Below are 144,179 nucleotides of genomic sequence, written 5' to 3'. Positions count from 1 at the left end.
TAAGTATATATTTTTTAAAATTCTGAATTTTATTCCTTGCAGACTGACTTCTTTCTGCCTCATTCTAATTTTTCTTAAGGATCTGTAGATAAATGACATGCTAAGGCAGAAAGATGTTCAGCATCCGCATCATCATTTGGGTCAGGACTCTGGGTTATAAGTTGTACAAATCTATGCAAACTGGGTCACATAATGGAAAAGCACAGGTCCAGGCTTGTCCTCAGGCAAGACTGAATCCACATATTCAAACAATGCCAGCAGGAGTTCTCTCTCCATCTCTGGGCTCTCCTTTCCTCTGTGTTGGCTCCATTCTTGACTGAAATCTTTTTTTGTAGGTGGCAAAGAGACCGGAAACTATAGGCCTGAAAAGTCTTACCAATCTGAAAATTCAAGAGTGGGGGTTGGGTATAGCTCAGTGGTAGAGCACATGCTTGGCATGCATGAAGTCCTGGGTTCAATCCCCAGTACCTTCACTTAAAATAATAAATAAATAAAAATTCAAGAGGGAAAAGAGAGCTGTCCTTTCCCAATAGTTCCTGCTAAAGAAAGTCCCAGGGTTGCCTCTCATTGGCCCAGCTTGGGTCACATGCCCATCCCTGAACCCATCACTGGGATTCTAATTGTCTAAGGTCAGCCTCGGAGCAAGGGAAATGAGATCAGCTCTACTTGTACCACAGAGAATATAAGCAGAGAAGGAGTGGGAGGCCAGGCCAGGTTCCCAAAAGAAAATCAGGTGCTATTAAAAAGGGTAAACGGATGCTGGGAAGATTAGACTGGCAGATGTCATCATCGCCATCTGTCTAGAAGAAGGTTGAGTAGGGACATTGGATGAGCTGTCAGAAAGAAAGTGATTGAGCCTTTCGCCACTACTGATGCTACGCATGGGCTTAATGGTAACAGATGAGATCCAGCGCCAGTGAGCAGCTGCAGAAAAGGAGCCAGCAGCGTTGAGAGTGGAAGCCAAGCAGCAATCCATCTTACAGCCTAAGAGCTCCCCCAAGTCTGTTTTACTACATGAAATGCCCAGACTGACTCAGGCACTTCTCAAGTTGCAAAACTTGCTCTCCGTGCTCAGCAGATATATTTGAAACTATTTTATGACCAACAGTTAAACAGGAGGAAATTAAGGGAGAAAAATCAAGGATACAGCTTCCTGTATAAAACTCAGCCATACAATTAACAGAGTCCACTTTAATCACACGTCAGTTAGGCCTCGGTGGTTTGATAGTTACTCACTGGCAGAAATCAGCCAATCCTGATAGGCAAAGAGAGTTGATGCCAATTCAACTGAAAGGCCCTAAACATAGGGCCCCTATCATTAATTAATCAAGTAATCACTCTATTTGTGGTACCTAGTAATTAGATTTTTTAGTGTTTCTCCCTCTTTAGCTCCAGCTCTTTATCGCACCAACATTCCTTTATCCAGACGTTCCAGTGGAAGATGAGCTGTGTCTTTAATAACAATAAAAATGCTTATATTTGTAGATCACTCTGTACTTAATAAAACGGCTCACTAGAGTCTTCCAGCAGCCTTTGCAGATAAGCAGGACAAATATTATTATTCTCCCAAGTAACTGCCGGAGTGTCTGGCTAGGGCGCAGACTTGAAAAATACCAACAGAACCCGATTCTCTTGCAGGCGGAGTAAAGCATCTCCTCGTTCTCTCGGTGGGGCTTTAGGAGGCTTAGTTCTAGGGTAAAGCACAGAACAGAATCACCCTTAGTACCCAGGCTACAAATTAGCCCTACAAACTGCACGGGCATTAAATTTACCTCGGCTTAAATGGTACAATAATTCTATAGAGAGAGAAGAGAAGCAATCAGGTAGAAAACATGAATAGAGACATTTCACAAGATAATAAAAAAAAAAGTACCTTAATGATCCTCCCACCTGTGGTTAAGAATTCTTCATATCCTCCTTGAAGTGCATTATCCCATTAGTCCTCAGTTTCTGTTGACCAAAAGGACTAGTATCCGTGTGACTTTGAGAAATCTTACAAGAAAGAAGAGTAAGGTCCTACATTGCTGAGGCCTCTCACATCTTTCAAGTGAATCTCAGGGCTGATAATACAGTAAATGTATTCAGGAAGTGGTTCTTTGTTTTAATTTAAAAAAAAATTAGCTCCCCGAATCAATGTTGGTTAGCTTCTTGCGTGACTCTGAGACCCATTCTTGGAACTACTATCCCTAAAAATGATAACGATAAAAAGGCAGCTGAATTCACTCTGTAAATCATTCATGTGTCCATTCATTCAGTCTACAGGCTTTCAAGGACATGAGGACAAGTTCTACAGTGGTACAGAAGATGTAAAGATGAAAAGTTACAGTCCCTGAACTCAGTGGCTAGACATCAAGCCAACCATTACAGCAGCAACAGTAGCAACAAATAATACCAAATGTTTCTGAGCATTTACCATAGTCAGGCACTGTGCCAAGTGCCTTCCTTGTATTATTTCTTTTAATCTTTCTCACAGTCACTGAGGGGGATATAATTATTAATGCCATTTTACAGATGAGTAACTGAGGCTCCAAGTGGTTAAGTGGCTTATCCAAGCTCCCATGGCCAGTCAGAGGTGGAGCTGAGGACTGAGCTCTGGCAGTCTGACCCCACAACACTTACTCTTAGCTCTGTAACTAGTCACAGCATGGATAAAGTTTAGTCGTAGCACAAGGAAATAAGCAGTAATATATCCATGAAGAAGTTAGGATGGTGTCACAGGAAAGAGAGAATATGAGCTGAGACTTAATGGATTTGTAGCATTTTTCCAGGCTGAATAGCTTGCAAAGAGCATTTCAAGCAGAAGGAACAGCACGGCCCAAGCACAAAGGCAGAAAAAGAAACCTGGTACATTTTGTGATGTACAACTGGATTTGAGTGGCTTGGGCATTGAGCGAAGGTTGTGGAGGGCTGGGAGGCAAGGCCAGTGAGGAAGGCAGGATCTGAATACCATGTCTTAATTACATAAGGTATCTATGTAATTGCCTTCATTTATTAGACAAATGTGTCTTGCAATTTTGTCTGGCAATTCATAGCTCTCACTCCCTGATTAACATCAGAGTGAACTTGATCTTAGTTTGCCGAGGTCTAGTCTGCTTGGTGAACAGACTAATTTTACTGCTACTGTTTAATGTCAAAGGTCTCTTCACATAAAGACTTTAATATCATATTTGTTTTGGTCTTGCTTTCAATCCTAAGGGAGATTTTTAATTACAAATTATCTATGGAATCTACCCTAATCAGTTCAGAGTCACAAAGTTGAATTCATCAAGTTGTATCCTTACTCCACACAATCACAAATGTATATACATATAATTGATTTTAAAAGAGTAGAAGAAAATAAGCCAATATTTTGAGTTGCCTCTAAATACTGGAAATTTTTCTCTTGTTTCTAAATTTCCCATAATGAGTATGTATCACTTTTAGGAGTACAGAAAGAAATTTTTCTAAAGTGAAGACTGGATATTTTAAACATCACTGTTCAAAAGTCAAATTTTCCCAAAGGACTAATAATGAAAACAATACTCTTCTTCACTCTCACCCTCACGCTTATACTCAACTAAAGTCAACCCACTAAGTTTAACTTGTTTATTCTGTAGTTACATAGAAATACCATAGTTCATCTCTGGTTCTACAGTATACAGGAGTTTATGAACTATGTCTGAATTTGTCCATTTTAGACATTCAACTTGCTGCTACAAGATTTAGCTCACTTATATCACGTCCCACCTGTCTTGCCCAACTTCCCAATATAATTATAACACATACTTAATTTCTCTATTTGGTTACCTTTAAAATTTTAGGTAATAAACATACACCATTATTTCTTATTCCACCAAATATAGTTTGTCTCTTAGCAGCCCCGTGGGCACAATGAGAACGTGGGTGCTCCTAGCCTTGTCTTTAGCTCTGTTATCTCCTTATTTGGCATTCCAGCCTTAGAGCATTCCAGGTGATAACATTTTCATTTGGTTCTGTAATTATAATTAAATCTTCCATGCTTTCTCTATCAGTTCATTTTAAAATCTGAAAACTAATAACAGCATTTACTTTATTGTAACTGTGAGAGCATACGCTTGGAGGAGTCAAGTGGTATTCTATAAGTATAATTTCTTTCTTACACATGTTTTTGTTTCTTTTGATTCTAACACTACTTTTAAACTTTCCATTACATCAGGTATTCTACAAAGTCTCCTTTTTTTCCCCAGGAGACCTCCCTCTGTCCTCCTGCTTCAACCTGGGTTGTGTGTTCTGCAGGTGCAATGGACGGTGTGGGTGATTCCCCAGATCCATTCCATCCCAGACCTAAATACTGAGAAGCGACTCACATTCTCTGTGAGGATGTTCCCAGACACCTCCTCTAAAATTCCATCACCTACAGCACTTCCTACCCCCTCCTCTGCTTTATTTATCACACTAGCACACATCATCTTACAGCATAGCTGCTCAGCATCTCTTTACCTGGAGGTAAGCTCCAAGAGGTCTGGCAGTTTTATCTGTTATTTTCTGCTTTATCCCCAGTGCTGAAAACAGTGTCTGGCACACAGTAGGCACTGAATGAAAGAGTCAAAACAACTCCACTTCCTTTGCTAGAGACTATGCCAGAGGTGGGCATCCCCAATAGACCAGTTTGAGCCAAGGAGATGTGAGGAGATACTTAATGGGAAAGAAAAGCCAGTCTTTCTCCTGCTGGATATAAACACTGACGCAATTGCTCAGTTTGCTTTCTGGCAGCCAGGGGTGACCAGGAGGAAAAGCAACTTTAGGAAGAAGCTAATACCAGGGATGACAAGGTAAAAAGATGGTAAAAGCCTGGATCTTTGTTGATCTTTGAACAACTAAATCAATCTGGGAGACCTCCCTGTCGTGTTTTTGTTAAAGCTAATTTGAGCTGGATTCTCTATTATTTGCAGTCAAAGAATCTCACCAGTTACCCTAGTTCTGCTGAATACCTGCCAACTTAGGAACTCTCTTCACTGCCTTTCTGAACCTGAGTCACACTTTCATGTACTCCATGTCTTCCTCTTCGGTTTACTTACTGGTTTTATTGGGACACATACTCAATAACTTTCTGAGAAGTCACTTTTCTTCCAAGCCCTTGAATGTCTTAAAATATTTTTCTTTCTCTTTTATGCTTCATTGATGAGTTGGGTAAGCATGGGATTTGAGGTTGAAAATCTTAATATCTCTGAATTTTGGAAATATTGCTCAAGTTGCCTTTTACCATCCACTGCTGTTGATGGGACATTTGGGTGATCTGGCTTTATTTTGGGAAATGAAATTGCCACACATAGCAAGTAAAAATATAGTATCTCTGACTTAAATTTGCATTTCAGATAAACAAGGAAGTTTTGGGAACATACTTATTCTAAAAATTATTTATTGTTTAGTTGAACTTCAAATTTAATTAAATATCCTGTATTTTATATGTTAACCCTATTGGAACACTTTGAGGATATTCTTTTTATCCTTATTGTTCTGAAATTTCACAGTATTTCTAGTTGTGAATCTTTTTAAGAAATTTATTGTATGAGCCTTAATTGAGCCCCAAGAAAGAAGGCTACGGTTTTTATTGACATGTTTAAATGATGAGTCACCATTGCTTCCCACGCCCTGGCCCTCTGTCAGCTTGGGTTTGAGGAACTAGAGCAAGGGGGAAAAAATGTAAAAAGTTTCATCAATCTTAGAGTTTGAAAACCTTTAGAGAGAGTAATTATCAGAGCAAAGGCACAGGATGGCTATATTCTGCTTCCCATAGGGCCTGATTGTCTAGTCGAATTATCTGGTTTCAAATCTTGCCACCCAGCTGGCATTTCGTACAAAGTTATCAGTGAACAGTCTTAGAAAAGGACCAAGAGTTCAAGCTGAAGAGCCTTCCTTTATAAGACTGAATATTCTGGACACATCCCAAATTTACCATGTAACTGCTCCTCTGTGAGCATAGCGTAGAGATACACTGTCTTCAGAGGAGATGATTTGCTTATGAGATACATGCTTCCTGTGGCTGTATCTGAGTGAACTAGTCAGAAAGTAAGTGAAGAGGCAGAGAGATAAGAAGTAATCACTTCGGAAAGTAGCGGTAAAATCAGGTAAGTTAAAAACAGGTCAAAGAAATTAGGAGAACTGAAGGGTTGAGAGAAGAGATTTTTTTAAAATGAGTCAGTGAACTGGACACAACCTTAGAAATTATCTAGGCCAGCCCCTCCTTTTACTAGTGACAATATCCAGGCTCAGAGGGTGGAAGAGACTTGCCCAAAGTCACGGAACCAGACTACACCAGTTCCCCTGATTCCCAGCCCAGTGTTTACTCCACTCCATTGCTGCTATGGTTTGGGATCTATTGCACAACAGCCCTATTTAATCATCTTGACAGCCTCTGAGAACGATAGTTTCTCTGCAATGTTCTGACTCAGCTCAAGGTAGCAGCTTCACCAAATGCCCCATTAAAATGCAGCCAACTCCAGGATGAGGTTGCAAGGGGGCTTGGAAAAGGTTCCTCTGATCAAAAATATTGCTGCACCCACTTTCCAATGTGCCTGAAATTAAACCTTGAAAATGTCTGTTGTAATTCAAAGGACTACCTTTATTTAACATTTTGCCTGGGTCTTTGTAGATGCTCCTTAACAAAGAAGGTCTTAATGGTATGGGATACTGGACAAATAGGTTGTGATTGGACCGAAGCAGGATGACTAGACAATGGTCTGAAATGTATGAGGACCCACCAGGTACAAATAGCAGCAGGTGCCTGCTTTGCCATCATCACTTCACATCAGAACAAAGCAACAGATTGCTCTGTGCTCTGATCATTTTCCTGTCATCAGATCATTTTCGGTGTCTGGTGTCACAGTAAGATATTTGAGTAGAACTTGTTTCCTTGATTACTTGAATAATTCACATTTTGTATCTGAATATGGGATGTTTCCAGCAGAACAAACTTCCTTTAAATGGCAAGTTTGATTTCAGCATCGAGACTTGGTACGCCTGGACTCAAACTTTAAAATATATTTCCCACACATGAAGGTCATTTGCCTTCTTTTCACGGCCAAAAGTTAAGGAAGGTGAAGATTGAAAGATAGCCATTGGTTTTTGTTAATAAAAAGGTCTTTTAACCAGAGCAGGTGTAATAGAGTGCAAGAGGCCAAGGATAGATTGCCATGCTTTGTTAAGAAGCGAATGCAGGTGAAAAGGTGAGGAAAATTAATGTAGACAACATTTTAAGAAGCTTGACTATGACCAAAAAGAAAAAATCTTTTATTGCAATGTTTGGTTGAGTATTGATTGGTTGGTTGGTTTTAAAGGTGGGAGACACGAGGATTTCCATTACCTTGGGGGGATGAGTCATGTCCCCAGCTTCTCCATCTGCACATTGCAAAAATGCTAATACCACTGTAAACAAAGAGTCTGTCCAAGGTCGTCCAGCTAGTTAACCAAAGCATTAGAATTAAAATCCGGGTCCTCCAGCAGCTTGTTGTCTTGGGCACATGAGGTCTCTCCATTTTACAATTATCTTTGGTTTTCTGTAGATCCCAGGAAGATCCAGGTAGTCATTTGAAAAGAGCTGCACGGTTCTCTTAGACACAACAGGGATATAGACAAAGAAATTGAGGCTCAAAGAGATTAAGTAACTTGCCAAGATCACACCAGCAAAAACCAAATCAAAGGACTGGTGTCCTTAACAACGAGATTATTCTTTCTTTCACAGGAATGCAGAGTAACACTGATTTAACACCACAAATTAGTAATATTCTTAAATGTCACAACTCATTTTCTCTAGGCACAGTCATATTTTTGTCCTATTTTATCTCATTTTACCTTCAGGTCAATACTGTGAGATAACTAAGGCAGAGAACACCACCTCTATTTGAGAATGAGGACATTGAAGCACGTTCTCTCTCCCTCTCTCTGTCTCTCTCTCTCTCTCACACACACACACACACATACGCACACACACAAATCCCATTAGGAAGGAAAACAACAAAGCCTGGGTAGCTCAGTGGCCAAATTTGCTGCAGAGCTTCCAGAACCCTTAAGGGAGGAGATTCAGCCCTCTGCTGCTTTTAGCCAGCAGCACCTGGTGTTCAGGGTAAAGAAAATAACCCTATTCCATCAAAATGCCAGGACATAGGCCCTGAAGCTGCTTTATCAGAGGGCCAGGTGAGAGGATGCATAAGGAATAATCAAGGAAACTATTTTCCAAGTGGAACAAACTCTTAAAGTAATAACTGTAGCAGGTCTTGACCCCTACTAGACTTCCTTCCTCTTCCAAGTGACCTACAATGAGTCTTCTGGCAGCACAGGGCTCTGCGGTGAGATGGTAGTTTGCACTCTAAGAGTAAAAGAGTAAACACAAGTTGGTCCCCCATGCTCTTGATACACAAACCATCTTAAAAGACAGTATCCATCCGTTATAAAAAGGAATCACTAATTTGAAGAAGAATGGTCAGCCCAGGTATGATTTGTTGATAATTTAGGGGCAGGGGCTATGTCTCATTTATCTTTGCATTCCCAGCACCCAGCATAATGTCTGGCACAGAGTCAGTGCCAATAAATCTTGTGTAATGATTAGTGAACCTTAGCCAGGATATACCGTTGGCCATGTCTGTCACTATGTTCCAATTCTTGAAAGCCAATGATCATGTTTATGATTGTGTTTATAAAATCTCCTTAGTTGAACAGAGGGAACATTGAAATGACATCAAACAGCTCTAGCCTGAATTTTCCAGGGAATTGGCTCAACTTTTAACTTACACGACTTGTAGCATTCTGATTTAATAGAAGGAATTTCATTATTAGGGGTAAGTGTCTAGATCAACTTGTAAAATTATTTTATCTGAATTTAGAGGAATAATGGCATTCAATAGTATTATAGAACTATATTCCCATTGTAACTGTATTTACTTGGCAACGTTTAATTTGAAGTTCCAATCTAAGATGACAGAAAGAGACCTTCTCCGGCTGGAGTCCCACCTTCAGGTTTGGGGATTTCTTCTTAACTCCATTTCTACTCTGCCTTACCTTCCATTACCTGTATCCACCTACCCACCCAAACAAAACCTGCTTCTCCTCTTGTTTTCTGAATCTCAGTGAATGGCATTACCCTCTACCCATTGATTCAAGTCTGACACTTTGGGATCATCCTCCCTCACTCTCATAACACACATGCACATCCACACACCTATGTCTAATAGGCTATCAGGTACCAATGATTCTACTTCAGCCATTGCTTTAGTTCAGGACATATCTTTCCAGACTATGCAAATTTTTCTGGTTTCTAGAGTGGCAAGTCTTCTTGCCATTTCCATGCATATAAAAGTTACCTGAATTCAGAAGTTAGCAAGTGTGGGACAAAGTTGAGGTCACAGGTGAAACTCTAGAAGTGGATAAGCTCTCCAAAAAAGGGCACAATCATTCTTCAGGACCTTGGAGAGAACCAGCAAAGGACGCCAATATGTAGAACTAGGTAAGTTCTTTCAACATTAGGATGGTAAACAACGCAAATGCTGGAAAGAAGTCAGGCTAAACATTGCAGCCACAGGCTGTCTTTCTGATCCTTGGACACTTCAAGTCCGTTCCTGTGACTGGCATTTGCACCAGATGTTTCCCTTGACTGCAACCCTCTGCCTCCGTATCTTTGCATTGCTTTCAGATTTTCACCATTCAGGTCTCAACACAAGTGACTCTGCAGTAAAAGCTGTCCTCAGTCACTCTTATCCCATTTTACTTTCTTCATAACAATCATAACTATTTGAAACTATGTTATTTATTCATACATTTACATGACTGTTGTCTCCCTGGCCTTCATAGAGGTAAGCTGCATGGGAGAATAGACAGACCATGTCTATGTGATTAACTGCCATATCTTTAGTGTTTAAAGCATATCTGACACCTAGAAGGCACTCTATAAATATTTGACAAGTGAGCAAATGAAATAAGACAAGCAATGAGAGCAGGCAATTAGATTTGAAGTTTGGGAGACTAGTGAGGACCTTAAACTGAACAGTTGGTGCTAATACCAGGTACTTATTATTGGCTTTGGAGAAATAGGATTCAAGATGTTGTATAGATTTGTGTTAGTGTGGCCCATGTAGGATAAGGTGTCTAACATGCTCATTGGGTGGCATGCCAAAAGTACAATTTAATTAATAGAATAATTAATATATTTTGAACTAATAAAGGCAAGATAGTCCCTTACTTGGGTCTCTGTAAAAGTGATGACTATTTCCCCATTCATTTCTTCTAGAAAGGGATTCTGATTTTTTCAATGACATTAAATGGAAACTGACCAGGAAAATCATTGGGTGGGTTGTTTGACCACTCCAGGAGTCAGTGAATAAGAACTACTGCCCCTGAGCCCTCACTTCCAGAATTCTTAGGAAATGAGAGAGTCCTGTGGCTGGGAGGCTTGGATCTTGCTATTTGTCTCTGCCAATGGAGAAGGCACACACCAGGGTGCTGAAGCAAACTATATGCCCAAGATTTGAACATGGTAAACATATTTCATTTGGCCAACACAGAGGTTTAAATGTTTTTAATTAATCAGCAACATTTTAAAAATCAGGAGATTTCATATAAAATAAAGATTTCCAACCTCTCTTTAAAATACAGACATTCTAGAAATGTTGGCCCTTGAATTCCCACATTACAAAAATCACCTGACATGGAGTCAGCAGCTGCTCCCTTTAAATGGGAATTTTTGTCTCAGTGCTGCCACTGCCCCCAGCACTCTGCTGGTGTCACACCAAACCTGCTTCATGTATTTACCTTAACTGCACGACCCTGGAAGGCATTTGAGTTTGAGGTCCCCCACTATGATACTTAAGGATCAGATGGTTCTAAGAACTGGGGACATGGCAATAATTAAGAAGATAAACTATCTATAATAAGGAATCACAGTGTCCATTTTCCAAAAAAAAAAAAGCAATAAACCTGAGACACATTGCTGTGGGTGTGAAATTTGTACGTATCATAAAGACATTTATGAGGACATTGACACTATTTCACACAGTGTCCCCTTAAAGGAGGATCGAAGGAACTTGTGTGTATGTGTGTGTGCATACACATGCATACAGACACGGGCATAGTAGATACTCAATAAATGTTTATTAAATAAATTAGTGAGAGGCTCAAGAGCATTCATCAAAATCTTAAACAATAAAAAATAATACGAATTTCTTCTGTACCCCTTACAGCTTCTGAAGTCACTGAACTCACATCTCTTCTTTTCTCTTATTTTCCCCCAGTTTTAGCCCAAGACTGAAAATCAAGATACAATTAAAACCCATTAATTAACTGTACGTAAAACTGATTAATCAAGCATCAGTTAGTCTGTCTGCGTTAGTTTGATGTGGTCTGATAGTGCGTTCGTTACTTTAGCGAAGCCAGGACTTCTTGGTTTAGGTTTTGGCCCCAGCTCTGCCACTCACTGGCTATGGTTCTTTGAACAAGTCACTGGCCCTGGCCAAAGTTTGATCATCCATAAAATTATATGAGCTCCAGGCTTCTCTCTGCTTTATGGTCTCTATTTCTGTGAAAAATAAACACACGAGAAGTAAGAGCTGGAAACTCGGAGCCAGCAGAGTCTAGCAAGGAAAGACCAACAAGAGATATTGTTCCCCAATAATTAAGGTAAGGAAGTCTCCAGATGCCTGGGAAGCAATCCATGGAGGGGCAAGTGTGGGACATGAACTTGTTAGCAGAATGTTGAGTAAAACTCTGGGAGGAAAAGAAAGTAATGGAGAGGGAGTCCAATTGGAGACAGAGAATTCTAAAGAAGAAATGGAAAAAGTGCTGCTAATTAGGTCATTTAGAAACTGAATGTAATTCTTGCTGAAGCAATAAGAAAACAGCCAGGGGAGACATGATCGTAACAAGAATATATGCTAATAGACAAAAACAGGATCCCCTGAGTAACCTGGGACAATAAGCCCCATGCAAGCTAACAGACGTCAGGTGGAAAACAGCATCTGAATTTCAACGTAGATTTTTTAAACATACAGAGGAAGTATGTAGTAAGTGCTCAGAAAATACCTGTTGAATTAAATTCTATTATTAAAAGCTCTGGAGTGGTTCACTATTTAAAAACGTTAACACGAAAAAAATTTAAAATGTGAAAAATCTCAGAGTGATTATTCCTTTTTACAAAAGGATTCCCTGTAGGTATATGCTAAACAGGAATCTTTCACTTTTAAAACAAAAATTAAAATAATTCCATTTACAAAAATTTTTCATTAACAAACATATAAATGAGGTCGAGTTCAGAAACAATGCTTTATTTAGTTTTGCACCCACTTCACCTAACACACTATCAGCCACAGATGGATAGTTAAATAACTTTCAGTGAAGGCATACTGTGCTTTGGTTATCTGCTGTCCTATAACAAATCATCCCAATTAAATGACTTAAAGTGACAATGACTTTATTTTTCACAGTTCCAAACGTTGACTAGGCTCAGTGGGAAGTTCTTCTGGTGGTTTCACTTGGGTCCTCTGGTGCACTTGCAATCAGATGGCAGCTTGGCATGGGTTTATCTAGAGGCTCAACTGGGATGCTGGGATGACGTGAGCTCTCTCCCTCTCTATATGGTCTCAAAAGTCTCTCCCTCTCTATGTAGACTCTATGTGTGGTCTTTGCAGCAGGGCAGCCAGACTTCTTACACATTAGTGGCTCAGAGGCCCCCAAATTACAAAATCAGAAACTGCTAGGGCTTCTTATGACTTTGGCTCAGAGCTGGCACAGTTTCCCTTCTGCCATTGCCCATTGGTTAAAGCAGGTCACGGCCAGCCCAGATTCAATGAATGAGAGAACTACAGAAGGACATGAACAGGAGGTATGGTTCACTGGTGCATTTTTTGTAGACTAGCCACCACAGTTTGCCCTCACTTTGGGCCCCTGCCTTCCAAAGAGGTAGGAAACAGGCTTAGAGTTATGCAGCTACAAACATGGGCCGTTCTTGTGACAAAAGAAGAAAGCATGACTCAGAGCCAGAGCCCAGAGGATGAAACCAAGAGCCGAAGAGAACCATTCCTAAAAAGCTAACCTGTGCCTTAATCAAGGAATATCCTTTGCTTCGAGTCAGAGAAATTGGGCTGTGTGCCACATTGGATTTCAGAATTGCTATAAATCAGCTTCTGCTCATGTCTCCCTATTTCACTTTTTTGAACAGGGGAGTCCATTGATGTTTTTTGTTTCTTTCACTATCATATGTTTGAGGGGTGGGGTGGAGAAGATAGATAACTTGTTCTTCTTCACTAGTTCCTGCACCCAAGAAGGTGCATATAAGTGGCTTCCCTCAAAGAGTCCCATACACACCAGTACCTGACTTAGTGGACAATATCCTGGACATTAAACTGATGCCATATTGAGATGATATTTGCAGGAGTGAGTGTATTTTTCTTTTTTTTTAATTGAACTATAGTTGATTTATGACATTGTGTTAGTTTCAGGTGTACAGCACAGTGACTCAGTTACACACATATATATACTATTTTTTAGATTCTTTTCCATTATAGGTCATTATAATATATTGAATATAGTTCTCGGTGCTATATAGTAAATCCTTGTTGTATACCTATTTTATATATTGTGGTATATATCTGTTAATCCCACACTCCTAATTTATTACTTTCCCCCACCTTTTCCACTTTGGTAACCATAAGTTTGTTTTCTACATCTGTGAGTCTTTTGCTATTTTGTAAATAAGTTCATTTGTATCATTTTTCTTAGATTCCACATATAAGTGATACCATATAATATCTGTCTTTCTCTGTCTGACTTACTTCACCTAGTATGATAATCTCTAGGCCCATCCATGTTGCTGCAAATGGAAATATTTCATTCTTTTTTATGGCTGAGTAGTATTCCATTATACCACATCTTCTTTATTCATTCATCTGTTTATGGACATTTAGGTTACTTTCATGTCTTGGCTATTGTAAACAGTGTTGCTATGAACATTGAGGTGCAAGTATCTTTTCAAATTAAAGCTTTTGTCTTTTCCAGATATATGCCCAGGAGTAGGATTGCTGGATCATATGGTAAGTCTATTTTTAGTTTTTTAAGGAACTTCCATACTGTTTTCCATAGTGGCTGCACCAAATTACATTCCTACCAACAGTGTAGGAGAGTTCCCTTTTCTCCACACCACCTCCACCATTTATTATTTATAGACTTTTTGATGATGTCCATTCTGAGCGTTGTGAGGTGATACCTCACTGTAGTTTTGATTTGTATTTCTCTAATAATTAGAGATGTTGAGCATCTTTTCCTGTGCCTACTGACCATCTGTATGTCTTCTTTGGAGATAGGCTTTCTGCCCATTTTACAGCTGGGTTGTTTGTTTTCTTGTTATTGAGTTGTATGCGCTGTTTGTATATTTTGGAAATTAAGCCCTTGTCAGTTGCATCATTTGCAAATATTTTCTCCCGGTCCATAGATTGTATTATGACCACATTTGAGTGGTGTTTGAATGGCTGGATATGAAAATCTAGAGCCAAAGTTCAGTCTGTAGTATTTTTCTATAGCAGCCCAAGCTGACTAAGACATTTATCCTTTAAGTAGATGCTATATTCTACATGGAAGTGAACTTGGTGAATGCCCAATGAGCTCATAATGGTTTTGAACAGTTCAAGCTCCCTTTGGGAGCAGCTTGTGTCTCCAGCACCTGTGGTACTAGATATTCTTGCAGTTAAGCTGTAAAGTAGAAATAAACGACACTTGTGAAGATGGTGAGGCAGAACTTGGGTTACTTCAGCTCTGTCATCTTATGTGACCACTTGTAGTTTTTGTGTTTAAATGTTTAAAACAGTGAAACAGAGTGACTAGAATGAACATTTGAAATATGCTCAAGTGAGTCTGAAATCCGAATGCGTCTCTAATGTACTCTTAAAACCAAAGTGTGCCATGGGGCCCTTGTGTGTTAGTGGCCAATTCTAGCTACATAATATCATTAATGCTCAACAGTAATGCAGTAATTGTTTAGCTCTTAGATAACAATTTTTCTTTTAGGAAGGAGTATTTTGTTTATTATTTGCTCACATAAGGCAATAAATAGAAACAAACCAACTTTCAGTTAGTTTTATAATTTAAAGGAATTTCTCTGCAGAAAATGCGCCTATTCATTACCTACACCCAGGGGTAGACCATTCCCACTGCACCGCTCTTGGTGTGCCAGAGGGGGCCTGATTCTGAAAAACAACAGCATAGTGATGTGGCACTAAACAACCTTAGTTCCCAGTGTGAATGGCCACAGACCAGAATGAAAAGACACAGACTGGAGTGAGGCTACTTCTGCATAGATTGCACAACCCACACGGGACTATCTGGCTAACAGAGAAGTCAAAGAACTTCCCCAGTTACCTAGTTAATGAATTGCTGCATGGGAGAGACTTCCACATCTCACCAATATCTGTCTTCTCTATTTCCTAGACACACTGCTGGATCATGTTCCCAGTCCCCCAGCATCTAGGTAGGATCATGTGACTAGTTCTAGCCAATAGAATGAGGAGGCAAGTGATTTATGGCATTTCCAGCCCTGGCCCTTAAAACAGGTCTCACCAGATTCTCCACGTTCTTTCTCTTTCCTTGTCTCTTGCTGGATGCAGAGGATCCACTAGAGGACTCAGAAGACACACTAGATGGAAGGATCCTGGGTCCCCGTTTCTCTACATAGATACATGAATGTGATCAAGCACAAACTAGCCAGCTGGAGGACCAGATACCATGTAGAGCAGACACAAGCCAGTCCCCAGCCAGCTATGCAGATTATCCCAGATGTATGGGACACTAAGTATATAAATATATAGATGGGTTGTGACATGGGAGAGAAATACACCTTTATGTTGTGAAGCCACTGAGATTTTGATGTTATTACAGCTGTTACTACACAGTGACACAGTGCCATGATTTGAATCAAGGTCAGTTTGACTCCAAACTCTGTGTTCTCAAAGTGCACAAAGCACGACTGGTAATAGATCCCACCTCCTAGCCCAGATCACCCAAATTACACCTGGCTAGGTGAAAAACTGTCCCTAAAATCCCAACATATGTGATCTCATCAGTGGTACTGACTCTAGAAGAACCCTTAGGAAAATATCTGTGTCAGTTAACTTTTGCTATATAACAAAACACTTCAAAACCAACTGGCTTACAACAACAACAAAACATAAGAGAAAAACATTGTTTTAGCTCAGTTTTGAGAATCTGAAGTTTGGGCCTCCTGCAGCTAAGTAGTTCTTCCAGCCTGGAGCCAGACTCCGCTCATATCAGCTAGGCACTCATACATCTGTGATCAGCTGTGGAGTTGGCTGGCAGCTGGCTGGTCTATGATGGCTCAGCTGGGATAGCTCATCTCTGCTCCATGTGGTATCTCTTCCTTCAGGAGGCTACCTTGAACTTCATCATTTGGTGGCAGCAGCAGATGTTGCAAGAGCAGCAAGAGGACCAGCCCCAATGTATAAGCTCTCTTTGGTTAAATCAAGACACACAACTATGCCAGAAGTCAGTGTCAGAGGGCATTATCAAATGCCTGGATACCAGAAGTGGGAACAAATTCGGTCATTACTACAATCAATTTACCCCAATACCCAAGGATCACTATGGGGAGACCAGATCACAAAACAGGTGTGTACCAGACTTTAAAGTTCCCCAAATTATTTTGTCCAGCCTCTGACCTCCAAACTTCCAGCAATCCAATGATAAGACAACCCATGGGACAATAGCATCGGTCGGCTTTTTTTTGAAGTTTATCGGAAACCACGCTTGGGAGGAAATGACCGATTTCATCGTTCCTGTGGCTGGTTTGGCAGAACCCTCGAGGCAGAAAGCCTTCTCCATCTGACAGAAGGATGGCTCCGCTGGGTGTGAGAAATTTTCTTCCTGCAAGAAGTGAGTCATGATAAGAATAGAGTGCCAGACCTCCTTCGTACTCCTCAGTGTGGCAAGGAGAAGGTGACCAAATCCCTGGAGAGTACAATCCTATTCCTAGGAGGGAAGGCATAAAAGGCTGTCCGGAAGAAGGAAACTGCTGTTGGAGCTGCCGCCCAGTCTCCTCTCTCCTAAACTTCCCCTTCTGCCTTGATTTCTACGTTCGTGATCTCTTGGTGTTCCCAGTCCCCCAGCATCTAGGTAGCATCATGTGACTAGTTCTAGCCAATAGAATGAGGAGGCAAGTGGATTGGTGTTGTTTCTATAAAAATGCCTTTCACTTGGCAACATCTTAGCCAAAAAAAAAAGCGAAATATCTACCAAGAAAAAATACAACGTGTCTGTCATTTCAGTAACTTAAGGCCAGGGCAATAAGAGTTGTTATGGATTAAACTGTGTTCCCTCAAAATTCATATGTTCCAAGTTCTAACCCCTAGTATCTCAGAATGTGACCTCATTTGGAAATAGGGTCATGGCAGATGTAATTAGTTAAGACGTGGTCATATGGACATGTATACAGAGAAAACACAGTATGATGATAAGGACAGAGATGGAGGTGATGCAGCAGAAGCCAAGGAACACCAAAGATGCCAGCAAACTACCAGAAGCTGGGAGAGAGGCATGGAACAGCCTTCGGAAGGAAAGAACCCCACCAACACCTTGATCGTGGACTTCTAACCTCCATAACTATGAGACAATAAGTTTCTGTTGTTTAAGCCACTCAGTGTGTGGTGCTTAGTTATGGTAGCCTTACCAAACTAATACATGAGTGAACAACCACTCAGGTCATGGGCTATTTCAAACTCATTTTCTTTTTTAATCCTTTTCCCAAGATTGCTGGCCCCAGTTCTAGGTGAGAACACTGAGGCTGAACCAGCATAGCCAAAAGTCAGACTCAAACCCAGGTATCCTGACCCTGTCTATGTGTTTTCCTTCATACACTGTTGCTGTGTAAGGGTTGCTGACAAAGGCTGAAGGCAAGGCAAAGGTTGGAGGAGCAGTTCTGAAGGTAGCTGCCCTCCTGTTGTGCAATAGATTGGTTACTGAAAGAATTAATTCTTAATTGATTCCTCATAAACTCAATGATATTTTAAGTGCCCCCTAGCAGTTTCCTAATTTAAAGGAACCCTGTGGGAGACCCTCATGTATAGCACAGAATCTCTTTGGATTCTGAATGATCACCCACTTCCCTCTAAATTCATTTGCTTTGCAACTGTGATTTGCTTTCGTATGAGAGATTTTCGTGGAAGCAGGCCTGCCTTCAATTCTGTCCCTCTGCCTTGGCTGGCAGGGGCTCAGTAAACGCTAGCTGCTCCCATTGTGGTTAATGATGGCAATGAAGGACGCCCACCAGCAGCACTGCCTTTTAAATACACGTGGTGTCTGAAATGATTTCCTCCCATTTCAAGCCACTTTGAGCATTCTCAACTTAAAATCATTGGTTGGGTAGAAAAAGGGCAAAACATCATTTTGTCAAATGCCAACAGTTAGCTATTAATTACTCCCTAACTATTAGTGAGCTTTGAGTTAATTACTATTCCAACTACCTAGGTGTTTGTAAATTAGCAGGTGCTTCATTTTCTTTTCTGGGTCTGCCTTTAGCTGCCTGTGCAGGAAGATTCCCCTTGGGGGATGCATATGGTTCATTGGAGAGGGGACAGCTGTAGCCAGAGTGCCTAGAATGTTACTACTTTAATAACAGCCTCTATTTAGCAATGCAGGTTGCCAATGTTTTAGACTAGTTTCAAGATTCGTTCCTGCAATTGCTTTTATTATTAATTAATTGGCTAATTTCATAAGCACCATCTGAGTATCTACTAAGTACCAGGCCCTGTCCATGACCCTGAAGATGCAGAGATGAAGAGGACTCTGCCCCTACTCTTCGCCTCCTCACCGTCTAGTCGGAAGATGCACGTAGGAGTCAATAAACACAATAATGTGATAAGTGCTATATTAGAAGGATGGAAAAAGCCTGGGAGCACAGGAAAAATAAGTGCTACACTTTGATGGAAATGGCAGAAACCATTTCTCAGAGTTGGTGGCATTCTCACTAAATCCTGAAGAATGCGTAGGAGTATGCCAAATGCATAATGTGACAAAGGACATTTCAAGAAAAGAGATCAGTGCACATTGAGATGCAGCTAGGAGAACCTGGTGCTTGGAGACTGGTGGGTGGCTAGACACGGGAGGTGATGAGGGCACGGCAGGAAGTGAATTTAACATGGTTTTCTTGAGGAAGATCACAAGGGACCTTGGACATTAGTCCACAAGAAGGGAGCCTCTGAAGGGTTTTATCTCGGAAGAATTAAATTTGGTGGCTTGGAAGATGGCCTGAAATGTGAAGAAGCTGGAGATGGGGAGCTGAACTGGGAGACAAACAAAATAGTTGAAGGTCTAAGCTAATAAAGGAGCAGTGGAGATGGAGAGATGGGTGATAATTTAAGCAACAATAACAGGGTCAAATTCCGAAAGTTTGTCACTTGGAGGTGAGAGAGAGGAAGAGTATGGGATGACTGCCCATCTTAGGCTTGTGCATCCGGTGTGCTAACCAAAAATGGGGGGTGCAAGCAGAAGAGTATTTAGAGTGCAAAAATTGCAAGGATGTTTTCAGAAATGAGAAGTGTGCTCACTCCTTCAAGGGTAGTTTGGGACCCACTCGCTCATTCTGATCCAGCAGCTCTTGGGAAGCTGTACCTTGAGTCACAAAACAGACAAACGAGTTCTCTTCGAGTTTACATAAACAGGAAGCGCTGGCCTTTACCAAATAGCAATGGAGAGTTTTTTTCAGTCAGGTTCTCAGATACACATAACAGTGAGGTGGGAAGCCCCATAAAAAGAACGGCAGGACCCCTAAGCAGGGCCACTCCTCTCTTGCCAGCACCATCCGGTTCCCTGGCCCAGAGGCTCTATCTCACTTTTTGCCTCTGAAACAGCTTACTTACACCTAAAATTCTATTGGTTCCCTGAGCTCACTTCTGATTGGTTATTTCCCTCACTCCTGATTGGTCCATTTCTACAAAGCTTGTTCCTAATTGGTAAACTTTTATTATACCTCATTTGCATATGATGTTGCAAAGTGTAAACTGGCAGCCCAAAAGCCCGTGTAAACCTACAGACAGGTCCAAAACTTGGAGTGTTAACTCTTCTGGGCCAGCTGGTGTAACAAACCTGAGTTCTCCAACTGTCTGAGTGCTGCTTGGTCTCTTACCCGGGTCAAGGTTGCTGTCACAACTGAGCTGTAACACTGAGCTGTAACACATTTTTTCACAATAACAGAACCCCCTCCAACCACTTTAAGTAGAAAGTTAATGTATTAAATGATACTGGGTAGCTCAGAAAACCTCCAGGAGGGCCAGAAAGCCAACCTTGGAGGTAATGTGACCAGAGACAATATTTGGACCACACTGTGGATGGCTCCTGAGCAGACCCCACTGAGGGGTGGGACACTACACACAGTTCACACCCCTGACCTTGGGCCCTGGAAGCCTAAAACTCAGCCTCTGCTGGTCCCAATAGCCAAGTCCCCATAGTCTTCCTCATCAGAAAATGAGTTACAGCCCCTGCCTCCTCTAATCTTTTTTAATCAGAAGTTCCCAACAGCATATCTGATTGCTAAAACTTGGATCTGTGAATATACATACCCCAGCTGCAGGAAAGGCTGGGAAAGTTAGTTCCCGGCTTTCCCTCAGGGGAGGGGAGACTTGTAATGTGGAAAATTCCCCAAACATAAGAAGGCTTTCAGAATATGTGATTAGAAAACAGACCAACATTATCTTCAGATGGCTACTATTTAAGGAAGAAGCTAAAATTAAGGGTTCTCTTCCTCCTGGCTTTTGTGAATCACTGCTTTTGTAGCTATTACAACTTTTTGCTTTGTACTATAGTTCTATGCCCCAGACTGGAAAACTCCCTATGTCATTTTCAGTTTCGTGTGCCACACACTCAGGAAGAGCTCAATAAATGCATCCATCTCCAAGCCCATGACGACTATAAAACTCTCTCTGCTGCTTCATTCAGTGAGCATTTCCTGTGTGACTACTGTGTATCCTGACCTATATTAGGCATTACAGCTGATTCAGCAGACATATGCATACAGCCTACAGTCACAGGGTCTTCTAAGCAAAGTGTACTGAGATGGTGCCTGGCATTTATCATCCCTACGATAATCTATCATCATTATAGGAGCCATCACAATTTTCCTTGAGGAAGAGGCTTTCATGATCATTCAAGGAGGCGAGAGCTTCCCTTGACAGGACCACCAGGCTGCACCTCCTCAGTATTGGCTTCCAAAGACTCTGCCTCAATTAAAAGAAACCAGAAGGGAAGTGATACTGAGTCCCAAGAAGATATAAGGAAAAGATCGTCTAGGCCATTTAGCCAGACTCTTTAAAATGAGGTTTCTTGGCCTGCGAGAATGGCTTCACCTACAGATAACTCTATTCCCATCTGTCTGCTTCCAGAGGGCAGTCATCAGGGATGCCCAACCATCCAGGCCACCAGTTTCCCCTGCAGCACAGGGAGCTGCCCAACTCTTATTCCTTATCCCCAGGAGACCTGTTCCACCCAAGAGACCTGAGTTACTCTAAGAAATGAAGGTCATTCATTATAACTCTGCTGCTACAGAGTTAATCTTGATCCCAGTGAGTGGAAGTGAGACACTGGGAAGATGGCTTCACTTCTCAGTCCTGAGTTTCAGGGTTGAGTTGTTAGGAGGCCCTGTGAGGCTCAGGCCTGTTTCTTTGGAAACACAGGCAGAAATAGTCTTCAAGGAAGCCAGGAAAATCCACAGTGACCAGGGACCCAGGTCCAACCCTGCCTGATGACTTCATCAACTTCCAGCAGGTTGTGGCAAGTGGGTTTCCTAGAACCAAGGGTAAAACCAATGCCCAGCACCCAGTGATGATGAGGGCTTCTGTGTCCTGCTCTAGTAGAGCTTTCGGGAGGGTCTAGTGTGAATTTCTGACCTGAGGCAGGGTGGAACTGATTATACAGATTTTAGTTTTGCTCCCTACCATACTCTTGGTTTCCATGCTCTAGATTTTCATGATGATGGCATTATTCTTTTGGATCTAAATCTTCTTAAAAAGTCAAATCTTTAAGCAATCTCATCTTAAGCTATTTTATGTCTATTTCTACTTCCAACCAACATGGAGTAAAAATGACTAAAGTTACCCTCCCTCCTTAAACAACTAAAAAAACAAAGTACATGGAGTAACAGGCTTTAGACGTTGGAAAACAGGCAATAAAAGACAGTCCCCTGAGAGAGAAGAAACAAAGAAGGGGAGCCTTATGGTTGTCCCAGATTGATACCTGGAAAGACTTTCCTGGACAAAGAACAGAGAGAGGAGTCTTAGGCAAATGGGTCTCCCTGAGTTGAGGAGATAGAGTTGGGAGTTTGGGAAGCCCAAGGCAGCTAGAGTTCACAGAGCAAAGCATCAGGAAAGACAAACGCACACAGAGAGCACTCTAGATCTCTGCAGAGGGTTTCCCTTGATTCTTTGGCTCCATACCGATTAGTATTTATGCACGAGGAAACTAGCAGAAGTAGGAGAAAGACACATTAGAAAAGAGCAGAAGAAACGACTTCCAAAGCTCATGCAGGGCTGGGAATACTTTGTGTTCCCCCAAATTACAGTAGCAAAACCTATAACATATCGGGGTGTCAGGAGAAGTATGCAAAAGAATATTGTCAAATTATCTCAACCTAAAAGATTGCTTTATTCCACTTAACAAAATTTAAAAGCAAGCCTCAAAAGGATCAAACTGCTTGATCCTTGACTACATCCTGAACAAAGCACAGAAGCATTTAAAGAAGTACAAAAAAGTTCAGCACCCAAAAGCATAAAATGTAAAATGCTTAGCATCCAGAGGTAAATTATCAGCCATACAAACAAACACGAAAATATTATCCATGTGGATAAAAATCAGTAGAACCAATCAATAGAAACAGACCCAGAAATTATCCAGATGAAAGAATTATTAAAGAAAGACATTAAAACAACTATTACATTCCACAGAAAGATAGTGGAAATCATGATCATGATAAGGAGAGACAAGAAAGGTATTTTTTAAAGATCCAAAGTTAATTTTTATAAATGAAAAAAAATCTAAGATGAAAAAATACAATCATAATAAGTGTAGGTTAGATGCTGTAGAAGAAGAGTTTAATTAATAGAAATAGGAGTAACCATAGAAACATTCAAAATGAAATATAGGGAGAGAATGTTTTTAAAAATAAACAACATATAAATGAGCTGTAGAAGAACTTCAAGTAGTCCCACGTATGTGTAATTGGTGGCCATAAATGAGGGAAAAAGGAATATGCAGGAAAAATTATTTGAAGAAATAATGAAGATTTTTTCCCCCAAATTTGTTGAAAACTATAGATACAGACCCAAGAATTTCAAAAGAAATATTACAAAACGTCTACCAACACATCATAATCAGATTGCTTAAAACCCATGATAAAGCAAAAATCTTAAAAACAGTGAGATTAAAAAAAAAAAAAAAGATACATCACATGTAGAGGAACAAAGGTAAGAATGACAGGAGATCTCACTTGGGGAATAATGTAAGTCAGAAGAAAATGGAGCAACATCTTTAAAATGCTGAAAGAAAAAGCCATCAATCTAGAACTCCCTAAGTATTTATACATTAAATGACACACATATAAATAAACCATGGGTCAAAGAAGAAATCACAAGGGACAATATAAATTATTTTGAACTGAAATAAGATGAAAACCCAACGTGTCAAGTTTATAAAATGCAATGAACACAATGCTCAAGAGAAATTTATAGCATTAAACACCCACTGGAAAATAAGAAAGGTCTCAAATCAGTAACCTAAGATGCAACCTTAAGAAACTAGAAAAAAAGTAAATTAAATCTAGTGTGAAAAGAAGAAAGCTAATCATGATAGTCTATATCAGTAAAATAAAAAAGAGAGTAGCAATAGAGAAAATCAGTGAAAACAAAGCTTGTTCTTTGAGAAAGAATATCAGTAAAATTTATAAACTTCTACACAGATTGATCATGAACAAAAGAGGAAAGAAGACACAAATAGCAAATATCAGAATGAGAGAGTGTGTATCACAACAGATCCTACAGAGTTAAAAGGATAACAAAGGAATATTATGAGCAACTTTATGCCAACAAATTTAGCAACTGATATGAAATTATACAAATTTCCTTTAAAAGCCATAATCTACCAAAGCCCTCTCAAAAAAGAAATAGATAGCTTGAATAGTCTTAAATCTGTTAAAGAAGTTGCTTTTGTAACTAAAAATCTCCCTATGAGGAAAACTCCAGGCCCAGATGACTTCATTGGCAAATTCTACCAAACATTTAAGGGAGAACAAATACCAATTCTACACAAACTCTTCTTTAAAAATTGAAGAAAAGTAGGAAAAATATGAATGTGTTTGTTACCTCCCATGGCAAAGGGAACGTTGTAGTTGTGATTAAGGATCTTAAGATGGAGAGGTGACCCTTCATTATACTGGTGGGCCCAATGTAGTCACCAGAGTCCCTATAAGTGAAATCAGAGGCAGGAGAGTTAGAATGAGAGAGAGATTAGAAGATACGACACTTCTGGCTTTGAAGATGGAAGAAGGGGCTGTGAGCCAAGGAATGCAGGCAGCATCCAGGAGCCAGAAAAGGCAAGAAAATGGATTCTCCCCTAGAGCCTCCAGAAGGAACTCAGTCCTGCCAACACCTTGATTTTTAGTCCAGTAAGATTCACTTTGAATTTTCACCTCCAGAACTGTATGATAATAAATTTGTATTGTCTTAAGCCACTAAATCTGTTTTAATTTGTTCAGCAGCAATAGAAAATGAACACTACAAAGAGGGAACACATCCAACTTATTCTATGAAGCCTGCATTATCTGGATACCAAAACCAGACAATGACATTACAACTAAGAAAACCACAAAATATAAACACTAAATAATACCCAATTTTAGCAAACCCAAGCTAACAACATATAAAGAAGATAATTCATCATGATCAAATGGGGTTTAACCCAAGAAAGCTATTATGATTTAACACTCTATTGCTTTTCCAACCTGTTCCAAATTCCTTTAATAGACCTGGCCCCCAGCAGCCCATCCTATTTTGTTTTCCATCTTTCCCTATTCCACCCCTAACTCAGGATTTATCTGAGCATCAGACTTCTTTCTGTTTCCTAAATATATAAAGTAACTCCATATGGTCATGCCTTTGCTCAAGCTATCCCCCTGCAAACACTGTCCTCACTTGTCCTCTCAATGGGGAACCCTTATTCCTCCTTCACATGCTAGAACAGATACCTTCTTGTGTTCTAAGAAAGCTTCCCCTTCTGCCTCAGGCTCCTCCTCCTCATCTCTCCTCTCTCTCCCACAGAATGCTATTAAGACTTCTATCATAGGACTTCTTCTATTATAATTACTATGTTCTTCCTAGACTGTGGGTTCCATCTGGACAAGAATGGTGTCCAATTCATCTTTGGATGGATCCTCAGTGGCTAGCTAGTACAGTGCCTGGCATGTGGGAGACCCTTCATACAGCATTGATCCTTAAACACCTTAGTAGAGAATAGTTGACACTTGAGATACAGTCTAGTGTTCTAGGGGACAGAGAGAACTAATCCAAAAGGAAGAAAGGATCCTTAGAGGGGTTTGGAAGTGTTCCAAAACACGTCATCTTCTCCACTCGAAATTACATCATCTGACTTACATGTGTTCAGAGCCCCACCATGTCAAAGTATTTACATGTATAATATTCTATTTGAGGGCAATGAGGAAGATTTGATTAATCCTATTTTTCCAGTGAAAAAGCTGAAGCTCAGGAAGGATAAATTATTCACCTAAGATTATGGTATGAGCTACTGGAAAAACATAAGATGTACTCCCGTTCTGGCTGACAGTTCCCTACTCTGCTCCTTTGAGCATATGCCACCATTGTCCACCCCTGCCTGAAGGAAGTAAAATTATCAGAGTCTTTGAGCTATTCCGAGATGCCTGCCCTCTGGATGACTTCTACCACAGGTAAAGAAATGCTGAAAGTCTCCCAGCCCTGTAGCATGCCCCTCTGCTCTCTAGACATTTTAGGCATTGATTTCACCTCCAACAAAACACTCAGTTCCCTTTGCTTCTGTTCCCGAAACACTATTAAAAACGGAAAGAGAATGTTTGAGTTGAAATTTAATAGGTACATCTAGACAAGCCAAATAGCCCAGTGAGCCTTCCCCGTTTTACATCTTAGAAGTCATCTGTTCTCCCAGACACAGCCTGCCAGCTCCATGATGATGGTGTCCTCCACCTTGGGAGCACTGGGGGTCACTGCCCCAGTCTGACATGTCTGGAGTGACCCCTTTATTTTTGTCTGACATAGATCGTATCACACTAATGTTCCCAGTCTGTATTTTTGAGTTTTGTCATTTCTGTTTATATATCTTCTGCTTTACACATTCTGCTCGATTGTCTCCACATCCCCCTGAAACGGGTATAGAAGGTGAAATCTCTTTGGCTTTTGCCTCTGTTCCTTACCTTGAGAGTTTCCTTTAGATTGCCTCTTTTTAGGCCCCATTACTCTCTGTCATCTGGAAAAGGAGCTGAATTCCCGCCCACTGATCATTCATTTTTTCCCCCATTTGTTTAATGTCATATTTTAATTCCTTCCTCGTTTAGGAAGGAATTGCTCTTCATACCTTTGCCACATTTCTCAGCTTTGCATTTGCTCTAGTTATTACCACAGACAGCAGGCTTAGAAAGACACCATCCCTGCGGAGTGGCCTCTGGTCTCTGACAATCAAGAAGAACAAACAATAACCTTTGTGTAACGCCTTCCAGCATGAAAATTAAGTCATAAAGTCTAAGCACACAAGCAGAGAGGGCGTTAAGCCCCCCTACAACAGTAATAGTGAGAATAGTACCTCACAAGGTGATCAACTTTCACATACCTGCACTAGCCAACTGATGGCCCTCCTCAGCCCTCAACAACCACGTAAGGTAAACAGGGCAGGGCCGTTTCCAGCAGTAATAAAAAGGATTACTTATTCCAATGGTATGTGCTCGCAAAGATTTCTGCCCCTGTGTTTTGTTTGCTTTTGCCATTTTGCACGTGACCTGGTACACTCAGGTCTTCCTTCTCCTTGAGAAAGCAGCATTGGATTGGCTCAAATGCTTGCCTATGCCCTCAGAAAAGTCATTCACTTTTCCAAGGTTTCTGTCAATTCCAGGAGGTGTACATCTTCATAGCCTCCTCTGACTCTGACTTCATGTCACTTTCCAGCTCTGGTCTCATTCTAACTTACATGGTTATTTGCCTTTTAACACCCAGACATAGAACTCAGTCCTATTCTTTATTTTATACACAAACACAATGTCTTTGTAAATAAGGAAAACTGTATTAAAGGTTTGGGGACAAAGAGGAATGGGTTTTTTACATGCAAAAATAGCACAAATCTTCTAAAACTGGACATTAGATCTCCTTCCACTAATGTGTAGGTCTCCCTACCTATTTGGGTGGGCCACCCGCTCTCTCTCCTCCTTCCATCTTCCCTTTGCACCACTCTCTTCCCATCAGCCAAATTTGTATTTATTTCTATGGGAGAACCAACTAACATCTTTTTACTAGGTCTCAAGTTCCTGTTGTCAAAGTCTCATCTTTTGCCCCAAGCAGTATAATAACGTGTTTCCCAAAACAAAACCAGGAGGAAATCTGGAGATAGCCATGAAGATCATCCTTTTGAATTACAGATACAAACAAGGAAACTGAGGCTCAAAGGTTTTATGTGACTGCCTGAGACTAGCAAGATGATACCACTTTCAATCCTCTGTCAACAAAGAGACACAAAGCCTGAGACATTCCAATAAAGCTCCCAGTGCCAGGCTGTGGGCGTATTTTAAGATACAATCAATTGTGCTTCAAACATTTTGGGGAAAGGCATGGCCTTCTCCACCCAGCTCTGTGGGGTGTTTGTGAAATGGAATTGTGATGTGTGACCTGCTTGATACTTGCCTCATGTTGGTATAGGATTGTGGGTGTTGTCTCCGATTGCCTCAGGAAGTGTAAACACTAATGCTATTTTGTTTCCACTGTGTGCCATACTTACTGAGCAATACAGATAAAATTAGTTTCTGTTCCAGTAAACACAGTACCCAATTTAGAGAGGCTCTCTGTTTTTCTTTTTCCCTTTTGCATTGTTTTCTTCCTTCATTGCTCTTTCCCTTTATTATAATGTGATTTGGTCTTGCTTTCCATTCATCAATCAATAGTTTCCAGCGGTAATAAAAATACTTACTCCAAATGGTAAATGCTCACCAAGAGTTTTACCCTCGTGTTGTATTTATTTAGCCTGGACTGAGGCCCAGGTTGAATTTTCTGAGTAAACACAGCATGCATTAGAGCTCCCTTATGCAATCAGTCCCTGGGGATACACATACCAGCTTCTCACCATCTCCTGTTGTATTTCAGACACGTGTCCTCAACGTAGTCTGGATGGTGGGGCAGTCCAGGAGGGTTGCGACCTGACACTAAGGTGGAGATCCCAAAGCAGGTGCTGAGAGAAATGTGTCTAGTCCCACAGGGACAGCACGGTGTCAGGAAGGCCTGGCCTCAACACCAGAGTCCCTAATGGATCGAGAGATGTGTCCAGCAGAGGGGCCAAGTGGGGCAGATCCAGGAGCAGCGAGAAGGCAGGCAGCAGGAGGGAAGTCTGTGAGCAAGGATCAGGGTTCGACCACCAGGGTGGAGTTCAGGGACATCCTTCCCACCCAGGGGGCAAGGGAGTGTCCAGGGTGAAATAGGACAACACCTCCAGGAGGACAGGGATACTGGGCAAGTTACCAAGATGAAGCCCCCACTTCATTCAACAAATATTTCGTAAACAACCACTCTCAAGGCTGGGGAAACAGCAATGACAAAATTAAACCATAGTTCCTACCCTCATGGCGCTTATACTCTAACGAGGAGAGCAGATCATGATTAAATAATCACAGGCATGATGAATTCCTTGTATGATAAGTGCTGTGAGGATAGGGTACAGGCAGCTTTATGGGTGCACAACGGTGAGCCCTCACTGGGTCTGGAAGGTCAAAAGCACTGCTGAGGAACTGGCATTTAGGTTGAGCCCTGAAAGGAGTTGGCTTCGAGAAAGACATCTGTCAGAGTAAAAAGACCTCAAAGAAGAGGGACATTGCAGGTGCTGAGCAGTCTTGCATTCAGTAAATATTTATTAAGACCCACAGTATTCTGGGTACTGTGCTGAGCATCTGAGATACAACAGTGAACAAAAAGGCAAAGACTTCTACCCTCATGGAGCTTACATGTTGGCGGGATGTGAAAGTGAAAAACGCAAGGGGTGAAAACTGGGCAACGTGAGTCCCCTCCAAGTGGCTAAATGTGAGTGCGAGAGCTAGGAGAGGAGGCTGCAGGGCAGGAGGGGCCAGGTTGTCATGTCTTTTTCATTACCTGGGGGAGCATGAGCTCACAGGGAGCCCAGTCTCCTGGATTCTGTAAAGGCAAAGGCAGCATCTTACTCATCTTTATAAGTCCAGCACCTAATACAATGCCTGACAGACAGCAGCTGCTCAGCACATGAACGAATGAATGAATGAATGGTTTTAGACCGGCCACTGAACAGTGAGAAGTGTGTTTGAGAAAGAATCCTCAGAGTAACGCAGAAGACAGGATTGAGACGAGACCAGTGAGAAGCAAGTGCAATTGTCTAGATCCGTCGTTATACAGGTTTGCCTGTTAGTTTAGGGATTATGTAGATCAGCACCACAGCACTGATAGGGGAATTAATAAAACACACATAAAAGTTGGAATTTTATTATTTTCTTCCTCTGCTCCGGTGGAGATTGCTCTGGAGGCCAGCGCTCCGGATCATGAGCCCTGAATGGCAGTAGAGGCAAAGGAGATGGAGAGGGGTGTGCTGGAGGGTAGTGGGGGCTCTGACTCCCCCACAGCACAAGAGCTGGACAGTAGCCAGCCCTGATGAGAAGGAGTGCACGTGGATAGACCACGGCACTGAACTGCTGCTCCAGCATCGAGCGGCACAGACCTAATCTAAACTCTGCTATCTGACCCACGTGGAGGAATCACAGTCGAACACACCTCATCCAAGATTAGTTGGGGTTTGGCAGGACAACCCAAGGGTGAGGTGAGAAGGGAGAAGAAGGAAAGGTGTCTAGAAGAAATGCAGTTTTGAGGCCAAAGCAAATCCAGAGAAGGCAATTGCCCTCTGCTGAGGGTGTTTACCAGCCTGGGTCTACCTGTGAGTGGAAATCCCACCTGGGGCCTCAAGCTGTGCCACCGTTTACAGTTTATCCCCTCCCGTCATGAAATCAAAACAGAAAACGGAGGCACAGTAGCCAGGATGCCCATCCACCCTGAGATTCATCCACTCTGGAAAGTCCTAAAGGCAGAAATGGTGTTTCCTCCATCTGCCCGAGACTCACACTGCCCATCACCCACCCTGGTGATGGTGCTCAGTATCATTTATTGAGCACCCACCATATGCCAGGCATTGACCCAGAGAATTTACATTTAGTTAACACTCACAGCAGCGCTGTGAAGGAGACATGGTTCTCATGCTGCAGACAAGGAAAATGAGGGTTAGGGACATTGGCATTGTACTGATGAGACTTGTCAAAACTGAGATTAGAACCCACATATGTCTGATTTCCAACTCTGTACTCGCCTCTGTCTCATGTAGACACAGGGAGCCATGGGCTCTGATCCCAGCCTCCCTTTTTGACCTCACCAGTCCCCATGCCTACCCTCCCTGGTGCTGTGCTCAGCCACACTAAATTTCCTGCTGCTCGCTCTCCATCATGCTTCTCAACTTGAATGCCAGTGCTGCCAGTCCACAGGCCGCATTTTGAATAACAAGGACCTGGAAGCCACTCCTGATGCAGAATCTCATTTCTGCCCCCTCTCAGACCTACTGAATCAGAATCTTTAACAAGATTCCCAGGGGATTAATATGCGCATTATAATCTGAAAAGCACTGGTCTCAACCTGAAATACTTTCACCTTTATCCACACCAGACCACACTTTACTCAACATTATTTGAGCATTTACTACATGCCAGGACACTGAGGACACAAAGGCAAATTAAATATAAGGCACAAACTCAAGATGAGGATGATAATATGTTCATCAGAAAGACATGTAAGTAAACAATATTTTTAAAAGTGTGAGTGCTACGAACAAAGCAAGAACAGGATGCAGTATCTTACATGCTTCACTGTCTCTAAGCACCATCATGATACCAGATACCAAGAAAAGGCTCCGTGATGTTTCTGGAAGACAGGAAAAGAGGGATGGTAAGAGATAGAAAGGGGAGGAAGGAGAAATGAAAGAAAGAAGGAGTTGCACTAAAGTGTAATTTCTAAAATGATAACTCAAACAAGATACACCCACCAGCGACTTCCCTACAGTGTATCTTCACTTGGATGCTCAGATTTCCTGGAACCAAGATCACTGTAGCCCCCAACCCATCAAACTCTTCTTTTCCCATGTGACTCTTCACTTGGACAATAATGTTATCATTTGTTAAGCAATTAGCCTAGGAATCTGGATTTATCCTTGACTCTTCCTTCTCCTTTGATCTTTCTATAAAGCTGTTAAAAAGTTCTGCTACTCTATTCATTCATGTACTAATAACTCAGTGACCACTGTATATTCTGAGCAGGAGTTCAGCGGTTGAAAAGATCATTTCTAGCTGAAGTGCTCGCAGAAGTTCTTGTGAGTGTCAAGGGGTCGTGATGTGTGGTCAGACAGAGATCTGAATCTTGGCCCAACCACTTGCTAGTTGTGACTTTGGGGCAGTCCCCTAGTCTCTTTGCACCGCCATCGGTAAAAGAGGATAACGATGTTACCTCACAGATTTAGGCAGGAGTCAATGAGACAAATATCACTGCTATTATTAATCACTGTCATGGAGCAGGATAGGATATGAACATGCAAGTCTAAACAAAGACAGAGAAGAAGAAAGGAGGGCTGCTGAGGCAATGGTGAGTCACCTGCTTGGTACGTTGGAAGTAGAAGGAAAAGAAGGCTTGAAAAGCCACTAGGTGTTCCATCCCGGAGCACTTTAACACCAAGTCAAGAGACATGCAGTAAATTTGATAGTAACGAAAAACACTAAAAGTTTCTACAATAGGGGGAATCATGATTAAAATCTGCTCTGCCTTAAGAGGGAGGAGAGCGGCAAAAGTGGAGAGAGAAGGACCTTCAGCTGGAAATGGGGTGGTCAGGAGGAGACACTGGCTTGCAGGAAGAGAGGTGTCAACTCATTGAGATGGAGAAGCTGGCGGTATGTCCACATGGAAGCATCTAGTAGACAGATGGAGGCGCTGGCCTTGAGTTCAGGAAATGTTTACGCTGGAGGGACAAACTTGGAAGTCATCGTGGAAAATAACAGTGAAAACCAACAGCATGGGTAAATACTCTGAGGGAGTTCAGGCAGGGGAAGAAGGACCCTTAGGAAATACTACCCAGGGGGGAGGGGAAGAGCAAAAAGGAGTCAGAAGCCAAGAGGAGAACTGGGATTTGCAGAATCATGGAATTAAAAGAAGAGCATCAAGCCCTGCAGAGAAGGATCGAGAGAAGGACTCTGTGGCAGAGACAGGCATGAGTCACCTTCAACAGGATAGCTCACAAACTAGGGTAGCCTCTGCAGTCTGATGTAACAGGAGGCCGGTCAGAAAAGCTTGATAAATATTGGCGACTTGAAGCAGCTGCCACATCTTGGGCTGAGCGCATTCAGCCAAGCAGCCTGAGTCCATTGCCAGGGTCCTCTTCATGTAAAGCTTCTCAGCCTAGCTTGGAAGTGAAATTGGTCACCCTGACTTGAAGAGGTGATAGGAGGAGTTCACCCCCCTCCAAAAAAAATAGCTTTTTTCTTTTTTAAAATTTTATTTATTTATTATTGTATTATTTAATTATTTGGGGGAGTAAGGTAATTAAGTTTATTTATTTTTAAAGGAGGTACTGGGGGTTGAACCTAGGACCTCATGCATGCTAAGGATGCACTCCACCACCTGAGCTCCCCCCTGTTCTCTTGGACCTTGAGGATTCATTTAACTTCTCGCCTGTCTTCAGACCATCTAAGTGAGAAAGACATTCTCTCCATTTTAAGCAGCTCCAGAGGTAATTCCTCCACAACTTTTGGTAGCCTGTTCTACAGTTTCTGAAAATCTTTGCCAAGGTCAACTAGAAAATAGGCCTTTGTGACCCAGAGTTTCCAACAAGCTCACTTGACAAATTGAGTAATGAGTCAACTGATAGGAAAAAATAAAGTCAGAGCTCGCCCTGCTTCTGGAAAGACGGAGTGGAGCGTGGGGTCATCGGAGGCTGAGGGAGTGGATTGTAAAGTGGGTTCAGAGGCCAGCGTCCTGGAGAGTGCGGTCCTGGGCTCTAACTCGGGGAACTGAGGGGCTCTGTCATGCACAAGAACATCAGAAGCTTGAAGAACAAAGGAGTAGTTGTGCTGTGCCGAGAATAAACTTGAATGAAGTTATTCACAAGGAATGATTGTCACCGAGGGCTTGTCACTGAAGTTTTTCCATTTCTTGGTGCCTAGGACTGATAACCCTTGAGATGGTGTATAGTTCTCAAAGATAAAGGGCATTGCTTTTACATCAAGGACGGACACTGAGGGGAAAGACAGTGGAAGGACGAAGAGGTACGATGCAGAAAGAAGTAGGATAAAATTATATGTTGGTCATAGGTAAGGAGACAGTGCTCACAGTTAAGCTATGGAGTTGAGTTATAGGAAACAAAAAATAAATTTAGTCCTTTAAACATTTATGGAGCAGGTGCCAGGCACTAGGCTGGGCAACAGGGCATGATGACACATCTCCTTGAGGGGTGTACGGTATTGAGGGAGACAAGTGTGAGCAAACAACTGTGAAACAGCCAGAAAGGTGCTAACAGAGGCAGGTACGTGATGCTAAGAGAGGCAGGGGAGACTTCCTATGCCAAGAGAGAAAGAGACACTTAGAGCTGCACAGATACATTATTGTACTCTGAGAACTTTCCATTTGAGCTACTTGCAGTGGCCCACTGGCATTTGCAGGTAGAATACTCATGGATGAAAACTGTCACCATTGAGTGATCTGAAAGCTCCCTGTCGTGAGGTAATTTGCTGAGACGCAAGTGTGAATGGTCAGCTAGGAGGCCAGAGTGTACCTGTCAGCCACTTACTAGTGAGTGGACCACACCTAACACCTGGCATTTGTGTCCCAGCACAGCTTAGCCTTTCTCTTCTCATTGACATCTATATAGTGATTCTCACACTGTGATTAACTCTTTTTCTTTGCAGAGTCAGAGAAATATGGAGTTAATAAGGTACAGATGTAATGAATTAAAGAGTTTATTTTAATGGCAAAATTTATTTAAGTAGCTTTAGAAATTACCTTGGTCCCATGTTTATAGAACCATTAAGAGTTGGGGAAAAAATCCCTTACATTTTTCAGTTACACTTTACTGCTCTTTATAGTGGAAATTATATGTCATGGTGACATTCATGATTCTGGAGACTCATGAAGGTCAGAGATGAACCCTTTGAGAATGTCAAGGGTCCAAGTCTGTGAATAATGAGTTATATTTTATTGGCACTCCACTGGATATAACATGGTCTCACTTTAAGTTTGAAAAATAAGATATATTCTCTTTTGTATGATTTTCCCCATAATTTAGCCTACTATTTGCCCTTCCTTGTTTATGAAGGCTTAGCATGTATTACCAGGAAATAAAGGATGAAATTTATCCACAAAATTGCAGCCCAGCAAGGAACTCAAATCAACAGATTACTAAATTCCTCCAATTGAATGCTTTTTTCTTGGTCTATTTCCTGGAACCTAAAATCTGCTGAAACTCAAATTCTGGCCCCTTCCCCAAAATATACTCCAAGTACCTCAAACTTAACATGACAACACACATCCTCAATCTGCTTCTGCTTCTGTCTCCTTGTTTTGGCTAGTAGGATCACATGTATTTAACTGCTGAAGCTGGAAAACTCAGAGTTGGCTAGACTCTTCCCCAACAGCTAATCAGTTACCAAGTAAATCAATTTTACATCCTGAATGACTCTCAAATGCAGTCAGGCCTCTCCAGTCCCATGGCACTGCCCTAGCTCAGGGCCAAATCATCTGTCATCACAATGTCCTGACACACAGTGCCTCTAACCTATCCTTCCTCCATCCTCCAAATTGATAGAGAGTAATTTTTCTCAAAATTCAAATCTTGCATTCATTAGTTTCCACTGAAGATCAAAACATGGTCCCATCAATAACTGGTTCCTGGTCAGTGATACTGATGTTCATGGTCTACACAGAACATTTTGAGAGTTGCACTGACTGTGAGCTGTTTATCTCCCTAAACACGCTGTGTTCTTTCATACCTCTATGCATTTTGCATTTGCCCAGCTCTCATCCTACACCACCCTTTCACTCTTCTCTATCAGATCTTCCGGATCCAACTCAAATGCCACTACTTCAAGAGAGCCTCGTGTAAATCTCTCATGGTCCTGAATATACACTATGAAAGCATGATTCACAGTTTACAGCAACAACCTGTTAACAAGATTATCTTCTCCAGTGATCCAGGAGCTCTTGTCTTTGAATCCCAGTACTTAGCACAATGCTTGGCTTCTGCCAGGCAGTCAGTGTTTGCTGAGTGAAACGACCAGTGATTGAGATCTGGGGCTACGTGGTAAAGTGAGAGAAGCATGTTAGCAAAGGGCAAAAACTGCTTTTTTGTTGTTGTTCTTAACTCTAAAGTGAATTGAGGTGCCAGGAAAGTTAAAATAACTTTATGAAGAGTGCTTTTAGATCTCAACTGACTTTTAAATTACTCATCACATCTGTCCTAGCTAAAGACTAACTCTAGCCAGCCTCCTGGGCAGCCTGTTAGTCAGAATGTTTCACACTTAAACGCCGGATCCAGCAAATGCTCGACGATCATGGAAGAAATACTTAAAGAGAAAATATTGGCTTTGGAAATATACATGTAAAAAAAAATGTCCAGTAAGCGCATTTGCTATTTTTTTTTTCTGCTTGGCATATGAGACCACAATATCAGACACAGGGCATTATAATGTACACAGCGTCCAGGATCTGCGGTGGCAGTTTCCACAGGACAGTAACATTCACTCATTCATTCATTCACAGACGACTGTTGTGCAGCTACTACGTGCCAGTCCTCAGGCAGTGCTCTGGAGAAGCAAAGAAACGAATAGGTCCCTGAGATTCTGGGCTTTCTGTAGGATAGATGGATTACTACTAATGGGTATCCTGGACTTGTATCATTAAGCAGTTACGATTTAAATCCAGCCTGGTTCCCAAAATGTTGTCAAGTCCCCCCCCCCCTATTTAGCAGGTTACAGGTTACCTTGGGTAACCTCAAGAAGGCTGCTAAGTATTCTAAACCAGCTAGACAGTCGTGCAAGGCACAACCTGTCTCGGGATGCAGCTACGCTAAAAATGCGGTGTTTAGGGTAAATCCACTACTGCTCTAATTCCCCAGTGTGTAGGGGTTTGTTGAAAGAGTGTTTTTTAAGAAGGAAAAGATTTGGATGAAGGCAGGAAATGAGTAAAAGCTGAGCTCGTGCTTCAATCGAAACTCTCGGCGTTTTGGTAATGGTGTTAGGGCACGGAAGGATCCTCGGGTACCCTCCCAACCAACAGCGGTTGAAGAAAAGCTTCCAGACCAAACCCAGCCAAGGAAAGACGTAAATCCACTGCGTTTAGCACCGTACTAGAGCCCAGACTTCAGCCTTCTTCAAGGTAAAATACTGGGGGAGCTCAAGCCGAACTCTAACGTAACAAAACTACATTATAAATAACGGGCTGCTCCCCTAACCCTTAGGCTGCCCCGAACATTCACTCGCAGGTTCCCACCCAGCCTCTGGACAGCGCCACGCCCTTCCCCGCCCCACCACGCAACCCAGGCCGGATCCCCACAGCCCCCACGCCCACCGCCGGGGCGCCACCCACCGCACCCCGCCCCGCCCCGGGCCCCACGTGTCGGGCCCCACCCCGGCGCTGGCGGCCCTTTAAACACCCCCCCTTACACAGTGCCCCCCCCCCCACCCGGACGGCAGCCGAAGAGGGACAAACCTCATGGCGTACAGCCAGTTTCCTCCGCGGATCTCGTCCCCGGCGGCCCAGCCCATGGGACCGTCCACCCCGGGCCACAGCCCCCTGGCGCCCCCCAGCCCCTCGCGGCCGGACAGAGGATTGTCGGCGCTGCCCAGCTGCTGGGCGGGGCCGGCGGGAGTGCGAGTCTCCGCTGCTGCTGCCGCCGCCGCCGCCGCCGCCGCTGCCTCCGCCTGCCGTTCGGGCCGCCCGCTCGCCCGCCGCTGGGTGCGCTGCACGCGGGGGGCAGCCGCGGTGCAGAGGTTCATGCAGCGGCGGCGGCGACGGCGGCGGCGGCGGCGGCTGCTGCTGCTGCAGCCGCGGAGGCAGACAGACCGGGCGCTGCCGCCGCCGCCGCCCTCCCCCGGCTCCATGCCGCCGCCGCTACCGCCTCCTCCTCTCCGGCTAGGGGCGGGGGGCTCCGGCCCGGGGTGGGCACCACTCCTCGCAGAACAGCTCCCCTCCCTGCCCTCCGCGCGGGCCCTGGAGCCGGCGGGGGCGCCCGCCGCCTCTTAGGAGCGCACGCTCCGCGCGCCCTGCCGGAGAGAGGGGGCGGGCGTGGGCGGGGGCAGGCGGGCGTCGGGGCAGCCGGGACCCCGCACGGCTGCGAGAGGTGGGGGCTGCCTCGGAGGATGCCCGGCGGCGGCTCCCCGCTCCTAGGCGCGGGCTGAGCTGGACCCGGAGCGGGCGGCGCATCGCCATGCCGGTGTGACGGGCGCCCCCGGCTGCCCCACGCCGCGCCGCGCCGGCGCCGGGCGACAGGATGGGCTGTATCCAAAGCATTACCTGCAAGGCGCGGATCCGGCGCGAGAACATCGTGGTGTACGATGTGTGCGCCACCATCGACCAGTGCCCCACGCGCATCGAGGAGACCTCACCCATCGTCCTGCGCTACAAGACCCCCTACTTCAAAGCTTCGGCCCGTGTGGTCATGCCCCCCATCCCCCGCCACGAGACCTGGGTGGTGGGCTGGATCCAGGCATGCAACCAGATGGAGTTCTTCAACACCTACAGCGACCTGGGCATGTAAGCGACCGACCGCGCGGAGCCGGAACGGGGTCCCTGGCCCTCGTCTCTTCTCACCCCGACCCTCCTCTCCAGCTCCTTCTTAATGCTCTCCCCATCCTCTTTCGAAACCTTCCTCCCGCCTCCTCTCCCACCTCCCTCCTCCCTACGCTTTTGTTTCAGTGACAGGGCGGGTGTGTGTAGGGAGGCTCCTCGCGAAGGCATTTTCTCGTGGTTTGCCTCTGACTTCCCGTGAACGCGAGAACGGTACCGGGCGGGAAGAACCCGATAAGGAGAGTCCGAGAGACGGAGGTGAGGGTGGCTGGCGAGTGCCCTGGGAGTTTCGGGGACGCCGCCTGTGCTTTGTGGGGCTTCCTAGGAAGAGTTTGGGGAGACCTGTAGAAGGAGTGGAGTGGAGTGCCGGGGGCGCATGGGCTGTGCCGCGCGTCCTTTGGAGAAACCCGAGCGGGCTTGGAGGAGAAGGTCCCGGGCGTCCGAGCTGGACTTCGTGGTTCTGCTCTTTTCCCCTCGACTGTTGAGTTCCAGCCCTTGACCCCCGGGCCAGGAAGCCTGGAGGCGTTTGTATCCGGAACCGCAAATCCGGCAGAGCCGCCTCTCTGGCTCGGCGCCCTCTGGATGAGTTCTGGGGTGGAGGGAGCGGGAAGGCACCGGTCGCGTCCCGGCTAAGCAGGGCTGATGGCCTTGTGCGAGCAGCCTCTGGCTGGCGCGCTGCGATGTGTTTCTTTTGCTCAAGGAAAAGTGTGGGTCTCTTGTCGGTCCAGGGTCTTTACTTACTCCAAAACTTCACTAATTGCGGCGCTGGAAGGGATTCCCCAGCGCCCACCGCCGAATCCTGCCGGCGAGCTGGGAGCTCTCCAACTTCTTTCAGCAGCGCCGCTCCGTGCGCGCCGGGCTCGGCGGCTGCGCTGGAGACATGGGATCGCAGCGACTCCTCGCCGCCAGGGGCCGACAGCCTGCCCAGCAACCGCAGGCTGCTGACAGTCGCATCCAAGACTTTTTATTTACTAAATTTTCATAACTTCCTGCCAGCCTCCTTTCCGAAGTGGACTCTGAGCAGTTAACAACAATGGCTAAAAAGGTTTGGGGCATGTATTGCTACCTGCTGTTACAATGTAGGTCTAGAGCACCCTAATTAGCTCACAGCCTATAGGGAAACCCTTTTCTGGAAAGTCGGCCTCATTGCATTAATTAATGTACAACTCTAGAGTTCCCAAGGTTCATCCATTGAATACGGGTATAGGGTGGGGGAGTTTCCATTTTAAAAGGTCAAACTATCTTTTTAACAGCAGTCTGCAGGCTTTTCACTGCACTCTGAGAGCATCTAAGTTAACGCTAGTCAGAGGTGCTAAAAGGAATTTTGACAGGTCGCTTTTTTCCCCCCACTCCCACCCCCACCCCGCAGAGTTGGAACTTTTCTTTTTAAGCATAAAAGATCAATGCTGGAGAAAGCGCCTCCCTGGAGAAGATGTGTGACAGACCAGTTTCCTCTGTGCTTCTGCACAGAGAGTGCACTTGTCTTTCTGGAAGGCAGCTGGATGTGAGAAATGGGGGACATATTATTTGGGGGTGAATCATGCCATTTAAACACAGACACACCCTCAAAAGAATGATTATATATCTGAATACGTGTCTCTTAAAGATTTTTTTTTAAAGAAACCTATTTCCAGTCAAGTCAGAGAAAGCCCTAGACAGAGCAAGGGTGCCCTCCCCTTTGTCCTCCTGGCCTGGCCCTAATGGCAGTGTGCAACTTTGCTGGGGGGCAGTAATTGCGGCCTGGAGCTCCTCTGGAGGAGGCTGGGAGGGACTGAGCTGAAACAGCCTCGCTTTGCCCAAGACTGCCCAGCCAGGACTCTCTGTTGCCTCACATCTCCTGTAAACTAGTAATTCAAAAGCAAATAAATCTTCCATTCCATAAAAGAAAATATATCCTACCTCAGGAGACGCTGAGGAGAGGTATACACAGACATGGTAGTTGAACTTCCTGGACTCTGTGAGAGGATGTGTCAGCATGGGAACCAGCTTTCGTGGGCATGGGTCAGTGCCTACCCTGAGGGACGCATGCTCCCTGGCCCTTCCTTGCTGAATTCTTGCCTTTGAGATTTGGAAACAAAGGTTTGCCTTTAAACTGCCACTTGCAGTATTTTGAGATTCTTGGTTTTCGTGTTGATACTGGGGAGCAAAAATAGTCCCCAAGAATCCATGAAGCATATTGTTATAGATCTATGTCCAGAGTCTACCTGTCTCTTCATGGCTGCAATGATTGCTATGTGTTTAAGGCCACTTTGGAGCCCAGAGTTGATTTAACCAAGTTCCACAAAACGTTTCTGCCCTGAAAACTTTGCCAATGTAAACTTTTTAATGGAAACTCATATTGCATGAAAGTCACAGCAGTCTATTAGTTATTATGTCCACTTTAGCCAGTACCTTGAGTGGAAAAAACACTGCAGGCTGAATTTTCACCCCGGTGCAGTGCTCTTGTTACATGAAGCATGATATAATGAGAGGGTGGAGGTTAGAAAGCTGCCTTTTCAACATTTAAGAGAGACTGTGCCAGAGGAAATACGCAACGTAAAATAGCAAGGAATCTCTATCTATAGGTTTAAAAGAAAACATGAGCTTTTGTGGTTTCAGTTCTCAACATTTCTGAGAAAGAGTAGGCTTCTAAAGGAGCGTATGAAATAGTTGATGATCAGGACAGCCAGAGCTTAATTTGAACTTGAACTCACATGACTTGGAACTTGCTCCAGTGATTCTATAGGAAGCAGGCTCTGATTGCTTGTGGTAACATTTCTTTCTCATTTGGCCCTGGTGAACACTGCTCATGCAGTCCCTCTCAGACTGCTGCAAGGCTTCATCCTTCAGGGAGGATGGAGGATTTTCTCAATCAACCCATCAATAAACAAATATTTATCAAGTGCCTCCAATATAACCAGCAGCAGCAAAGAAAACAAAGGAATAAGCATGCAACTTCACTTCTTTTCAATATAAGAGGTAGGGGCACGTGCAGAAAAAGCCAGTGCTCCCAAGCAATGCAGCAGTGCCAGAGAGAGAGGGGCAGGGGCCCAAGTAAGGTTTTCTAGATGTGTAAGGACTCAAGCTGGATGCGAGGGACGGATAAGATTCAGCCAGGCAAGGAAGTGGGGCTAGCGCTAGAGGGGAAAAGCAGCAAATGTATGGAGTGGGAAAATATAAGATGTTTTAAGGGGGCATCTGTAGGTGGTAGAACGTTTAAGGAGAACAGTGGGAGATGAGGTCTGAAAGGGTCTGTTGGGGAAAGCCTAGGACAATATGATCTGGAAAAGAGAAGGCTAAGGTGGGGTTTTTGTAACCAGACATTTTAAGGAGGCTCTGTATACCTTCTCCATACCTCTTGGGCATACAGGAACTTTGCAGTAGAGGCATAAGACCGTTATGATGGAACAGTCTTGAATGCTGGAGTCCAGTACCCAAGATTTCCTGAGTGAGGTTGGAACAAAGAACGGGGTTCATGTGCCAAGGTCAAAGGTGAAACTGAGGTCAAGGGGGAGATCCAGCAATGGCTAAAGGCCCTTCCCACTCCCTTTGAACCTAGTGTGTTGTCTCCCAGAGCTGTCAGGGGACTCTCTGATCAGCTCAGGGTTGATGGTCTAGAATTTGGAAAACCTAGGCCTGGATGAAATCTGAGGAGATCAGAGCTCACACCTCTCCTTCAGGAGACAGCTCCTGACTGTCTCTACTCCTCCTTCAGAGCCAATGTTGTTCAGGATTGGACTATACCCTCCCACCTCTGTTGTCTGTTCGGTTCAATCCAAGCTGGTTTCTATCCATTCCATACTTCTCCTTGCTCCATTCATCTGTGGTTTCCATGTTGCCAGATCCAATAGCTACTTTTGAGACACACTCACCTTTTCAGCAGTATGCCACATAGTTGACAAGCTTTCTGGGTTTTGAATCACTTCCATCCTTTAGCCTTCATGCTATTTTCCTGGCTGTTTCTATATCTGGTTTCAAAATACGGTTCATCGAGACATTTCTCATTCTATACTGGCTGGATGGTAGTTTCCTCCATCCCAATGGCAGCAGCTGGTCTCTGTGATATGGAGTCACCTGCAGTATCGGTGTGTGTGTCTTCGCATGGTTTCCACTTGCTGTCTTGAAAGACATCTTGAGCTTGATGTATCCAAACCTGAACTCTTTGATCTCTGCTATTGCTCCCACCCAAAAGCTGCCCCTCCGCCATCTTCCCCATCTCAGTAAATAAAATACCTCCACTTCCTGGGTTGCGTCAGCTGAAAATCTTCATGTCACTCTAGATACTTCCCCACACATCCAGTCCACCATCAAACCCTCCTGATCCCGTGTCCCAGATAGCCCTAATCCAGCCACTGCTTTCTGCGTCCACCCCTTCCATCTTAGCACATGCCACCATCAACTGTCACTTGCTCCAGAAGAGGATTTCTCCCCAAACTTGCCGCCTCCATTCTTCACCTCCCTCCAGTCTGTCCCCCATACGACAGCCAGAGTGACATGTTAACAGCATAAACGCTGCTGCTTTCCTGTTTAATTAAACCCTTTAATGACTTTCCATTGCATTGAGGTAAAATTTGAAAAATCTCTTCCCAATCTTTGAATTCGTGTTCTTCAGCCTGGTCAGCCTTTTTCCATTTCTTCAAAGGAACCAACTTCACCACAATTCAGAACTTCTCCACAGGCTGCTCTCTGTCTGAAACGCTCTTCTTGCCCATGCTTTTCTAGCAAATTCTTACTCCTCATTCATGTCTCAACTGTTACCTCCTCAGAGAGGCAGCTCTGAGTTCACAGTTTAAATTAGGGCTCTCCTGTTCCCTTGAATAACACACTATTCTTGTACTTGTTACTATTAGTAAGCATATAATTGTATGTTTATTTAACATCCCCTCATCTACTAGCCTATAAGCTCCATGAAAGCAGATAATGTATCCATTTTACTCTCTCTGAACAGTGCTTGGCCCATAGCAGATGTTCAATAAACATTGTATAAAAATAAAGGAGCCATTTTTCTATTCTCATAATCTGTGGCCTTTTCAACAAATTACGTTTCCCTTCAAAATAAGCTTTTCAGATTAAACCTAGGGCTGACCCCACAAAGGTCTAGAACTCTATAGGCATGCCAGCGGTCACTCAGCACATAAGCAGTTAAACTCTGCTGTGCTTTGCTGTCATTTTGTTCTGCATTGTCCCACCAAGTCCGCTGCTCCTCAGCCCAGGACTCATGTCCATCACTTCTGTCTCCCTGCAGTGTTCTGTGCACTGGGAGTGGGGTTCAGCAAACAGTGAAGCCTCGCTCTCAGGCCACCTGCTACAAAGTGGCATTCAGTGTCTGCCCAAAGAGACAGGACATAGAAACGTTGTCATAGCACATTTCCACCTGCATCCTTAACCCGTGGCCTGAACCCCAGGACTTCTGGAGGTGGAGGCCCGAGCCACTGCTTAAATACTTTGCCCAACAGGTCATTGCCCCCAGAACAAACATGACTTGTTCACGGCTGTGTATGCAGCATGGCTTTGAGCATGGCCCTCACTGGTCATTGAGATGCCTCCTTCTGGCATCTTGCTCTTGAGGGCCAGCTTGGCTCATCTGTCCAGGGAGCCTGATGAATCTCTAGGTTCACTGTGCCACCAGGTCCAATGCCTCTTAACACAGGGCTCACGCCTGTCACTTCCTCTGCCTCCCAGTGGAGACTTGCATCAACACCCATCCCCCATTCCCATTATACCCCCAGTAAGGGGCCTCACGATCTGGAAGTAGCAAGAGCTGGCCCTCACCAGAAACGATGGGGAGCACCCCCCGCTCCAGTCTCCAGAGCGTCAGATGGGAAAGCGGGATCCACTTCCCTTATTAAAGTCCTGAGTGCCCTTGAAGGGGAGGCAGCCTAACCCTTTGCCTCTAATCTTCTCCATCTCGGCAAAAGAGGAGCAGCAGAGGATTAGCTGGTCTTATCAGGAAGTATTAAGCTCACTGGAGATAAAGCACAACTCTGGAGTTGGAGAGGGTAGGAGGAAACAAATGATTCAGAAAAGAGAAGGGGAGAAGTACATGGGAGGGAAAAACAAGATGCGGCTCGTAGAGCCTGGGATGCTAAAATACGGCTTCACAGGATGGAGAAAGCAGGGACACATGAGCTGGGAGGTGTTGCACTACAGGATGTCGGCGACCTTCCACAGGGCAGCGGAGGCACATGTTTGGGAGGCCAGGTTAAAGAAGGCTGGCAGTTGAGTAAGGAAATGCAGAATCTGGTGTGGGATGCAAGATCCCAAACGCCCCCTTTCCCCCTTTCCTTGTTATGCCTGATAACCTATGGCTGAGTGGATGTCAGGGGGAGGTGGGGACAGCGACTTGCCTGAGACCGTGCATCTAGTAAGTGGCTGAGCTGAATCTTTGTGAGACAGTGGGGCCAAGAGGGCAAGGGACTGGGTCCATCCATCGCTTAGAAGCTCATTCCCTGGGAGCAGGGGGGTGCCTCCTCAGTTCTTAGGGACCTCCCCGCCCCAAGCTGGCCAGTCTGCACTGGGTTTTAGCCCCGTGCCACCCCCTCCAGGATCTTCCCTACGGGCCATATGTCAGCCCAGAAGGGCAGCCCCAGGCCCCAGCAGACCATCACCTAGACCACTCAGTTCTGGACTTGTGAGTCTGTTCATCCCTCAAACTCTCCAGACAACTGCTGTTTGGACAGATGATTAGGAGAAAGATGACCCCCTTCCGGTGGTGGGCTGGACTCCTGGCTCCACCATCAGACATATTGCTGGCTCCCAGGAATTCTTGTACTATCGGTCCTTTTTCCAAGGCCCCCCCAGGCCACTGTGTTAGCTGTGTGGACCCTGCTCCCTCTGTGGCCCTGATACAAGCCAGTTGGAACTGTTCACTGTACAAGTTGAAGAAATGGCTGCTGGCTCCCCAGCACAGGGAATCGAGTCAGAAGACCTGGGTTCCATTCCCAGCTTTGTGACCTTTGGCAGACTCCTTAATAATCCAGTGTCTAATTTGCATGCATGTAAATAGACTACAGAAAGATCTGTCTTGTCTCCTTGACTGGGGGTCAGAAGTCAAGTGAGATGGAAGCTGTGAAAGGGCTCTCCAAATGGTAGCACACTGTGCACGTGTTTTTTTAATTATTTTAGAGTGTGGCTGTTGTTATTACTGGAGAGTGACTCTGGATCAACCTCAAGGAACAGGGAGCGGTGGCCCCGCGGCTTCCCCAGGCAGAGAGAAGCATTCACATTCCGGAGAGGGGTCCCTTACTCATCAGTCGCCGCTCCCACACAGGCCCACTCAGGGCCAGGGGAGAGGAGAGTCTCGCTTTGTACACCCGGAACCACGGCTGTTTTCCATTCATGCTCAGAGGAAGGTGGTAGCTTCTACCCCTTGTCCTACCCAGAAGTCGCCCTCCAAGCTGTAACTCTGGGCAGCATCCAAGACCTGGGCCGCTCCCAGTCCTTGGGCGCAGTGCCTGCAACTCAGCCCTGTCCTGGTGAGGACTGCTCGCCCCGCCCCCTGGCCCTCCTGTCAGTATCAGGCCCAGATGAAGAGCCAAGGACTCGGGGCTGGGGCGACACTGGAGCACGTAAGCCACGCTGTCCATGCTCAGGAAGGTCTGACTTTCCAGCCTGGGTGGATGATGAGACCCACACCTGAAATAGTCTGTGCATGAAATTATTTTTAATATAGTCTTTCCGATGTGTTTTTGATATGTTTTAGCATATATATTTCACAATTTTGGCTCTTCATAAGAGAACCTCATATAGTTCACCCCCAAATAATTATGAAACCTACTTAAGGCAACCATTTTTCCCACTTTAGATAAGCAAGTTGATTAGGTAAATAATGTGCTTGGGGTCACCCTGGCAGGCACTGGTGGAATCAGGGCTCCCTACTCCTGCCCTGGTGCCTTCCTGTGCCAAGTGCATGGTCAGCCGACCCAGGACAGGAGGTGGGGGTGAGAGAGGCCATCCTCACAGCAGTGTACACTGAGCACCTTGGGGTCTCTCGGCACATGGGCATCACTTACAGCCTCTAAAGATGAGCGGGTAGATAGGGACATCTAAGTGTGTTCAACACAAGCAAAGAGAAGTGTGCAGGCTGTCAGATTAAGACAAAATAAGCAGGGCCGCGTGCCACCTGCTGGCACCTCTCTGGGTTACCGTGACAGGCCTGTCTCGGAAAGCCTCTGGCTGGCCCCCTCTTGGGACCTGACCTTTTCAGGCTGGCATGTGGTCTGCATCAGGCTGGGGTGCTCAGAGGCTGTCAAAGTTCTGGCTAATGGGAAGCAATAAATCAGCATCCTCAGTCAGCAAGCTCTGCAGCATCCTGAGGGGGCAGGCAGGCCAAGGAGGTCAGGGCTGGTGGGCATGAGTGGTGACAGGGACAGCCTTTGGCAAGACTAGGAACCTCCAGAAACAGACAAATGAGATGTTGCTTTGCCCTCGACTTGGGGAGGGAACAGATCAGGAGCCATATATGTTGGGATAGGGGTGCAGAGAGTATTGAGGATTCCGAGAAGCCCAGTCTTTTTTTTTTTTTTTTTTAAATAGAGGTACTAGGGATTGAACCCAGGACCTTGTGCACACTAAGCATGTGCTCTACCACTGAGCTATACCCTACCCCCAAGACAAGCCTGCTATGAGAGAACAGGATGTAGCCAGCTCATTCTTCCTCCTCCCAGGCACCACCAGCAGAGCTCACTTCAAGAACAGATTTTAAGTGACTGAAATATTTGAGACTCTGTTTCAAACTTCCATAAACAACCTTCACCTTGTTTTTTAGGAAGGATAAAAGATTTGTGCCCCCAAAAACTAAACTCAAACTCCTGCATTTGGAGCCAGGGAGCTTGTGTTTTGCTGGGGTCCGTGTGCACTTTAAGGAGTGGGCAGTTTTGCTCATTGCCTGTCTCCCCATGAACTCATAAGCAACTTGCTCAACTTAACCACGACCACCATTTGTTGAAATGCTTTGTTATGCACTGTCTGTGAGACAGGTGCCATGCTTTCCTCATATTAAAGATGATGAAATCAAGGCCCAGAGAGGTTAGGTAACTTGCCCAGCATTACGCAGCTCATAAGTGACAGAGCCAGGATCAGAAACCAGAGTTCCGGTGACTCCTTGCAATGTTACACTGCTGCATTAAGGCCAAATGATTGCATGACCGAGTCAGTGAATGAATAAATGGGCCAGTAGGGAGCACTCCGGATTTTGCCTGAGTGCTTGATTTTGTCCTTGCTGAGGAGACCTTGGAAACAAAGGGTTTAAATCACATTGGAAATAGCCAGCCTCCTTGCCTCCCAGCTGGTCTGCTCAGCTGGTCAGCACATGATGTTAATGAGATCGGGGTCTTGGGGTCAGACCCAGGGGACCATCCCAGCACCCAGGTCAGGGCTCTTTACCCTCCCAGCTACCAGTATAGCAGAGTCCAGATGACAGAGCAGAGAAACAGCCAGAAAAAAGCAAGTAGTGGGTCCACAGAGTCATCCTTGACTTGGGCGTGTTAGGGCCACGTGGGAAGTCATCTAGCCTAGCCGCTCACTTTACAGATGGGGACACTGAAGCCCAGAGAGAGGCAGTGACACTAATGAGTGCTGGAACCAGGACTCAGATCCAGATTACATGGCCTGTGTTCTTCATCACCAGGCCACGCCAGAGCCTGAGGGGGACCAGGAGGCTCACTCCATGGGTCAAGGCTGGGGACACCCCTAGTCTGTAAAGCAGTAATCAAGGGTCACCACCTCCTATCTTCCCACCACACCCCCACCCTCCACCCTGCTTACTGAGGAGCCAAGTCTGTGGGCAGAGATGGCTACCTGCTTAAGAGAGGAAGCAGCACAGGGTACAGGAAGAAGCAGGCTGTCCACAGCACAGAGAGGAACTCAAATGGGCCCTGGGGATATCTACATGGTTGCCAGGAGCAGAGAGACCGGCCTATTCCCAGAGTCCATAGACAGTGATTAGCAAGCCAGAAAGGAAAGGGGCTCCCCAGAGACGCCCATCACAGATGGCAGGAAATGGGAGGGCTTGACGGCCCCAGGAGGGGGGATGTATGGAGAAATTGGAAATTGAGACTCAGCCTGGGTGCCCACAACCCAGAAACCCCTTCCTCCACCCCTTAACATCCTCCCAACCCCCAGCCCAGGTGCTGAGACCATCCCCGGGCCCCGGGCCCCGGGCCCCCTGCCCACAAACAGGCAGGGTAGCTCCATGGCCCCTGGCAGCTCCAGAAGAAATGAGATCCAAGTGGTGTCAGAGATGACAGATTGTGAGGGGGCCAGGGCCCTCCCCTGACAGCAGGGCTCAGCTGGGCGGCCCCTGTGGAGCAGAGCAGATGGGAGAGTCTGAGAGGGAGATCCTAGCAGCCTGGAGACTCTGTTTCTGTTGTGGCTTTTAGTTGGGTTTTCTCCATTTGTTTTCCTTTTATTTTCCGGAAACTCGATACATTTTAGCATAGGGGTGGGAGCCGGTGCTGTGCCTGTTTACTCTGAAGGCGGTGGGGGTGGGGAGGAGCAGGTCAGGGCTACCACACAATTTGCTTTGCCCTCATTGGGGTCTGAGGTGTGGGTTAGAGGAAGGACTGAAGAGGGGGCTGAGCTTGTGCCTCTCAGCAGACTGTCACCTCTCCCTGGCTGGCTGAATCCATAGTCTTTGCACCACTCCAGACTGCCTCTCATAAGGAAGACTCTGGAACTCTAGGGCAATGCCAGGGGATCTCCTTTCCCCATATGCAGTCCTGATCCAACCTTGGCCATCCCTCTCAAAACTTGCACCAAGGACCTACCTGCGGCCCTCCCTGGAGGCCTCCCTGGAGGAGGAGGCACCTTAAGGTTTCCTGGTCTCATTGGGCCTCTCCCCATTCTCCCACTGACCTGGCGTCGCCTCTTGCAAGTCCTGTACCTCTCAGGGCTCCCTGTACCTGTCTGAGCAGCCTGGCTGCCTGATTCTTTAGTATTTGGGAAGACTCTGCCCACTGCTTGTGCCGTCTGTGTGTGCATCTCGGGGTCTCCCTGCTTGCCCTCTGACCTTCTGCTTTCCTCAGTCAGGCCAGGTACTCTTTCAAGCTGCTGGGCCTCAGCCGGATACCTGCTCCCAGGCCCCCTGTCCCCCTGGGTCCTCCATATCAGACTCACCCTCTCCTTTTGAGGTGGGAGACACAGATGCCAAGGGAGCTGCAGCGGGCGGGGGGGGGGGGGGAGGGAGGGGGCGGCCACGAGCCACTCTGTTCTCCTCAGACCCTCTGAGCCCACCCTGGGCTTCCACTTTCATCTCATGATTGAGCTTTCAAAAGCCAGGGATCATCTATAAAGAAAACTACTTGTAATTTAAAGGGACAACTCAACTAGAGTTCTGGTGAGGAAGCTGAACCACAGCTAGGACTGGAGCATCGGGGACGTCCCCAGAGTGGGTGGGGGCAGAGAGGAGGGGATCAACTGGACAAGTATTCAGGGCTGGTCAGCGCACAGTCTGGAGCAGAAAAAGGGGCCTTGAAAGAAGGTTAAAAGCGTGCTTTACTGCCCTGTCTTCTTAGCAGCCCTGGATGTCAGAGCAGACCTAAGATACAGGAAAGAGGATGACTGATGGGGAATGGACAGGACCCAGGGCTGCCACCGTAGCCTAATTCCTGTCTGACAAGCCAGGGCAAACTCTTGACCTTTTGTCCTGCTGGGTGTCCTGGGGGGTCCAAGCAAAGGTGACAGCTGCCCTCACCCCACCCTCAATGCCAGAGAACAGCCACCTTCCAGTGTCTTCTCTGTGGAAAAGCCCGCTAAGATAAGGTGGCCCCCTAGTCAGGTGGCCAAGTGGCATGGCCCAAGCTGAGAGGCTTCTGAGATGGAAGGGTAGGCAGGAGCCGGGAACGCTGAAGTGGGCCCTCTGCAGCCGAGCAGGCATCCTCCCGCCCTGGCCAGTGCCAGGGCTTCTCTCAGATGTCTCCGGGAGAGGTGGTCTTTGCAGAACCCAAATCGCACAGGGAATCAAGACCGTCTGGATACCTGTGGGGTTGCTTAATCACCGTTGAAAAGGCTTTCAGAGATGGACCTGCGGCATAATTAGACAGTTGAGCCCGGAGGAAGGCTGATAGAAAGGGGTCTCGGTGCAGATATAGTGCTCAGGGCACCTTTCTCCCGCAGAAACTACCAGACCGCAGTGCTGAATGGAAGCGGGGAATGTGTCCGCATGAGAAAGCAGCATTTGTCTACATGAGAAAGTTTTCACGGAAACCCTGTCTGTCAACCTTAGGGTCTGTGCATGTTGCAGAAAAGCGTGTGACAGCTCAGTTCTATAGCTCAGTGGTACAGCTCAGTTGTGATAGCAACCTGGATCCGGGCGAGAGACCAAGCAGCACTTGGAGAATTGGAGAACTCAGGTTTATTAAGCCAGTGGTCCCAGAGGGGTTAACAGTCCAAGCTCTGGACCCCGTCTGCGGGTTTACACAGGCTTTTATAGGCTGCCAGTTTACATTTTGCAACATTGTATGCAAATAAGGTATAACAAAAGTTGACTAATTAGGAACAAGCTTTGTAGAAATGGACCAATCAGGAGGGAGAGAAATAACCAATCAGGAGTGAGGGAAATGGACCAATCAGGAGTGAGCTCCACTTTCCTAGAAGTTAGCTGTTTCAGAGGCAAAAAGTGAGATAGAGCCTCTGGGCCAGGGAACCAGATGGTGCTGGCAGGAGAGTAGTGGCCCCGCCTAGGGGTCCTGCTGGTCTTTTTTATGGGGCTTCCCACCTCACGCACAGTTACTTTTTCGTGAAGCAGCCGGTTCTCTTCAGCCAAATGGTCAAATGGGGGCTTGGATCCAGCGTAAAAGTGGAGACACTCGGGCTCAGCTCCTCCTGGGGACTGTTTGTGACCACATGGGGTTTAAGATGGTTTCCTCTCCACTCACGTGGGGCCACAGTTTCTGCGGTTTGTATCAATGTCTTCAAAGTCAAGACTGAGGAGTCAGGCCAGGGGCCCCCACAGTTGGGCAAACTACCACCAGTGAGCGAAAAAGAGTAGGGGTGCTTCCAGATCAGAACACGGGTGTGTTTGGGTGGTTATTCTGAAAAAGAAATCCCTACTTAGATGAGAAGAGCTTTTTTTTTTTTTTCTTCAAGATTTACCCTCAACATCTGGTACTTCCTGAAATGCCTGGACCTCAGAACTGGGATCTAGAATTACACTGTAGTGTTTATGACTTCCCATGAAAAAGAAAAGCATCTTGGAATGTTGACATGCCATCTTGAAAGAGCAAAAACATTGAAAAAGTATTTTCTTGGAAATATCCCTGGTTAAACGGAAGCAGAGTAGCCAGAGAGAAAGAAGTGGGTGGGATGGTCAGACTGTCTTCATTAGGACAGGTCAAGGGCTAAGTATAAATCCACAGTTCAAGAGCACAGGCCAATTTACAAGGTAACAGTGAACTCCAGAGCTGTTACAACCCCACGTGCAATCATTTCCAGTCTCAGATGTTCATTTTCTTTGGATGTCATCTCTATTTGTCAGCATTGTGGTATCTGCATGACCCAGGACAGAACTGAGATGGTTCTCCCTGGCAGAAATCACCTTGCATACAAGCTCAGAAATCCTTGTTCTGAGTCGCTCCATCCAACTTCTGAACATCCGATTGGCTTTTATGTATATTTTAAGCGAATGTGTTTTCACTATTTCTTATGTCCATAAGAGCAAGCTTGTTAGCTGTGTTATGCAAATGTTCTATACTCTTGCCAAGTTTCATCTGCTCGAGCTATCAATTATTGAGGAAATCTGTTGAAATTTCCCTCTCTACTGGTGTGTTCATGACCCTTCCTGCAGAGTTCGCTCGCCCCTGTTACTTTATACGTTTTGAGGCTGAGCTTGTTTGTCTCTTTGGTTTTCAGTCTCCTCTTCATTGCTGACCTCTGGGGATTTATTTTGCCAGCTCAACCGTGGATTCTGTAAGAAATTTATAATGAAGGATTTTTCAAAATACTTAATCTACCACGTTATGATTTGCTTATCAGAGTCTTCTGTTCCTCAGCTGAAGACAGAGCTTTTAGTGGCTGCGTTTTCAGGGTTGAATGAATATCTTGCAAAAGCAAGCAGCCTGGCTAGGCAAGGCCCTTTGATAAAAAGAGCTGAGGGGTCGTAGCACTCTGACATTGGGAGTGAAGAGGAGAGCCAAGGCGCTGTGAGGAGCTTGGGTCTACACCAAGGACGAGAGTCTGGCAAGAGCGCCACTGTGCATGGGGCACAGCTGATAGGTGCAGACTGCTGCATCAGTGGACCCAGTTTCTCTGAGGTGTTGTAAGCGACTCTTTTGTGTGACTACAACATTAGCCACCCATCTATACACACCAGGGCCCTGAGTCTGTTTTGACAAACCAGAATGTTCTGCTGGAGAAGCTCCTTTCCTAAGAAGCTTCAGGGCCCTGCTTGAGCACAGCCATCCTTGGTGTCTCTCTGTAGCATCAGAGACTCGAGTTGGCTCCAGGTTTACCCATCTTCCTCCCTGGGCCCTACCCCTCAGGCTTATTTGCAGTGGCATTTGGCGTCTGGCAGGTGGTGAACTTGTTTTGCCTCCATCTCTTCCAGATGGCTCTGAGAAGGACCCACGGGAAGAGGGAGGGTGGCAGGGAGGCAAAGCTGTCTGCTGTTTGGAAGGCATGACCAGGGACCCCCAAGAAGGCGTGCATGCCTGGCATCACCAGGCACTCAACAGGCTGACTCTCTCTGGGGGTGGGGTTGGTGGTGGGGGTTCCTGACTTGAGCTATTCAGGAATGTGGTGATCTCAAGGTGGTGGGGGCCCCATAAAGCTGGACTTTTATGACAAAAAGCTAGGCTGGCACTTCAGTGTTTACAAAAATGCTTTCATGTACATTACTTCTGTTGAACTTCACGCTCACACTTGGAGATGATATTGTTGTTGTCTATGCAACGGGGAAACTGAGGCTCAGTACACTTAAGCGATTTGGTAGGCTTACTTGGTGAGGAAGCGGTCACACTTGCCCTCTGATTGCCCACTGATTGCTTCCTTTAGATAGCTAATACTGGAAAAAGAGAAGGTGATAGACCTTTAGAAACTGAAAAGGTGTTCAAATTCCCCAGTCTGACCCCTTTATTTTTTTATAGGTTTAAAAAACAAAATACAAAACCAAAACTAAAAAGAGGTAAAAGGAATTGTCCAAAAAGCTAAGTGGCAGACCAGCTGAGATCCTTGAAGGATTGCGTTGATTTTAAAACCTGTCTGTGTCTTTTATAACAATTCAATTCAGTGAATTTAATTGTTTACGAAAGCTTATCAGTTCTCTGAGACACACACTGCATAGAGGAATGGCTGTCTACGGGAATGTCCTAGCCCAGTAGATGGTTCTATTGGGCAGAAAGGGTTTGAACCATGACTGTCAGCTGGGCCTCCTGACTCCAAGTGGTAGAATTGTCCCCTCCCTCGTGTCCATCTAGTGCCCATCAGAAATCTGAGCTGTGTCTCATCCACTTGACTGTTAGGGTAGGTCCTTTCCTAACCCAGATATCCATCACTGATTCATCAACTAACAGGCCCAAGATGAACATGAGGTGTTTTACACATACTATATCTCATTTAAAGTTCATTTAAATTTATACTATCTCAATTTCACACATAAAGAGACTGTGGCTTTTGAAAGATCACTGCCCAGACTCCCAGTGCTAGAACCAGAAATTAACACGAGGTTCAGAGGACTCCAGATCTGTGCTTCTGACCACCATTATTAGTACATCATTATTAGTACCTTGTTGCTTCACCTAAAAGAGAAAAGTTAACCTCAAGGTTCCAAGCAGGGCTTGAGGATGCTGGGAACACCAAATAATTTCATCCTCTCATAACAAAACAATTGCAAACATTTTTACCAAACTGCAAGTATATGAAAGGTATTTCAAGATTTATCTGTAAGCCAAAAAAGCAAAAACAAAAACGAAAGAACAAGCAAACAAACAAAAAGGGTTTTTGTTTTTTTTTTTAAAGAACAGTACTGAAGATTTTAAAAGAACAGTGCTGAAGATTTGACTCATGTTACCAATTCTCTGGACCCTTCCCATCTTACCTTGCATTCATCTGGAGTTTCTACATGGGTGGACCACAAAACTGGAGACTCATTGTTGTATTTGTTATTAAAGATGAAGCCTTAGATTAGCAGGAAGAGTGTGCCACAGTGGAGAAGGGCATGGGGTTCAGAGCCGCTGGTCACTGAAAACTCATTGCCCGTGACTCCTCTTTGACTGGAGGCAACGTAATATTAAAAACTGTGATTATAAGGGAAAGAATATATATAAATAACTGAATCACTGTGCTCTACACCAGAAGCTAACACAACATTATAAATCAACAATATACTTCGGTAAAAATTTAGAAATTAAAAAAAAAATGATTCATAAAAACCACGGACCTTGCAGCTGCTGGACATAGGTTCAAATCCTGCCTCCACCACTTAATAGCTGGGTGACTTCAGGCAGCTTAACTAACCTCTCTGGACCTCTGCTTCCCCATCTATGAAAGGGGGCAAGAATAGTTCCTGTATCATAAAGCTGTTAGGAAGATTAAATACATTCACGTTTACCAAGTGCTTAGAATAGTGCCTGATGCATTACAGGCACTGTATGTTTTTGTTACCTTTTTTTTAAAATGGGTGAACGAATTGCTAAGTGGACAGACATTTGCTGAATACCTAGTATGTGCCAGGAACCACGCTGGGGAATTTTTCATACTCTGAAGAAAAGCTTGCCGTGGTTGTGTAGAAGCCCCTTATCCAGCTGGATACCCGCCAGCTGGTGCTCTTGAGCACCTACGTGCTGGCATGGCGCTGGGTCCACGGTAAGCTTTGTGGTCAGGGAGCCCACCCAGAGCAGTGGAAACCCCGTAGACTCATAAAGATCAATAGGACCCCTATTGATAACCACCGTAAGTTGCCATTTCATCCAGCCTTCTCCAGGCAGAATTGTGTCCTGTTCCCTAAAGCATCCTCATGGGTTCTAACTTGCTCATCCCTGGACTCTGTTCTCAGAGAAGGTCTGGCCTGACTGGGCAGCAGCCTCGAGTAGACCTCCCCGTGCCTCCGGCTCACTGATGGCCACCTGGGCATTATTTCCCCACGTTGTATCTGCTCCTTATCTCTGAAACCACAGTGTTGCAGTGAGAGACGCCAGCTGGTACCTTCAACGTCCCAAGGGACTTTGCTGGCTGTCCTCACCACACACACAGCCAGCCTTTCCCATCCTGGGTGTGAGCAGATTTCCCTTCCCCGTGTCCGCTGGTGGCTCGCAGAACTGCACTTGTTCTTTCCCAAACCACCTCTCCCAGGATGAGGTTCTCTCTGCTCCTCTCCTGCTACGTGTGATCTCACCTGAACCCCAGGCAGGTGAGACCAAGACCCAGAACTCAAAGTCCTGGAATTAGGTTCTGAGCTCAGAATATCCAGGAACCCTGATGGCTGTGTGTGTGCTTGGTGGTCAGAGATGAGACCTGCAAAGAGGAGCTGTAGGTTGTTACCACAAAGTCGTGAACTGAACCTGAGCACTGAATACGGGGGAAGGCTAAGGAGTAACGTTTCCAAAAAAGGGAAGCGCAGGATGATTCCAGCCCCCGTGAGCCAAAGTGAAACGAACGCCAGTGCTCAGGAGGCTCTTTGCCTCCTTGAGAGATTGACGGAGATGCCCCCCGAGACTCGTTCCCCTCTGTTTGTCCACTTAGCCATCCTGTTGGCCTGATGGCTTCTGAATTTGAGTTCCAGCTTAATGTGCCATCCCTGACCCGATAATCAATAAGGTTAATTCAGAGGTAGAAACAGTGACTCCGACAGGATCCTAAATAAACCCAGTACTTTGCAGTCCCAGGTGCCATAAAACCCTGAATGGAGAAGGTAGAAACTGGCCCTTGAGGTCAAAAGCCGTTTCAACAAGACGGCGATGGCAGTAACTCTGAGACATTAGTCCTCTAAACTGATGGCCTAGAGCACTCCCCTGAATTGTCCTCGGGGAAGATCTGGCCCTTCCAGGCCATGTTAATAATAACCATCCTTCATCTTGGTAATAAAAGCTTACAAAGTGCTTTTGCTCATAACGTTTCTTTTGGGCCTCACAGTAGCTACGGGAGTAAAGGCAGAGGAAGTATCGTTTCTCTTGCAAATGAAGAAACAAAGACTCAGAGGTTGGGTGACTTGTCCAAGGCCAGAAGGCACAGACATAGACTCACAAGGTGTCTTCTGGCTCATTATGCACTGTTTGAAGACTTGCACAGATGGGCCCCACTGGGTGCCGCGAATGTGTCTGACTTGAGCTAGTCTTTGATCATGTACAGACCGAAGCCTGGACATTCTGCCGACTTTTGCTAAGATAGTGCTCTGTGGCCTCTCTCAAAGTCATAAAGCAGCTAGAAGGGAATTGGGGAAGACACCTGACTCTTCCCTCCCCCTCCTCCACACAGTCCAGAACAGGTGAGCGTCCTGTTCCTTGAGGCCTTTCCACACCCTCCTTTGCCCATGGAGAAGCCTGCTTTTCCTTTGAGAGGACAGGCAAAGTGCTGGTGCCATGATGGCATCTGGTACCAACCTGCAGGATGCTCTGGAAGGCCGGTTGCCAGATGCACTCTGGAATGATTTTTTTTTTTTTTTTTGCCATTCATACAGGTTGGGTAGGGGAGTTAGGCAGGTGGAAAATCATCCAACATGTATAATCTTGCCTTGGTTCCATGTCTAGGAAGCACCTCTGACTGGGAAAGATGAACGTGATAGAAACGACCTCGATGGAAGAGATGAGATTCTGAGGCAGGGATGGCGATGTCTGTGGTCCTTCACCTCCTGAGGCTGTGGATGTCAGACAGAGGTTCAGCATTTTTTTTTTTCCCAAGCCATTTAGGTGGCTCATCCTTCACTTTGACTAGAATGGACTCAACCCAACCTGAGGGCATCCTGCCACCTGTCTTCTTAGGCAGAGTTTGACATCCAGGGAACTAGGGGCTGATGTGTGCCTTTATAATGAGAGTAAAGTCTAACAGGTGATGAGTTTCCCCCAGCACCCTCCCCATCTTCTCTGGCTATTTCAAACAAAGCCCAGATTCTTTGCTTTCATAGGCAGGGAGTTGGAAGAAAAAGTTGCTCTTTTTTTAATATATATATAGAAAGATGAATGAATTCCCAGAGGAGCCTCTGGGTGAGGTACCATAGTGGAGAACAGAAAGGGGGCTTTACTGGCAGGTGTCTCCTTCCCCTGGGGGCGCTATAACTTTGAGGCGCTTTTTCCCCTTTGCAGCTGAAGATTTTGCCCTGAGCAAAGTTAGTTTACACCTTGTTACTGAAGAAAATAGCTGAAGTTTGAGAGATAAACAGCCACCCACTCCCTGTCTGTCAAGAGTCAGCACAGCTTAAGATGAATGGGAGATCTCTGTCTGCTTCCGTCTCCGCCTGCCCCATTACACTCTGATTTTTCCTGCTCCATCATGAGGACAGCCAGCCTCCTCCTCCCTGTCCCTGCCTCCCACCTTTCAGAATTGAGCTAATCCTTCAGGAAATATTTAATGTTCATATGCCTCCCTTGCACAGAAGCAGTTTAAGGGTTCCTGTGATCCTAGATTTAAATGCCTTTTTCATTTCCTACAAATTTATTGCCATCTGTTGATTTCATTCCGGCAACACCCACACCAAGATCATTCATAAGGAGGATGAGACCCATTTCTAGACCCCTCCCTTACTCACAGCTCTTTCCTCCCATCCAAATGCCTCAGCATGCATGCATCTGTGAAAACATATCCTTTTTCCAGCTCTCTTTCCCTCTCTCTCTCTCACACACACATACACACACACGCACACGCACACATGCGCACACATTTGACAGACTGGCAGGCAATTTTACGTTTTGGTATTTATTTCCTGAATAATTAGCAGTCGAGACCCACCAATCCCTTTATCCCTTGGGAACCCTAGTTTCTAGACCCACTAATTGGAGTTGAGGATTTCTTTGGTGCCTTTTGTCAACTGTTTTGGCTGCCTTATCATTCCTTACTCCTTGATATAATCTCTTTTATTTTCATCAAAGGTAAGTTAGTAGGTTGTGTCTTAACTGTCCTCTAGTCCCCAAGGGCATCTCTTCCCTCCACGTTCTGCCCACTGCACCCCTGTGAGGTTCATAGGGTGCAGGTAAGGACTAAATGAAATGGTCTATGCCGGCTGTTTAGCACAGGGCCTGACACATGGTTAAGGGCTCAATACGTATTATTATTGTTGGTGATTTAGTATCTGCCAGTCTTGTTATGTAACAGGATTCATTTAACTCCTCTTTCTCAGCTCTGTCTGCCCTCTTCAGTCCATCCCCAGTCCTGTAGTGCAAGCCTCAGCTTCTCACCTGCCTCACTGCCATGGCCTCCTAACTGGCCTCCCTGCCTCCCATCTCCACACTCTTCCCCTCTCCCACCCATCCTCTGCGTCGCGGTCAGAGTGAGCATCTCAGAGTATAACTCTGATCAGGTCGTCCCCTCCTACTTAAAAGCCTCGTAAGGTTCCCCTCCTAAGCCCTTCAAGATAAAATCCAAACTCCTTAGCAAGTAAACTCAAGCCTTCCCCCTTAGGGACCCAGAGGTGTCTCACCATCTCATCTGCCAGTCTCTCCGTGGTACCTCAGCCAGAGCCACACCAAATTACATCCAGTTCTCAGCCGTGATGTGTCATCTCCCTGGAGGTCCTTCCCTGGCATCCTCCCCTAGTCTGGGTTAGCCGTCCCTCCCTTCCACCGTCCCAGCCTCTACCATGTGTTAATAGTTAGCACTTACTCGTTCCTAGATATTTCATTTGTCTTAACACATTTAATCCTCACAACAAGCCTATGAACTAGGCACTGTTATTACGGCCACTTACAGATGAGGAAATTGAGACATAGAGAAATTAAGTAATTTGTCCAGAATCTCATAGCTCTTTAGAGCTGGGATGTGAACCCAAATGATCTTGGCTCCAGAGTCTACACTCGAAACCAGGGCTCTGTGACCTCTTGCACTGTTGGCCAAACCGTGGTCCTCTCTGGACTGAGCTCCTTGACCTGAGAAGCCCTGTGCTATGCATGTCCCACTGCCTCTCTCAGGATATGAGCAAAATTCCTTTTCAGTTAACCCTTCAGTTAGTCCATCGTTCTAAGCCTGTGGGACTCAGTAGATTTAAGATTAACCAATTTTATGCAACCAGTTGCCATTCCATAGGAAAAGACCTAGAATGCCTTCATGTGTTAGAAGTCAGGGGTCAGAGACTTAGAAGACAAGGCTGCACCCTTGGGGAACTTACGATTCAGTTGAGATAAACAACACTATACACAAACCCAAAGTATTGATAATGATTCCTGAAATCACAAACAAAACCAGTTTCTTTGTTTTACGGTCAGCCCTTGTATAAAAATAGTCTTCCTCTTGTCCTTGGCTAGACCCCCGAGCCCCCTGGAGAGAGGGCCAGTGTCCTGTATCTCAGTGCCCAGCATTAGCCGAGAGCCTCTCCGTGGACTTACGGCTTCTGCTGCCGCCCCACGTCCTTCCTCAGTTACACAGTCTTCCCAGTCCTGGGTGCTAGAGGTCAACTCAAAAGACTCGGACACCTGGGAGATTCCAGGTTGGAAGTGAATTTCGGGGGATAGAGTCCCAAGCTGCAATAGCCCCAAGTTGTTCGGGACACTAGAACCTCGTTTAAGTGCAGCCTGACCCCTCCACTCGCGAACAATTATTTTCCATTGCACAATGTCCCCTAGTGACTTACCTAGGTATGGACCTCTACAAGGCAGCTGTCCTCTTCCATGCAGACATGCCCCAGGTCAAAGCAGGGCTGGCTGCCACTGTGCCCATCACCCTGGTAACCAGTCTGATCACAGAGGAACTGTGCTTAGAGCAGGGAAACCCAGGACCTCTCAGAGTTGGCTTGTCTTGCCAGGAGTGCAGAGAGCAGCATGTTTTTGCGGGACCAGTCCAGCACCTGTCAGCCTGCCCCCGCCCCTTCTCCACACCATCCAGCCCAGAGCAGTCGCCCTCCTCCAGAGTTGGGGGCACTTGCAATCTGTCCCTGGGCTTGTACAGTCTGTCCCTGGCTTGTACAGCTTTGATTCCATCAGTGTGGTTGCAAAAGACAATGCATGCTGTCATGGACTGCCTCTAGAAGCAGCTAGGACAACCAGCAGTGGCTGCCATTTATCTGAAGGTCGCCTTTACCAGACCCCACATGGATATGTATTTCCCATCATGTCCTAGTAGGAACACACTTTCCTCCTCTGTAAAATGGGGATAAACATGCCTCCATTGCAGAGTTTTTGTGAAGATCCTACATCTATTTGTTTAACAAATATTTAGGTACCTAATAGAGGCCCAGCTGCAGTAGCTTTAAGATACTCTGTCTTAAACAAAGTGTTTCAAAACTACATGGAGTGTTGTGTCAGCTTCTGGTGTACATCATAATGTTTCAGTCATACATGTACATACCTATGTTCCTTTTCATATTCTGAAACTGATACATTGTAAACTGACTATACTTCAATAAATTTTTTTGAAACTACATGGAAAATGCACAGTTTTTAGTATTCCACTCACTTTCTTCAGTTGTTTAATGTCTTCAGATGTTCAGGCAAAGGGGGATCTTGTTCAATAACTGGAGTAAAACCCACAGAGACTTCCAGGTCCCCAAACCTGGTTTGCTCGCGATGGGGCACTTGCCCCATCAAGCATTTGTCTCACTGTGACATAATTGCACGTTGGATTATCTGTCCCACTGAGGGTAGAGACCATCTCTGTGCACCTGACACGTTGTTGCCCCGTGGGTCATGTACCTCTGTTGGACCACAGCGGGCGAGCCCTTTGTGAACATTCTACTTGCTCACTGCCCCAGCCTTCGATGTCAGGGGAGCATCACAGACTGAACGAAGGTGTCCCCTTTGTAGACACTTAACGCCTCTTTAATTTAGCTGTTTCGCTTACAGAGGCAGCCTGGGCTTTGGTGTCCAAAGGCCAGATTGCAGTCACAGCTCTGCCGTTGGTTGGCCGTGAATTCTGAGGAAGCTGCCTAGTGTCTCTAAGCCATCATCTCTTCATCTGGAAAATGGAGGCATTAATAATAAGATACCTGCCTCACAGGACTGTGTTGAGAGTAAAGAGGATGGTGGTCAGAACTGATAAAAACCATGCCCCCGCCCCAAAAAAGTCTCTTGGTTGTGTTTTATCATTAAGCGTTTTCTTAGAAACCTTAGCAAACCGTTTCCTGATAATCAGCAACTTCACCCACTGTTTGCAATAAGGGAAACTGAGGCACACCTTATGACTTATGACAGAAGGATCAGCAGTTTCCTCATCCCTCCCTGGAGCAGAGACGATGGTGCCTCTCCCCTTCCTCTGGCTCAGATAAGTCAAGCTTTAGATTGATTAGTCGCCAAGGTTATCCTTTCCTGAAGACCCAAAGCTCTGTAACGCTGCCTGGCTTCCCAGATGTGTAATCACAGTTTCTAGCCCCCAGTAATGTCTGGAGCCTAATTTGCATATCCACTTTCACCGTCCAATCCGAATCCTCCCAGGCGGCAGCTCCACTGGGGTGGGTCTGCTCATCTGGTTGTGGCCTCTGCTCTTTTCTGCTTTCTCCCAGCTAGTCAGCCTTCTCTCCCCACGACACAGGGGCATCTCTTAGGAGTCACGTGTTGGTGGTGGATTGTGCTGTGGATGAAAGAATGAATGTGGGATCTGCACATTTGAAGGCTAGAGGAGGGTTGTGGGCGGCAGGTGCGATAGGAGGGTGGCATTTCTGCTTCTGGAATATCCTAGTCACCACGAGAAAGGTTATCTATCTTCTAGCTAGGAAGAGTCTGGCCCTGCTGTGGGGTGTCAGAAACATATGTGCTCTACAATTCTCTTTCCGGCTCATTAAAAGTAGCCCTCCAAAAAGGTGTGGAGAAACCTGTCTCCACCCTGCCCTACATCCTGCATGACCTACATCACACCCTGCCTTCCAGGGGCCTCTGGCAGTGGTGGTAGGGAGGTTCCTGCCCTGGCTCTGCATTCTGGAAGAATCTAGCCTCTTACTTTCACACTCAAAGTGGGGCAGCCCAACTTGGACTTTCATGAGACAGCAACAGTGACGGGGTTGTTCAGCTCTCTAGTTGAAAGAACATACTGTGATATTTCTGGGACAACACGGGCTTGGCTGATGGTGTCCACACGGAGAGTAACCCATGCCATTTGCTAGCCTGCTTAAGACCAGCCCTGCAGCCCCCTCTGCCAGCTGCATATTGTATGTGTATCAGGGTTTAGTCTGAAACCAGTGGCGATCCCAGACCCGGCACATCTTGGTGGTTCTTGGTGGTGCTTGTTGGTGCTCCAATGCTACCTCCTCCTCCAGGAAGCCTTCCCCACCTCCCCGAGACTGACTTAGGGACTCCTTCTCTGTTCCCTGTCAGCTTTCCCCTATATCACTGTGGCCATCTTGTTTGTCTGCTTGTGTTTCTCCTCTAGACTGTAAATGTCAAGTGTATAGAGACTTTTCCCCCAACTTTGTAGCCCTGAAGCCCAGCACGGTTCATAGGACACACTGACCTCTCAGTAATGCTTGCTGAATGAATGTAGAGTCTGATTGCATAGAAAACAATAGTGCCTGGTTTCATTTTGGAGATATCTGTGTATGCTACTCACAGGACAGCATCAAAAAGATGGGAAATACATTGGTCTGGGATTTGCTTTACCTGCAGAGTTCCTGCATCATAGAGCTTATCTCAGATGTTGGCATCTCTGCTACTAAATAAAACCCTGAGTCCAAGTCTCTCCTCCTGACGGAGCTGCTGTACCTTATGGGCCCCATATTCTTGTCTGTAAATTGAGAGCATGGGCTAGTTAAGAAAATTTTCAAGTGTCCCCCTTGCTGCTTTGTGACTCTGGAGCACGTTCAGAGAACGCCTCCAAGATGGCAAACGGTCTGGATATTCTTTATGTAATGTTCAAGGGACTGTTAGTGCTTAAGGTGGGAGGACAAAGACTCGGGGACATGCCAACTGTCTTGAAGCATTTGAGAAACTGTCATACGGAAGATGAAAAGGATTAGACTCTTTCAGAAGGCCCCAATGGCTAAAAACAAGGCCAATTATTAATTTGTTCAACAACTATTTGCTGAGCACCTGCCATATGCCAGGCACTATTCTAGGCAATAGGGATACAGTAATGAATGAAATAGACAAAAATCCTCACCCTCGTGGAATTTACTTTCTAGTGAGGAGAGACAATCCAAAAACAAAATAGATGTACTGGGTAGGAGCTTCTTGGATCCCCAAAATGGGCTGCCTGGGAGCTGTTCAGTTCACCATGTTCGGGGGTACTTTTAATACTTAGAATCTGTTTCCAGTGGCTGGTTAGACTAGACCTTGTTAGTTCCTTTTAGCGCTGCAATCTTGTGGGTGTAATGCTAGTTAAAATGAGTGATCTCTCTGTATTCTAACATTTCTAGGCCAAATCATGACCTCTACCCTGTGGCACCTCTCCCTCTAAGACAGACAAGGTAGATGCAGTGGCTGTTTTTATGATAGGCTCCAAAACCCAGTACTTCGCAAATGTGCTTGGTGGGGGTGGGGGCTGGTGGCCTTTTCTTAAGATCTCTGTGATATTGAGGCTGAAGAAAGAGGAGCACAGGGGATAGGCAAGTTGGCAGAAGAACCAATGAGAGTGAGTCAGGAGGAAGGGGAGAAGGAGAGAGCAAGTAGGAGAGGTGGAGATGGAGCCATCAATGAGGAGAGTGAGGAGGGAGCAGAAGTAGAGACAAAGAGGAAACCCTTCAGTGCAAAACCCAGGAAACCCAGCCTCACTCCTCCGTAAGCCCTGCTACCACTATCCTCTTCTGAGGAGGTAGGAGTCTACCTTCAGTGTCCCGGGTTCCAAATCACACAGCTCACGTTCATTGACTAGGTCTGGAATGTCTACTCCGGAGAGCAGGATGGAGGGGATGGGACGGATATAAGAGGATGGACGTCTGCCTCCAGCCCCATGCTTTCCTCTGCAACGTTATCTGGGACTAACCACCTCCCAGGGAGTGGATCTGCTTCTGCTGTTAGCCTTGATTCTCTCCCAGCCTGATACTTCCTGAGCTCCTGCACATGGGGCTGTAGAGAGAAAGCCTGCAGGTGTGGAGCAGATGCAGCTGAAGCAGAATCTAGGGCTCCAGACTCCTCACTTCCCATAATACTACTCTGCATTTTTAGGGCTGCTTATGCCTTTCAGTGTTTTCGTATCTATTGATAGCATCACGGTGCAGTAGCAAGAACATGGGCCTGGGAGCTTAAAGTTCTGGGATTCTGGCACTTCATTTGGTTTTCAGTAATTCTGTGAGATAGATAAAACAGGAATTATCTCCTCTAATCTGCAAGTGAGGAAATGCATCACAGGGGACTCATCTATCCATATTTATGGAGCTAAAACTAAGTATTGGGACCAGGATAGTATGATGTAGTGAAAAATTACTGGACTTGTAGTCAAGACTCTTGGCTTTAAATTTCACCTCTACTACTGTCCAGCTGTGTGACTTTGAATACATTAACTTTCTGATAAACTTTATTTTATTATCTATAAAATAAATAGGTAGACTAGAAAAAGGAAATAAGGCAAATAGCTAACATTTTTTGGTCCTATTAGTCCTTTCTGTGCCTGTGGCAGACATGTCTAATCGATCACAGCACACTGCCTGCCCTGAGCAGCCCCAGGTACTTGTGACAGCCATGGCTAATCGATCACAGCACACTACCCACCCTGAACAGCCCCAGAGTCCTCAGTACCACGCTCCCAGGTGGCCAGCAGCCACTGCTGAAAATCAGAGTTAGCACATAAAATGAAACTGTTGTCATCCACCACTCAGAACTCCAAGTTCTTTTCTAGGCTAACATTCTGGGCATAGAAACCTGATCTCCTTCCTTCCAGCCCATGCTATTTCCACCAGGTCAGCCTGGAACATTCTTTTTCTACAGATTGTTAGAAAAAAATAACAATGAGACAATTTGGATTCAGGCACTTTCTCTCTCCCTTACAAGCCTGGTGTCCTCGTGTTTACCTAGGGTGAAATAGCACCTACCTCGCATGGTAGTTATGAGAAGTGAAGGGGATAAGGTGAGCAAGCACTTGGCTAAACTGTAGAGTGTGGCACATGTACATTCACTCAGCAGACACTCAGTGAGCACCTGCTGTGTGCCAGGCGCTGTACCAGCATGTGGGGTAGAGGCTTACTCATACTGGGTCAGGCTAGGAACTTGAGCCCCCCACCAGGCATCTAGATCCTCTTCCTGCTCAAGGACAGAGAGCCTGTCTGGAGCAGACACACCCCCAACTGTGGGCAAGGCAGCCCGGGGCCATGGACGGAAGGTGATTTGTCCATCACATAGCGCTACTTTCCATAAGCTCATTGCTTTTTTTCTTTTGGCAAATCTTCCTGCTACCCTTTAGCTCACTTATCTGCTCTTTGGCTCTTATATTTTTGGTTGTTACTTATCGATAAAATTCCGTTGCTATAAAGAGAGAGTGACAAGTAAGGGGTCACAGTTTGCAGTAACACTGGCAGTAGGAATTGGCTACACCGGCAGCAGCCGTCAGGGCAGAAAGATGAGGCGTCTGGATACAGCTGTCCTATTACCCACGTCACTGAGCCGCTCTCGGGGGCCAGCACACAACTAGAAGTCAGCTTCCCCAGCCCCACACCCTGTCCCTGCAGGCTCAGGCTTTCCATTACCCAGGCTCTGGGAAGATTAACGCGTCATCTTTAAAGCACTTGGTACTTCTTGGAAAAAGCCATGCTGTGAATTCAGACTTTGGTATAAGATTGAACTCTTATTAAATCTCTGACACCCTCCATGCATTAGAATTCTTAGAGCCTTGTTCTTTTCATCCTCTGTGTCCTTTGCTCGTTCCCAGCTGGTTTCATAGACAAGCAAATTACTAGCAGCTTTTGTTAAGACACTGTACTTAGCCAGCCCACCTTAAAATACTGGTGAGTGGCAAGTCCCCCTTAAAGGGACTGTTTGAAAAGATTCAGTGTTGAGTCTTGCCACATTTGTACATTCCTTCTGCTCCATCTTGCAAAGGCAGGAACCCCTGGGGATTTCCTGGGGTTTGGGAGACTAGATCTCTTCTTAATACATCAGAAACCAACTTTGAGAAAACGGGTTTGGTCTGTACTGATTCTAAAATACCTCAGATTGTTAACCTTTGCACTATCTCTGTGGAATGCACACAGATTGTAAATCTATCTAGAGGCAAGAGAAACACATTTGGACACCAAAATCCCCTCCCCACCAATCAGACACCATGGTGTGGAGTGAGAAGCACTCTGTGCCTGTGTTGGTTGGGGCTGGTAACCCAGAACCCTGACACCACGATGGAAAAATGTTCCATTTGGAATTCTCTCTGGCTTGTCTCTCCATCCCTTTCCAACCCTGGGCGCAAAAGGAGACTCAAGAGAGTGCCACCTATCTGCCCTTTCTTTGAATCTTCAAGGAGAATGTCTTCACCCAACATGTCTCTTGCTTTTGGACTGAACAGAGGAGCAAAAGAAGCTTATTTGTTACTGTTAGTGAAACAGACCAGGGGCAATGCATGCTTTTGTTATAAATAGTGATCTAGGAGGATTCTGGTAATGTAACCTGAATCTTCATCAAGATGGTGTTTCCTGCTGTCCCACCTCCCAGCTTATAGATATTGGAGTCCGCTAACCATTCCCAACATACTTTTGTTCAGAAAGAAATTGTCTTCAGAGTTTTGAACTTGCAAAACCAAAGAATGCACTTTTAAGAGGTCATTACTGTAATACCCTGGTTATAGATTATTTACTCCTGCCCTCAGACTTACTGTTTTCATTTTCCTTCTGGGGCAGACATAAACCGTGTCCACGCAGGTGCCGTAAGAAGATTCCTGTTATACTAGGTTCTACCTGGAAGTCATCTGGAGAAAGTAGGGCTCTGCAGGTGGACTGAACTCTTTCAGGAAACTTGTAGGGACCTCAAAATTGGCCTAATTAATGTTTTTGCATAATAAATATTCCTGTTTTCATTGTAGACTTAATTAGTGTCTCTTAAAATAATTCTTCAGGTGAAAGATGTTAATGGCTTCTCATCCCGGCCTGCTGAGCACAGCCAGGGAGCTTGATAGTTTTAGGCCAAATAAAAGGAAGTCGTATTTTACGCCGTAGGTAGAGAATGTGTGAAAATCGTTACTCCTAGAAACAGTATGGGCTGAAATTATAAATAGCTTCCAGGAATGAACTTCTAGAGAGTCGTGGATGACAGATATAAATTGGGTTATTAAAGGGAAGTTAGGGAACATTTTCTAAATATGTAAAGTTAACATTATAGACGAGTCTCCTGTGTGTTCCCATGACCCTCTCTGACACCACCGTCAGGGGCTCTGGCTGAGGTGGGGTGAATGCTGATCTGACCCACTGAGGTGTTTTAAATACTTACGCTCCATTCTTTTAAGCCAGTTTAACTTCTATTCTTTCTTTTCTTTCTTTCTTTCTTTTTTTTTTGTTGTTGTTTCTGATGATGTTCTGATCTCTTTCAATCAGCCACTTCTTCAGAACTCTCTGAAATGATTTGGAAAACCTAGAGCCCAACTAGAGCCCAGCCGCAAGACAGGACCCCTGAGCCCCAGCCCTGCCTCTGCCACCAACTAGTTGCTTGACCCTGGGGTGTCATTGCAGCTCTCCTGCCTCGCTTTTCACATCTCAAGGAAAAGGACTCCAATTAAATCCCCTCCGAGGCTCCTTGGGTGGTAAAATGCTCTGAATCTATAAATACATATGATAAGCACACTCATCCAGGGAGTGCCTAGAAGAAGAGTGGGGTGGTGTTGTGTCTTATGTTTCAAAAAGGATGAAGTAGAGAATTTCCCCCTTCTGATGGGAAAAGAACATTGAAGGGACAGTGCAAGGAAACCCACGTCAGCATCAGGAAACTCCCCGTAACTTCCTTTTCTTTGAACCTGGTTCAGGAAGTGAGAGAGAGAGAGCGGGGCGCTCACAATGTGTGTGAGAGTCAGGCAAAATCTGAGCTCAGATGTGACTCAGTCACCAGCAGAGCCCAGGCTTCCGGTGGTAAAAATGGAAATAGTAAAATGGAACTTGTAGGGTTGTAGTGAGGCTGAATTGAGACGAATGGCATAAAGTTTTGTTCAGTTCCTGGCATAGAATAAGGGCCAAGTAAATCATAGTGTTTAGAGAAAGGAGATGGGAGTTCCAGAACAGGATGATGATAATGGCAAGCTCCTTTTGAGTAGCCGTCAGGAAAGGAGAAGCAGCTGAAGGAAGCAGCCTGGGAAAGGGTGCAGCCTGCAGCCCACAGCCGTGCAAAGACTGCTCTGATTAAATAGGCATGAGATTAGCAGCACAAAACATTCCTAACCAGTAAAACTCAGATTCAGCGTTCCATGTTATGTTTTTTTTTTTAATTTAAGGTCGCTCAACTTTGCTGATTAATATTGTGTAAAAGTTGCATGTATTTTAATATTTGAGTGGAAGTAACAGTTACACACTTGGGAGTTTGGGGAAAGAGCCTCACGTGAAGCAGACATCTTGGAGTTTGGGTCACATCACCGTCACCTGCTGGTAGACTATGCAAATTACAGGTTCTTTTGTTTAAGACATTGTACCTTTAGCGTACATCTTTGGGAAAGATAACTGTAAACCTAAAGTTACACAAGAACAACCAGTGTCCTCTCCTGAAAGATCGTATAACGTGCTCCTGAGAAAGACCAAGGCCTTATTAGGAGTTTCAGGCATTATATGCAGCTACTGGATCAGGACACTCTGCTCTGCAAAGCTCAGCCCTTGTTCACCACACACAAAGCCAAGAGAAGAACGCTGGGGTCCAGACCGTAGCAGAAATCCTGTTCTCAGAGAGAAGGAGAGTGCTTATCACTTTGACATTCCCAGAGTCAGCAATGCCCCTTTCCTGCCAGGATCCTGCCAATTTAATAAACAACCCATACCTTCCCTCATCGTTGGAAGTACAGTTGCCCAGCAGATCCCCAGCACTTCTGATGACCTTAGACTGGCCCCAGAGATTGTTCCTGTACCCTTGAAGGCATCAGTGGGACAGTGGACACCCCTACAAACTGCCCTTACCACTTTTATCATGATTCATCTTGGAGAGCCAGCAGATATTGAAGCATTGTTTCATCACACCAATGCGCCGGCATTATAATTCAAGTCACTGTTTATGTAATAGTCCTTTGGGGCCATTAGCAACAAAACTGACCCTACTGGTTCACCTAATTGATGAATACGCTACACTTCATAGTGGTTCCTTCACAGAGGACACCTGGGAGCAAGTGGCTTCTGAACTTGGTGCCTTCATCCTCACGTGAGAATCTTTGTCTAACTAGGTAGACCCATTTGGCAAAAGGGAACAACTGTTGGGTGGGGAGTCAAGCACTGGAGGGACGGGAAGCAATCTCCCTTGGCTGCACCTTATGGTGGTATAAGGGGAAGGGAGATGACAGATGGGAAGGCCCTCTGTAATGACGGCTGGCAGCACCAGCCACGTTCTGTGCCCACACTTACTGTGCCCTTTACAAACATCTCATTTAAGCCTCAACAGTTACCCTCTGCAGGTGAGCAGTTGTATCATCCCCATTTGACAGACGAGGGAACTGCAGCAGGGAAATTCAGTGACTTGCCTGAGGACACGCTGTTAAATTGCAGTGCCAGGTTTTGAACTCAGGCAGTTGTCAGTCAACTTCAGTGTGTCATTTTCTTCACCCCGTGAGTGTTGGGGGAGAGGAGAGTTGGAACCACCCCCCTAAATAACGGAGAGAGAACAGAAAAATCAAACACCCTTCGGTTGTTAATGAGAACTGCCTAATCCCCATGTTACATAATAGTAATGATATCATTGAACATACCATATTCACTTTATTACAGTAATTCACATTATCACAATAATAATGGCAGCTAATACATGCCCAATCTTCATAGCTTATTACACAGATATTAAAACTTAGGAAAACTGTCCTTACGTGAGATTTTATGGCCTTCCTGACTTTCAGCCTCAGGTTGAGGCAGAAGTCTTACTCAACAGAAGTCAACAGCTTTGATCAGAGCGAAAGCGATGCGTATACGTCACTGTGACTGCAGAATTTAAGACGTAGGTCTTCTGCGTTCAGCTGAACATCTCCTGCTACGTGGGGGCAGGGCTTTTTCAAGTCACATCTCCTATCCTGGGCAGCTAAGGTTAGGCCCTACAGTGAGCACATTGCCACATAACCTTGCTTTTTCTTTCAAAAGCATACAGGATTTTGGAGGTATCCAGTTGGGAACTTATTCAACATCCCTTAGAGGTCACCCAGCTTACCCTGAATCCCAATGACATGGAACCTCCTGCAGTTTTGTACAGTTGTCTCTCTCCTTCCTCGTGGTAATCCCAAATCTGTCTAACGTTATGCTGTCCCTGAATCCCAGTTCTGCCCACAAGAGCCCCCAAGATAAGTCTTCTCGCAGATCCACGTGGCTGCCCTGCAGATACTCGAGGAAGCGCTCTTGCCCCCAAGTCTCCTGCTCTCCCCAGCGGTCTTCCTCAGCCCTTTTCCATCCCACTGCTCTTCTGCAGATGCGGGGTTTCAAGATGTGGGCCCAAGTGCTCAGAAACAGTGGCGTCTGTGTCTGTCAACCCCTCCGTGCCAGCGTGCTGCCCCTCTGCTCTTGAGTCAAGGAATTCAGGCTACTTGAGTCAAGTAGCAAGCCTTGAGGCAGGATTTCCCAGCATTGGCTATCGACGCTCCTTGGGCCGCTTCCCAGGCTTCATACAGCGCTTTGAGCGAGGAAAACTGGCTCTGATGCTCTTTGGCCTCAGCAAAACCATGTCTACTGGAGGGTTCAGTTATCCACTGATAGGAGAGAGGTGTTTTCCCCTCCCTGATGCCCTTCCCAGCATGGTCCCGTGGAGCTTAAACCCTAGAGCAGTCTGGCCCTGCCTGCTGGGATGGGGGTTTGCTGCACTCTGGGTTGCTGGCATTGCCTCCCACTGCCTTGTTTAATTTGGAGGAGCTATAGAAAGGCATCCTGGAGCAGGGGAGGGGGTGGCCCACACCCTTGTAGTTACTTTGACAACTACCTGGCTTCATAATAGCATCTCAATCCGGTCTGGTGCTTTTGAGTTTCTGCCGTGGTGTCTGGCTATGCTGACTGACACATAGTCTAGGAGAAAGAACACAGGGCTGGGCATCAGGAAACCTAGAGTTCAGGCCTATTTCTGCCATGTAAAGAGCTGTGTTTTCCTGGGGAGGTGTCTGTGCCTCAGTTTCTTCATCTGAATTATGGGGTTAGTAATGCCTGTTTCACATTAACTCAGGGACTCTGAGCAGTAGCCCTGTTGACATTTTGGCCCAAGTGATTCTTTGGCGGGGGTGGGGAGGTGCTGCCCTGTGAATTGTAGCATGTTCAGCACCATGACAGGCCTCTATCCTCCAGATGCCAGTAGCATTTCCCTCTTATGACAACCAGAAGCATCTCCATACATTGCCAACGGTCCCCTGGTGGGCAGAATTGCCCCCAGTTGAGAACCACTGCATTAACTCATAGGATTATCCAGGTACATTAAATAGCAGTGTGTGCAAGAACAGGACATTATAGTTGCCATCATCATGTTTTAGCCTTTTGATCTGCTGTGATTTGACAATAATTCTGTAGAAGCAGGAAGTAACAGCATATTCTCTGCCAGACCCCTAGATGATCCAGCAAGTAACTTGATAAGTGCAGGCTGTACTTCGTGCAATTCAACTAAGTTTCCTTGTGTTTAATGTTGACTGTGTGTGAAGTTAAGACCCAGAAAGGTGAGCAGCCACGCCTGTTTTCGTGGATGATAAATTCTAGTGGGAGGAGTATTTAAGCACAGAAATTAACTGGAATGCACAGGGTACAAACAGAGAGGAAATGGGTGGCAGAGAGGAAATGCTTCCTGGAGGACGTGATGTTTGGGGTGGACCCTGGGGGTGGAATGGGATTTCAGTACAGAGCAGTGCGATCAAGAGAAGAGAAGCACGGAGGATTAGAGGAAAGGTAGCAGGAGATGAGGCCTTGTGGCCAGTTTATGAGGACCCTGGATGCCAGGTTTGCAAGTTGTCCTTAACTTGGCTGGACGGCAGTGGGAAGCCGTGGAAGGTCGCGGAGCAGTGGGATGGCATGGTCAGAGCTGTGTTTGAGGGGCCTGGCGGTAATGTCTTGGGGGTAGGCTGAAGTGAGGAGAGACCAAGTGCAAGATGACTAAGGGGACCAGTTGGAGTGACTGGTTGGAGTGGGGACGAGGAAATGGAGGAGAAAGTACAATGAGGAACAACAGGACTTGTAGGGGGTGAAGGAGGAAGGGTAGGTGGTGGAGGGGACTATGATTTTTTGAATCAGGATCCCTGAGAAAGAGGTTTCCATTAATAGACCAGGAGGAGACGGCGGAAGAACCAGGAATTGAGAACCTTGGGCACTGGAGAGGGGCCAGGAAAAAGCATTAAATGTGTGGGTTTCCCGAATCCTTCCACATCCATGCCTGACACAGTCTCACACACTTCCTGTGGGAAAAAGCACACAATTGTTTGCTCAAAGCTCTGGGGTTTTTTTTTTTTTTTTCAGTTGAGACGGGCTTCTCAAATCCATGTATCATTTTTGGGGGGACTATTTATGTGGCCCTCAAAAAATAGCATTCAGTGAAAATAAGAAAAGATGCTCAAACTGGGACCTGAGTCCCTGTGCAAAGCACCTTTTATAAGCAGAAAGAATCAGAGTTTGGAATTAACTAAGTCAACAGCAGGAGCAGAATTGCATGCAGAGCCTATGCCATATGCTGTTTTTCCCTAATATTCTAACAATACACCGGGACACTCTAAATCTATATACCCAGGAGTGTGCCCACAGCAGGGACCCTGAGCCTGAACTGGTACAGCTGGGCTTCCTGCCACTGCTCACTCACCCGGGGGGAAACAGAGCCTGGACCCTTGAGTGTGTGAGCAGGTATCCCCATGTTTACTTTTCCACAGAAAGCTTTGACCTTTCCCAGGGACACCTCTGTCACATTCGCATCTTGTCCCCTCTGCAGGTGACCCAGCTTTTGGGTTGTTTTTCCACTCATGAGACTTCCTTTACCTCCCCCGCACCCGTCGCCCTTTTTATTATTTTATTCCAGCACACTCTGCAATTATGATGTTGAGTTCCTAAAATGCATCTAAGATGGGACAATCAAAGGGATGGCTCCCAGGACACCTATTTATCGTCCACCCTGCATACATATTCGTCATTAATACTTACCTGCTAACCCGCTAAAGGGATGCTCCGTGCATCTGTGGGGCTGCCCTAGGGAAGAAGGTGATCTTGCTGACAGCCCCATGCCAGGTTTGCTCCCGGTGGGAAGAGTGGGAGAAGAGGCCTGAGGACCAGGTTCCCTGGCTCTGGTTTGTGGATGTTGGCAGTGGGAGCCAGCTGTGAATGCTTCTCCCCTCTACTTTCCAGCTGGTGATCAAAGAACCGTGCCTTACATGTGGATAGCTTTTCACAATTGATCAAGCATTTTCATCCACATTAGCCCCGTTAGCTGTCATGAATGGAAACTAGCCCAAGTATTAAGACACTGGTTTGGGGAGGGGATGGGTATAGCTCAGTGGTAGAGCACATGCTTAGCAGGCACCGGGTGCTGGGTTCAATCCCCAGTACCGCCATTGAAAAAAAAAAGATCCTGCTTTGTAGGGGACCGAGGTGCAGAGAGGTGCATGACTTGTCCAGGGCCACACAGCTCCTGTGTGCCAGTGCAAGGACCGGAACCCAGTCCCTGACCGCCAGCCCAGGCTCCTGCCACCTGGTGACTTCTGTCACATCTGTCACCTTTGCTTTCTTTCCTCCCGCTGCAGGGTTCCTCTGGTCCATTTCACTGTTAGTTAAGGCTGTCATCGGGTAAGGAACAAATAAAGGAAGAATAAAATAAATGCATGAAGTAAGTGACTGAGGAATGAATAAAATAATGAGTAAATAAATGAATGAGGAATGAATGGATGAGTGGATGAACTGGAGAAATAAAGGGATAAAAGGAGATGAGAAGCAAAGAAAAAAGTTTAGCTCCTGATAAGAAGTCTAATGAGGGTGTCAAAACAACGTTTGTTGGCTGAGCTCTCCTTTTCTCGGATTACACTTTTCCTTTGGCTCCTGTGTCCTAGGCTTTTACTTTATACAAGCTTTCTGATAGTCCCAGAGTAAAGCTTATACCGGGAAGACCAACTTGCCAGGTTGTTTTTATCTAATAGCAGAGTGCCCTGCCCAGTATGAAGGCTCTGCGTTTTATGCTGCTTAATTTCGAAGATAATCACAGGTGCGTCCTCGGGAATTCCCTGCAGGTCCTTTTGCCCCCTGAGCGACCAGGGCGGTCGCAGGTGAGGTGTGGTCTCCGTCTGGTCCTCAGCCCGCGGCTTTACCCCAGCAGACGGTCTGTGTGTCTCGGATCTTGGTGCAGCTGTTTCGCGGACTTCCCCACGTGTGCAAATAGCTGTTCCGACAGATCTGTGGACTAAATTTATCTTCCTCTTTCCATCATCCAGTTTTCCTTTGCCAGTGTCTGTTCAAACTGGCAAGAGATTTTTGGTGGTAGGAAGTGCCATTTCTACTACTGATAACAATAACAACCGTTTATCAAGCCCCTACTATGTGTCTCACCGTGTAAACAGAGCTGGGAGCACACACAGTAGGGCCCCAGCTGTTGGGAGAGGGGCTGCGGAGATTCAAGGTTGGGGACCCCAGGAGCCCCAGACTGAGGTAGGAGGAAAGTGGACTAGCCATGTGTGCGAACCGATAAGGGGGGCCCAGGGAAACTTCGGGGCGATCAATACATGCCCTGTCTCTGTCTGAGGTAGGGTTGAACTCAGAGACAGATTGCCACTGACTGCAGCTCCAAGAAGCTGGGGAAGGAGATAGGGAGGGGGAAAAAAAGAGGAACTGTCAGCATTTTTCAGAGCGCTGGTACATACATCATTTCATTTAATCCACACAGCCCTATGAGGCAGGGGTGATTGTTTCCATTTTATAGGTAAGGGTACCTGTCATGTGTTGTATGTCCTGTCACCCCAGCAAGCAACAGCATGCAGGCTTCAGCCTTCAAATCTCCTGTTCCTTCCACAACACCAGAATTGGAAAGAACATCTCTAGGATTCCTTCCACGTTCAGAAACTTCTGAGTCTCGTGTCCTGCCCAGACTCACCTGGTTGACGTGAGAGGATACCACGAAACTTCGTGGTTTGCCATGTGTGGAGAGGGGCACGTGGTATTGGGATGTGCACGTGGGCTGTGGATGTGGTGAGGGCGGGGCAATTCCCAGCTCTAGTGCTTGCAGGTCACGTCGCCTTGGGCATAACCTTTCCCTGCCTCACTCTCCTCACCTGTAAGGTGGAGCTGATAATGGTACTCGTCTGATGGCCTGCAAGGCCCTGCCTCAGATGGCCCCTCGTTGCCTCTCATCCTCATCCTTCTCGCCCTCACACCTTTCCAGCCTGACTGACCTCCTCACACTCCCACCGTCAGGCCTTCACCGTGGCTGTTCTCTTTGCCCAGAATGATTTTCCTGGCCGCCTCCCTCACTTCCAACACATTTCTGCTCCAATGTCACCTTCTCAATGAGACCTCCCTGGACCACCCCCAGCACTCCTGGTCCCTCTTACCTGCTCTCCTATTTTATCCACAGTATTTCCCCCTAACCTACTACATGGTTTGCCTTGTCTTTTTCATGTGTTTATTACGTTTCTTGCTTGCTGTCTCTATACAAGTCAAAGCTTTTCGTTCTGTCACTGCTGTCCTGGGTGCCCAGTACAGAGCCTGTTTACGGGGGCTCAGTCATACTGTTGAAAGGATTAACGCAGATTTGTGAGGATTAAATTCGATCATATTTGTTAATGGCTTAGCTCAAAGCCTGACCCATAACAAGGACTCACTAAAAGCCTGCTCCTGTTGTATCTGACTTTCATATTGATTAGTTTGCTGTTGGGTTGTAGTTGGGTTCAGGTCCCACTGGACGAAAACCCACACCATGTTCCATGACCCGTCCATTATGGGTGCAGTCCCCCTTGCCACCCACCTTCCCAGTGGAAACAAATAGGCTGTTTTATGAAGCTCCATGACCCTGTGGGGCAGGTTATCAGTCAGCTTTGTTACACAAGTGGAGAAACCAAGTTAGGGAGCGTTTGATAGCTTATTTAAGGATAGGCGGTGAGTCTGAGACCTACCTGCCTGTGGGTCCGGCAGCTGTAGGAAAGTGCAGCTGAACTGAGGAAAGCCACAGCTCTGGGGAGGAATCACCCCAGCACAGTACAACCCAGTGCTGGCCTTTCAGGTATGTATGGAAAAGAACTGAGATCACGAGAGCTCAGTGCAGAAGCCCCTTTTTTGGTGCCCCTAGACAAGTCTCAGCAAACCATAGAAGCCAAATTTGCTTCAAGAATATGGAGACCATGTGGAGAAAAAGAAAGTGTGGCTGAGTCAGCCAGAGACATCCTACAGAAATGGCCTGGTGGACAGCAGTGCTCTGGCCAGCGTGTCTGGTGTCTGTGCTCCCCCTACCGCCCCCACCCAATATCATGTCTCCAGGTGATGTAGGGCCAGACCCCCTCAGACCCATCCTTTCCAGAGCCCTGCAAAATTCAGCTCCCAGGGGCCCAAGTAGCCTTTTCTCCTTCCTCCTCCCACCTCCTGTCACCCAACAGGGAAAGTTCTGTTGAGTTCTGTCAGACAGTATTTCATGAGTGCCAGCTCAGCCAGCACTGCAAGTAGAAGGATGTCACCGTCCCTGCCCCTGGAGGGCTCCCAGCCCAGCAAGGCCAACTGAGGCTCTTCACGCCATTTCTAGAGGCAGTGGTTAGGAGCACAGACTCAGAATTACGGGTCCTGGCTTTGAACTTGGTTCTGCTACTTGTTAGCTCTGTGATCTTGGGGAAGTTACATAAACTATCTATATCTTGGTTTCTTTGCTTCATAAAATGGGGACTAATTATAGTGCCGACTTCATTGGGTTACTGTAAGAAGCAAAAGAATTAAGGTATGTCAAGTGCCTAGAACAGTGCCTGGCATGTCATTAATAGTATATGTTTGTTTTTATCATCCTTATTATTGTTTAGTGTTACTCTGTAATAAGTGCTATCAAGACACACAGGTGTGCTAGGAGCCCCCAAAGAGCCTTTAATCTGGGAGGGCTTCCTGGAAGAGGCGACAGTGAACTGATTCTGGAACGATGAGTAGGCATTACCCAAGCAAAGAAGGAGAAAGATGTTGCAGGAAAGGGCTGTTGGAAACCATAAGCATGCCGTAGTGGAGTGTGCTAGGAACTGCAGAGAAGCTAGTGCTGCTACTGTGCAAAGTTCCCGGTGGGACATGGAGGGATGAGGCTGAAGCAGGGTCCGAACATGGGGCGTTTTATCAGTCAGCACCCTTCTCCTAACTCCTTATAGCCCAGATCCCACTCTTCCTACTTCATCTAGGCCCAAGTACCATCACCTTCCCCGTTCCACTGGCCACAAGCACTATGAAGGGACATCAACATTGCCCTGAGCTAGCCAATCATAATGGTCCCCTGGGATTTCTACTGGGCCAGAAGGGAAGAGTCCACTGCCCCTCATGGCTTGTTGCTGGCAGCGTGTGTCTGGGCGACTGAAGGCATCTTCCCCACCCATGGTGTGGACCCCAGGCCCAGCCCCTCAGACCCAGGATCTGCCCAGGTTCCTGCAGTTTTTCCTTCTATACTGTGAACTTTCACACTATCCCGCCAGCAAACCTTTTTTTTAAATCTAGGCTTCATCAAGTTGGTTTCTGACATTTGCAAATGAAAAAGGCCTGACTAACAGACCACACCAAGGAGCTGGGGTTTCATCCTCTGAGCAGTGAGGAGCTATTGAAGGGTGTTAAACTGGGGTCAACTGGGCCTTTCTGAAACATCCCCCTGACAGCACTGTGGAGTATGGATTAGAGAGAAAGTCTGGAGATGGGACCTCAGTTAACGGGCAATGGTCATCATCTAGGAGAAGAGTGGCGAGGGTCTGACCTGAGGTAATGGAAGTAGGAATGGAGCCGACAAGCCCACCTGAGAAAACTGAGGCAGTTTCGTGAGCTGGCCAAGAGCAGTGGGGCCAGACGCCAACTGTCAGCCGCATCTCCGCCCCTGAGGCCCTGGACCAGCTGCAAACCGTGCGGTGTGTGGGAGGCCTGGCCGGGCTTTGAAAGTCAAGGCCTGGATGTGGCAGGCAGCAGAGGCAGCGAGAAACTCTGTTCTCCCCTTGCAGCAAACCCTGTCTGCTCAACACACTCCCCTTGCTGTATGGAGTCTGGTCCCCAGAGCTCTGCTGTCTGTCACTGCCCAGGGATTTCTTTTAAATGTGTTGGTCTGTTTGCCCACATTCCTTAGAGCAGTTCTTTAGCAAAAGCAGGCTCTTCCCTCTGCTGCTTTTGTACCCTCCTCCCAGGACTCCCAGCCTGGCCACGTTTCTCCCACGTAGCAGAGGGCCTCCCATAGCTGTGCACGGCCCACTCTACCAAAAAAGAAGGGAAAAAAGTACATTCTGTGTACCGGAGGTTTTACAAACATCATTTCATTTCATTCTCACAATGTTCCTGGTAGATACTGTCTATGCCATTTTACAGGTGAGAAAGTCAAGGTTCAGGAAGGTCAAATGATGGACCAATACCACCCAGCTGCTAAGGGAGGAAATGAGGATTTGAGCCCAGCTCCCTGGTGATTCTCACCTTTAGACAGATTTTTTTTAAACATCTGAGAGTGGGTTGCTGTTCTCTCTATTCCGACGTCTATTATTATCTAAGCTGCGAGCTGGCTGGCGTAGCGTTGGATAATGTACTTTACAGGCATATGTAAATATCAAGCTGATGCTGTTTTCCTTCACATTTAGCATCACATTAAGTAGAGGTGGACTGCACTGTTAAGAGAACCAAGGTGAGGTACAGAAGTTTTGTTTTCTTTGGTTTGTGCTCTCCCCTAGCTCAACAACAGCTAGATCACTGGCTGCGAGGAACCATGCTCATCTGGGCGTTTTCCACCTCGCACACTTCAGGCAGATCTGTGTCCTGGGGAGAACAGCCGCCTTCTGGGAATCAGCTATGACACCAAACCACAAATGCCCTCAGACCATGCTTATCCCCTTCCTTAGGGAAGAGTCTATTCCTTATCTTGGCTGAGACCAAGAAAAAAAAATCCATCTTCTAAGTCAGTTCCAGCTCTTCAAAACGATGCTTCAGCAAGTCCACCGAACAGATCTGGAAATTAATCTATGATTCAGCAAAGCAGTCAGAGTTGCAGGGATGTGACAGAGAGGTGTTCCAAACATTCAGGAATATAGGCCACAAATATACTGTAGGCGCTCCATAGTGCCTGACTGGGAGTTGTCTTAAGGGCTGTGCATCTCCCTGGGGAGCTGCTGTGTCAGCCTTATGGGCCCCAAAGGTGGGCCCAGCCATGTGAGGAGGAGCATGGGGTGGTGGATAGGAGTGAGGACTTGCAGCCAGAAAGTCTGCTCCATCACTTGTAACCTTGGGCAAGTTGCTTACCTGCTCTGTGTCTCACGTTCCTCATCTGTGAAATGGCAATATAATGGCACCTGCCTCACAGAGTTGTAAGAATCAACTAACCCACGTACAATGCTTAGGACAACTGATAGTACCTGATGCTCAGTGAGTATCAGTGAAGGTCCTTACCACTCTTAGACCTTTGTCCCGGGCCCCATGCTTTAGAGGGCCCTGTACCCCATAGGGTACGGAGTTCTGAAGGGCCAAAAAGACATGTCCAGACTCCTCCTTCTAGACCAAATTTCAGGTACCAGGACTCCAGAAATCCCTGTTGAAACAGCCGCACACCTGCTTCCAGAACTCTTGTGGACCTTTTCCCCAGGTCTGCCTCCTGAGGGTGGATTCCACTGCCTTGTGAACCCCCAGAGGCCCCCGGTGACTGAAAGTGATGGTCTGGATGGAACCTGGACCTGTGGACTTCAGCGTCCATGCCCAGGTGTGATCAGCCCCCTGTGGACCACGGTGTCTGCACCTGTGTGTTTGTGCCTCCCCGTGGCCCTTGATGATGTGGGTGTGGTTCCTCATGGGCCATGCTGCCCACGTCCGTGTGAGTGCCATCCCTGGCCACCGTGGTCCAGCAGAACTCTGTGGAGTCTGAGAATTCTAAATTCAGATCTGGTCTTCCAGACGTGAGGCTATAAAGTTCTCAAGGTAGGAGAAGAACACATAGTTTATTGAGCAATTTGTAGGCTCGATTTATAACTTTTAAATATTTATTCATATGGTATATGGGCTTTTTAAATTCTTGCCCCAGACCCTGAAAATTTTAGCGGGGTTGGGGGTGGTGATAACAGTGGTGGTGAAGAGGGAGATGGAGAGCGGCTGCTCTGAGCTGAAGCTGTGGGCAGCAGCACCTGGAAGGGATGTGGGACCGTATCACTTCCTCCCGCTGCTGACCCTAGCCAGACAGATGGAAGGCAGAGGTGTTGGAAACTGAGGTGTAAACAACAAAACAAATGCTATCTGCAGATTCGGCCAGGGGTATGGAATTAAGCTGACCCCTCCTGCCTCGAGCATTCGTCCACATGCATCCATTCACCCTGGTTAACTGCGAGTTCTCAGTGGAGGTCCCCTCCTCCCCACCTCACTTCTCTTGGAAATAGCTCTTAGCTTCTCCTGTTGTCTCTGCCCACCTCACTCCAGATTCAGCTGGAATCCTGTGTTTTTGCTACCTTCGGCATCCTGGCAATGGCCCTTGGGGACCCCTCTTCAGGAGCCCCTGGGGTCTGACTGAGCACAGTTGTCTGAACATCTGGCACTCTCATGAGCCAAGATCAATTCACATCATTCACACCAACATAAACAATTGTATTTCCACACCAGTCAGGTTGGTCTCCCCACATCTCCCTCCTCTGCCGCCCCTCTCCAGATGACCTTCAGTGTTTCCACTGGCTGTGCTTCCAACATGATGTGCAGTAAATCCAATGCATCTGTTCCTCGAGCCATGTTCCTGCAGCTGCTGGGCACCTACTAAGTGGGTGAGGCACAGTCATCCAGCAACTGCGGTGAAAGAAAGTCCCCAGGTTTTGGAGGCGGCACCAAATGATGGAAAACGTGCAGACACAAAGGAGTTCAAAGCCCAGCTCCACCACATGGTTCCTGTGCATCTTTGGACCAGTTACTTAACTTGTCTGAGCTGTGGGTACTGCGCGTGTAAAATGAGGATAATAATGCTGACCTTATGGCTGTGCAAGGATTTAAAGAGACGGCACATGGAGGGTTGGGAATAGCTCAGCGGTGGTAGAGCACATGCTTAGCATGCATGAGGTTCTGGGTTCAATCCCCAGTACCTCCATAAATAAATAAATAAATAAATCGATCAATCTATCAGTCGATTGATCGATAATAGATACCTCACATTTAAAGAGAGAGAGAGAGAGAGAGATGGCACATGTAAAACCCCAGCACAGGACCCAGCACAGATAGATTCTCAATCAACGTGAGAACAAGGACCTTATTTATCTTTGATTCCCAGCACTCCACCCAGTACCTGGCACAATACATGTTGTTCTCCTCTTTAAGTTGTGAAGAGCTGACTCCACTGAGAGGGGCAGGGTTCAAAGGTACAAGTAACAGTAGATCTACTGGCTTAGCCGCAAAGCAGAGCTGCCTCTGTTGTTGCATCTTCTCTCTCATCCTTAGCTTTCCTTCCGTGGCTGGGAGATGTCACCCTGGAAATTCATCTGGTGTCGGAGCTGGCAGGAGCTCTGTGGGCCCAAGGAACCACAAACATGTCAAATGTATCGCTTTGGCAAGGCTTGGGGAGTCTCATGTGGCCACTTACAACCCTTGTCCTTTATTCTCTTGACCACTTATGTTAGGACTGCTGATGTGCGTTAATCTCTTGCATGAATATTCATTCTTGTCTGTCCAAGAGAGATGTGTCATAGAAGTGGAAATGCAGAACATTTAAAGGCTTACAATGGCCAGGAGGAGGGAAACAGCCCTCGTAGGGAGGCAGCTGGGAGGAGGGTGGAAGTGGGGATTGGCTTTCAATTCATACTCTCCTAGACAAATGTAGATCATTCTAATGGTCTGATTGATTCTCACTGCTCTGGGAGATCTCCACGTGGGAAGTGGAGGCCCATCCTGCCGTCCTGGGCCTCCGATCGGCTCTTTGTTCCTTTAAATATGATTGTGGGTAGATAAGACTTTTTTTTCCCCCCTTTGCATTGTCTCCTTTGGAATTTCTTATTTCAAAAGAAGGTAAATATCAGGTACTCATATGTTTTGCTGTTTGTAATAGAGGCACCAAAGGAATTGAAGGCAACTGGGTGTGTTAAAATCATTTGAACCCATCAGGGCTGCTTGGAGTAATTTCCCTGGAAACCTGTGAAAAGGGTTTTCAAGTTGAACTTGAGACAGTTGTAAACGCGTCCTTTGGTTGGATCACAGAAGGTGAATGCTAATGCTGAGAGGGGCTTGGGGAAGCCAGATGAGTGCTTGTCTTACAAGCTCTGACTGCCTCCCAAGGCCTCAGCCTTCTTGGAGCAGCAGTTTGGAGCCATCTCTGTAGGGTCATCACATGGCTGGCAGGTGGGTGGAGTGACCATGGGCCGGTCAGCCCACCTCTGCCCTTTGGGCCCTGGGTCTGTGAAATAAAAATGTGGAGGGATGTGAAGAGATGCTCATGCACAGAGCAGTCAGGGTTGGGACACTATGAGCCGAGGCAGAGAAACGCAGGCCTGAGTGTCAGGTGCCAGGGTTCTAGTCCCACCTCGGTCACCAACTAGCTCAGCCTAAAGGGAGGCACTTACCTCTGTCAGCCTCTGTTTGCACCTGTAAAATGGGGGATTGGGTTAGACTGAAGGCTGGCAAACTTCTTTTCTAAAGGGCCAGATAATAAACATTTTAGGTTTTATGGGCCATACGATCACTACTCATCTCTTACAACTACTCAGCCCTGCCTTGTAGCACGAAAAGAGCCAGACAGTATGTACACGAATGGGCATGGCATTGTTCCAATAAAACTTTATTTGTAAAAACAGGCAGCAGGCTGTAGCCAACCGTGGATTAGATGGCCATATTTTTTTTAATTCACAATTTTTTTAATTAACAGCTTTATTGGGGTATAATCGATATACAAAAAAAACTGTACATAGTTAATATTTAATTTGATAAGTTTGGACCTGTGCACATACCCATGAAACCATCAAGGTAATAAACATATCCAGGAAGGCTCTTTCTAACAATAAAGTGACACGTTTTATCTTGTGAAGGCACAGACCCATAAGAACGTGAAATTGTTGGCCCTTTCATTTGCTATGTGATTCACTGAAATTGCACATTAGATGGCTATCTTGCTCTGTACTTTTTAAAAATCACATAGGATGCCAGACTGTTAGAGCTTAAAGGGCCTTAGGGATCATGGAATGTCACCACCTGCTCCTCCCTGGAAGCCGCTCTACCGAGCTCCTGAGCCCTGACTCCCCATCATCTGCACAGAAGTCCTCACCTCAGGAGACAGCCCACTCCATCCAGGCCCCTCCTGCTGTCGGCAAGTTCTCAGTGAAGGCAGAGTCTGCTTCCTTGTGACTCGACCATTGATCCCACAGGTGCGTGCTCCCCGCTCCTACCTTCTCTTCCACCCTCACCCCCACGGAGGAGCTGCATGTCCCCTGTCAAGTCCCGGAGGTTTGCCTCAAAGGACCACTTCAGTACTGCCTCCTTCCCTCTAATCAAAACCTGGCCTGCTGTCCCTGGGTCCCCACCGCCCTCCCCAGCTGCCTCGTGTCAGGCTGGCCCACCCTAGCCCAGACGTCTGGAGTGGGCACTCCTGCCCTCATAGGACCACCTGCTTAGCTTTACATCCCAGCTGCGCTCCCCGCTCTGCCTCTCCAACCCCACTGGGCTCAACCCCTGTGCCCTTACCAGATGTCCAGAAACTCTTCCTGTGTCCAGCCCCTGGGCCCCGGTTCATCCAGGAACATTTAGAATCCATGATGACTCCTTAGGTACTTAAAGCCCACTCTTGTCCAGCCCAGTCAGACCCCCAGTGCCGTCAGCATACCTGTATACTCACAGTTCAGCCATTCCCGCCATGGATAAAACAGCCAACTGCCTTCTCAACAGAAATCTATGCTAGTGAAAGCATATATCCATAGAAAAATCAGTGCTGTTAAGACTGGAATAAACTATGCTTCCTGGCTGGGAATAAATGGATACTTACTTTATTGGCCTATCAGAGAGGCAGCAGCTGGTGCTGATGAGGAAACACGGTATCGCGAGTGCCAATGTGGTGATGGCTGATCATCTAAAGGAACAAAGAAAAACGTGCTATTTGGGGGTCTGTTACTCTGCTGTTGTGTTTACTGAGCCCCAGTAGCAAACTTCATGTTCCACAAAGTGCAAAATTAGGCAGGAATCCCCCCCCCCCAAAGGCTTGTGTCTTTCCCCACACTGGGAAGAGAAGCAGAGAGAGACCATGGAGAGAGGTCGAGATAAAAGTCAAGGGACATGGTGACCCCTCAGCCAGGACAAGACGGCGGGTTGGTGCCGTTAGAAATGAAGGGTCCTGAGAACTTGGGATTATCTGTTCTCATCCTCCATTTTACAGATAGTCATCGAGGCCCAAGGGGTGCTCAGGGTCGCAGAACCAGTACTTGAACCCAACCAGTGTGCCCCCATGAATCAAGAATGGGCATTTCGGTGGGGAGGGTATGGCTCAAGTGGTAGAGCGCATGCTTAGTATGCACAAGGTCCTGGGTTCAATCCCCAGGACCTCTAAAATCCTCTAAAATCCTCTAAAAATAAATACATGAATAAACTTAAAAAAAAAAAGAAAAAAAAACAATAAAAATTAACAAACATGTATAACATTGAAAATAAAATGTAAAAGAATTTTAAAAAAAAGTGGGCATTTCAGCTAAGGAGGGTGCGTTTTCCACAGGACAAGTCTGGTTGAAGAAAATTCATTGGAAGATGAAATACATAAAGTCTGGGGTTATTGACAGGAGACTTCTTCCTGAAGAGACCTAGGGAAAAAGAGCTACTTAACTGTGGGATAAGATTTGTGGATTACCCTTTATTCTAAGATTCATTGGGGGTTGTTTGGTATTAAACTGTGACCTTGCCAGTCCACAGATGGAAATTTACTCCCTGGATGTACCTTCTTGATAGAGAGAGCAGGTTCTTCTCTTTCCCTGGCTGGGTGCCTTTTGCTCCAGAAAAATGCATCTCTGGACAGAGCCAAGCCTGGTGTGTGTGGCGGCAACATCTCCCTCCCAGATACAGAAAAATGGTAGTGCAGGGCGGCCATCTCTCATCTGGGGCCTGGGGAGCAGGATCAGGGTCCCATCTTTGGTTCTGGTTGGAGAAGACAAAGAGCCTAGAAGCAGAGGTTTGTACACGCGTGTAAGTAATTCCAGTTACCACTGGAGCAGATGCCACAAGGGTGGTGGCTCCGGTAGCCCCGCCGATGGCCACAGTACAGATGCGTCCACAGGATGCAACCAGACCCCTGGCTGGGAAGCCTGGCTTAGATCTTCCCAGAGTGAGCTACCAGCTCTGGTTGGGCTCCAAGAGGAGGGGGAGAGGCTAGGAGCCTGTGGGCTCACACATACAGTCACAGAATGTTTAGGAAGAGAGGATAGTGCACGGAGGTAATATTTGTGTTTTGCATCTGTCTAGGGCTTTGCAGTTTTCAAAGCATTTTCACACCCATGACCTTGTTTTCTCTTTAGAGATCGGGTATTATTATTCCATTTTATGCACAAGGAAGAAGAGGCTCAGAGAGACCAAGGGACTTGACCGAGATAACACATGGGCAAAACTGGGTGCAGAGCACAGCTGACTTCCGGCTTATTTCACAACTCTTCCTGCCACCTTTGGTGTCATCTTCTCTGGAAATCCTTTCCTGAGCCCTCAGCCCCTCCAAGTGCCCTCTTAGTACTGACCATGGGTCCTGGACTCACCTCTCTCTGTCTGTCACCTCTCTCTCAACCGTAAGCTGTGTGAAAGGGAAGTGAGAGCCATGGCCGTTCATCATTGTATCCCCGGGTCCTGGGACAGGCCTGGCACATAAAAGATGCACAACAGATACCCAGAGTCTATTCAACATGGCTTCCAGAGCCCAAGGGATCTGCATCACTCTGGGTCCACAACTTCCGTGACCTCACCTCTCTGCACCTTCCCCAAGATGTTCTCAAATACACAAAGGGTTTCCCCGCCCCAGGGCCTCTGCCCTTCTGGCCCCTCTGCCTGGAACCCTCTGCCTTCACATATCCAAGCAGCTCGCTCCCTCAATTCATTCTGGAGTTTGCTTAAAATGTCAGTGGGACCACATGCCCAGAGAGGTCTTCCCTGCACTGCTGTCTTAAAACGCAGCCCCATCCCTCATTACCTTCATCCTGTTTGTTTGTTTTTATTGTCTGTTTTCCCCACCATGTGAGCTCCCCAAGGTCAGGAACTTTGTTTTGTTCTGCTCTGACCTCGGAGCTCAGAAATCTCTGGCACTCAGGAAACGTCTGTTGAGTGAATGAACAAACCGCGCGATTTCATGTTAAGTTACCAAAAGCTGCTTTCTTGTTAAATCTTGAGAGCACGGTGGTACCACATGCCCCTCCTAACCTCTCATTCCTTATTCTACCCTCACCCTGCAAACATTTGAGAATCTCCATCTCTATGCTAAACAATTAGGGAAGGCTGAGGGGAATTTGTACCAGACCAGACTATCTCCCTGGGAGTCGAGCCCTTGAGATTGACGTGGTCAGGCAGCCTAACTCTGCTAAGATATTGGCTGGCACAGCCATGGTTTCTGAGTTTTAGGGGGAGAAAAATACAAAGAAGCCAAGCTACACTCTTGTCTCTTTTAAAATAAAGAATCCACACTGTGATGCTCTCCTGGGCAGGCCCCATGTCCCCCTCTGTGTCCTCCAAGATGACTTGCACAGGACTGAGGGGAGAGGAGTAAAGGGCACCGCTCCACCCTGACTCTGTTACAATGCAGGATGGACTACAGTTTTTTTCAAGTCCTGCTGGAAATCTCCTGGCTGGAAACCTTCCCAGACACCCAATTTTCTTGCTTGATGTGCATTTCTTCTTTTCTCCTTGAAAATTAGTGCAGGAGAATTTGTCTCTATTATAAACCCCATCCTGGTGTGAAGTGTAGGCTGTTTGATGTTCACACAGAACTTTCTAAATGCTTGGTGTGTGCAGAGCCCTGTGCCGGGGGCCAGGCTCCTAAGGATGGAATGCAGAGGGCTAGGGGAAGGGACCAGTCACACAAAGGAGTTTCCATGGATTCTGGCTCAGGGAACGTGTCAACTGATCCAGGGTCAAGACTTGGGAAGAACTCTCCATGGGGCTGGGATCAGGAAATAGGGATGTGAAGCTACATCCCAGAGGAGTCACGTGTCCCATTCCTTATTAAACTTCTCTCCTCCCCACAATGACCAAAACTGCAGGGAGCGTGGACCATTCCTACCAGGAGATCCAAGGGAAAGCAGAGTTGACCTCCCCTTTGGGGACAGTCACTCAGACCTTAGGAATATATTCATTCTGTTAATAAATTGATCTCATACCTAAATATATAGTAGCCCTGTTCTGGGCTCTGAGCACAGAGAACCAATGGGACATATTCCCTGTCTTCAAGATGCTTCCATTCTGGAGAAGACAGACATGTAGATACATCGAGACCTAGTGGGAGATGAGGTCAGAACATGGAGAACTTTGGGAATCTCACTAAGGAGCCTGTCCTTCATTCGGTGGGTGATAGGGAGCCACGGAAGGGTTTTGTGAAGAGAACTGGCTTGTTTGGGTTTTCATTTTCAAAAGGACCCTCAAAGGGGGTTGTTAGGAAGATGGTTGACTGGGGCTCATCACAGAGGTCCCCAGCCTCCCTTGCCCCGTGAGCACCGCCTCCCCCCGCTGGACCGGGTCCATCTGCCACACGCTTACCCCGCACCTGGACGTGTCCCTGCTACAGCGCCCATCCTCGCGTCCGGGTTGCCTGTTCTCCTGCCGCAGAGTGGCAGGCACTGATTCATGCTCTTTGTTCTCTCCCCAGTGTCCAGCACAGAGCCTGGGACACTGCTAGTGCTTGCTACATATGTATATATTTTTAAACAAATGTCAAATGGAATTATGGCAGTAGCCCCAGAGAGAAAAAAATCAGAGTCTGGGTGAACTAGAGCCCGGATGGAAGGGAAAGAAATGCAAGGTGGTGGGCAGACCCATAACAGGTGAGGGCTCCGGGTGACCTGCAGGGCAGTGGGAGGATGGGGCTGCCCTCTGCTTCCACTTCCTGCTTTTCTCGTTTGTAAAGTAGGATTTTAACACCTCCTCATGGAGATACTGTGGAGCTGAAACGAGAGTGCTAAGTGGCTGCTCACTGCCGGTGTGATTGGTGAACACTGGGCTGCCTTGGTCTCCCCAGTGTAATCGGTCTCCGGACCAGTAGGAGCTGAGCAGAAGGGAGGGCACAGTTAGAAGAGGGTAAAAGTTCACTTTTTTACCTTCTGTGTCCAGGAGAACAGCTACCTTTGCCGGAAGAGCACATCAACCAAGCAGACCTCCCTCCCGCTCACAGGACGCTGGATCCTCTGGCCTCAACAGCCAGTCTTTTCTAAAAGATGACAGACGTACACAGAAATCAGTTATGAAAAATCCCAGCCACTCTGTGACTGAATGAATGAATGAACGAACAAATGGCTTTTAGCCTGAGCTTTGCCATTTACTGTGACCCAGGGCACCCTTCCTGAGCCTCAGTTTTCCAACCTCAAAATGGACATTATCCTATGCTCTGCAGAGTTTGTCTCAAGAATTCAGTTAGATAATGCATGTGTGAACACCTCAAAAATTCTAATGTGCAATAGAAATGACTTTTCATCATCATACAGCATGTCTCCCAAAGGTGCCCAACATAAGAGTGTGGACAGAGGAGACCTTTCGCTGAATATTAAGGGGATAAACGGTGTCTATCTGATTTACTTACTGTCCTGTATCTTGTTATACAAGGAATTTGCAGGCCAACAGGTACCCGCGGGGTGGTGGATCCCAGCACGGTAGGAGGTGTTACTGGTTCAGATGGGCTGCCTCCTTTAGGCCTGTGTTTGACCTTCTTTGGTTTACACGTTTGGATCCTGATGGCTGCTTCTGCCAGAGGTGGCATCTTCCCCCAGCTTCCCCATCCCATCTCAGCTGTGAGAGCTGAGATCTCACAGCTGCTCCCATCGGAATGCAGGTCCCATCTCCTTACCCCTCCCCGCCCCCACCATTCAGCAACTCCTCTGTACCAGGAAACACCAACTCGTTTCTGTGCAGGGCTGTTCAAGGAAATCCACTCGAGTGAGAGTGAGCGGAAGGCCAGCTAGAATGGCACATCTGAATCGGGGATGAGGGACTCCAGTCCTCCAGGTCTGACAGAGAAAGTCAGTGGGAATCCTGAATTTCTGATGCCACATTAGCAACCCACTCATGTTGAGCATGATTTGTTTTATCAAATTCCCCTTTTAAAATGCAAGCATTCTTTAAGCTGCAAGAACCCTAATGGTTATTCACACCCTGGTGAAAATAAATTTAGTTATACACTTAATTGCTAATGTTTAAAAGGCTTTCCTTGTGTTCGCTCATCGCACAGTTAATTTAATCTTCGTAACTGTGATGGAGCGATTAGCTCTGCTTCCCAGACAAGGAAACCGGAGCTGGCTCAGTGAAGTCATCTGAACATCCAGCAACAAATGAGAGAGATGGGGTTTCAGATCCAGTTTTCTCCCCCTGCAAAGCGTCTCTTTTCCCTAAACCACATTGTCTCCCAGGAAGCCTGTAGGGGGCAGGACCCTGGTAGGAGAGGGCTGTGAATCCAGGGCCCTCAGACCAGGAGTCCTGGCTGAGGACAGCAAACCAGTCCAGGGGGCTGTCATGAGCACCAGCTTGCTTATATGCTGCCCACCCACCCACACCCACCTCCCCACCTGGGCCAGGATGGGACATGCAGGGTCTGGGGGCCATTGACCATCTTCAGGCTGAATGATCATCAGATGGGGCACAGCCCAGCCTGATTCGCTAGAGTATGTTTCTATCATTTTATTTTTTATTTAGAAACCAGATTGGCTTTTAATCTCTCATCTCTAACAATACACATGAAGTGGATTTCCCAAGAATACAGACTTTAGAGTCTCATGGGTTCATGTCCCATCATGGCATCTATTAGCGATACGACTTTGGCTGAATTACATAACCTCTCTGGGCCTCAGTTTCCACATCTGTAAAGTGGGGGTAACCTAGTATGTACTTCATAAGATTGTTGCAAAGATGAAATGAGGTGACTGTACAGAGCACTTAGCGGGGGTCTGGCTGTAGGAAGTACTCATGGAATCACAGGTGGTCCAGGGCCTTGTAGCATCCCCAGCCTTCTTGGTTTGGGGGCAGGAGCTCAGACAACACCTGCCTCTTGGAATGACAGAGCCCCCAGTGTATTCTAGCCACTCCTTGAATAGTGAGGCATCTGCAGAAAGGAGTGGCCGATGTGGGACGTTAGTGTGTACTCTGCTCTTTGTCACTGAAATCCATGAATTAACGTCTCCCTCCAGGCCTTTCCTCAGATATCTTATCTGAGGCAGTGCCATGAGGGCTGAGGGCCTGGGGCTTGGTCTGACAGCATTTGGAGGAGGATTCTAAGGGAAAGTACCCTTTCAGGCTCCAGAGATTTCTAAGATAATTCAGACTGTTGACCTGAGAAACCTGATTAGTGCTTTTTTATAAGTTGGGTGAAGTGAGGTGAAGATCAGAAGAGAAGACATAGAACCCTGCTTTGGGCCTGGCTTTATATTTTCCCTCGACCTTTCTGTCTGTTTTATGTCTATCCAGGGACTGGGGTTGTGAGGATGGTTATAATAGAAATGTGATAAATGAATAAGAAAGCTAATCCCTAGTAAATCCCTTCTGAAGATGGGCATGACTAAGCTGGAGGAGAACTGCAGACAGAGCCAGTGGAGAGATAACCCCCACGAATTTGGGCAGAAGCAGCAATGCCAGGGAGGCCTGGCTGCTTCTGGAGATGAGATTGCAGAATTATAGCCAGGGAAGGCCATGGCACTGGCGCTGAGTAATGTCTCCTGATGTTAATCAAGTCTTTGAGAACCTGGATCATGCAACTTACTGAACTCAATTTATATTCTCTTAGGCAAAATCACTATGACCCAGATGGAAAGTTAGCCAGAGAGCAATAAAGAATGGAAAGCCATAGGTAATGAACTAGCCTCTGGGAAGCCCGCAGGCCTACTCTCTGGCTGGTTATATTTTAAATGTTACAAGAAATTAGATCATATTGAACATTTACCAAGTACTTACTGTGTATTAGGAACTGTGCTTCGAACTTTCCTAATGGCCCGCGCTCACTGGATCCCCACAAAAGCCCTGAGCAGAAGACGTCCTAGTCTAGTAACCACCTGACAGTTTTTTGTTATCAAGACGTATTCTTGGACCTTGTAGGCTGGACATTTCTCCCACTTCCGGTGGCCAAAAAGAAGTGACAATTCCCAGTTACTTGTAACTAGAGCAAGAAACTGGCTACATTTCCAGAACAGACTGTAGGTACAGCAGGGACACCATACATGCACCAGTCAGCATGCCCTTGCTGGGTGACAGCTGTTCCAGCCTCTGTTTTGAGTAGCCCTGGACTTGTCTGAGATGTCTAGCTTTCTCTCTCTCTACATTGGTGAGATTATTCATGTCAAGTGTCTTGACTTGACAACCAAGCTTTAAAAGCAGAGGCCCATTTATTGGGTTGCCGAGAATAAACGTGAAACCCAGTATAACCCTATCCTTCTGATTCCTGCCCATGAGTCCTGGAGAAAGTACCTATTTTTAACTAACTCCATACATTTGGGATCTCCTGGATGCAGAAAAGAGCAGATGCATTAAAAAGTGCATTCCTTAGACAGATCTTAGCTACCTGAATCCCATAGTTGCTTGATCCAAGGGACTAATGAAAGATGAGTCTGGTCCAGGCCAGCACTGGTGGGATAGTCAGAAGACCCCTACCTGCAATGACCCCATCTGTTGTCTTCACACAGAGGCTCAACGCTTTCTACCCTCCAAGTCTGGTCATCAGAGTCAGCAGACAGTTCATCCTGGTCACTTGGTTTCTCATAACTGTGGTGTGCTTCTTCATGTGTGCTCAGCAGGGACCTTTCAGGTTTCTCGGTCATTCCTGATGACATTTATAGGACACAGGACCTCCCAAAGCCTGATCGTATAGTGCTAGCCCATGCTCATGCTCGTAACGTCTTAATTCTCAGTATTACATGCAGAGAAGGTGAGGCTCCGAACTTGTGCTTGTCCTAGGTCACCCATCTCATCATACCATCTGTCTCGCTCCTCACGGGTACAGATGTGCTCAGCTTCCCAGCACTGTGCCCGATGACATAGCAGAAGCTGTGTCTCTCATAGTTGGGGACCCCAAGCTCTACCCTCCCAAACTGAGGACTCCTTAGCTTTCTCTGTGTGGCCCATCTTCAAGCTTTCTGGCATCTGAAGTGCCCGATGCTCACGTCGCCACCAGCTAGCGTGCACATGACATGTGCTCAGTGGCGTCCGTGACTGGCAAGCAAGAAAAGAGCAGAGAAGTTAACTGTTAGCTGGGCTTTGGGCAGCAGTTCATGGGAGGAAAAGCCAGCGACTGCTCACCACCTGCCTTGGCCTCAGCCCCAGGAAGAAAAGATAATGAGTAATGTCCCAAACAGCAGAAGTAAAAGAGCAGTTACAGTCTCTTACTGCCTGACTCTTCAAAGATGCCCAGCTGTGCAGAGGGAGGATGTGAAGTCAGGATTTCATGATACCCATGGTCAGGGCCAGTGATCAATCCTGGCTCTTTTCCTTTAGAAGACAGCTCTTCATCATCTCTTGATCCTAGGACTTCAGCCTGGTTTCCCTGGCGACTAGGCTGACTTCCCGAGGCAAAGGTCAGTGCGCGGTGAGGTGCAGGCAGACCTGCCGCCATGGGTGTTCGGGGCAGGGAGGCCAGCTGAGTGAGAATATGAGAGCACTGAAGCAGGCCTCTCCGATGACTTCAGGACAGTCGGAGACATTCTCCTGAGTCCTCATCTTGGATGAGGAAACTGAGGCATAAAGTGGCTAAGTAACCTGCCTTAGGTCGCATGGCTGGTACACTGTAGAACCGGGAATTAGATCCATCGTGGAGAGAGTTTTCCTTCCTTCCAAAGAAAATTCAACCACTGATCAGCCATCAGGAAGTTGTGCACTTGATGTTGTTTCTCTTGGGGGAGAGATGGGGTGCGGGGGTCTGTGTGTGTGGCTGTTGGGGCCGGCCAGCAGGATGAGCCTCCAGCCCGCATATGAGTGCAGACCCAGCTCACGCCCCCAGCAGAGCTGCCCCCCCACCCCACGTGCTGACTGGTGACCGCCCCTCCCAGCAGTGGCTCCTGGGTAGCGAGAGGAACTCAAAAGACCCAGAGAGAGGCTGGAGGTCCAAACGTGCCTTCTTCCCACCAGTCAGAACAGGTCAGGATGAAAACTTGCTGAGAACAGCAAAGAGGCTCCTGGGACGACCGGCAATTTGAGTTTCTCAGAGACAGACAATATGTTGGTACCAGATGTCATTTTAAGCGAAAAACCTATGGTTATGTTGCTTTGATGATCTTCTTTATTTACTCTAACCCATAATCCAGAAGCCATTCTAGATTGAATGTGGGCCGTTAAGCATTCCTGCAAGAACCGCAGCTCAGTATTTTTAGGTGTTACCGTTGCCAGCGGGGGAATTACGTTTCTGTCTGCAGCTTGCTGCGTTTAGGATCTGATTATCTCTGTGTTGGTTCTAACCGCCACTGGTCCTCAGGAGTCAGCACCTCACTTCTCTCTGCTGGTGGAGTGGCTCCCCCAACCGCAGTTTCTGGTTCTTTAGCCTGCACGAGGCCCGAAGACCCTCTCCAGGGAGGGGCTGTGCCTTACTTACTGCATCTATCACTTGGGCAGTTTCCTGCCTGTTTCCCCTGGCCCCCTTCTTGGAAGGGGTGAAGAGAGGGATGACTGAGGAAGCCTGGGCACCCCTGGGGGCTCGGGAGGCCTAGGGCAGAGGCAGGGAGTGAGCACTCTCTGCCAGGACAGCGCCTGATGGTCTGCGTCTGGTGGTGCCGGCTGTACTCTGCTTATTGAAAACAGTGGTGTAGCCCCTAACCTCCCCGCCGCTGGTGGCTTCTGACAGCTCATGCCATGGAACTGGGAAGGTGTGGGGTGAATCCATGCCCCGAGATGTACTTGAACCTCAGGCCAATACCAGGCCTGCCTCCACGTGTGTTCTGCCCTCTCCATCTCCATGAGCTCTCCTGCCTGCCTGCCCTGGTTCCCGCCCACTGGCCACCTCGACCGCTGTCTCTACCTGCGCCTCCCGCTTCTTTTTCCCTGTCCAGATTCCTCCCCAGCCTCCTGGTCTCACCTGTGATCCTTGTGTACTCCTTCCTCGCCCAAGTCCTCCTGGACCCGGCCTGCCACCAGAGGGGACTCAGGCAGCAGGAGGGGCCCGGGCGTTGAGTTTCCCACGGTCAAAGGGGAGGAAGGGAAGGGAAAGGCAGCCACCTGCGTACTGGCCCCCTGAGCCCCCAGGCGTGCCAGCTTGCTCCCCTGGGGCCCTGAGGGCTCCCCCTGCCTGATGAGGCGGGGCGTCTTGAGTGTCCGAGCAGCCTGCCAGCTTTGCCCCCTCTGACTCGTCACCTTAGACACGTTGCTTCAGCTCCCTGAACTTGTGCATATATATTAAATGGGTCTAATCATATCCACTGTGCAGAGGGGTGATTTTGAGGATTAAAGGAAGAAACGTATCACCCTCTGGCATGCCAAAGGGTGTGTAAACCACAGTAACCGTTACTGCTGGGGCACTGCTGCCACTGCAACAGAAGCCCTGTCTTGTCCCTCCCCTGCACCCTTCAGCCTTAGTTGGCTCCATCCATCCTCTGCTTCTCCCAGGGCTCCTTCCAGAATATGTGACCATTTCAATTCACGGCAGCATCCGTACAGAGCCAGAGCGCTCACTGCAGAACGATGAAGGCACATTCTGTCCCCGCATATACAGGACACTCCTGCACCGTCAGCCTTCTAAGTACAGACTGTTTGAAGCGGAGGGAAATCTGCCCTGACAGAACATGACAGCAGGAATCCACAGACTTATTGCAGCCTCAGTGCAGCATGGCCAAGGGCAGCGCTGGGTCCACCTTGATGGGAAAAATGCCTGCTGCAGTGTTCTGACAGACAGCAGATGTCAGCGTGGCATGCACACTGCCGAGGTGGGGGGGGGGGGGTCCCGGCAAGGGCGTGGAGACTGACTCCCACGGGGAGCACAGGACTCTCCCTCCCTCCACAGCAGGTCAGTGGTGGCCTTCCCCTTCCGTCCCCTACTCCCAGCTGCAGCCTCCCACTCCATCAGGACCAACTCGGCTTTCATTCCCACCAGTCCTGTTTGCTCTTCGTTTGCCAGCATTTTCCTCTTGGCTGTGGGCGTGAGCATCTCCGTAGACATAGTCCCCCTCAGATGGCTTCTGCTCTGGGGCTGAATTCAGTGCCCCCTGCTCGAGAGCAGCCCTGCATCACAGCTTCCTGCTTACCCTCTCTCTGCTGGACCTCTGGCTCTATAAAGCGTGAACTCCAGACCACACACACACACACACACACTATTCACACTCCCTGTGTGTCCCCCTTCCCTGTTCGCCAGGGAACTGTGCACCTCTCCCCTGTGCACAGTCATCGCTCCCAAGATATGCATTTTCCCTTCCCAGCAGCCCTGTCCTTAAAGCATCCCAGCCAATCAGGATGCATCAGATTTTTCCTGAAAATCAATGCCTGCCTCACCTCCGCGCCTAATCTACACCTGCTCATTTTTGCGCTTCCTTTAAATAAAATAGTAAAGAGCCCTTTCCCTGTGACCCGCTTGTCTGCCGTTGCCGGGCCCTTGAGAAGTCTCTGCTGGTGAGGATTCTTTTATTCTGCCAGGAATTGCTCTGACACACTTTTCTCTCATGCGTTTGTCCTCTGTTCACGTGGCACAAGTTCAGTCTCTTACAGTCTTTACATGTGGGAAGGGCCAGAAAGCTATTTGATGGAAAGCAGGGCAAGCTCTTGACTTCAGAGGGAGTCTGTGAGCTCTGGGTCCCTTCGGGCCTCGCCCAGTAGGGAGGGACATTTCCATCTCTTTCCTTCTACTTTTGGCCCAGGGGAAAGGAAATAAAAGGTAACGATATCCCCATGAGGTCCCCCTTTTTCTTGGTAAGAGGAGTGGAAAGGGCGGGAACTTAGGGTAGCTGCTTGAAAATTAATGTTTTTCCTGCTGTTCACGACCACTGTTCACTACTGGACCTGAGACATGACTTGGACGTGTCTTCTCACCACCCCTTTCTGCTCAATACCTTTTCTGGGTCATTTCTCACAAACAGACGTGCCCCACTTTAAGGAACTGGGTATATATTTAAAAAAAAAACTGCTTTGTATGCAAAATTCACTTTGGGGAACCCATGGCCCAGGGTCCCAAGAATCAGGGCCGGAGTTCTGGGTGGGCAAGGATGGCTTGCAGCTGAGGAGCGTGGAGTGAAGGAGAAGCAAGGTCTGCATCCTGGTGACAAGAACAGAAAGCTTGAAGCGTGAAGACCCATGAGCAGAGACTAGGCAGAGAACCGGAAGTGAGCTTTGCAGAAGAGAAGAGGCCAAGCAGGACTAACTGGGGCAGGAGGAGGAGGGGAGATGGAGCCACTGACCACCTGGAGGGGCCCCTTTAACCAGACCCCTGAGAGGGGGGGATTAGGGCCACCATGCAGACTTGGAGTGCAGACTGCATGGAGGGCAGGCCAGCCTGGGACCCCTGCTGGAAAGCAGGGCCATGGCCCCACCATCCAAGGGACACTTCCCCCCAGCGTTTTAATCCCCCTCATCAGTGCTCGCCTCCTTTGGCGCAGATAATTAGCATCGATGGTAGCTCATTAGCTAATTATTGCTGGTTCGTGTTTACCGAGTATGTTACAGACAGTTTGGACAGATCTTCTCCCTGAGAGCCAAGTTCTGGAAAATTCTTCAGAAAAATAGGCTCTTAATAAATCAGGCTCCCCTCCTTTCTGTCTTTCAGAAAAATGGTAGCTCAACTGGGTCAACCACAGAGTTTCTGGGTTCTCCAGCCAGCTTGCCTCGAGACGGCAGCAGGGAGTGTGGCAGAAAACACACAGACTGTGGATGTAGGCTCAAGACCTATCTCCATTGCTTCCTGACTGTTGGACTTTGAGAAGAATCAGTTAGCCCTCTGAGCTTTGGTTTCCCTGTTGCACCGTGGAGGGCACTTGTCTCCTTCAGGGGATTATCGTGAGGATTAAATGAGCTCATTTATAAGAGGAGTGTTTTGTGAAAAGGAAAATGCTGAGGCGACATTTGGCTGTGATTACTTTCCCGTTCATTCAGGCACCAAACATTGTGGAGCATCTCCATGGCAGGAGGAGGGGACACGACCCTCGAATCATGCTTCAGACCTCACCTACCTGCACCACCCTGACTAGACAGCCCCGGGGGACAGTTGTCAAGGCCACCACCTCCCCTTCAGCCTCGTCCTCCCTCACTCTCAGCCCCGTCCTCCCTCACTCTCAGCCCATTATGTTCACGTAATACAAAAATGATTTCTTCTACCCTCTCTGTCCATGCGACGCCTTAAGCCCATCGTCCACATTGCCTCCTCTGTTGCTATCCACTCCTTATCCAGATTCCACTCAGGAGCCAGCTGGCCTGCATTCAAATCCTGCATTACCCTAATCTAGTTTCCTCGCCTCCCCAGACCTCAGTTCCTCCCACTTAAAATGGGGACAAGGCTAGTTCCAACCTCACTGGATGGCTGTGAGGATTAATCAGCTCGTGCATGTGAAGGGCCGTGAGCGATACCCGCACAGGGGAGGCCCTCCCTCAGCCATGGCTGTTGTTACCACCACCACCATCCTCTCCCAAGCCAAACCGCTGCTGCCCCCTGATGTCCCCAAATGTCTCTGTCCCCAAATATCCCACATTGTATTGAAGTGATCTGCTTCTGAGTCTGTCCTCCCCAAATACTGTCGACACTCCCTGAGGGCAGGGACCCTGTCTTATGAGTCCTGACGTCCTCTGATGTCCCAGGACAGAGCCAGGCACATGATAAGGGTTCAAGAAATCATGGAACTGATGTGAAATGAGCCAGATCTCTAGGGTGGTTTTTCTTCATTATTGATTTTGATGATTGATCCCCTTCAGTGAGGCTAGTTGTAGCCAGAGAAGGATGGACTTAACCTGTGAACGTGGACGGCTCTTATCCTGCTGTCATCATCACAGTGGCCACCTCCTTTGCTCACGGCACCTGCTTCCTGATGACTTTTGCCTTTACAGCCCAGTCTTCCTGCTGCCTGAGGGTCAGTTTCAGAGGCTGGGGTGTTGGTCTACCCGGCCCCTGGGGCAGAATGGGCTGTGATGGTTATGATGGTCCTGGCTTGGAAAATGGAGAGTTACCCCCATGGTTCTGTGCTCAGGAGCCCCAAAGAGTGATGCAGGCAGGACAGGACTTCCTGTTTCCCAGTTTTCAGGTTGCCATCTTTCAACCTATGTGAGAGTCAAAAAGTGGACACTGGGAAGAAGAATTGTAGGCCTTGGAGGGGACAGGAGGAGCCTCGTGTAACTGACCTTGGACGCCTGGAGGGCGGGGCTGCCCCGTGCGACAGGGTCGTGGGCATCGTGGGCCCCTCCACGGAGCCCTCCCTCTCCCATTTCCCGGTCTGTTTCCCAGCTCCCGGGGCTCTCTGGATGCCCCAGCTGCACAAGACCACATCACGAGGCAGCATGTACCCATTCTGGGAGCCGCAAAACAGACCATCCTTCAAAGCTGCTCCTCTGACATCTTAAATTCAAACAGTCCCTCTCAAGCACTCCACCAGACTCATTCTTCCATCTCCAGAGCCCACTCTTTCCTCCCTGCCTCCTTACTTCTCAGGCACATCTCATCATCACTCTCTTTCCAGTATCCTCCATCCTCTTGCTTCTTCTGCAGATGTTCACTCCTTCCAGGTGTTTATAAAATGCCACCGTGTGCCAGACAGGCAGGTACTGGCTCTGTAAAAGTAATCAGAGCCGACATGTTCCAGTCCACATGAAGAGACAGATATTAAATCATAAATGCACTCACAGATATGTAATTGCAAACAGCAGTGTGGTCTATGAATCACGAAAAGAACAGAATTCTATAAGAGAGACCTAGATGAGTTCAGCATTGGGGAAGGGAGGATGTGTGCTGATTAGGGAAGCTCCCAGAGGAAGTAATACTTGTACTTAGAGCTAAGGTTTGTTCTGCTATCCATGTAAACAGTGGGGAAAAGTGCTTTCCCGACAGCATATGCCAAGGCCCTGAGGCAGGGGTGGAGAGCTGAGAGCATGGGGAGTGTACTGTGGGATGATGCTGGAGAGAGAGTCAGAGACCAGATTAGGCCAGGCTGTGTGGAGCAAGCGAGGGGGTCTGGGTTTTATCCTACTTGTGATGGGGAGCCTTTGAAGAGTCGTAAACTGGGAAGGCCACCTACCTAGCCAAGCCAAACGCTAGATTAATCCAGCATCTTCTTTCTCTGCCCCTGAACCTGGGGAGAAGTCACACCACCCTCCAGAAGTCAGGTGGGCTAGACTGGCCAAGAAACCCTTCACAGAGGCTCACAGTGTGGAAATTTCTTGGCTGTAGCTGGAAGTTAATTGACAAAGCCTGGGAGTTGTAATGGGCATAAAACCTAACGTTCCACCTGCTTCTCATGCAGACCACATGGTGGCTCCACCAGGGGTGTTATGATGTCCATTTTACATCTCAGGCAACTGAGGCCTGGGAGAGTCACAGGGTAACTCATGAGAGTCAAGCAGCTGGGTGACAGCCAGGAATGTGGACCTGGATCTTCTGACTCGCAGTGCTTTTTCTGCCCCACCCAGCAGGGTCTGCACAAGAGAGAAAACTTCCTTGGGAAGAGAGTGAGGACAGAGTGGAACAGGGGGAGCTAAAGGGCCAGGCAGGTTTGTGATGCTGGTGTTCCTTCTGGATCCACAGCAGCTCCCACACGGGTTTGATGGGCTCCCGGATAAAGGAGGAGTCATAAAGCTCCTGATTTCGACTGAACATCTAAAGAGTGTGAGGTTCCAGAGGCGTGTGTTGCAAGCCAGCTCCCCTGCTGGCTCTCAGGCTGACGCCAGAATCATCGGAGCAGAGATGATACATCTCAGGGCAAAAGCCAATCCCCTGGGTGTTTGATGGAGGTGACCAACAGCCTGAGCACAAGTGGCTTGAAGCATCCAAGCCAGGCCAGCTCCTGAGCCGTCTTCCCCAGGGTGTGGAAGGAAACAGCAGCAGACATCAGCGCTCCCTGAATCTGTTGCATTTTAATACACTGATAAGCAAACTATGTGAAAAGGAAATTGGTAAAACAACCGCATTTACAATAGCATCAAGAAGAATAAAATATTAAGAACAAGGGCCCTCCACCATCCCCAGCACCCCCAGAAGGTTCTCAGGCCTGAGCAGGACTCCTCACCTTCCTCATGCATCAAGGTTATCACACCCACCAGGAGCAAGGTCACCGTGGGCATTATGTCCCCTCCCCCATGTTGCCTTGGACACAGAAGGACTTCAAAAATTACGTGTTAAAGGAATTAATCAAACAATCGACAGACAAAGCAGATGGAGGCAGGAGGCATCGATACAGTTGTCCCTCAGTATCCACAGGGAATTGGTTCCAGGGCCCCCAGAGGATGCCAAAATCCAGGGATGCCCACGTCCATTATATAAAATACATGCATATAACCCACACACATCCTCCCATATACTTTAAATCATCTCTAGGTTACTTATAATAACCAATGTAATATAAATGCTATGTACATAGTTGTAAATACTGCGTAAATAGTTGCCAGGGCACATGGCAAATTCAAGTTTTGCTTTTTTGGAATTTTCTGTAGTTTTTTCCCCAATATTTTCAATCTGCAGTTGGTGGAATCTGCAGATACAGAACCCTTGGATACCGAGGGCCAGCTGTATCATAATTTCTTAAAGTTGAAAACACAACACAGTTATATGGGAGGCAGCGAGTTTAGAGGAAAGAGTGCAGGATCTTTCTTGGGCTAAATCCTAGCTCCGGCACCTCGGAGCTGGGAGGATATAGGCAGGTTACCTAACGTCTCTCCATCTAAGCTGCTGCATTTCTAAGTCCTTCATAAAGACAGTTATGAAGACCAAACAAGCTGACAAAGGACCTAGCATGGTGACTGAAGCATAGTAGGAGGTCAAGAAATGATACTGTCGTTCTGTCCCTGGAGAGCAGGGACCCTATTTAAGAGTCCTTAAATAGGGGCCGTGGAAGCGACTGCTCCAGTGCGAATCCTGGCTCCACGGCTTCCCTGCCACGTGATCCCAGGCGTCACTTGATCTCTCTGTGTCTCAGTTTCCCCCTTTGCAGAATGGGGTGGTAATAGTAGAATACACTTGGTACTGTTGTTACAGATTCAAGGAGAGCAAGTGTGTGATGCACTTACTTCGACCGTAGCCCAAGGAGGACACCCCTCCTGGATGTGCCTGTGGTGGGGGAGAGCGCTTGGACATGCCTAGATGCTGTGGGATCTCTCTCCCTCTAGTGGGAGAGAGTGTGGAAATACCCATGTGAAGTCCTCTGCGCTCACATCTGTGTGCACCTCCACTCCCTGCACACAGGCGCCCCTTCTGTGTGCCAAGCAGGGACCTATCTAATAAACCATTTTCATCACCCTGCTGCCTGGACGCACACTGAGCTGCCACCGGCATCCTCACATTGTCTCCCCCCAGCTTCGCTGCTGCTGGTAACTCCCCGCATCTGCTGCCCTGCTCAGCATGCAGTGAAACGTGGCGTGTGAAGAACACGCAGTGGAAAGTTAATGAAAACGATAAACTCTGATTTTAAAAGTCTGTGAGGCTAGATGACTCCACCTCCATCCTCAGCCTGGTCCCTTCTGCGACCTTGTGTCTGCCTCCCTCCTCGGCTTAGCCTAATGAAGCTGACCCTTCCCCACGCCTCCCCTCTCCCTCCTTGGCCATTATCTGGTGGGAACTGGGAGCTCCCCAAAGAAGCAGCAGAAGTACTTGGCAGCTGGGAGAAGGGGAACGGGCATTCCCACGTTCTCCTGATGCTGTTTCAGTCTTCCCCCCACACCCCGCCCTGTGCCCGTAAGAGAGGGCCGCTCCCAGCAGCCAGAGCCCGGCAGAGCCCCGTCCTCCTGCCTCTTCTGGGAACTCCTCTCAGCTGTAGTGTCACCTATACAGAGAACCAGCGTTTTGGGGACGGTGGGGAAATCAGGTTAGGGGACCCAAGTCAGCCTTTGGTTCTGAGCAACAGCCTTTGCCAACCGCCTTTGGTCTGAGCAACAGGTGGGTCCAGGTGCCGGAGAGTCAGGTTCCTACCAGCTCGGGGCCGCCTACTTGCTTTGTGACTTTGCCGAGTGATTTAACCTGAGCCTCAGTTCCCTTATGCAAAAAAAAAAAAAAAAAAAAAAATGTGGAGAGAGTAATAGTGTGTCCTTTGAAGTTCCTGTGTCAAGCCTTTAGTAGAATGCTTGGCACATGGTAAGCCCCCAATAAATATCTGTGGCTCTTATTGTAGCAGGATTAATAATACCCGACTTTGGAGAGTCTGTCCTCTGTCTGCCTGGATCTTCTCAACCTCGTCACCACAGCTCTTTTGCTCAGTCTGATTCCCCTGCTCTTGTTGCTTCAGTAAATAGATCTTTGACTTTGACTTTATCTCTTGGTTTCCAGACTTTAGGCCCCTCTAGGCTGCTGAGGCCAAAGAACCCCCATCCCAGACCTGCACTGACCACACTCCCGGTACCCAGACCCTTGGGTGACTCCTGAGCCCCAACCTTGGCTCAGTGGCCCAGATCAGGGTCTATCAGCCTTTCCGCTGGTCTGTCTGCCTCTCTGTCTGCCACCCTGATTCTAGTCCTTTGAAGCAGTCACAGACCTGTGGGCCCTTCCACGTGGCTAGCTGATGGGTGGGCGGGAGTGGAAGAGGGCCATCTTCTCTCTTCCCCAGGTTGGGATCGATGAGCCTCAGGCAGCTCTGATCAGAGGAGCTAGGTTTAAACAAGATGACATCAGACATGTCCAGGTCATGGTCACTTCTCACTGGGTTGCTGAGACCTTTGTAACCAGAGGCAGGAAAGGGTAAGAATGCTCTCTGATACCAGTAAGTGGCTGCTTGAACACTTGTCCCCAAGGAGTCCTGCTCTGGTTCATTCATTCATTTATTTATCCAGCTGGTAAATATCTAGTGACTTCCTGTTCATCTTGGGGAGGATTTGGTAATCATGTCCTTACCAAAATCTCCTTGACCTTGAAGAATCTTTATCCTTAATGGTTCCCAAATCAGATGAGAAGAAATCACAAATGCTGTCCAGGCCCACTGATAAGAAGACTTCTGAGTTCTGGCCCCGGCCTCCATCCATGCCAGGTCCAGATGGCAGAGTGCTGTCCCCTCCCTGAGCCTGCCCAGGGCCCTTGGCCAACCTTCCTCACATTGTCTTCATCAGACACACTTACTGCCATTAGATTCAGCCCACAGAAAACTAGCTTGTCTCAATGAACAACAGTTAAAGCTGCAGATGTTCTGTGCTAAAAGAGTCAATGAGACTGCCGAGCGTGCAGTGCCAGACTGGCTCTCAGAGACACGGTAAATGGGAGGACCTCAAGATGTTCTCCTCCAGGGATCCGCCAGAAGATCCCATACTAGGAATCCCACTAGAATAATACAGAAAGAAATAAGGGAACCATGCCTCCTCCCAGTCAAGGACAAGGAACAAGAGGAAAAAATATAAAGAAAGAGAGTGGGTGTTCACAGCATCAGAGAGCTTCCATTGTCGCAGGAGCTCCCAGATTCTAGGCTCCAGTAGGAGCTCTAGGGAATTTCTCTCCTGAAACCAGAATGTCTACCTTTGTGGCTCTGAAAATCCCATCAGCACAAGGACAGAGGTCTTTGGTCAAACAATATAGGAGCTAGACATAGCCTTATTCATGAGGTTCTTCATTCCACACTCTCAGTTTTATAGATGAGAAAATAGAGGGTGAAAGGGCCCAAGCTGAAGAAGGTAGCCGCAAAGTCATCCCAGAAGAGCATTAGAGAGTGGTCTCCGGCCAGGCTAGTCGCTTCCAGAGCAGGTGTTTTTAGACGCGAAGCCCTTCTCCCATGGAATCATATGCAAAACTTGAGGGTCAGAGGGTGCGATGTCTTATGTCCTCTGTGTTATCCACAAAGTCTAACTCAGTGTTGGGAAGAAAGTAGGTGCTCAAAAACCCTTGTGAAATGAATATGTGGTGTGCATCTTTCTTGGTGAGTGTCATGAATGGAGCATCTCTCTCTCTCCTTCAGTGTCCCCATCTTGTAATGAAGTGTGGCCATCTGCCTTCCTGTTACTTGGTCAGGATGGAAGAGAGATAGTCAGGTGCCCACGACACCTGCGTAAAAGGAGGAAGTGGCTCTTATCCTTTGAAAATGCTTGGGTTCCAGCCAGTCGACATTCTCCCCAAAATGAGCAATCTCCGGAATGATAGTTCCCATTGGTAAAGCACCTACTATGTGCCAGGCACTGTCGAGGTTGCTTTGCATAGACTTTCTCATTTGTTTCAAAAAACAACCTTTGAGGTAGGTTTTATTATCATTCTCATTATTGCTGGAAACTAAAGCCCCAGGAGGCCCATTTGCCCAAAGCCGTGTGGCCAGCAGGTGGTACTGTCCAGAGCTGCACCCAGGCCGGTGTAAGCTCCTTCCACTGCCTCCAGCCACCCCTTGGCCTGCCCACTTGGCTAAACCTACATTATGCTGCCACTTCTTCCTTCCCCCAAAATGCTTTCTGCTCATGATATGCAATCCTGTAAAGCAACTCATCACTTTGTATTGCAAAATAAATACAAATTATCTTTTTAAATGAGAATACGTACAAGATAAAAATAGAAGGAAAATAGCCGTAATCTTAAATTCCTAGATAACCACCGAACATTTTGGTGTCTCCATCCAATGATGTGTTTTCTCAATGTTAACTAAGATTCTACCTGTAGTAGCAGAATTCCAAAATAAGAAGATAAAAACACATGTCCACTTTCCCTCTTCTCTTGTCCATCTGTCTGCTTCTAGGCATGGAAGTTGAGGATGCAGTTTTCTGCCACAGTGGGATTGTGCACCCTCACCACCTGGCCCTTATGGCCTCTCCCAGCAACTGGGGGCTGGACTCACAGGCAGTGCCCACTACTAGAAGGAGGACACTCAGCTGCAAGCCAGGAGCCCCCAGGACACTGGTCCCAATGTGTCTGCATCCCGTCCCTTCACATACCTTTGGCAGTCACATCAGGCCTCTCCCCTGGACTCTAGACCTGCCTTTCCTGTCTCATTTCCCTTGTTGCCCTCTGGAACTAACCTCCCTAGTCAGCCCTTCTTGCTCTGCCAGAAACACTTGCCGTACTCATTGCAGCAGCTTGAGCCTCGAGATGCCCACAGTCTGGTGGGGAGACGGGTGGAAACAGACAAATGCAACACACTGAAATTTGCACACAGTCAGGTGGCCCCTCTCCGGAGGTGACTTTGGGCTGCAAATTGAGGATGAAATGGAGCCAAGCATTGAAAGAGCTGGGGGAAGAGGGTTCTGGGCAAAGGGAACAGCAAGTCCAAAGCCAGAGGTGGGAAAGAGCTTTGCTTGTTCCAGAATGAAAAAGGTCGATGTTGCTGGAGTATAAGGGGCCAGGGGAAGTGGTGGAGATGAGACCAGAGAACCGGCAGGGACCTGATAAGGCAGCGTGCGTGTTGTCAAGTACAGAAGTCTTCACAGGCATTTTCAGAGGTAGAGCATGATCTGACTACAGTTCTTAAAAACCACATTTGTGGCTTATGGCCGGGCAGGGCAAGCTTGGACATGGGGGCCAAGCCAGGGGATCACTGCAGTGTCCTGGAGAGAGGAGAAATGGCGAGGAGCAGGGTGGTGGCCACACAGGTAGAAAAAACAGATTCTGGTTTCCTACCCATCAGGAGGTCTGGCCTGTCACCTCAGGAAGGCTATGAGCTCCTTGAGGTTGGGCACAGACCCCCACATGCCTAGCACAGGGCCCGTGCCTGGCCAGCTCTGTAAGGGACACAGCCTGGGCCCGCATTCCTGCCCCGGAGGCGTGCATGACGATGCTCTGTGGGTAAGGCTGCCCCAGCCCACGACTCTCTGTGTGGGGAGAGACACTTTACTCTAGGAAGCTCAGAATTGGAGTCGGAGGCCAGCCATTCTCAGACATGACCCAGAAAACTGGCCGCCGACCCAAGACCTCAGGGCTGTCAAATAGGAAAAGCCAGCAGAGGCTTATGAGAACCCAGCCAGGACAGGGGGTTCTAAGAGTGAACTGACCTCTAAGTGGTGAAGGGTAAATACATACTGAGAAGCTGTCTCCAGTGCTGGAGAAACCCAGTCTAAACAGAACATGACGGTGGTTGACAAGAGAAGCCTTTCACTTAAACATGGAGCCTCGCCCAATACTGATGACTCTAAAAACGCTGGAAATTGTCTTTTCTGCTGTGGGGGAAAAAATGCCTCCCTGTGTGCCAGAAAGAAAAGGATGTGGTCAGGAAGGAAGGGGGTGGAGGGAGAGGTGGGAGGGTGGTATTTACAGGCTTCTCAGAGTCTGACATAAACAGTGCAGAATGAGGAAAAACCTAATTTTAAAACTTACTCTGTAATCATGGTGCAGGCCATCTGAGAATTGGGATGAGAGCCAGCCCTGGGGCTGGGATTGGTGCCTGAGTAGGCTGGGAAGCTGCCCAGGGCGGCAGGCTTTGTGACGCCCCGGGTGACACAGGGCATGGGCTTTGCACCCCTTCTTGCTTCCCCCCACCCACCTCCCACCTCAGCCCTGAGCCCTGTCCTTCCTGCTCCTTCCAAAGGGACTTTTCGCCATCCACTCCCTCTCAACCTCTCTGGCTGCCATGGACTGCTGTTTCCAGCGCCTCTTGTGGTTTGGTTGGAGGGGAGGAAAGATGCTGGGCACTGCTGAGCGAGAGGCTTCCTGGGACGTGGGCACATCGCTCTTCTCAGTGCTAGAAGGAGAAGAAAAGCCTGAATTCTCAGAAAGCGTGGTGTTCTCCTTCACTAAACTTTCCACCTTCCTGACTCTGCAAGTTTGAGCCATGACATAAAGAGAGAAGGTAGGGGCCTCTTTTTCTACCATCCAGGTGCAGCGAAGTTCACATGGTGGTCAGTGTTCCTTTAAGAGTTGGCTCACTGAGGCACCCAGACTCTCAGAACAGGGCCTGTGATGTGCCCAGGACTGAACCAGCTGCAGAACTGAGGCAGGGTCTCCAAGGTCCTCTGCTGCGCTGGCACTCACCCTTTAGTTGTTGGATTTTGGAAGGAACCAGGGCCCAAGGAGGAACCTGGGTAGCCAGGGAGGATGGTCTTGGCGGTGGGGGCGGGGGGCAGTGTCTGTTTAACAATTGTACCCAAAATGATTTAGCATTTTAAGAACAGGTACGGTGATAGCAGTGTGTGCCAGCTAATACCGTCCATGACTGTTACTGTTATTTTTCAGAGCCCTTGAAACACTAACTTAGTACCAGGGAGTCTCTGTAGGGGACATGCGTGATTTAGAATCAGGTCTTGGGTTCACAACTTAATTCTGCCCAGCACTAGCTGTGTGACCTTGAGCAAGTTCCTTACTGTGTATCGGAAAGTAGAATGAGATCCACCTCATGCTGTGGATGTAAGAAGTGGGTGCAGCACTGTTTCTGAAAGCATTTAGCATGCAAAGACTAAATGGATGTGAGTGAAAACACAGATACCCAAAGAAACGTCAGGACTGGAGCTGTCCATGGTCCCAGAGCTGTGGATGCACACCTCCCACCTCTACCCATCCTTAACGTTTGTTAGGGTCCAGGGGAAGAATGAAGGCCCACATACCATATTTTTAAATATTAACTTTACTTTTAAGTCAAACAAACAGAATCTGAGTGTAAAAGTCAGACTCACGGAATGCTAAGTTCTATCCTCCGACCTTGACAGAAATATCTTCATAACAACCTGGAAAGCTGGGTTCACATTTAGAATTCTTGGGCTCCTCCAAGTTCTGTGCCAGATGTAGCAGCACAGGATCTTCAGCCCCTGGTTCCATTTCTCTTCCTTCCCCTTGCTCTGTAGCATTTTGAGATACAGACTATCATGCATATGCATGTGGACACCTAACAGATGTATGTCCAAACTCCATGCATAACCCCAACAAACAGCCTTGGACCCAAGGGCAGACACACAGTGTGCTGGGAAGTGGACTGCCCTTAGGAAGAACTGGGGAAAAGGGCTGTGTAGGACCTGGAGGCAAGTTTGGGGCCATTTGAGCTGGATCCCAGATACTAGAAGGGTGGTCTAGAAGGGGAGGCACAGGTTCTAGATGGGCACTTCCTCTTGGTGCCACAAACTCCCTGCCCAATGTTTAGGGCCAGGCAGGGCTCCTCGTATCTAGGCCTAGGGGCAGCACCATCCTAGATCTCAAAGCATCCCCTGGGAGCTCTACAGGCTTGAAACCATCAGCCCCTCCATCTGTGGTTCCCCCGACTCCCACCCCACACTCCATCAGCTGTGCCCTGAACACTTGCCCAACTCCCTGCCTTCAGGAATGCAGCTGCTGGCACCCCCATCTCCTTGACAACCACGAGGCTTCAGTGGAAGCAAAGTGAAGCTCCTTCAGAGAGGTTGCTCTGACCCTGGGAGAACTGGCCGGGTTTGGGTAGAGGCCTGGACCTCAACCGAGGGACCCCTTATTTGAATAAAATGATTGACATGAGCTTGTTTGATTGAGATTTGCCCTTTCTTCTAAAAGTGTGATGCAGAAAGCATGAAGGTTGCAATAATCGATGTTTTCATTATTAGCTGCTTTGGCGAGTCCATTAGCTGTGAGCTTTGGGTCAATGGCTGATTGTCTAAAATGAAAATGCTGTGTTTATCACAGTGAGGAGAATGGTTGTTGGAGAAGGAGGGGAATGAGATGATAAGAACTAATATTGACCTAGTGTGTTATAGTTTACAAAGCACTTGTTCACAGATCGTCACTTCATTTGCTCCTTGTAATGGCTCTGAGATTAAGCCGCAGGGGTTATTTTTCTCCCCATTTTACACATAAGCAGCCTGAGGCTGACAGGAGTGACTTGCCTGAGGTCAGCCAGCTGTTACCTTGGGACTGACATCCAAACCTCCTGAGGCAGTCTCAGTGCTTCCTCCATTTGCCACACCAAAGACTTCAAGGGAGGAGGGTTGAGATTTAGAACTCAAAGGAGCCCTTCGCATAAGTGTGGTGCAGTAGAAAAGGCAGGGCTTGGGGGTCAGGGAAATTTGGCTTTAAATCCTGGCACCACCCCTTCCCATCTATATGACTTTGCATCGTTCACTTTTCCCCATGTAGGAACAGTGTCCAAGAATCCCTGACTCACATGATTACTCTTGTCAGGTGCTTGCACGCGGAAGGGTTCGTTGACTGTTCACCTCCTTTCTCTCTAATCCTGCCCCATCTCTGTTCCTTATTGGTACCTAAACTTCAGTGTCTCTTACTTTGTGTCACACGCTGTCCTAAATACTTCCCTTCATCGTCTTACTTAATTCTCACACCAAGTACATCAAGCCCTGTCATTATGCCTGTTTGACAGTTGGGGAAACTAGTATAGAAAGGGCGAGTCAGTGGTAGCACCAGGTTTACAAGCCTCGGCAGTCTGGCTCCAGAAATCCTGCCTTCGGCCACTTGGCCTGATCGGCTCCCTACTTCATCTCTCTTCTCCCCTTCATTGCCCAGCTTCTTGAAGGAACGACTTGAATTCTCCATGTTTTCTTGTGTTTGTTCATTCTTTCCATCACTCGTTAGCCAATGGCCTCCACCAGCATATCTTTACTGCTCTCTTGATAGTTAGTAAATCCAATGGCTTTTTCTTAACCCCACTCTCTTCCATTTACGTAACTTTTGACACTGATGACTCCCTGAACTTCTCTTGGGTTTGGAAACAAGTTCTCCCCCTTCGCACTGGCTATTCTGCTTTTCAGACTCCCCCTTGTCTCCTGGTCATCTAGACAAACCCCCTAAAATCTCTTTCATCCCCAGAGACCTCATTCGTCACCATTACCTTGACTAATCCTCTCCATGCAGAGTTGCCAAATTTAAATCTCTAGCCGTGACTTTCTCCTAAGCTGTAAACCAAACTTTGCAACTTCACAGAAGCAGCAGCATCCCACCTGAAATTCATAGTCTCCTCCCACTTCAGATCAGTTCACTTCAGATCAGTTCAATGCTTATTCAGTCAACAAATAATTTTGAATTCCTTCTGTGTGCCAGGCACTGTTCTAGGTACTGGAGGGATGGCAGTGAATAAAACATAGGAAGTCCCTGCCTTCTTTTGGGTTACATTTAGGGAGTGGGATGAGGAGAGATAGACCATTAGCAAAGTAAATAAGTTACGTAGTATATTAGACAGTACTACAGAGATAAGTAAAGCAGAGATGGGGAATGGGGAAGGCTGGGTCGGAAAGTTGCAATTTTAAATGTGGCTGTCAGGAAAGATTGCACTGAGAACGTAATATTTGAGCAGGGAATGACAAAGGCAAGGAAGCAAGCTTTTTGGGTCCTGAGGGAAGAATATTTCAGATGAAACGAACAGTAAGTGAAAAGGCCCTGAGGTGGGGGTTTGCCTAACATGCTCAGTGAACAGCACAGAAGCCAGAATGAGCAAGAAGGAGAGGGAAGCAGATGAGGTCAGAAAGGAAATGGAGAGACAGGTTTTGTAAGGCCATTTAGGTCTTTTTAAGGACTTGGGCTTTTTCTGAGTAGTTTAGGAGCTGTGGAAACATGTTGAGCAGAGGAGTGACAATTGCACATATGTCTAACAAGATCACTGTGGCTGCCATGCTGAAAATAGACTGGGGCAGCAGAGTGGAGGTGTTAGCAAGGAGACCAGTTAGGAGGCTATTGCGTTAATCCAGGACAGACAACTCTAGCTTGGTCTAGGGTAGTGGTGATAGAGGTGATGAGAAGGAGTTGAATTCTAGATATATCTTGGTGGCATCAACAATATTTGCTGATAGCAAGTACATGGAATGCAAGAGAGTGTGCAAGAGTAACTCTAATAAAGTTGTTAGCAAGTGGGCAGTTGGGTATATGGATCTGGAGCTCAGGACTGGAAGTAGGAATTTGGAAGTCATCAGAACATAGATGGTACTCACAGCCATGAAATCAGATTCCCCATCCAGGGGATCCCTCCGTGTTCATGCTTGATGTCACATGTTTGCCTGTGACAGAACCTCCCACCTAGGAGTGCCTCCCTTTAATCCCAACACTCCACACCTCATTTCCTCCACAAAGCTTTCCCACTAACATGGCCTTACATGAATGTCTGTCTCTGGCTTCCTGTATCACTTGTAGTGTGTCACTCATTTTTATATGTGGGTATATGATAGCATGAATAGTCACTAAATACATGTATTTTCACCAATTCCTTCATTTTTATTTATATGTGAATTGTCCACTTCTCCCTCAAGAATAAATAATGTAACTTTCAGTGTTAATAATAATGCTAATCTAATAATAGATCCTAAATGAATAGTTGATGTTAGGTTTTTTATTTTAAGTGAGTGAGTATATTAAGTGTAAAACTGTGACAAAGCGCTCTGTTGTATGCAAGCCCTACCAAGCTCCAGGTATATAGGAATGAAAACAATTCAAATAAACATTTATTTTATTCCTTCAACAAAGATTCATTGAGGTCTACTATGTGCCAATAATGTGCTAGACACTAAGGATTAAAATAAGAACTCACAAGGGGGAAGGGATAGCTCAAGTGGTAGAGTGCATGCTTAGCATACGCAAGGTCCTGGGTTCAATCCCCAGTACCTCCTCCAAAAATAAATAAATAAATAAATAAACCTAATTACCACACACCCCCCAAAAAAACCTCAAAACCCCAAGCCTGAAGGAAATTATAATCTAGTGGGGAAGACAGACACATAAACAGATAGTTATAATCTGGAACATGTAAAGATTTGGATATATGCGTGGGAGCACAGAAGAGAAGGTTTTCTGAAGGAGGTGTTGCATGCAATGATGCTCAAAGGTTGAGTAGTTAGAGTGAGACAGTAGGAGAAGAAAGAGCAGTGCAGGCAGAGGGCACAGTATGAGCAAAGGGGCAGATGTGAGAAACAGCATGGTGTTTGCAGACAGGATGGCCAGATCACAGAGGCCCACATATGTCCTATTAAGATCTTGAATTTTATCCTGTAGGTGATACCAGAGATGTCCATGTAAAGTAGCCTTTGTAAGGTTTTAGGTATAGAAAGGACATAATCATATTTGAACACCAGTGCAGCCTAAAAGATGAATTTGAGAGGGAACAGGGTTGGATGCCAAGAGACTAGTTATGGACCATTATAGTTGACCAGGTAGGAAATACTAAGGGCTTGGATTAAACGAGGGCAGTGAGAATTGGATGGAGAAATGGAAGTAAATTCAAGCATCACTTAGGGGGTAAAATTCACAGAATGCAGTAACAGAATAGCTGTTGCAGTCTAGGAGAGGGCAGAGGAAGAGCTGAAGATGACCCTCACTTCTGGCCTGTCAGACTGGGTGAGCAGTGGGCCAACACCTGCAACAGAGACGGGGAAAGGGCCAAGTTTATGGCAGAGATGGTGAGTTTGGTTTGGGCTATGTGGAATTTGAAGTGCCTCCAGTATCCCATTCAAAGTAGTCCTCTTAAATGGTCATAGAGTGATTCCAATGGTGCTATCATATCATGGGATTTCTTTGAAAACTACTATCAAAGCTGATAAATCAGCCACATAAACCAGTCATTCAGTTTATAAGCATAACTCTTTTTGCAAAAATAAAAACTAAAAGAGCCACCACCTTGAAATGCACATTGATACTCCTTTTACATAGAAGAAATAAAAATAAGCAAATTTTCAAAAAAAAAAAAACCTACTCCCTATTCACTATGCTTAATTCATAATGAATTTTGGCTGCTTCCAAAATCAAACCCTCCCTTAATGATACAGACCTGGGGTGTCTGTGGCTGTGGAAGAAAACGTGCCTCAGACTTGAGGGATTTCCAGTAGAGCAGTGGCATAAGTCAAAGCAATGGATGAAACCAGGGTTCTCCTGGTGAACATTCCAGCTCCATCTCTTAACAATCTGTAGAACCCTCAGTGTATAAAGCCTCCGTACTCTCTTGTGTAAATGGAAATAAAAATTTGTTTATTTTGTGGGATATTTTGAGCATTAACTGAGATAACATAATTAAAGTACTCAACACAGTGGTTGGAACAGACCAATAAGCGTCACCTATAAGAATGATGAGGAGGATCAGTGGTCCATGGCAATGGGGGAAAGACATGAGCTAAGATTAGGGCACGTGGAGTAGGAGTAACAGAGTGCCCAGAATGGCAAGTTTGCTACACTAAGCAATTAGACTTCCAGGCAGGACACAAATATGGGAGAACAGCATGTTAGAGACTATGTATGGCAGCCTATGGCACAATTTGCACATTGAGGTGGCTTCCCAGTGGTGATCATTATCTTCCTGTTTTATCAGTTTCTATGCCTATGTTATCTAAGTGCTGAATTGGCCAATGACTGGAATACAAACAAACCTCTTGTTGAGTAGAAATTCTACTACTGGGATTTCCTAGGAAATCGGTATAACCTTTAACTTTACCTCCTTTTGCCCTCCTTTCCAACTGATGCTTCCTTCCAAATACATCAAATTTTAACCACTGCCTTTTCTTAACAAACCTTATGCACATTCATACTTCCTGAGAAAGTGGTTCTTGTAAATGAATGCCTCTAAACAGTTCATTTCAGTTGCACCATTCCAACTAGTTGGTGCCTCTTTGTGGGTCTCACAAATGTCTCTTTGAGCTTTTTGCTTCCAGTTGGACCAGCTATGGTTTAATTTAACTTGTTTTGGTATTGGTTTTTTGTTGTTGTTGTTTTGGTTTGGTTTGTTCTCATTTAATCCTGAAACAGCTCAGTGTATACCTTTTGACCTGAATTCCCCTCTGAACTTCCTATTTTGCCCAAATTGACCGTGTTAGTAAATGGTGGGCACCCCTCCAGCTTTTGAAAAATTCATTCAGCCTCTTCTTTTCTTGTGCATCTCTTCTGCTTTGCCAGGTCAAGCTGGGAACTGCCTGACTTGAGGGAAGGGAGAGTAAAAGCCATCAGTGACTCAGATGGGGTGAGCTACCCTTGGTACGGGAACACCACAGAAACTGTGACCCTGGTTGGCCCCACCAACAAGATCTCCAGGTTCTCCGTCAGCATGAATGACAATTTCTACCCCAGTGTGACGTGGGCAGTGCCAGTAAGTGACAGCAATGTGCCGCTGCTCACAAGGATCAAGAGGGACCAAAGTTTCACTACCTGGCTGGTGGCCATGAACACCTCCACGAAAGAGAAGATCATTCTGCAGACCATCAAGTGGAGGATGAGGGTGGACATTGAGGTGGACCCCCTTCAGCTCTTGGGGCAACGGGCCCGGCTGGTGGGCAGGACTCAGCAGGAGCAGCCCCGAATCCTGAGCCGGATGGAACCCATCCCCCCAAATGCACTAGTGAAACCCAATGCCAACGATGCCCAGGTCCTCATGTGGAGGCCCAAGCGGGGGCCACCTCTGGTTGTGATCCCTCCTAAGTAGAAACAGACTGGCCTGACTGTGTGTGGAGCACATGCCACTGAGACACGCAGTGAGGTTGCCAGGGGGTGGCAGGAGCCAAACTGAGTTTCTGAGCCAAAGCAGACCTCGCGGTTTGCCAGCCTTTGCAGCCGCTTGTGAAGAGTAGGGCTGCTCCTTGGGTGGTAGAACCATTATCCTTAGGAAAAGTCCCTCCCTTTTAGGAATAAAGAAATCACTGATTTGACAGACTTGCTGTGATTACCATGCAAGTAGCCATATTTTGGAGCTGACCAGGATGATTCTTTTATCTGAACTATTGACCATTTCTTTCCTGTGAGATGCAGGGGATGGAAACGAAATTAAACAGTGCCTGTGGGAAACGCTGCTTCCGAACCAATTAGAAGCAGGAGCGAAAACATCTGCAGCAGGTGTTTGTAAGACAGACGGTCCCACTGTCCGACTGGAGGGTGCCGGGGAACGGGGTGGAATGAAAGACAGGTGGTGAAGAGAATGGGCAATGGAAAGAGGAAGGAATAATTTGTTACTGCAAAATATACCTGTTCATGTATTAGTTAGTCATCAGATCGTCAGCACACTCACTGGAATGAAAGAAACACTTAGAAAACTGGAGACAGAAATATGGGCTCCATTCTGAGGGAGAGCCTCCTAGGAACTGTCCAAGGTGCTGACGGTGGTTCTAACCGATGGTGACTCTCAATGGTTCCATCTACCCACCTCTTTCAAACTGATTGTTCAAAATATCCTCAATCACAGTATTTGGATAGATAGTTTCTGTATTCTGCAGTAGCTGTCATATTTGGGGCTTTCACTGTGTTTTTAGTGAAGCCTGAATTGTGTTTTTGTTTACAGCTGCCTGTTCTGTTTCCAAAAACCAGCCCTAAATTTACAAAAAGATAATTGTTTATAAGCCATGAACCCATGTTGAGTTTCAAGGATATTTCAACAAGTAAGAATAGTATTTTTATTCTTTGGGGATTTTTAGTTTCTGAATTATTTGAACACACAGAATGCACACATGTGTGCAATTATGCACACACACATTCACACATGCAAGCACACAGGCCAGGATGTATGTAGCATAATTACTAGCAGATTTGCCAGCAATATCTGCATGTGTGCTTATAACCTTTATGTATACACAGTACCCACACTGTGTATATGTATATATATGTTTACTTTAGCTCAGTTTCACAGAAGTTCAACTTTAACTGCTTAAGAATTTGTGAGAAAGTGCTTCATAAAGCTTAACTTCAGAGCACTTAATGAAATTCTGAGCTACTCACATTAAGCAAAACTGTATTGCTGAGATCCAATCAATAAAGATGAGAGACCATATTTCCTTTAGTCAGGCCAGTATAAAACTTTTAAAGTTTCCAGTCTTTACAATAAGGATTTTTCCAGCTCTTCTGGGTTAAATCACCACAGAGCTTTTTATTTTATTCTTGATAGAGCTAATTTAGATAGATAGCTATGTAGATAGATAGATAGATACATACATACATACATACATACCTCCTTGTTCAAAACTCCCCATGCAAAATAATTATAAATTCTCACAATACCATTGTGGATTTTATGGGCCAGCCTACTTTCAGAGGTGAGAGAGTTGAGGTTCAGTATAATTACTAAAATCCCATGGTTGGCTCCAATGATCTGTCTTTTATCAGAGTTTGAAGATGGAGAAGGAAGAGCAGGAGGACTTGCTTACTACTTTTATTAAAAATTCAATTTAGTTTAATATATTTCAGGTTCTAGTCCCAGGGGATGGTGCTTATTTACATGAGAGGGTTAACACATCCACTCTAAATTATGGAGTGTTAACCTCACACCCCAGCCACCAGCTACTCTCTTATAGATTAGTTATTGATGGCAAGCTGAGCTATTTATAACAGCACATTAATGACACATCGGTGGCTCACAGAAGACCTGGAGACATTCCATTTAGAAATAATTCAGCTGTTACATTTGAATTCCTCTGTCTTTTCCCATGCTTCCTTGTTTTTTATGGGAGAGGTAGCCCCAAAGAGCTCCCCAGTTTAAATAGAAAACTGCTTATTTTCCATGCTGACGTAGGAAACAGCAGTCTCTCTCTGTGATTGAATTAAATGTCACCCTTATGGAATTCTGGAGTGTGGATACTGATCTTGGACTCTAATCCATGTGGCCCTACTTTAAGACAACATGATATTTAAAAATCTAAAATAGTAACAAACAAAAGACTAAAGAAAAATGATTTTTTACATTACAAAATCCTACACAAAATTTCTGCCCATTAAAATAAGATATGACTTACACAATTATATTTACATATAGCATAACTTTTTCGAGGACATACCTGTGTTTATAAAGCAAGGTGCTACATACTTAGCTAGATTTGTTCCCATTGAAAACTCACACTTTTCAGAGTTTTAAGAGAAATGACCCCAGGCCAGTTTTCTGGAAAATCATGTAATAATGACAAAAAGGAGAAAAATAGATGGGAAAGTGCTCATAAAAGCTAAAAGCACTGTGCAAATATATGTTATGATTATTGTCAGTGATACTGTTGAGAACTCTATAGTTGGGTCTCTCAGTTCTGGAATCAGTCTGGCAGAATGCTCTATTGCCCTCCAGCCTATCATTTTAAAGTTATAGTTGCTTTACAAGGAAAAGATCCCTTTTCTTTCTGTCACCCTTAGATCATCACCTTTCAGCTTAGTCAGGATATTGCCAAATGAAAGACTCTCGAACAAGAGAGAATTTACCTTGAAATTTCTGTTGGGGTCAGCTCCATCCTCCCATCAGGCCTTTCTTCCCCTGACAGCCCCTGGGTCTGCCCGCCAGATGCCATCAGTTTAAAGGGGCTCGTGTGGTGCCTTGATTAGGTTTTAGCTGGGTGGCCTTCAGACTATGTTTAGATTCTAAACACACATGCACACAGCCGTTTCTTGGTTGCACAAGAGTTTTTAATTCCTGTGTGGAAAAGAGCATTTCATCAGGTCGTAGATTCTTTAGTCACCTTTGAGATTTTCTATTCCGTGATCTCAAGGAAATTGAGGTTTATTAGCTCATCTATTCAGGGTCACATAATTAGTAGGATCACAATTAGCAGCAGAGCCAAGAGAAGACCTTCGGTCTCCCATATCTCACCTCACGGCATGGTCACACTTACCTGAGACCCAGAGTTCTCCCCTTGTCTCTAGCCAAAACACTGTCACCAGTCCTTGAGCCATTCACCCTCTTAGCAGTAGAGACAATTGAATCCATTATTTAAATTATAGGGGGAAATCCTTCTTATGGTTATGTCCAAAAAAAAAAAGACTGTTCCTGATTCCCTTTTATCTGTGTCAGCTGTTTTGAGATAAAACTCGTAATCTGGGCCCTGTGCAGCATTCTACACCCCCAGGTCATTGCTTTGGCCCACAGCACCTGGAGGTTGGAGGCTAGCTCCTCCTCTGCCTCCCATTCCATGGGTCTTCTTGCAACTCGCCCTTCCCTGGTGCTAGGAATGGCTCACAGGTCAAAACGTGTTCTCAGCAGCGATTCTGAGCAGTAAAATAAAAGAACTATGATTTATGGGGTATTTTACAAAAGGCTTCTGCATGCATTTTCTCATCCCCAGACAGTCTTATGAGTGTAATTACTGTTGATACTACTATTATTATCCCCAGTTTTTACGGACAATAAATTGAGATCCTAAGGGGTTAAGTGACTTACCCTTAGGCACACAAATAGAAAATGTCAGGAGTTAGCATTCAAACTGAGCTGCTTGGCCCCGAATCCTGTGTTAATACACTATACTGTGGTGCCTCCCCAGTTGTCCCCTGCACAAAAGAGAAGGAGGAAAGCATGTAACTTTCACCTACACAGTCATGTAGTCCTTACCAATCTACTAAGTAGGCATATTAAAAACAAGAGAACGAACACCATTTTTTTATGCAGAAAACCATGTAATCCCCAGGGAGATTTGCCCAGAAAAAAAAAAAAAAAAAAGCCTGTCAGGGGCTGCAGTGTGGGTGAGCTGTCTGTCACTCGGCAGCTCTCAGCACAGTACTGGTAATTAGTGGAGTGGGAAATCTGCTCTCCTGGTCTCAGACTCCCTGAAACACCATAAGCACAAAAGGAGGAGGAAAGCATGCATGCACCCCGCAGCTAAGGTCCCAGCTGAGCGAGGCCCCACCACCCGCTGTCCTTCAGTGCGGCAGGAGCAGCCCGTGGGGCGGAAGCACTGGAAACAATGGCTTTCCAAGCTCCATTTGGCACGTTGGACGTTCTTGTTAAAACTGAGGGCACAATTAAACATTGCCAGAGCCAACTCCCAATGGAACTGCAAAGAAAGATGTAAACACACACACTCACAGACCCACTACACTCACACACGCTTCAAGCTGAAAAGAAAATTAATCAAAAACCCAATGAATGCCTGAACTCTATAATTAAGCCTAAATGATCCTTAGATAGAAAGGGAGCAGAGTGAGCAAGCTCAGTGCACATAGATATTTTTACCCCAGAGTCTTATTGCCATTAATTTCTTTTGAGATCTTGAGTACATCTGGTTCCAGTTTCCCTGGTAGGACATCTGCCTATGGAAGGCCTTCAGTAGAGTTGCCAGCTCAGTGGCCAGAGGACAGCCGAGGTTATTTGGCCATCCTTAAACTCTTTTACAGAAATGCATCTGGGGAGATGGAGTGCCGCTGCTCACCGTGGGCAGCCACGCTTCCCCCACTAACTAACCCATCACTAACTAACCTCAGTCCCCCTAACAATTCTTTTGAGATGTACAGTGCTTCACAGTTTGCAGAGGGCTTTTATTTTCCTTTTCATAGAGTAGAAAACACCTCTATTCAAGACAGAAAATCTTAGTATCAGTCCAATCTTTCTGTTCTTACTGTTATTAATAATAACTCCCATTTGATTAGTATGTTGTGGTTTGCATAGCACAGACATAAATATTTGGTCATTTCATTCTCAGCAATCCTGTAAGACCTGCTTTATATCGCCATTTTATAGATGAGGGATTTTGAAGGTCAAGTGATCTGTCCAAGGACACGCTAATATCAGGGGTGCTCTGAGGACTTGAGTTTCAGTCTCCTGGCTCCACACCTTTGCTCCATTCTCACGGAGCACTTTCTCCCGAGTGAGATAAATGCAGGCGTCCTTCTCTGCCTGTCCGGCCACTGCTGTTCTGTGGGCAGGGCTGACCGACTAGGAAAGAGACTCTTTTCTCGCCAATCTCTGGATGCACAGATGAAATTCTCCTGCAGAGTCTGGGTTCTGCCACCTCAGGCTCTGTGCCTTCAGGTGATTTCTCTTCTCTTCCACATTGGAAGGGAGGCCCATTTGCGTGCTCTGAGGTAGCAGGCCAGAGCCCAGGACCTCAGCATGACTTGGTATCTTCTAAACCCAGCTGGGGGACTAGACTTTTAGCAAATCATGTAATTCATCTTAGCCTCAGTTTCCTCCTTTGTTATCTGAGCTACTAACACAGCCAGCCAACGTCACAGTCAGGAAGGCACAGCAGGATGATGCCTGGAAACACTCCAAAATGTCTCAAGTGCCACCTGATACAAGGTATTGTCATGTCAGTAGAACCATGGGGCCCAGGGCTGGTTGCAGGTCCTCAAGCCCCATCGACTTCTCAGGGAAGCCCACTCTCCCTGCCAATGGAGAGGGTGGGGGCTTTGAGCTCCCTCTGCCCCTAGACACCCTGATGGAGAGGCCTGGGCCCTGGCAGTTAAGGAAAGAAAGGAGACCCACTGCATAGTCCTTTAGAAAGCAGCCCTGGGCAGAAGTTATAGCTGGAACTCCAAGAGGCCTTTTGGAAAGGAAAAGAGGCTGATCAGATCTGGGCCAGACTTGAAATCCCAGCACGATTTGCCCAGTTTAAGCCTGCTGTAGAAGCCAGCCGGGGACAGCTACATTTTTCCTGTCATGGGCTCAGGCCAGACAGTGGGGAAAGTAATAATAATTATGATGCATATATACACTTTTATGTGGGTCCCCACTAACCTGTCTGCCCCTACACAGTTTCTGATGCCCTGGATCTTGGCTGGGACTCCACAGTTTGTAGGAAACATTACATATTTGGTCATGTGGATGCACATAAAAAGAGGAAATATGTCTTCCCACGCTGCCTTCCACCCCCAGGCTGTCTCAGCACACTAGAGGCGTGTTTGGCTACGGCCCCTCTCTCTGCCTGCCTCGCCTGCTGTGGCGCCATTCCGCCTGGCCCCGCCTGGACCAGCCACACAGCTTGCTTCAGGGCTACTCTCAAGGCCCCCTGCTCTCACACCCCAGTCTGTGCCTTCTTCCCAGCTGGGTCCTAGCCACAGGCTCTCTGCAGAGAGGCAATTAGGCCCAACTGGAAAGTGGTTCCCCGAAGAGAACCTGCTAGCTCTTCTCACCAAGAAAAGCATGAAGCCAGGCTTCAGGGCAGCAGGCCATGTGGCCACGCAAAGGAGACTCTCTGCCTCCAGGCTCCCATTTGTCCTTGGCTAACCCAGAAAACGCGACCTGACCCTTAAAACAGCTGAATGCTGGGTGCAGTAATGCCTGAGAGAAGGGAAAAGAGGCATCTGAATTACAGCAATGAGGGGAGAGGGCCAAGACAGAGAGCAGTGGCCCCGCTGCACGCAGACTTCCCTGGGGAGCGTGAGAGGGCTCTGACGGGCACAGGAAGCGTTTGAATGGAGAGATGAGCTGAGTGTGGGGCTGGCCTCGGACTGGCTGAGACTTGGCATCACTGGGAACGGGGAGGAGTCAGAAAGGAGGATGGGATGCTTTGCCTCAGGCCAGGCCCAGAGCTAGTGTGAACCAATCAGGATGTCTGGCTGGAAACTCTAAGAAGGCACTCACTCCTGTTTGCAAACACTGCTTCTGCACCTGCTGGGCAGTGGGGGAGCCCCCTTCAGGGTCTGCCCTAGGTGCCTGCTTTGCCTCACCCCAGCCCCAGCCCTGCTTCATACCATCCTCTGTGCATCATTCTCTTCACAAGAAGGGCAGGTATGGGAGGGTATTTGTGAGACCCCTCTGGGCACTCAGTCTTTCTACAAGTATGTACAGGGGCGTCTGCTATGTTCCAGAGTCTGCAGGTATGTGATGCTCACAGGAAACTCTGGGAGCCATGCGTTTTCCCCTTTGGGGTCACACATCGCCAGGAACCCCAGAACCTTGGCAAGTGCTCCCTCAGTCTGCCTGTGAGGGGACGTTGAGCTTCTGGCCCAAGGGCTCCGTGAGGTTGGCTAAGGGGACAAGGCGGCACTCTGTCAAGCTCTTTGAGCTCTTCCCAGGAAAGGCACCGGGGAAAACCTACAGCCACATCAGGACACACACAGGCTCTGATGATGAAAGAAGCAGCTGGTTATCTCCCCATCTGCTCTCATCCCGTCACCCCCACCCTTCAAACCAATTAGAATATTCCACCCAGACGTGATCCAATGAAATGTTAATTGGAAAAATAACAGGAAAGATAATACATGCACTTCAAGCTGAGAACTATTTCATTAAACTGGGCTCTGAAAGCAAGACAGCCAATTAGATTACTTCCCACTTCGCTCCCTCACGTACCAGAAACTATAGAAAGCTATTACTTCTAATTAATTAGGAAAGAAAGAAGATCTCTGCATATGCATATCAGATGAACAAGGACTGAGGCACTACCCCACGTACCGCTTCATGCACAGTGTGCATGCGTACACACACAGTCTTACACACACACACAGTCTTACGCACACACACACACACACACACACACACACACACACAGAGATCAGGGACTAAAGACTCACCCACTCTCTCACCTAAAGAATTTCGTGGATCTTCTGAAACAGCAAGAAGATACCTGCTCCTAAGAGCCACTCACAGAATCAAACAGCAAGCAATGCCTTCTTTGGGCACGTTTATCAGAAAGGAAATAGGGAATTTGTTGTGACAGAATACACAGCTCTCAACTCAGTCAGATTCCAAACTTTCTGCAGCCAGAACAATCTTGTCTTTTCCTCTTCAGTAAAGGAGACATTTCCCAAGCTTATTTCAAATGCTCAGGATGGTCTCATGAACCAGGAAATCTGAGACCCCGGAAGCCTAATTTTGAATTGACTATCATGCAGGTCCTCTTCTGCAGGTCACCTACTCTTTTCCAACTGTGAAATGGGAAAACCTGTTCTTAGAGTCACAGTCACCCCCGTAAAGTTCTTAGGCTTGTGAGAGCACATTGACAGAGGGCTCTGAACTTACCCTGCTTTGCCCTGGGGAAACTGAGAGATGGAGCTCAACCACGCAGTTAAAATATTTTCTGTACAAAAATTACGCCAACCCAAAAGCACCCTTATTGTAGAATTAATACAATGTGAATAATATGATAATGAATATAATGGTCATGTAAAGCAGTCATCATGACGATGTGACTTTTGCACACAGGCATCTCTTCAGTGTGGTCCATGAGCAGCAGACTGACTCTGTGAGTTTGTCTCAAAACCTCTGCGCACATGTGTTCACATGGTTCCCCACCCCGTCATCCATCATGTCTCACTCTGTGCCGTGCGAGACATCAAAAGGCTGGCAGAGCCTAGCACAATCAGTGCCTCTGACCAGTCGCTCGTGGCAGGAAGGAGAACTGGCATTCACTGATAATAGAGTATGACAGCTACTCCAGAGCACAGGGTGTATGGAGGGACAGTTTCTAGAATGGCTTCTAGGTTATCAGGTCCCCATTTGTATCATGGGGTTGTCTACAAACTTCAAACAACTGGAATGAATTTATTTGACCATCTATGTAAGAATTTTGGGTCGGTTTACTTTCTGAAACTGAAACTATACATACAACCTGAAAATGCAACAGTGTTCATTTGTAATTTAAAAACTCATTGTGTCATCACGGCAGTACATCCCTGTAAGCAAACCCAGTATATCAACAATCCAATGATGCAAAACATAAAGAACATGATCAGAGAAGAAAGAGGAAGATATCCAATGCTTCCTTTGCTCCTCAATGAGTTGCTCCTGAGAGCAACTTTTTTTGTACATTCAAATATATCCTTTTTATTTTAAAAATTCAGTTCACCTACTTCTTCTTTAGGACCACAGCTCTTACATAAAGCAATATATTCAAGTACCCACACCAAAAAATAGTGGAAACAATTTTTCTTTTTTAATGAGAAACTGATTGACAACTTCGAATTGAATAACATAGACTCACATTCAAGAAGTTTTAGCACAGTTGGAGTATGCGTCTTGCACAGGAATACTGGGTAAGCCACAGGGATTCTGGTTCTTGCAAATCACCTTGTGCCTTTGGATGCTGAGAAACGAGGCCATGGGGGTGGGGTGGGGCATCTGGAATTCCCACCCATTTCTGTAGATCTTTTTGTGCCTTGCTGATGAGATACATCCCTAGACAATCTAGAATCCCTTAGCGTTATTTTAGCTTTTAATCCTTTTTTAAGAAACACACAAATGCTATAGACCATCTTGATAGAGCAATGCATATGGAAATAAGCACTTACAATTTTGCATAAAATTTCAGGGTCATTGTCCCCTTGCAATCTATGTATGGAGCCCAGATTTTGAACATCTGATTTTATGGAATGACATTCTTTGGTCACTGCCTTAATGCCCGTTTTATTTACATGTCTCCATGTCCACATACAGGTCACCTAGTAGGACAAGGCACACCCAGGAGCAGAACCACATGGCAGAGACTAAAGAGGAAAAGAGCAGTGGCTGGGAACTCCAGAAGCTGAAGCCCTGGATAGCTGATTTCCCACTAACATGGGTGCCATCCTACTTGTTTCCTCGCCATCCTCCCATCCCCTCATCCCGTGACCCGTACCCCCTCCCATCCCACCGTGTGCCATGCAGCTTTCCCTGTGGGCTGGCTGGGTTGGCTGGGTGGCTCCTGGGGAGCTGTGTTGAGGTGGGAGTTGTGTCTGTTGTATCTCTTTGTGTGGAAAGAGTGGGTCCCTCCAGATCTCAAATCCACTAAGTGAAGCTAGGATGAAGAGCTGGTCAGCTTGGACTTCAGGTATCTAAAATGTTCCAGCATTGGTTCCCAAAACCTGCCTTCCTTCCCTACACTTCCAGGTGGGAAACAAAGGGAATACACATCTCCCCTCTTTCTCCCTTCTTCATGTGGGTAGCCAATGTTAATACTCTCTCTAGATTTCTCTGATCCTTGGAAAGCCAAGGCCAAAGCTGTTCTATTTCCCCTACATGGCCAAGCTGGGTGCCTTCAGGTGACCAAGGGCAAAGGGTCAGTCACTAGGACCAATGGGGTGAGGGGAGAACCGCCCTAAGAGGGCAAGAATGGTGTACATTATTTATTGCCTTGCTGATTGATTGACCGATTTATGAAGTATGTATTTATTATACAGCAGAAAATCCATTCCCATCTTTGAAGCATCCAGCCCCAGAATTTGTCTTCTTGGCCCCATAGGACACAGTGAATTATTCCTCTTTGAAGTCACAGAAAATAAGGAGGGGGGGATGTTCTCTCCCTGTGCCCAAACACCTCCACCTCAAACAGATTTTCAACCAGAAATGAGGTTAGAAACCACCAGCTAGTGAGACTATAAAGCCACTCACATCAGCAGAGGCTTGACTGTTCAGATAGAAGCTCTAAGAATCTTCCCCATACCCTGCGACCCTCACACCAGTCCTCCCCTTCTCCTTCATGTGCATGGTGGGGCTTGGCCAGTCAGCTCCAGCCTGATCATCTGAGACCTAGACTTCTCCTTCTGTTCTGGTGCTGTCTTCTTAGCTAATGCCACATGCACATTAAAGACACCTGAGGAGCTTACCAAAAAAAACCCAAAACATTCCTGGTCCCCTCCCCAGCTCATTACAGTAGAATATCTGGGGGTAGAGCCTGGCACTGGTGTTTTTAAAAAGTCACCCAGATGATTCTAATGGGAGACTAGGGTTGAGAAGCCCTTCTAGTGTCTGTCTTCCCTCCTTTGCCCCTCCTCACCATCCACATCCTTCATTCTTTATTTCCCAATCTTTCTTCAACACCAAGAATAGGAAAAGGCCATTGAGGAATGACAAGTCCTCTTTCCATTCCTCCAGCCCTGAACCTTCCCCATCTCTAACCCTTCCCACTGAACCTTCCCCATCAGGCCAACCAACCTGAGCAGATCCCCAGAGAGCTGGCAGGTTCTGCCAGTTGAATTCGGAGGCTGGTGCCTGCACCCAGCCTGGGGGCTGCTTTTAAATGACTTCCATCTTTTCCATGAGCAGAAACCTACCCCTTTCCAGATTCTCTCTACAGCTACCCCCACTCCAAGCTCCCAAACTCCAAAGCTGGAGGCACTTACATCTCCAAATCCCAATCCAGATAGGAAGGCCCATGCTCAGTCTTCATAACCCAAGCCTTGGCCATTTCTGCAGAGTCACCTGAACTGAATGAAGGTCTACTGATAACAGAGAAAGGAGTCACGTTGCCCCAAGCCAGTCCTTTCCCCGAGATTTGGGCTGCATCCAAATCCCAGATGGCTGAGAAGAGATAGCTCACACATCATACTTACAAGATCTCCGCTTCTGAGTGTGAGTAAATGTGTGTGTGAATATGGTGTGTGTGTGTGTGTACATATGTACATGTACACACTATAAAAATCCATAGAGATCCACAGAGATGTAGCATGTTCATAAGGGGCCCAAGTGAATTCTGTGTCAGATATACACACAGAGTGTTGTAGTATCTACACACTGTTATATACCATGTGCACACACAGCCTAAGAAGCCTGTGATGTGAGAAGGGTTGTTTTTCTACCCCATCTCTCCCACTGAAGAAACTTCCTGGGGCAAGCACTATGTTGCACACACCCTCAGCTGCCCAGCCTGCCCCTCCCCCCGTTTCCCTGATCACCAAGCCTTGTTTCCCCATTAGTCACATTGTCCCCACCCTACGTCCCATTTCTCAGGGTCCTACTCTCTGATCGGTGACAGACAGATCAGTCAGTGGCTGCTAAAGAGTTGAGTGTTACCCCTCCCAGATGACATTTATGCTTTAATAGGGGCTACAGATAATGCCTTAATCCAAAGGAGTGGCTCTCATGGTGGGAATTTCAGGCACAGTAGTGGGCCAGTAAGGGAGATTATTTTTTTTTCAGAGGGGAACGTTTAAAAGCCCCTGCCCCAAATCATACCTTTTGCTAAAGTCAAACCTTCGGTGCATGAGCACAAGCAAGCACACCTAACCTATATACAATTTCCATCCTTTTGAGACACCTCCCTTATATTGGCCCTATCTTTACAAATTAAAAAAAAGGAACCAGCTAAATTAATTTAAACCTCACTGGGAAATGTAGCCTATTTTTCACGGGCTGCCAGCCATCTAGCCCACCCCACCCTGTTCCATTTCCCTTCTGCTCCCTGTTTTTCCTGCTGCCACCACACCAGTTCATGGATGTTCTTGTCTGCCCTCCCTGTGGTCTCCTCACCCACCTACCCACATGTACGTCCTTCCTTCCCTGTCTCCTGATTGGAATTGTGCTGTTTTTCGGTGTCGTCAGGACAAAAAGCAGGTTAAAAGCATGAGCATGTGTGTATCACTTCGAAGAACGAGAAACCAGGTATTCTGCTACAGTTTGGAGGAAAAAAAACCCAATGAAGGAAGAGATGAAAGCTGGCTCTGCAGAGTGCCTTAAAAATGACTTTCATTAGGAAATTCTGAGTCGTCAGTCTTTGGATGTTAATGTAAACTCAAACAGATGTTGCATTTCACTTCTCTGGGATTAAAAAAATGTTAAATACAGTATGTATTCAACAACAACAACGACAAAGTATCTTTTCTCTTTAAGTTGGTCCTTAAAGACGCAGTGCCTGGTTTTCCAAAAAGCCCAGGGAAGGCCCCAGGAACATGCAACCCTGGGACATTCCGAGGGCAGGTGCAGGAGTCCTAACCCAGCTAGGAAAACTGGCAGGCTAAGGCAGAGCGCTGAGTTAGAGTTGGTCCAGAAGACAAGTCTAAGATGAGAAAGAAGCTGAATGACACTGGGTAAGGAACAGAAAGGGGGCCTCGCCCTCCTCCCTGATGACAGGCTATCCTAGTCTGTGACTTGGTGCTGTGAAACTGGGGGAGGAGAACATTCTAGAAACGCAGAGGGCACACTTTGCCGTTCCATCTCCTCCGACCACCACTCCTCCTTGGAGCCCACTTTGACCAGTTTCCACTTGGTTTTTGCTGAATGATCTTCCTTTAGCTTAACTCTTGCTACCCAGGGTCTGACTGAAACAAGATATTTAGAAAAGTCTGGGCTCCTGAAGGCAGTTAAGGCTTCTGTGATACTGCCTCGTCTCCTTCAGAGATGCAGGTTTGAATGGTCTGGCTGCAGCGAGGCAAGAGTGGGACGTGTAGTTGGGATGGAGCTCTTGACCTGTACTCGGATTCTGAAAACCTGATGGAGGTGGGAGGACCTGAGGACCCAGCATATCAGAGCCCCGCTCTGCCTCTCTCCGCCGCCTCACCCCGACCCTGCTTTTCTGCTTTGGAAGCCAGCGCCCGGCTGGTAAGTGCTTGGTGTCATCTAGGTAACAGCTGTTCCCTCTGCTGGACCTTTTGTTCAGATCTATCATGGCTGTTTTAAAGAAGAGATGTGACCATTCTGTGGGGTCAGCAGGTTTGAGAGGGCTGGGAGTCATTAGTTCATATTTTCTCTCTCTTTTTGTCTATTTCTCTCTCTCTGTCTCACGCGCGCGTGCGCACACACACACACACACACATACACACACACACCCCACTACCACCACTACTACCACTCAAAAGAGGAAGAGGAACAAAGGAGACCCAGATACTGAAATAAAAAGTGGTATATAACGGTTTCCACTCCTGGGGAAAAAAAATACTTCTCTATCTTACATGTCATGAGGTGAGGGGAGCACATTTTTAAACATACATATTTTCAATTTACGGCACCCTCCCCTCCACCACCATTACCACGTCTGCAGCACACGCTCAGTGCTGTGGGCAACAGCTTTGTAGACGTATTTTAGGAAAGGAATTCTAGCATCTTTTCCATTCAAAAGCATGATCTAAGGTACACTTTCTGGGAAAGGTCAATTTCCTCTCTTTTTTTCCTAGTTTGTTCAATTTAAGAAATAAACAGTGCACTGGCAATGGCTGAACATACCAAGTATGTATGCACGTGCGAACACAGGTCTCCCCGGCTATTTGAAAGGAGGTTGTTCTGATGAAAACTTTCATTAACCAAAATGGTGTAGATCAAAGAAGCTTAGGACACATCTTGCTAACTGATGCACAAAATAAATCGAGATAAAGCGCAGATGCTCACAACCCAGAGCCACGGCGGCTTGATGCTGACATGCTGCACGTAGTTTCCAGGGAAGGAGCTTGGCGGTGCCACTGTGCCTCTGGCTCCTGCAAAGGAAACGCTGAACTTTCACTTTTCGCCTTTTAAAGCAAAAATCCTCTTCAGATTTTTTTTTCAGTTAGCAAAAACAGGTGCTAATATAGGTCTTTCACGAAAGCGAAGTATTCGTAAAATGAACTTAACAAAAAACGGGGGATACCTGTACCACTCAAACGTGTGAAGGAGGTTTGAGGAACGTAGTGACAATTGAGGCAAACTAAAAATATAAGTAATATTTCTTTCTCACGTAAAAAGAACTATAAAATTCTGTGTTAAACTCTGTAATGGTTTGGGAAAGGAAACAAGGATGTGTCTGATTTTAAAAAAAAAAACACTGATACATATACACTTAAAGAAGAAATTTGGGGGAGCGAAGACAGAATATTCAAACTGAAACTATGTATTTATTGTTACCACTGTGAAAAAAGGGCACAACCTGCCAAATCAACTTGGAGCACAAATACGGCTGCATTTCTTTTATTTTTCAAATCGGTTACTTGAACTTTCTTAGGTCCTGTTAGCAGAGAGGTCAGTAGTCCCTTCTTGAGGCTCCTCAGCCCACCTGCCCCCAATTTCTCAGGAATGCTGGGCCATGAACTCATCACAGAGACAGTCAAAACCCCCAACAGAAAGAATAGAGTCACATTGACCCAGTCCTGCCTTCCCTTCCTCCTGCCTTCCCTTCCCACTACCTGAGGCCAAAGACGTCCAGGATGCTCGGGACACAAGTTGTCCCTTTGGTACAGCTTTGATTTCAGCACAAAGTAGATTATGGAAGGGCCTCCAGTCCCAGCTCTGCTGGCATCCTTTTTCTTTGAGAACAGTGACTGACTGCTTTGAGCTGAAATCACCCTCTTTGCAAATGTTTAAGCAAGTCTCTGTGTTACACACGGGTCAATGACCTGAGCCCTGCCGTCCGTGAGTCAGTGATCTCACCCCTCTTCCTGTTCTGAGCCTGGGTCTGAGCCTCTTGGGGAGCCCAGTGACTGTCGCAACTTCCAGCCTAGGGAGGAGGAGCTGGCTCTCATTCCCTGTCTGACAGAAAGGCCCAGGGTCCCTTTGCAAGTTGATGTGCTTTTCCCGTGCCCCGTCCCTGGGAGCCCACGTTTGCAAGCATGCAGGAGATTTCTGGACTGACCAGCAGAGCAAAAAGATTTATTATTTCAACAAATGATTATTAAGTGATCAACGTGTGCCGGACACAATCCTAGCTGCCTGGCATTCCTCAGAGAACCAAACAGACAAAAATCCATCCCTTCTGGAACTTCCGTTCTGGTGGGAGGGAAGACAGACAACATTCACAATAAATAAGGAAACTGTATCGAGTGTGAGAAGTACTAGGGGAGGGAGATGAAAGAACAGGTAAGTGGGATCTAGAGTTCTAGAAGGTCTGCTTCCAGGTGGTTTTTCTGTCTGGGATAGATACCGAGAAGCAGCAGTCAATTGCACCTGCTAATAGCAACAACAGTAATAATTACAGCCTCTCCGGGGACCCCATTTAATCTCTGCATTAGCAGGTATTCTGTTCCACGTAAGGCTTGAGATCTACGCTTTACACATTCCAAAGTAGTCTCAGGTTTGTTGTCTCCTATCTTAAGCAACCCATGAAGACTTCATTTACTGTAGCTGAGAAAGGTAAAGTGACTTTCCCAAGGGCACATGGCTACCAAGTGTCAGAGCGAGAATTCCAATAAGGCTTTCTTGACTCCATTGTATGATTTTCTCAATGCATTTGTAAAAAGTACAAGACATGAAGCCAGAAGATCCAAAGTTGAGACCCAGCATTGTGTCTTACTATGTGCACAAAACCTTGAAAAATTCCCTGCAAATATAAGATAAGACGGGATTTGAAATTACATTATAAATCATAAGGCACGGTATAAATGGGATGCTTTGGGGCAAATCTGCAGGCTGCCTTAACGCTCCACTTACCTACTATCTGCGTGATTCATTAAGTAAATAAATATAATTAAAAAGTTATTTTTATAGCATGCTGCACACAACTCCCAAAGCAATTCTTACTCAAGCTGGACAAATTAAAACAGTATATGTTTTCTGTCTGTAAACTAATTATCTGATTCAAATGGAATCAAACCAACCCACTTCTAAGGTGTTCTGTAACAGCAAAATCACACTGAATGCATTGAAGAAGCACTGGTACATGGTCCTTGTTAGGAGCATCTAAGCGCTCGGTGTGGAGGAAAGGACATTTGTGTGGCAGATCCCAGGAGTACAGTTGTGGCTGGGAACAACCAGTTGGATTTATTGTCCTTTTCCAGGCCTCTGCTTCCTCTTTGTTATCTTGGTTATCTCAGCAATTGGAGAATGCCCACCAGTGAACAGAAAGTGTCACATTGTCCTGACAGGTGGCTGGTACTGAGCCCATTAGTCTAAGCTAAGAAGTAAGACTGAATTCAGCTTCTGGGAAAGCTCAGAAGATGCAGACTACAGGAGGGGAGGAGTTATGGCCTGAATGCTTGTGTCCCCTGCAAATACATATTTTGAAGCCTTAATCCCCAAAATGTTAGTATTTGGACATGGGGTCTATGGGAGGTAATTAGGTTTGGATGAGGTCATAGGGGAGGAGCCTCCAGGATGGGCCTGGTGCCCTTATAAAGGGATGAAAAGATGAAAAATCCCAGCACCCTCTCTCTCTTTTTCTCCTCCATGTGGAGAAACCAGGAAGAGGGCCCTCACTAGAACCCAGCCATCCAGCCTCTGGGGCTGTGGGAAATAAATGTTCGTAATTTACTGGACACTGAGGAAACAGGTGACCGTCACTAAACACCCCAGAAATCAGACGCCCTGCCGTCTCTTGACAACCTCAAAATGCAGCCTGACTGTGGGCATCCGCTGAGGGGCACTGCTCCTTCTGCAGGTGGCTCTCTTAAAGAGGTGGCATTTGGCAGGGTGTGTGGGGGTTGTCCTTTGAGCCATCAGCGTAATTCTTTGGAATTTGGGAGAAAGAGCCAGAGTCAACTCAGGATTGCCCGGGACAAACTCTCCAGCCTGCTGCGTTTGCTGCTGCCGTCTGGGCCCCTCTATTTGGGGTGGGAGACGGAAGTTAGAGAAGAAAAATTCTCGGCCAGATGCCATCTTTGACTCTCTCGGAATCTTAACAAGGAATCCCTCCAGCTTCAGATGGAGGCCATTTCTCTTTGTCTTTCCCCAGTGATAGGAGAATAATTGGTTCCCATCATCTTCGAGGTAGATAATCTCACTAGCGTGAAGAGTTGCCACACCCCAGAGTGGGCTGCGAGGCTGAGACAAAGGCAGGTTCTAGGATTTTGCAGACAGATTCAATTTAAACTGTTTTGTGTCCCTGTCTCCTCTGCGACATGAACTTTTGGCTTGAAAGCAATGATAATCATGATGTTAGCATTTCCCACATCCTTTATATTTATTCCTGGAGTTCTTTCGCCGTCTAGCTTGGTTCATGCTCTATTCTTTCCCGTGAAAATGAGACTTGCCTACTTCCATTTTGAACCTGGGCTCATCAAGGTCTCTCTGTCTTTTGGATGGTTTTATCCAGCTTTTCTCGGCATCCTGATGGTAAGGAGCTGCAGAGGCAGGGAGAGGACACTTTTTCTGCATCCTCCAAGCTGGGAGGGTGGACAAAGAGGTTATTCTCTTTCCTTGTTGCTCTAAAGTCTCCCACCCTGACCGTGGGGACAAGAGAGCAGACAATACTTGGCAGCTCAATAAAGGTGCAGCTTATTTTTAGAAAACATTTCCCCCCTGAGGGCAAGCATATTCCCTTTGTAGAAGCACAGGGCTTGGACTGTTTGATTTCAGAACCATTTCAGAAAATACACGTGCCTCTTGTCTTGGTTTGGACTGCTGTATCAAGAATCACATAAACTGATTGCTTAAATAGCATCGATTATTCTTTGAGTGAATGGCTATGAAATTCCAGGATCACAGCTTTCTTTAGAGCCTAGTGCTCTGAGGGCAGTTACTGCAGCCACGTGGAGGGAGCATCTACATGGAGCAGAGCACTTCCTTTTCAGAGGGGCTTTCCTTTCCCACTGCATCTCTGGGAAGATGCATCAGGCCCCTGAAACAGTCAGTCTGTCCTGTTCCCCGTAGGCTTGAGACTTGACATCCTTGGGGGTGGGGCAGGGCCCCCCTGGAGCTGGAATCAGCTGTCTTCATGAAGACTTGGAAAGATGACGGAGGGGAGTGATGTGGCTGAGACCCTTCTTGGTGGGGATGCTGTTGAGGGATCCCCTCACTGGCACTGAGTGTCTATAGGATAAACCCAAACACGTCTCTACATCGATGCCATTTTTAGGCGCCCAGAGGGAAAGAGAATATTTTCATTGGCTTTGGTTTCTTATCTTTTGCCTAAGTGAGATTTCAGCCAAGGCATTTGCAACTTGAAAAGTCCAGGGCTCACTCTCAAATGCTCCATCACCAGCAGGAGCCAGTTACCAGCAAAGATCGCACTTTGGTGAGAAAAGGCAGGTGCAACCACAGACCCCTCAATGCCCACGGAAGCCCAGCCCCATGTGGCATTTGTCTTTCACACCTTGTACACTCACAGTTCTGCTCCTGCCTCTTAGCTGTCACGCAGATGCGCACTAGTGGCCATTCAGGGTGCCAGAGAGGCAGGTGTATTTGTCTGGGGCATTAAGGTGTGAGAAAACAAATCCTGTGTAGAACGAATGTGGAGAATGCTTATTTACTCGTTAGACATTTCAAACCATGTTTTCTGTAAAACTGGCTCCCAGGCAAGAGAAGCCACATAAAAAAAAATCTCAGGGGTTGAGATGATCAAAGCACAAGAGTGAAATAGAGGAGAGTCTGAAACAGCTCTTCCAAATGGGAGGAACCTTATTATCTCTTAGGAGAAGGGGCTTGGAAATTAAGAGTAGAGTAAGGAGACCTAATTCCTACAGAATATGCTTTTGCTGCATTTGATTTGTTGCTATGTATGTGCAATAGCTGTTCAAAAGTTTATAATTCATCATATTTAATATATATAGCTTTTTCCACATCTTACAGTGATATTCATACCATTCTTATGTATTTCCTTTTCAAGAAGCATTGGATACTACACTTACTGAGCTTATTAAGTGCCAACTGCTTAAACACCTCGTTTCACCCCAACTACATCCATGCAACGAAACGGAATGACCACTTCACAGGTTTACAGGTGAGAAAGCTGAGGCTCACCCACGCAGTCACTCACCCCAGGGCACACGGTCAGGAAGTGGCAGGATTATATTAAACTACCAGCCCTCTGTCTGCAGAGTCCCTGTCAGGCCACCTTCTGGCCTCCTGTATAAATCCTGAGCAAAGGGATCTGGATAAGCTTAGGGGAAATTTTCCAGAGAAAGGATTCTCTGTTTAATATGGACTGAGAAGCAGACGAGGACGTGGAGCCAGTCTCCTCCCTCCTCTCGCGTGGACACACTTCCTGTTTTCCCACTTGCCTTTTCTGGGATGTTGCTTCCCCTGAGCCTCAGCAATACCTAACTCTGCGTTGTCTCCCAGGCGGTGTGGACAAGACAGCAATTAGCTGTTCTCACCTCCTGTGTGCTCCTTCATGTTTTAGTATCTCTTAATCAAGCCTCCATCCACAGCTCCTCTGCCCCCACCTCTCTCTCTCTCTCTCACTCTCTCTCTCTTGCTCTCTCTCACGCACACACACACACACTTCTGCATTCACCTTCAAATCTGCCAAACCAACACTCTTACACCAGAATATTGACTCTACACTGTGAGACTTAATTAATTCCAGAGACTGGAATTAACCTTTGATCCAAGTATGAATAGGAGCAGAATGCATGAACTGAATCAGCAGCACAGATCTCTATACCCAAGGCTGTACTCTTGTGCAGGGGGACATAATGACACATGCATGGTCTTCTCTTAGGAGCCTCAGGGGACCCGTCCATGCCATACACTGAATGTTTGTGTCCTCCCAAAATTCATATGTTAAAATCCAAATTCCCAATGTGATGGTAGTAAGGGGTGGGGCCCTTGGGAAGTGATTAGGTCATGAGGGTGGAGCCTCATGAATGGGATCACTGCTCTTATAAAAGAGACTCTGGAGAGCTCCTTCGTCCCTTCCACGTGAGGACGCAGCAAGAAGACGGCCATCTGTGAACCAGGAATCAGCCCTCACCAGACACTGAGTCTGCTGACACCGTGACCTTGAACTTTCCAGCCTCCAGAGGTGTGAGGAATAAATCCTGTTGTTTATGACCCACCCAGTCTATGGAACTCATTATAGCAGCCCAAACGGACTAGGACACCCCCTAAAAAGTCCCTATCCCTACCCGCAGTGGGCAATGCCACGATTTCCTTTTGCAGGAGGCTTTGATGCTGTTAAAACGCACTTGGCCCCGAAGGGTAACCTGGGGTGGTGGTGAGAGAGCCCCTTCCCCACCTCCCCCTGGGCTGCCGTGTGTGGTTCTGCAGACTGTACACTCGGCAGCTTGAGAGGTGTCTTTACATCATAATCTGGGGGTTGTGTATTTTCGTGACAATTTTTTGGCAGATGACAGTCAAAGGTCTACTACCGGTGCTGCCCAACCCCAACAGGACAGAACCCACTTTATCCAGATCGCCTTGCTGTTTTCACTCACTGGAAAGGGGTGCAGGCATCATGAACCATGTCTGCCCCAGTGTCTTCTTTCCCCCAGGGCTTGTGCTTCTCTGATGGCTTCAGTCTCCCTCCTTCTGCATCTTGAGCAGGATCAGTGTCCTACTCTACATAGAAGACCTTGCTGGGACTCCAGCCCAGGACCTCATGGTCAGTCATAGAGTAGGGAGAAGGGGTTAGAGTGGGCAGTCATGGTCCAAGGGTGCTCACGTGTTCTCCTTGTCAACCAGCGCTGTCTCCAGTTCTCGAGGCGCTCCCACTCCCCAACCCAAATGCCTTCAGCTGCTCTGCCACTGCCCCTACTGCTCCTAGGCTCCTCTCGTCTCCCCCAGACTCGGCGTAGTCATCTTTGGACGCACAGGGATGACTGTAGTTATCAACACGGAGGGGGCTGAGGTTCTGGAGGGCTCTGTCCCCACTGTTACAGCCCCCATTGCAGGTTCCCAAAATGTTCACTCTGCTCTCAGTTCTTACAGCTATCTTTCTCAACAAACTGGGGACGGGACCCAAGAGCAAAGCTAAAAGACATTTGTAAGGACCCCACATTCCCACCCCAAAACTATCCCAGCCTTCAACAATCCATAGGAGTCCCAGGACTTCAGCTGTCTGTTGTCCCAAAGTGAATTCCCAGCCTTCCTAGATCATCCTCTGGGAAGACGGGTCACCTCTGGGCCACAGCTCGGACATCCAGTGTCTTAGAGACTAACTCAGTATCTTTTATCATCCATGGGCTTTCTCTTTCTTATAAGATTAGTTTATTTACTTATTTGTTTATTTATTTATTGAAGTATAGTTGATTTACAGTATTGTGATAGTTTCAGGTGTACAGCAAAGTGATTCAGTTATACACACATATATAGAATACATATATATTCTTTTTCAGATTCTTTTCCATTATAGGTTATTACAAGATAATGAATCTAGAGTTCCCTGTGCTATACAGTAGGTACTTGTTTCCACTTTATATATAATAGTGTGTATCTGTTAATTCCAAACTCGTAATTTATCCCTGTCCCTGCCTTTCCCCTTTGGTAACCATAAGTTTCTTTTCTATGTCTGTGAGTCTATTTATGTTGTGCAAATAAATTCATTTGCAACATTTTTTAGATTTCATATGTAAGTGATATGATATTTGTCTTTCTCTGTCCGACTTACTTCACTTTGTGTGATCATCTCTAGGTCCATTCATTTTGCAGCAAATGGAATTGTCTCATTCTTTTTAATGACTGAGTAATATTCCATTGTGTAGATATGTGTGTGTGTATACACACCCCCCACACACACATCTCCTTTATCCATTCATTTATCAATGGACATTTAGGTGGTTTCCATGTCTTGGCTATTGTAAATAGTGCTGCTATGAACACTGGGGTGCATGTACCTTTTCGAATTTAGAGTTTTCATCCTTTCCAAATGTATGCCCAGCAGCAGGATTGCTGGGTCATATGGTAACTCTATTTTTAAATATTTTTAAAGCCTGCAGCACCTGGTATTCCCAGGGAGTCTCCCATCTAAGTACTAACCAGGCCCACCCCTGTTTAGCTTACAAGATCAGATGAGATCAGGCTAGTTTGGGGTGGTGTGGCCATAGACTATTTTTAGTTTTTTTAAGGAACCACCATACCGTTTTCCATAGTGGCTGCCATCAGTTTGCATTCCCACCAACAGTATACGAGTATTTTGAATTTTAAAAGCCGTAAAGTTACCCTCCAACCTCCACCAAACTATTTCCTATGCCTTTGTAGACAGGGAAATACCCCAGGCAGCTCTGGGGGCTCCGTCTGAAAACAAGGAACCTTGGCGGGTGCCTGGGCCTATCAACTTCCTAGGTGGACGCAAAACCAAGCCCCCCTCTACAGCTCCGTCAGGGGGGCTTCTGCCTGTGTTTCCCACACAGGGCCCCTGGGCAGGCAGAGTCTCCACTCCGATGGAGCACGGCCCCCAGAACCTTGGTCGGTGCCTGCATTGGGAGATTATTATTTACAGCCCCTTAATGTCTGCTTTCCATTCCCTGCTTCTTAGGAAGTAATAAAAAGGGAGACATACTTGCACCTGCCCTAAAGACTCACCTTGCTGCAGACAAGGGCTTCTGGTGATTTAGGTCCACCCTCTCAGTGGGGCCGTGCAGAGGTTTCCGCAGATCTATAATTACACTCCCTGTTCCACAGGGCTCTGAGGCAGCCCTTTCGGTCTGTCTAAAACAGGGCGGTGTATTTATGTGTAAGCCAGCCAGCCAGCCAGCGAGGGCAAGCCCACCAACCTGGGAGGGTCGAGGGCCTGATCCCATAAATTAATCCCGGATCCTGGCAGCGCTCAGGGCAGGCGAGCCATCGATAAAACATCAAAGGCCGGTGCCATTAGAGGAGGCAAAGCAGGATATTTTATTCATGACTGTATTTTGAAGGGGTTTGCTCATGACTCACAAATTATTCATGAGCTTCTTTCTATTTTTAAATGCAAATTACAAGGTGCTTAAAGGGGCAGAAATGCTACACACACACCCCCACCCCGGGTACCACTCTGGGCGATTTTGGGGAAAGACTGTCCCATTTCAGGTACAGAGCGTCTTTGCTTCCAGAGTTCTATCCCACAACACAGTCATCATTGTTCCCCCAAGGGCCTCACCCGACCAATCAAAAGGCAAGCTGAGCACCTGCCTCCCGGGCCCGCCTCTCTGCCACTCATTGTACCAACAGCTCGTGGCCAATCAGAACCAGAGGCCGGCTGCTGCCACAGGGGCCTCAGCGGTCATCTCCTGCAATGCTGATGATCTGTGATCTGGAAATGGATTCTGACTCTCCCAGGGTGCTTGTTAAAGGTGCAGATTCCTGGGCCTTTCTGACTTTCCAAATCAGTACTTGTGTGATGGGGTCCAGGAATTATCATTCTAAATAAGTTACCCCCAGTGATTCTTACACAGAGTGCAATTTAAGAAACACTGAGCTGGTCCAGAGGTTGTCCGACTTCAGCATGTATTAGAGTCACCTAGATGACTCGTTAAGACACAGATAGTTGAGTCCCAGCCCCAGAGTTTCTGATTCAGTAGGTCTAGGGTGGGGCCTGAGAATTTGAATCTCCAGCCAGTTCCCAGGTGATGCTGACTGATGCCGCTGGTCTGGGGACCACACCTGGAGAACCCCTGACCTCCTGAAGACTACTGAGGCTTGGGTTTGACAAAGGCCACACATCTGGATCAAAGAACGGTCTTACCCAGAAGGTTCCCCAGTCCCCAGGCCTATAGGCCACTATAGACCGCTGCCTCCCATCACATCCCCTAAACCTTTCGCAGTTTTGAGTGCGTTCCCAGAGCCTTCTGGCTTGCCAGAATATGGCCAGAGCAGTGACATAATTTAAATATTACGACAGCTTTAAGAAAATTTTGCCAAGTCCTTCTCTTCAATCCTGCATCCGAATTCTCCACATATACTCCCGAGGCATCTGCTTTAGGGAGTACCCTGCCTGCGTCTTGACCCAACAAACACCAATTAAGCGCTTACCATGTATGCAGTGGTGATGGGAAAATGCAGAGTTGCTGCTCTCAGAGAACACAGTACACAGTTTCAAATACAAACAGGTAATTTTAATGTGTTGCTGTTTGGGGTCACTGAGAGGGTCATATAACAGCCAAGGTTGAGGGGGAGGCAACATGAGAGCTGAGTCTGGAAGGATGTAAAGAGTCAGAGGAATGAGAAGATCAGCTTAAGCAAATGAACAAGGATGAGAAATAGCATTGGCAAGTGACAGGTCCAGGAGCAAGTGAGGGGGGCTTCTGCAGGTCTTCAGTCTGTGTGACAGCATCTATGACATTTTAAAGTGATTCATCTAGTGCTTAGAGAAGACGCAGGAGGGAGTGAGAAGGTGGGAGATGCTGGGCGTGGAGAACTTTCCCAGCTTTTGTGCAATGAGCCAGAAAGGAGAAGAAAGTGGAGCCATGAGCCTGTGACACTGCATGAACGTGACCTTGACCCTCGGCCTCCGTGGGTCACTGCACGCTTTGGGAGAGAGTGAGGCCTGGGGCCAGCAAACAGGCAGTTGGCAAGGATTTTCCGAAGAGACCCTGCAGCTGGCCTTGGGGAAGCCAGGATCCCGGGTGGCCCTCAGAAGGGCCCTGCAGAATCATTCATTCACTGGGCTTCTCCCACCTCCTGCTCCCTGGTGTCCAGGTTAAACTGTCTGTCAGGCCAGCTTCACCATATCCTTTTCCAAGAAGACTTCCCCACTCTCCCATTTAAAAGCAAATTTCCCCTCCTGTCGGCTGAGCTCCGGGAGCATTGGATCTGTGCCTTCCTTATAACACGTAACACTTCCTTGTGGACTTGTCATTTCCTCACTGAGACCAAGATTCTTGAGGGCAGAGGCCATATCTCATTCATTTTTGAATTAGACACATTGCTCCTGGCAGAATGTCTAGCGCATAGGAGGGTCTCAAAAGACGTTGAAGAATGCAAAAAAATAAACTGAACGAAGCCTGTTTAAAAAAAAAAAAAGATGTTGAAGAAATGAAGGAATGAGTTGAATAAATAATTGAATGAAATTATTTCCCATGGTGGCCTCACTCCCGGGAAGCAGGCTAGCCACCGTGTGGTTGGAATGAATAGCCAGGAAGAGCTAACTGGTGGTCACTGGATGTTACTCAAAGACAGCCAGCCTCAATAAGGGTTGGGGCCCTTACTGAACAACCCACAGGCCAAAACGCTGAATAAGTGATTCAGAGCTGTCCAGCCAGAGCACCCAGCACCCAACCAACAGATGAGAGCTGCGGAGCCCCAGATCCATCAGAAGCTGACAGGTCACTCTGTGCATGCGCTGCAGATAATTAGCCTGTGTGCACTGGGGACTGCAGGCACTTTGGGAAAATAATTTTAACAGGTCAAGGGCTCAGCCAAAGCAAAATCAAAATAAAATCACATGGACTGCTGAGGTCAGGAAAAAGATGCTCTGGTCTTTGAAATCCCATCAGAGTAATTAGAAAAGGAAGGAGAGGCTGAGAAGGGGGATGAGAGAAGGAGAAAAGTCTGATTCCCGCCCCTGATTAAATTGGAGAATCACAGACATCCTTCCAGCTCTGCCTCCTCACGCAACCGGGGGTGGCAGGTGTGAGATTTGCCCCGTGTGCTTCACTGCTCTTCCTTCACGTACACAAAAATGCTCACCCACCCCAGTTTCTCTCCTCCATGAGGCCCATCAGAAGGGATGCTTTCAAAGGAAAAGATTAAAACCACAATCACCCTGCTGTGGAGTTGCTGGAAACAGGGAACTGCTCCAATTATTTACTCACAAAATTAGGTAGTCACGTGTTCAGCAATGATCATGTGCCCAGGTCTGTGCCAAGCTCAGAAGGGGTGGGTAAAAAACAGTCAGACTTATCCCAACCATCATCAGCTTATCCCTGGGCTGGGGGAGAAAATTAAGGCTCATGACGAAACCATCAGAGGAACTACATGGCAAGCTTCGGATCACTGTGAAGCAGTGGCATACCAAGGTGGGGCGGGCTGGAGCATCCATCCCCGTGCAAGCAATCAGCAGGCACAATGTGCCCAGAGGATTTTGAAACAGTAGACTGGCTAAAGGTAGGTCTGCTTTTTATGATCACCGTTGCCACAACTAAACAATGGAATCTTCCTCCTCATAGGGCACCTACCCATGTGCCACTGCTGTTGGGATTAAGATTCCCAAGAGAGAGGAAGTCAATGTAGGTTAGAGTAGTTTGAAAAGACTTCTCAGGTGGACAGAGTTTGGAGTTGAGCTTTGATATGTGGAAAAAATTTGAAGGATAAGTGTAAGGATTCCAGTCAAGTTTCCACGTTTGTGTCTGCCACATTGAGGAACATCCCCCCATCCAAAGATGTCCTATTAGTTGTTGATCAGTGAGTTGGTGGAGGAGGAACTCCTCACTGAGACTTGAGGCCCTGGAGCTCCCTGTTGGACTCTGGAGCAGGGGGGAGCCTATCTCTTGCAAGCTGGCCCGGGGCTGCGTGCCTGAGGCACGTGCAAGGGTGCAGGCAAAATTCTCGGAAGAGAAATGGGGTGTACTGAACAGCTTTGATTGGAGTCCCGGGGCACTGAAAATGAGAAGAGAAAGCTTTTTTTTTCTTTTTAAGAAATAGAAAATGGAATAGACAGCAGAGTTTATTTTCCTGGATGCCACAAAGCAAGGAACAAAAACTGAGCTCTCAAGAGAACCCAGTCCTCCACGCTCCAGGGTGAGGGCTGTGTTCTGGGGACGGCTCAGAAGCAGTGTCACTTCCCAGCAGGGGGAGCTGAGAGGCGGCTCCACGTAACTGAAGGGCTGTCAGGGAGGAGAGGGATGAGTCTAACCGGGTAGCTCCAGAGGCAGAATGAGGCTCAGTGGGTATAAATTATAGGGAGGCAGATTTCAGCCCAACATTAGCCTGACATTTTCCTGACGTTAAAGACGCTCCCCTGTAGGGTACACTGCCTGAGTGGTGGCCAGCCCCAGGTCACTGCACGTGATCATAAAGTAGTGGACAGCCATTCACTGGAGGACTGTAGGATGCCCTGGGGAATATTCTAGCAATGAGCATGGGTCTTGAGGGCCGCTTGGAGGTGCCTCTTTAAGTCTGAGTTTCCGTGATTTTGAGTCCCTTCTTTGCCCCAGCTTTTGGCTTCAAATCGTGCTACCCAACATCCAGACTCACTCAAACCAATGTGGAACAGCAATGACAATCCCCAGGGACACACCCCATTAGTCTGTTCTCCCACCAGAGCTCAGCCAAACATCACTAGAGGGAGACAGGAAAACCACGTGCTCTCCTGTTTATTAACAGTCAACAGTTAGTAAAAAGGATGCTGGCCTAGGAGCCAGGAGATCTAGGTTCTGCTCTTAAGCCTGTCATTAACCAGCTACAGAACCTTGGGCTAATCTCTTCCCGGGGACTGGCTCTCCTTATCTATCAAATGAAGATGGTTCAGAGTAGTTCTCAGACTCTCCCCAGCTCAAAGCAAATCCCTTATCCTCTTCATACCTAACTGAGAAAATAGAAGCAATCAGCTAAGAATCACCTCACCTTCCCACGTACCTTCCTCTGAAGCCACACAGACGTCCTCCTCCTTCGTTCAGATGGAAAAGTATCTCCACCCCTTTCTAAAGTCAACTTCTCTACTTCTGCTCTGGACCTTGCATACACTGGAGCACTTTGGCCCTGAAAATACCCTTCAGTTTGCTGCATCAACAACTTCCCCCTCCCTCCTAGATAATTCCCATCAGCACATACATGCACCAAAACATCTACAAAATACAACCTTGTTCAGATCCCAATTTAAAGCAATCTGCTCCGTGAAACATTTGGGGGACAAACAAAGAAAAGTGAACTCCAACTAAAGATTTGCTAATATTAAGAAATTATTTTTTGAAATTTCTTAGGTATGATAGTGGTATTGTGACTGTAGGGGTTTTGTTTATTTTTTTAAGTGTTTTCCTTTAAGATAATCCAGGGGGCAGGAGGCGTAGGTGAGGCTATGAATGAAACAAGATTGGATAGGTATTGATAACTGTTGACACTGATGGTCCATGAAGGTACGTTAATACTATTTTCTCTGCTTTTATGTGTGTTTGAAATTTTCCAGAATAAAAATTATAAGTAATGAACAAATAAATAAGGGGCAAGGCTCTCAGGAGATTTCATGCCACACCTTGGTAGGGACCACCCAGGGTTCCAGATGCCTGTCAGGGAAGAGAGGTAGGTGAGTTCTACTGATAAAAGGACTCATCCCCCAGAAGGCCAGTCCAGCAGGTTCAAAGAAACAGAGGTAGTAAGTCCCAGGCTCCAGGTTTGCAGCACTGAGATTGCAGAGGTCTGCCAAACCACTAGCCAAAAGAAGAGTCAGGTCTTGTGATGAGATGTCCAAACCAGGAGGCCTCAGTCCGCCTGCCCAGCTCTCATCCCACCTGGTGGCCCAGGATAACTCCCATTTATCCAGTGTTCACTGCTTACTTACAATACCCTTTACACACTTTATTGCATTTCATCTTCACCATCCCTTTGAGATTGGTCTCCGTTTTATTGATGAGGAAACAGAGTGCGAAAGTAACTTGCCCAGGGTTATTCAGCTGGTAAGAGGCAGTGGTAGGACTTGATGGCAAGTCGCCTCTACAAAAGGCATGTTCTTTCCCTGTCTCCTCACTGTGAACTCCTTGAGGACAGAAACTTTTTTTTTTACATGTTTACATTTTACACTTTTAATCTTTGACTCTCATATGCAAGAATCATTCTGGAAGCATCCCAAGGGTTCAGTAAATGTTTTCTGAATAAATGGGTGTGAACTGTGTCCCATGTTCATTGTAGATACATCTTCTCTTGAGACGAGTGTTTATCACAGCCTGGTGTTACAGGTATAAATGAATATGCTATCTCCCCAAATGGATGGTAAATTCCCCAGAAGGGGCCTTCCACCTTCCTGTGGCCCCTACAAGA

The 144,179-nt window shown here is 46.8% G+C and overlaps 1 protein-coding gene and 1 pseudogene across 2 annotated transcripts; one reads left to right on the top strand and one right to left on the bottom strand.

The window, feature by feature from the left end:
• The first annotated feature begins 37,647 nt into the window (after window positions 1-37,647).
• Window positions 37,648-127,489, top strand: FAM78B (family with sequence similarity 78 member B). 2 transcript variants are annotated; one of them, XR_010377534.1, is made up of 3 exons: window positions 37,648-38,078; window positions 114,263-115,192; window positions 124,413-127,489. XR_010377534.1 is itself a non-coding variant. In XM_010984441.3 (2 exons), the coding sequence occupies exons 1-2, from the start codon at window positions 37,816-37,818 to the stop codon at window positions 114,783-114,785; spliced, it is 786 nt and encodes a 261-aa protein (XP_010982743.1). In that variant the 5' UTR covers window positions 37,648-37,815; the 3' UTR covers window positions 114,786-115,515. The 2 variants fall into 2 exon arrangements, 1 of the variants encoding a protein (XP_010982743.1); XM_010984441.3 differs by lacking the exon at window positions 124,413-127,489 and having other exon boundaries at window positions 114,263-115,515.
• A 9,729-nt stretch (window positions 127,490-137,218) lies between these two features.
• Window positions 137,219-137,337, bottom strand: LOC116148228 (5S ribosomal RNA; annotated as a pseudogene).
• Window positions 137,338-144,179: the final 6,842 nt, after the last annotated feature.

This window comes from Camelus dromedarius, chromosome 23 (genome assembly GCF_036321535.1).
Source record: "Camelus dromedarius isolate mCamDro1 chromosome 23, mCamDro1.pat, whole genome shotgun sequence".
Lineage (NCBI taxonomy): Eukaryota > Metazoa > Chordata > Mammalia > Artiodactyla > Camelidae > Camelus > Camelus dromedarius.
This window is presented reverse-complemented; position numbering and strand designations above follow the sequence as displayed.

What these genes read in the sequence shown, in the direction of transcription:
- FAM78B (XM_010984441.3), top strand. Translation starts at nt 37,816, where the DNA reads ATGGGCTGTATCCAAAGCATTACCTGCAAGGCGCGGATCCGGCGCGAG. An exon ending in ACCTACAGCGACCTGGGCAT is followed by an intron (nt 38,079 to 114,262) that starts GTAAGCGACCGA and finishes CTGCTTTGCCAG; the next exon opens with GTCAAGCTGGGAACTGCCTG.